The sequence below is a fragment of the Sturnira hondurensis genome, unplaced genomic scaffold (genome assembly GCF_014824575.4).
Source record: "Sturnira hondurensis isolate 20B ecotype Veracruz unplaced genomic scaffold, ASM1482457v3 Scaffold0014854, whole genome shotgun sequence".
NCBI lineage: Eukaryota > Metazoa > Chordata > Mammalia > Chiroptera > Phyllostomidae > Sturnira > Sturnira hondurensis.
The window spans coordinates 11,817,082-11,938,977 of NW_028087485.1; the positions used below are offsets into that span (position 1 = coordinate 11,817,082).

A 121,896-nucleotide genomic window follows, 5' to 3' on the forward strand; every position below is an offset into this window, starting at 1 on the left:
CCCCCAAACCCAGTCCCGCCCCTCCCCCCTAAAAGAAGTGGGTTCTAGAGAGGTGACACCAGGGGTGTGGTGAGGTGGAGGAAGAGTTCCTGCCCCCACCGTCTCGGTCTCACCACTTGCGCTGTAGTTTCCCACATTTTCTGCTCCCTAATCATTATTTCTTCCTGATGCTACTTGCGGGGGTGGGGGTAGTGGAGAGACATCAGAGGCAGTTCACATCCCCCTCCCCGGGACTGAAGAGCTGGGGCTCCCCTAGTTTTACATCCAAGGAGAGTTGAGACTTAATGAAAAGAGTTTATCCCTATCGATACAGAGTATAGGGCATCCCTGGGCCCCAAACTCCTGGGGAGGGGGGAAGATTTAGTTCTGGGTGACCACCACCACCAAAGGAAGAGATACCTGGGCCTATCCCACACACTCCCCAAGATTTAGAAACCTCAGAATTCGTAAGAGTCTTCTTCAGAGTCCCAGATGGTGTGAACTTTGGGGGGAAATCACAGGGTGTTGGGGAGAAAAGTCATTTTCATCCTGGCTTTGCTTCCAGCTGGCTGTGCGACCTCAAGCAAGTCACTTTGTTTCTCCAGGCCTCGGAAGAGTGGGGGTGGAAGAGCTATAGGGCTGCTGAGCCCTCACACACCGTAATCTGTTGGGCTGAGTGCTGAATTCCCTGAGGGCAGGCTGAGTGCCGCTGTGTGCCCAGCCCTTGCCTGCCCTCCTGGAGCTTCTGTCTTTAAGGGGAAGGGGACATGGAACTGATCATCAGAGAAATAATAAGTTACAAATACAATATGAATGCAGGTGCTAGGAGGGTGTTTAAGAAGGGGTTGGGGGAATCTAGCCCTGGAAGCAGATGTTTCAACAAAACAAAACAAAACAGGGAACAAGCCTGTTGCCCACTCATTCATGCAACTCACAATGATCGAAGGCGCTACAGAGCCGTGATGAGCAAAACAACTGTGCCTTCCGCCTGGAGCCCACAGCCCAGGGCCGGAGACAGACATCAATGGCACAACCACACAACTAAAGGTAAAAGCACGCACATGGTGCATGTACTAACAACATGAGAGGGAGCAATGAGTGAGAATAAGAGAACTGGCTTGGGGGAGGAAGGCTAAGGGCGCTTCTCTGAGGAAGCCACCATCACTCCCGCATTCAAGATGAGAAGTTCTTCCATCGAGCTTAGGCTAGGAAAACTAGGAGAGTACCCGGGAGAGGGCACACCTTCCCTCGGAGCATGCCAGGATCGGAGATTCAGCAGGGAACGTCTGGGCTCTGACGCTCCAGACCCCTTTCTGGGGTTCCCCTGAGAGCTGCGGGTGCGCCGGGTGGCGGGAAAAGGTGGCGGAGGGAGGCGTGGCGGCCGCAAGTGGGGCGCCGGGCCTGCACCAGGTTGGCCCGGGCAGAGCGAGCTGCGCTGCCGCGGTATCTGGGCTCATCTCCCTGCCCCGGAGCCGGGCAACTATTAATCTTGGTTGACGGTTTCTAATGTCCTAATTGGGAAGTGGGGAGAGAGGCCCAGTCCGCCCTAAAGGTAGAAGCGGCTAATGGGCCTCTTCATCACCGCCAGGAGTCGGTCCCTGGCGGGGCGCGGGGGGGTGCTGCAGCAGGTGAGACGCGGATCAGGCGGCGGCCCTTAATGAAGCTGAGGGGCTGGGGCGGGCCGAGGGGCGAGCTCGGGGGAGGGAGGCAGTTCCAGGGGCGAGAGGAGGGTTCGCCCATCCCCGCGCGCACAGCCCAGTTCAGGGCTCGCCAGGGCGCCCTTTACCTGAGGAGGCCTCCTGGGGGCGCAGTGCTGGGGGAGGCGGAAGAGAGGGGGTGGATACTGGGTTAGACCTGCTTCAGGGTGGATCTTTTCGGAGGTAACAAGAGTTAGGCGAAAACCGGGGGCGGGGGGTTGTCTGAAACCTGAGCTGCCCTGCAGTAAGCGAGGGCACAAAGCGGGCGCTCCGAAGTTTGCTGAAGGGCCATGTCTGTGCCCTCGCACAGGGGGAAGACATTGCCAGAGGGAAGAGGTGGGGAGCAAATGTGAATTCGCGGGCCCCCGGGACTCCAGTGACTCCAAAGGGTCTTGTCTTTTCCTGGCTGCGCCCCTTCCCTCCCCGTGACTTCTTTTTCCTCCTGGGGTGGGCTTGTGAGCCCCCAGCCCTCCAGCTCTTAAGCCCGTCCTCTTCCCCAGCAAATGCTAGCAGGACCAGTCGCCAACCCAGTTCTCTCAAGGCATCCCTCTCGCCCTCCATCCCGGCGCAAACCGCCGGGCCGTGGGAGGAGGGGCGCTGGGCTCACCCGGGAGGGTCGCGCCGCTCCTCCTCCCTCCCCTGGGATCCACTGAGTCCGGGAGCCCCCGCTTCTCTGCCGGCTGCGCCGTCCTTCGCTCGCCGTCAGCCTCTCTCCCACCCCCTCCCCCTTCCAGCTGCATCAGAAATATATTGTATTCTCACCTAATCCTGTTCAATTACAGCATAATAAAACACATAATAAAAACCTAATTCATTTTTCTCCCGCGCCCCCCATCTCCCGGCATCTTCTTGCTCGGGATTAAAAATTTGTCTTCATGTTTGTGGCACAGTAGTCTCGACGCCTCCGCATCTTTAATGTATGAGCCGGGGAGCTTGGGACTCGCCTGTTCTGCCGTCTTAGCGTTGCGAAGGCGCCCGCCAGTCACCTGAGGATGCGGGGAAGGAGGGAGATGTGCAGACCTGCCGGGGTCTCCAACGGCGGCCACCCTGTCTTCCACGGGACGGGATCTCGAATGCCCCCAGATTTCCAGGGGCGGAGAGAAAGCCCTTCGGTCCATTCCAAGAGACCCAGTGTGGCCTCCAGGGGGCGCAGTGCGGAGCCGCTCCTTGGGGAAGGAGTTTCCTAAGGAGACTGGACTGGTACCTAGTGCAGTCTAGCCCGAGCTGCAGAACAGAGCCAGGCGGGGAGGGGCCTCTCGGCCTCCACTCTCTCCCTCGCTTCTGATCTTTTGAGCTGGACCAACCAACGCAGCTCTAGCTCCCGAGTTACCGCCACCATCCCCAGTACCTAGGGACTGCTTCCACCCTCTGATCACACTGTGAACACTTGAATCACTGAAGCAAGATTAGAACTTGCCAGAAGGAATTATGAAGAATTTAACAAGAGTTGAGCGCGGGCCTGTGAACCAAAGGGTTGAGGTTCTATTTCCAGTCAGGGCACATGCCTGGGTTGCAGGCCAGTTCCCAGCAGGGGACCCACGAAAGGCCACCATACATTGATATTTCTGTCTCTCTCTCCTTCCCTTCCCCTCTAAAGATAAATAAATAAAATCTTTTTAAAAAGTATTTAATAAAAGAAAATTTGCTACAAAGTAATAGTACCTGGTGAGTTTAGAGAGGGCAGGTCTGAGACCCAAAGACAACCTGGTGCTATTTCCTCATTTCTTCTTTCATTCACTTAGGGCAAGATACCCCCAAATTTCCACCTTCATGGGGCCCTTAGATTTCCAGTAATTTTATACACAGTACTCCAAGACACACACACACACACACACATATGTATATATCTATATATATCAGTCTCTTTTAAGTACTTAGGTCCAAAGAACTTAGCAAGTATTAACTCCATTGTAGCTGTTTAAAAAACTAATACATATAAACTGGAAGAAAAAGAGTATTTTGCCCTGGCTAGTGTAACTCAGTGGATTGAGCACGGGCCTGCGAACCACAGGATCGCGGTTCGATTCTCAGTCAGGGCACACACCTGGGTTGCAGGCCAGTTCCCAGCAGGGGACTCATGAGAGGCAACCATACATTGATATTTCTCTCCCTTTCTCCTTCCCTTCCCCTCTAAAGACAAATAAATAAAAAATCTAAAAAAAAAATAAAGTACTAACATAAGTTTCCATTTTTTAAAAAAAGAATATTTTTACAACCTTCTTAACCTGTTACTTACAAATGCCATGTGTGTGCCTGTTGGGCTCTGTATAACTTCTCAAAACTGGGAATCAACCTGGATACTGCCACCCTGATTTCCTGTCCCATAATGACTTCTGTGTAGTTCTTTCTTTTTTGTCACCATCAAAAAAAAAACAGTTTTAAAAGACATTGAAATTAGCCCTGGCTGGTGTAGCTCAGTGGATTGAGTGCTGGCCAGGAAACCAAAGGGTTGCTGATTCGATTCCCAGTCAGGGCATATTCCTGGGTTGTGGGCCAGGTCCCTGGTAGGAGGCACAAGAGAGGCAACTACACATTGATGTATTTTTCCCTCTCTTTCTTCCTCCCTTCCACTCTCTCTAAAAATAAATAAATAAAAATCTTTTTTTAAAGAAAAGAACTTGAATCTTGTCCACAACTCAGGGTTCATATATAAACAAGGGAGTCTGAGAGCTGGGGGGGGGGTCACATGTTGGAAGCCAGCTAGCAGAAACGGGGTCCCGAAAGAAAATCAGTAGCAGTGACAAGCAAGTCCAGCAGGATGGTCCAGACTCAGGAGAAGGTGTGAGTATCATTAAAAGCAAGACTTCCAGATATATGAATCTTACGTCACCACTATCCAGCACCACCCCCTCACCTCACTGTGCATTGCTACTCTGGAAAGGAGGTCATGCCAATGAACTATATCACCAGAGGCCAAAACAACTCTGCTGGGGACTACTTGATAGGAACTGGACTAGAATAAGGTGAAGGTATCTCCTTTCCAGTATTCCTTAAATGATCGAGGCTTGGTGCCAGCCCCAAGAAGCTGCAGAGGTGGAGGGTAGGTCAGCACCACAGGGAACAAACCACCAGAGGGAAAAGGCATAAACATGTGCAGGGAAGCAGACCAACAACAGATGGGGAGACAGTAGCTGTGATTATATGTGAGATGCTTTCCCCCAGGCCCCAGCCTTTGGGACTCCTAGAGAGACACAGAAGAGGAAGGACTGGGCTTCTTCTCTTGCTGGCTATTCTATGTAGGGGTATATCCAGGGCCACGCTTCACTTTGCCTAGAACTTGCCAAGCTACATTACCCCCAAGATCCCAATATGCCTCCCTGGGAGGACATACTCCCTCATCCTCCAGGCCGAAAATCACTAAGGCTGTCAGCCATTGTCTCTGTTGTCACTAGGTCACATTTTTTATGTTTGTTGAGGAGCAAAACAGATTTCTAACCACCGAGTTAGTGATCTTACCTAGGACCAACATATGAGTGGGGTTTAGGGTACTTTTGGATTCCACACCCATTTATATTCTGCAAATATGGATTGAGTATCTACTGAGGATCAGGCACTATTATAGGTGCTATGGGGTCATAAAATTGATACAAGTTGTTTAATGGGTATAAAGTTTCATATGCACAAGATGAAAAAGTTACGGAGATCTGTAACTTTGTTTCGCAGCAATGTGGATACACTTAATACCACCGAACGCTACACTTAAACATGGTTGAGAAGGTAAATTTTATGTGTTTTTTTTAATCACAATTTCAAAAAATACCTGCCTTCAGGAGGGTTTCCATTTAAACTGGAATCATCTATATAGGACCAATCATAACACATGTGGTAATAAATACCAATCGGGATCATTCCCAGCTCACAACAGTAGCCCTACTTTGGAAACTGCCCCAACCACAGAGGTAGGCCTGAAGTAATGATGTTCAATGTCCTTGCAACTTGACCCTGACCTCTGGCCACCTTGGAGGGATAGACAACTGATCTAAGTTGTATCAGTTTTTGTTTTTGAATGGAGACATCAGAGCCTGGAGCTACTTGAAGCTATACCTTAGTGGTAGTTCCCATTGTCTCTAGTTACTGAGGCCCCCAGAGCTTCCTGCCCTCTGCAAGGCCAAGCTGGTTAACTCCATCTTTGGTTCTCGGAGCTACTGACCAATCTTCCCAATACCCTCCCCTGCTTACTGAAGTTAGCCACAATCATTCTCTGCTGTTTTCCACAGAGTAACTTCAGTTAAAACCAAACTAGAAGTGCTCCTTCTGGGGAATAAAAGTTGTCATTTTCTTTTTTAAATCATTTTTTATTGTCATTGTATTACAGTTATCCCAATAGTTCTTTCTTTGCCCTTCTCTGCCCACCCCACCTCAAAAGTTGTCAATTTCCACAAAGTAAGTTTAAGTGTGATGAGAAAGGATAGAATTGTTTTCATCATTATGTTCCCCCCAGAATAAGTATTAATTAAAATAGTCAGTTGAGGACTTGCTGGTGATAGAGGAGGGGAGGTCTTCAGTGGGAAAATAACATAGGTGTTAATCTAATTTATAGATTAACATGGCAAACTCGTGGCCCATAGCAAACACTTCACCCTGAAGGAGCTGCTTGTTGCTTGTTACAGGCACGGGCTACTTTCCTCCTGGATGGATGAAGTGGGGAGGGGAGGAAGGGGTTGTGTGTGTAGGCCAAGCTATGCAGGATTCCTCCCACATTCCCTGGTCGTTATTCCGTTACAAAACCTCCCTTGTCTAAAAAGATTGAAAAAAGAAGATGGAGGAGGCTGTGGCTGGAAGCGGAGGTTGCCATTGTCCCTCTGGCAGCCTGTGCTGGGGCTGAATGTGAGGAAAAAAGACGTTGTGCATATTGGATGAGAGAAGGAAGCAGTCCAGGAAGCTCCCTCTTGGGAAATGATGCAACTAGATCGAGATTCCACCACAATTTGTAGCAAAAGATGGCCCCAGCGTGAGGACCAAGGATCACCGCAACCTGAGGGGCAGTTGACCCAGAGGGGACAGGGAGAGGCGCCTTAACGACTGCGAGGTGCAGGCTGTGTCCCTGCGGATGGGAAGGGAATCTGTTCACCCAGCAGGCCATTTCTACCCAGCGCCGATCACGGAACCACTCCTAACCGAGCTCAGTAAACGCTTCCCGAACATGGGATGCAAGGACGGAGAAAAGGAGAAGGTCAGACGATGCAAAAGGCAGGGCCAAAGGCCCCAGAGGCCGCTGAAAAAATTCAGGCTTGGGACACAGGAGAGGCCTCGAAAACCTCGCAGATTTCCAGGCAGGAAGTCAAAGGGCGGGCGCTGGGTAGCTCGTGGGCTTCGAAACTGGCAAGGACGAAGTGATCCTGACAGATTCAGCGGTCCAGGACCAAAGTTACCCGGGGAGCTGATCTGAGACGTAAGTTCCACGTTCAGGTAGGGAGGATGAATTGTATTTCAGGCTTCCGGCTCCAAAGCCGTTGCTCGGGAGACGGGAAGGAGGTGGAGCCAGGCCTGACTGACTGACAGGGGCCACAGCAGGGGCAGGACTCTGCTCCTGATTGGCTACGTCCTAGAGGAGGGGCTTACCTTTGACTGACAGAGTCCGGGGTCCGGGCTGGTTTAAGATGGACAAGTTTAGGCCCTGGCTGGCGTAGCTCAGTGTATTGAGCGCGGGCTTGAGCGTGGGCCTGCGAACCAGATAATCGCGGTTCGATTCCCAGTCAGGGCACGATTGACAAAGCTTGATTGGATGGGATGAAAGAGGCGCTTGGCTCTGAGCTCTAGATCCCGTGGGGCTAGGGAGGAGCCCACAAGGCCCGGATGAAACTAGCCCACAAGGCCCGGATGAAACTAGCCCACAAGGCCCGGATGAAACTATGGAAACTATCCCTAACCAGTAGGGACTCTCCTTAGAGACTAACCCGTCCCGTAAACGCTGGCCTCATTAGTCCCAGTGATCCTGGAAAAGAGCAGAATACATGGCCCCCTTCCTGCCCCCTTCCTATGGCTAGGCTAAGCCAGGGCTCCAGAACCAAGCCATTTTCTCATTAGACCTCGCGTGGGGAGATAAGGAGGTTTGTGGACTTTCTTAAAAATGGAAAATGGAAAATGGGCAGGGTGGGAGCTCTGAAGCATGAGAGGCCAGGAGAGGGGACGAAGGCGGGGGGAGGGAGGCTGAGGACACAGACGCAGCCTCCAGGGAGGTTCCTGAGCATTAGGAAGATGAGGAGAGGCCCAAGAATGGGGCGGATTACTTTCCACTGCGAAAAGTGCTACCTCTGCTCAAATGCTCACGTCCAAGAAAAAGTCTAAGCATGCGAAGGCAGTTTGGAAATTGTACCTGGCTAGGATTTACCCCTAGAGAGCCTGTGAAGTTAGCCTCAAGCTTATTTTTTGCTTTGAGGGGCTGGTGTGGGATTAGGAAAGATGGCAGGAAAGCATTCCTTCCTAACGGGTCCACTGGTGCCTGGACAGCCTTCCCGCTGACATGGTTTAGTGTTGTCTGCAGAAAACAGACAATTCTGTTATAAAATGTTCTTCACAATTTTGTTTTACAGAGATTCCTGTCCCTCACTCCCCAAGTGGGTTTATCTTGCATAGATTTTCCAATAAAAGTGCGAGGCCTACTTTTCAAGAGGACTACCAAAGGCCAAAATTGTCTCTGCAGAAAGGGGCTTCAAGAATTGACCCAGGGCTCCAGAAGGTTTGGTGGGAGGCTCTGGTCCAGGTCGGCAGAACAGGATGGAACTGAAACTGGTTCTCTAATCAAGAATGGGAACCTTTGCTTATACTCCTTCAGCTATAAAACCCTCCATCTTGGAAACTCCTCAGTGACTTTAGTAAAAAGATCCATGTGCACTGTGGGCCTGTCAGTTCTGCTGTCTTGAAATGTCAACGGGACGAGGAAGATGACTTCAAGTTTGACTAGCAGCTGGAAGGCGAAGAAGCTACCGCAGTGGCTTCGGTTACACAGCTTGGCTTTAAGTCTGCCTCCACCACCTCCTAGCTGTGCAGCTGTGGGCAACTTTCTTAATGTCTTTAAGCCTGTGTCTTTTTTTAAGAATGGACACATGTCTGGCCTCACAGGAGTACTTGTGAGAATCAAAAGGAATAATGGATTTAAAACACTTTGCCTCATTAAGCCTGGCACCACACAGCAGAACTCAGTGACCAGTAGCTGGTGTCACTCCCACTGCCCAAACAAGTAAACTGCTACATCCCAGGAGGACTGAGGGAGTCCAGGCCAAGGCAGCACGTTTGCTTCAGGCTGCTGTGGGACCATTCAGCCCTAACAGTTTCTCCCCACCACCTAGTGTGAGAGTTTTGGGCTGTAAAAAAGAAAATGAGAGGTATTTCCGGCAGGGAGTAGGAAATGGATTTTAATATAGATTCATTCATGTTTACTCTTTTGAATTTTCCACAGCTGAGATGTAGGGTAAGACAGGTAACTATAAACTGTTTAGTAATAGCTCTCACCAGCTGTACATTGGCATGAACTCTTGGTCTCATCTCTCCCAGAAAAAAAGTGGGGGGAGGTTACCTAAGCAGGGAGGGAGTAGAAAGCCCTGGGATAGAGGGAGGGGTTGTTAAGAGGCAAATGGTCCCTGCCACACCTGTGCCCCTGTTGTGTCAATGGGGGCACGGAGGGACGTGCAGGGTGTGTTCATGCACTAACGACTTTTCTCTGATGATAATGGGCAGTCCTTATTTCTCTAACCTTTCCCTACGCAGGGGACCTGATGCTACCACCGCAAGCCAAAGGCTTGAAGGGAACCAAGAAGCCCAGAGGCCGGGTAGGTATGTAAGTGTGTGAATCAGCACCCCTAGTGAAAAAGGAAATGAAGACTCCATCTGCTCAGACAATACAAGGTGAAGGCATCTACCTACCTACCTACATTCCCTCTCCCTTAGTACTCAGGGTGCTGATGGACTGATTTTTCTAATCTCAGAGCGCCCTCTGCTGGAGACTGAGGTTCCTTACAGGAGGGGAAGGAAGAGACTAAGACTTGGATTTATTGGAGAAAGAAAGAAAGGCCACAGGTAGGCTCTTCCTGGGCACTCAAGACCTGGAATCAAGTGAAGATCAGGAAGTAGACAGATTTTCAGTTTATTGAGTAACAATGGCGTCATAGCTTTTATTATTGGTGGAAGATGGTTGGGGGAGCAGGAAAGTGCTCATGGGGGATCCTGCTGGGACCTGCTCCCCACTGCTTCAGCCCGAGGTCGTGGGAGTTGGAGTCAGGGTGCAACTGTGTACTCTTAGTTTACCAGCACATGCTCCATCCCAAAGCCTGCCTCCCCTTTGGACCAGCCATGAACGCCTAGCCTCGCCTCCTCTTGGGGGTGCGGGTGGGGTGGGAGCAGGGCCAAGCCTTAAGAAAGAGGAGCTAGAGTGGGGTTCTGCTGAATGTCTAAGAAGGGTCAAAGGGACACAAAATTCCCTGTCTTAAGACTGTACACTCAGGGCTGTAGTTGCCCTTGAGGGTATACTAGCTCCACCCATTCGGATGCCTGTGGGGTTGAAGCTTTGCTCCCACAGTTGTGTCCCTCCGTAAGAAGGTGCAACGGGAGCTGTGAAAAAGGAATGGAATGCTTCTCTGCCTTTGTGGCTTTTTGGTGGAGGCAGAGGGTTGGAGTTGCAGGTTTAGATTTGAGGTTATCATGTCAGAGTGGACCAAGACTCCCAGGATTGTGCCTGAAGACACCCACACTACAGTGGAGGGGTGGATGGGGAGATTGCAAGAGCCGAACAGAATACTGACATTCCTTTGTTCTAGTAGAGAAGCAGAGACAAAATAATCTATTCTAGGATGTGGGGGATGACATAAGCCCCCTGCCTCCTTTAGCCTGGCATGTCTTTCTCTGCCAGACCTGTTTCTGTGTCAGCTTTGGGAGCCAGGAAGCAGAAATCTGAAGGATTCAGCCCAGTTTGGTTTGTGAGTATCCCTCAGTCTCTCCTGAGATCCTGGGCTCCTATGTCCAGAAGGGGTGAGGTGCTGTCAGAAATGACTTGGCCAGTGGTAAGTCCCATAGCCTGGGCTGGCTGGCAAGTGGCAGGAAGCCAAAAGGAGAAGCCAGATATCGGGACGTTCCAGGACAGCATGTACACACACACATATCACATATGCATATATGAAAACAATAGCACAGGAGAAAGGGATTATGTGACCCTTCTCTTTGGAATCAAACGGGAGAGAAAAAGGCCTATTGGGGTATCTCCCCCTGCCTAGGGCATTGCTGGTCTCAGTGGCTGCTCCCCGCCAAGCCCGAAGCCCAACACCAGGCAGAAAGAAACTGGCAGGATGGCAGGGCTCCACTAACGCAGCAGCCCAAGGGGTGGGGTGGGGAGGGCGGGCGGGGCTGACCCTCCCTCAGAGCCCTTTGTTGTAGTAAACCACTTCAGTGCTGGGGTTTTGCTGATGGATCTGAGCTCTCAGCTCTGGCTCCAGCCTGCTCACATGTATGGAGCTGCAACAAAACACAGGCAGGCTGAGTGTCCCCTGAAGCCAACCCCCCTCATGCTAAGGGATCACCATCCCTCCTCTTCCCAAGCTGAAGACTCTTGATCTAAGAGCAAAGGCCCAGATCACTGTCACCTCCCCACCCCCCCACCCCCAGAATAAGCTGAATGCCTGCCAAGCCGCTTCCTGGAACACACTGGAGGATGCTAAGGTCGGCTGGTCCCAGAGACATGGAAACCTGACCAGAGACCGCAGTCAGGCCCGAGGGGCCACACTTACCTTCTCTGTGGGAACAGAGCACAGCACAGTGGGGTGGCAAATACCAGGCTGGGGAGAAGAGTGTTGGAGAGGTTTGTGGAGCTGTGGCCTCAGGGTGTTCCCTCCCTGCACCCCACCCATTTTTGGACACTGCCCCTAGGGGTGTCCAAAGGGGTGGAGATTGATTAAAGCCAACACTGACATTAGGTTTTGGCTGAGGGAAGAACCTCCAGAGCAGTGACCCAGAGTTCCACAGCAGTGAGAGAGAATCAGGAATTCAGTGTGCACGAAATTCTGGACGGTACCAAAAGGTACACTGCCATAGTTTCCCCTCATAGATGAAGACTGGAACGCCTTCAACTAGACCCTTGACCTTCAAGGAAGGACAAGAGGGGTCAACCCCTCAAACACACAGTATGGCCTGTGGGTGTCCAAGGCCACTACCTTCTCAATGTATGAATGAATTTATATATATATATATAATCTTAAAAGCAATAAATACCCACCATGTCCACCATGGAAAGGGGACCCCCCCACACCCTAACTCCCCACACACTTACCAGAAGCCCACCAGTCCCACTTGCAGGGGTGCCCCCAACCAGGGGCGGCGCTGCAGGGAGACAGAGACAACAGCATGGTGTGCATCCCCTGCCCACCCGCCCCTCCCCCTTGCAGCCACCGTGGCTCTATCCCATCAGTCCTACCTTCCAGCCTCTGGTACATGGTGCTTTTCTTCCTCCCCAACCCATAATGGGTCTGTACCTTTAAATCACCACCTTCCACGCCAGCCAGGCCTGTTTGCCGACACCCTCCCCAGTATTCCCCTTACCCACACTAGCCTCTCAGAACTGGATCCCCTGGCACTCCCTGCCCCTCTTTCTCTTCTCGCACTTTCTCCAGGAACTACCTTCTTCAGGAAGCCTCTGCTGACCCTCCACTTCCTCCCTCCCACCTCAGCAACATGCATTTGTCCCTTTCCAGCACATCTCCCATTCTGCACACCCTTCGCAGTTTGCTCCGGTCACAGGGACCCTGCTCTGTCACTCAGATGTGCACAGTCGGTGTTCAATAAACACTCGTGAATAAATGAGCCAGGGAATGCACCACAGCTCACACTCCTGGGTCTTGCTTTCCTGTCCTGTTCATGTATGCATGCGTATGTGTGTCTCACTGCTGTTAATGGGTGATGGCATGAGTGTGACAGTGAGCACGACTGTGAGAGTCCATTCCTGGCGTGTGTCGGAGGCTCTGAGTGACACCAGTTTCCTCCCTTCCCTTATCTTCTCCTCCTGTTCCCTCAGTGTCCCTTCACTGTCCCTTCACTGCAGCCCAATTCATTCTTCCTGAATGAATGGAGGTGGAGGAGGCAGCACAGGGGTGGGGCTAACAGGTGGCCAGTCTGGTCAGGCCAGAGAGAGGTCAGGGACTGGTCACCTCTGCTCCCAGTCCCTACTACTTCCAGACAGGAGAGGTGAGAGGGACCTACCTTCAGGAAGTCTTTCTTCTCCAAAGTGTCCATAATCACGGGAGGAATGGCTGAGGGGAGAGCAGGGCGGGGGGGAGAGAGTAAGTAGAGTGACAGGTGGGACCCTAAGGAAGGAGGACTCCTTCAGAGTTCGTCCAACTACCTCCAGAGTCCCCAGAACCCCCTTTCTCTCAGAGCCTCCCGCGCCCCGTCCAGCCACCCCTGCCTCACCCATGGCGGGAATTGCCATGCAGATTCTTGATATCACCACCTGGAAGATTCCCTGCTTGGCCGCGGTCACCGAGTGGCCGAGCCTCTGACCTGTCTCGTCAGTCACGGGGATTCCCACCTGCAGCTCCCTGAGAAAGGAAGTGGGTCGGGGTCAGACCACAGGCCCCAAATCCCACCTGCAATGCCCTCAAGGACAGCTACTCCCCAGGGTCCTCTCAGGCATCCTAGGTTGAAAGGCCCATTCTCTCACCCCAGATCCCAGCATCAGACTGGGACTGGGCCCAGCAGCTCATGCTCAGGGAGGGAGAGGACGGTCCCGACTCGGGCTGGTGTGCACGACGGGCCGCACAGGCCGGGAGTCAGGGCTACTCACCTCTGCCTCATCAGAGGGATGTTGATGCAGTTTGCAGCTGCCACAGCTGCAAAGGGCACAAATCTGCCGACCAGAGGGGGCAGGTGCTGGGGGAGGAAAGATGTCATTTAGTGGCCCCAAGGGCCATGGGGTGGTGAGAAACTCTGGGAAGAGACATAGGAAGGCTGTAGGTGGGTGTGGAGGGGTGATGGGGAAGGAGGCAGATAAAGGATGACCGGCGTTGGCGATCCGTGTACTGGGAGAACATTTACCTTGGTGAGGGATTTGAGTCCCAGGGCTGTGGCCACGGCCCCAGTGGTGGCACTCACGTAAGCTGTTCCCAGCTGCCTGTGGGTGGGAAAGCCAGGACACAAGCAGGGAGGTGAACAGCGCAGCACATGGTTTTTCTTTCAGGGACATGCCAAACTCTCAACCCAGGAGGCACGGGAGGGTGGCCTCATTGCGGAGGAACGCCTCACTGCAGAGGAACACCTCCTGTGCCCCAGTGCAGATTCACCAGGAAGCCCAACCCCTCCCCTTGAAAAAGAGTAGCCCCCCCAGAAACCATGCACAAGAGGACCCCACGCCCCCAGGCCAGTAAAGTGGGGAGGAGGGCAGGCTGAGAAGAGAGCCCGGAGCCACTGGCTGCACGGCCCCGGTGAGCAGCGTCAAACAGGAGAGAGCAATGGCAGGTGGAGAGAAGGCGCGTTCTCACCCCACAGTAATGGGAGCGTCACCGCTGCGGTTGGAGTAGTTGACAACAGCGTTGAAGGACTGATTCACCCACTGCCAGAACACCACGGTCGGGGTCTTCCTGAGGGTACAAAGACATTTACTTCTGCCCCCTCTGCAGTGTCCCTCATCCTTGGACCCCAATAATGAAACCCCGAAGGTTATTCCCAGACCTTCAGGAGGGAACCAGCTGATGACCCTAAATCCTGCTCTGGTGACCCCTGAGTGACCGCCCCCCTTACACCAGCACACCTACTGTCTCTGGGCTTGGAGGACCCCCAGGGTGAGTTCTCAGGAATGGAAGGGATTCTAGCACAAGCTCTCACCCACCCACCCATTTCTGCCCAGAGAGGGAGCACCTAGCCACCAAGCTACACTCTAGCTTGGACAGAGTGGTCAGGGAGGGGACACACAGGACAGGACCTGCCTGTAGAAGGTGAGCATGCAGCCAGTGATGGTCATGTTCATGGGCACCTGGGCTGACATGCGGCCAATCAGGACCACCTTCTCCCCCGTGTCCGGATGGAAGGCGGAGTCGTACACATACTTGGCCCTCCACAGCTGGTCTTCGGTTAGCCCTGGAGTCACCACGCCTGCCCTACAGAGGTCAGCAGGAAACAGGCAGGCATGCTAGGGGGCAGATAAGCCCTCCCAACCTGCCCACCTGGCTCAGGAAAAGTCTGGGCAGAGGACCAAGCATTTTGGTCCCCAGTCTCTGAATAAAGGAGTTCTGGTCTCTGGAGACAATCAAATCTTCTGGGGGGTGGGGGTTCCTATTTCTATTTCCCTTCTAGCCACACAAAGAGGGGAACACTTGTGTTTATGCCCCAATACTGGTGGTTTCCAATGGGTCAAAAATGGCTAGGGGTATTGCAAGGGTTTTCCTTCCTGGAGACAAAGCAGATGCCCTCCTACCTCCATTGCACTCAACTCTGGGCCCCTCTGTCCTTGCAGAGGGTGGCCCGGCAGTGGGACAGGTCCCTGTAGGTAGTCTGTGGGGCACAAATATCAAGGCCATGTCTTCAATCCATGTCTTTTAGGTTACAGCTCTGTGCCATAGCTTCTGTGATTCCGACACACAGGACCAGGGGGTGAGGGGTGGGTCAGGGGCACTCTCACACTTGGGGAGACAGGCGCGAAAGATACTGCATTAATGGCGGGGCATGAGATCCTGGGGTACAGGGTGAGGTGGGGAAGCCGGATCACCTGTAGTTCTGCACGATGTTCCGGGAAGCTTCCAGCTGTGCCTCGGATAGCAGCAGATTTCGGGGGTCAGTAACAGTGAAGAAGTGCCGGGCTCTGCCGAGGAAAGTGCTTTGATCCCAGCGAGGTTCCTGGATGTTGATATCTACAGGCAACTCACCCATTTTCTGCAGGGCAGGGGCCAGGGTCAGAGGACTTCAAGGAAGGGGTCCAAAGCCTCCACCTGAGGAGCCTTTGGTGGCCCTCCCTGCCCTGGTCCCTGGGCCTGTCTCCGATCCCTTCTAGCTCAAGGTGACTCCAGATAGGTAAGCAACAGTGGGGGTGCGGGGCAGGAGCTGCTTTCTAGGCAACATCCTGGCCCAGGGACCCACCACCACTGGAGGAGGCTGGGGGGTGCAGGAGGTGGGTGGGGACAGACCCAGGAAAACAGATCTTGTGCTTGGGCCTGGTGCAGATTCTCATGGGTGAGAATTTATACGCGTGTGGTTGATGTGTGAGCAGCAACCAATCCCATGCAGCTACTCTTGTGCTCCGTATGCACAAAAATGCATGTTATATATGCCCTCCACATTTATGTGCATATTGGTGTCAGGCCCCAGCTACCCTGAGACCTGGATACAAACTCCCAAGGCTGTTTTGGAAGGTGACACAAGCCATCCCACACCACCGCCCCTGACCTGAGGAGAGCAGGAGCTCATTGGCCACCCCAGAGCTTGCCTGTCTCAGATCTCAACTGGGGACTCTGATGCCAGCTGAGTGTGCGCGCGCATGTGTTTCCAACCCACACAGAATGGCCCAAGGCTTTCCTAGTTCCCCAGCTGGGCAGGGCTGGTACAGAGAGCCACCTGCCTCTCCCCAGAGTCACCTGTCTCCAGAAAGGGGTGGGATTCTGTAAGTGCCCCTCCACCCAGCACAGAGAAGAAAGCTTGAAACAGCCATCTGGCTGCATTGGGCAAAATCCTGCAGAATGACTAATCCTCTTCCACCACACTTCCTCCCTCACAGACACCCTCCCCCCTCACACACACCCTCCCCCCTCACACACACCCACATACCCACACACAAAACACCATCATACTCGCCTTACACAGACATACAAAGAGGGTGGACACACCCTGCATGCACTGCCGCACAAAGCCCGTTACTTGCACGCACACACACTCCCCGCAGCCCGCATCCATCAGTTGCAGACAGTTGAACGTGTAACCACACAGAGCCCCACCCTGAGATTTCTCCCCCAAAACCTCTCCTCCTACCCCAGGTAAAGACGAGTATACCGAATCCGGAAAGGACGGAGACAGCAGCTGGTCTTCCTCTTCTATTCCCAGTCTTCGACCTCCTACTCGTCTGACCCCAGGACCCCTGCCCGAGCACTCACTTTGCTGCGCTCTCGGCCTCTGCAGCTCTCAGACCCGCCCTAATTCTCGGCGCGTCGCCCCCTCCTTCCCATCCATCACGTGTAACGTCAGTCGTGACGCTAACTACAGGAGGGGGGACTCCCCCGGCGCGTCCGCTCGGCGTGCCTAGGGATTGGCAGAACCCGAGGGCGGTGGGTATCATTTGGGGCGACGCCCCCAGCCCGGCCACCGGGATTCCGCCCAACGCGACCTTCCAGAGCCAATCCGGGCTCGGGGATCGGTTCTGGCCTTGTCCTCGGCAGAGAGAGTTGGGGAGGAGCCACGAGTGCTTGTAATCCCCTGGCTGGCCTCCGGAGGCTCCGGCCTAGGCAGCAAGAGCTCCAGGTGTCCAGGGCGAAGACTTGGAAGGGAGCAGGAGGGCGGCGTGGAGAGGCCGGAGGCCGGTACGCCTGGAGGGCTCGGATTACCTTCCGATCTGTTTACTTGTCGGTTGCCTTGGCAGTGGCTTCTGCCTATGTGCCCGCCCCCGCTCCTACCCCACTTCCCACACGCTCCTTCCTCGAAGCACCTTGACTTTCACACCGCTTCACAGTCCCGTTCCGCTCGCGCCAGTGCCTCTTCTATGTCCCCGGTCTTTTCCTTCTCCCCGGCCCCGTCCTTATTCTGTAATAGCTAGCTTCATTGAGACCCCAGTTTCCACGTGTCCCCAATCCCTACCCCTGCACCACAGACCTTAACTCTGGAATGTGAAGCGGCAGAAGTCCCAAGGTTCTCTCTGCATTAAGCAAGCGGGTCAGAAAGATTCTTCCTCCCCGTAGTGTCCTGGGACAAGCTGCCGGTCCCTGTGACCTTTCTATGAATGGGTGGCCAGAGAGGCACTTGCCGACATAAACGGAGGATGCATGTGAAGAAGGCAGAGCGCGCACGCGCGCACACACACACACACACACACACACACACACACCCTCACCCAGTCACAGTACCAAGCAGGTCGGCTGCACGCCCAGGCTCCAGTCCGCTCCTGCCCAATGCAGGCTCTCACGCCCCGTTCTGCCCAGGTGACATTCCCTCACTAAGGCTTCGTGGAGGACCGCGGAGGGGTGGCAACTCCGCGAGCCTCAGTAGCTGGCTTGGCCTGGAGAAGGCAGAGTTCTGGGCTTCCCCGTGCTGAACTGGCAGTGGGAGGAGGGCAAGCCAAGACCCACGCCCCCAATTCGCGCTCGGGAAAGGCGTTCGAACTGGAACTGGAGTGAGAAGAAGCCAGCGGCCACAGCCCAAGTGACTCACGACTGTCTTGGATGTCTAAGAAAGGTGGTGGAAGGGAGCGACTGGCGGCTCCCTCAGCCAATAGGAGTGCAGGGCCGCTCAGGCCCGCCCCGCTCCTGCAGCCTCCGCGAGGCGTGGGCGGGGCCCCCGGCTGCGGCAGTAGCTCGCGCCTGCGGGCGGGCGAGCCCACGGCAGCCGCACGCACGAGCAGGTGAGGGGAGCTGGGGGTGCCAGGAGGGCTGAGGGAGTGGGGTGCTGCGATCTGCTCTGGGGGGCTTGGCCCCGGGTTTACGCGGGATGTTGTGGGGTTCTCGCCAGCAAGTCCTGCCGCCAGCCTGGGAAAGGTTCACGCAACCCCCGTAGACAGGACGAGAAGGGGGCCAGAGAAAAGATCTAGGGTGGGGAGGGATCTGGGGTCCAGGGAATCTCCAGTCCTTGGCTGCAGCTGTCCCAGGTCCTGAAGCCCTGTCCCCCGAGGCCTGAGCATCAACCACTGGTCCCCTGTCCCCCTGCACTGGAGGGGTGTGCAGTGAACTGTCCTGGTCCCAATTTCTCTCACACAGCTTGAAGCCCAGGGTCTGCAATAATCCTATTTGCTCCACTCTCTCAGCTTCTAACGAGGGCTGGGGACCGAGTAGATGACTCAGCTGAGAGCAGGAATGAGAGGTGAAAGAGAGCTTCCCACCTGCCTTGTGTGAATGGCTCCGAAAGTCCATGATGGTGCCTGGACCGGACGAGTCTCTTGCCAGGGGTGGGAGAGAGAGGGGCCTAAGACATGAGAGAGCAGGATGCTCAAACCAGGGGAAGGGGTGGCAATTCTGGGAGGCAGCATTCACACGCTCCTCACGTACCCCCCTCTTCTTGCACAGGCCTCGAGTGCGCACCGGAGAGGCAGTGGAGGTGGGGGCTCCCGTCCACTGGGTCCCCAGTCGTGCCCAGAAGTCTCATGGTGCCCATAGCACGCAGGGCCCTCCTCTCAAGGGCTAGCAGGTTCCTCCTGGCCCTCTAGTCGAGCCGCAATGGCGCGCGGTTTTTCAGTGGGTTTCGACCCGCTGGGCCTTGGAGACCTAAGCTCCAGCTCTCTGAGCTCCCTCTCCTCCCGAGGCCACCTGGGCAGCGACTCAGGCTCCGCAACGCGATACCTGCTGAGGAAGCAACAGCGGCTGCTGAATGGACCCCCCCGCGGAATCCGAGCCTCGTCGCCCATGGGCCGTGTCATCCTCATCAACTCCCCCATCGAAGGTGGGGGCGGGGCCCAGCCACCGCCGTGAGGGAGGGTGGGGGAGAGGACAGTGTCGCTAAGTAGAAACAGGCAGAGCCCCATGTGGGTGGGGAGACTCAAGAGATGCGAGTCTCAAAGATGCGGGGCTTCTGGCAACCCATACACTTCCTCATCTACTTTCATTCTCCTTCAGGCCAATCCTCCAGGGCTCCAAAATAGTGGCGAGGTCAGAGGTGGGAAACAGGGCCTGGCAACAGGGAAAAGCATTGTGTGTGTGTGTGTGTGTGTGTGGTATCGAGTCCCCCAGTGAGGCAGGGTATTGGCCCCTCCATTTCATGGACTCCACCTTTGTCCGAATCCCTTTGTGTGTGCCTTTGGGGCGTGTGCAAGACGGCGGGCATCTCCCATCAACCAGCCCACCTGATCAGCTAGCTCTGTGTTGAGCTGTGAGGAGCCAGGGCCCACGTGGGCAGGCAGAATGAAAGGCTTCCCATGTGAAAGGAAGGAAATAAAGATAGAGTAGCCCATGTTTAAAAGAGTGGGGAGAAAAGGAATGGGGAGGGTCAGGGAGGGAGCCCCAGGCCGGGGCCCGGAAGGATGGACAAGTGAAGCTTCATGGGCCTGTGTAGATGCTTAATGCCATTTTGTTGCACACAGGCTCTGTACCAGCTCTAGGTAGATGCTGCGGGGATTCTAGAGGGAAATAGGGCTCCATTTTCACTTAGAGAAATTTGCAGGGCAGCAGGGCTTGGAGACATCAGTGAGAGCAGCTGGTGATGGGGTGGCGGGATGACAGACGAAGGATGGAAGTGGAAAGTATAGAGCACAATGGGGCAGGCACTTAAGAGACAGCCTGGCTGCAGCGACAGGTGTGAGGCAACAGAGAGCAGACGCACAAAGCAGGACCTTGAATGGCAGCAGGGAAGTGTGGGGCCCCAGCACCTGCGCTTTCTGTGGACAGGACCAGATAAATATCTCCAGCTCCCCTCCCGTCTCTCAGCCTGCAGAGGGCCCTGGCTGAGTCCCAGACCCGACTCTTCAGAACCTGCCCCTCCCCCTGACCCAGCTGGGCATCCCTGGGGCAGGGGTGGAGCTTGTTGCTCAGAGTTCAGGCTTGAACTGGTAGTCCAGCAACTTGCCCCCACCATCCACACAGGGTGAGCCGCAGGGCACTGTTGAGGGTCACCACTGTCATTCTGGTCATGGAGCAGAAGTCCCCAGAGGAGCTACAAGGCATGGAGGGGGGAGGGAGCACTGTAACACTGCCCTGGTAAGTCCTATTATGTTAAAAGAACCATACTGTACCTCTGTCACACACCACATACACGCCCTTAGACACCGGACACGCCGTGTCCAAGGAACTTTGCTCTGACCCGCTGGCCTTTAGTCTGTCTGGGCTGGGAGCCTCTGAACTCAGAATCTTCCCTTCTGCCTGAGCACAAGTATCTCCCAACTCACTGCAGCCTAGAACTCCTCCCCCATGTTATTAATTAGACCACTTCAGGGCCTAAAGTAACTGGTAAGGGAGACACAGTGGGAAGGGGACACTGCCACTCACCTCATCCCCATGAAGTGCCACCAGCTGCTCAAACACAGCGGGTCCCAGAGGAATTGCATTATCTTTGACCCAGACCAGCCCTTTCTCCTCACTCTGCTAGCTCGTCCATTTATCCATCCATCCATCCGTCCATCCATCCAGTTATTCTTTCATTTATTCAAAAACTGCTTAGCGAACACCAGCTACTGAGCAGCATGCTGGGGGCACATTGGTGGAGAAGGACTATGAAGTCCCTACCGGGCTGGGCTTGCAGTCTGGTGAAAGAGGGCAGAAGACGTATAATAGTCTACAAATGAGAAAGGAGGTAAGAATCTTGAAGGCACTAATCCAGATGATATGATAGTGTAGGGTTTCTCAAACTTTGGAATTGCCCAGGGAGGCGGGGGCTTGTTAAAGGACCAACGGTTGGGTTCTACACCCAGAGCTTCTGATTCTGTGAGTGTGAGGTAGAGGCAGAGAATTCGCACTTTTAGTAAGTTCCCAGGCTGCTGCTGCTGCTGCTGCTGGTCTGGGGTGTGCCTTGGGAACCACTGGGAAGGAGGCTGTCCGGGAGGAGGGGGGGACTTCCTTAGGTAGGGGACTCCAGCTTTTTGGAGAAGGTGGCATCTGAGTCAGCAGGGCCTTAGGCACAGGAGCTGGCTTTGAAGGTCTGGGCAGGAGCATCTGGGGGGGGGGGGGTGTTACTGAAAGGGTTGGCCCGGAGAGAAACAGGAAGGAGGTTGGTGCGGCCAAAGCCCGGGGAGGCTGGGGTAGGAGGCCAGTGGTGAGGGGAGAGTGGTCGGCAGAGGGAAGCCCAGGGAGGGAGGGATGTGGGATTCCTTCTAGAAGTAGGGGCAGGCATTGAAAAATTTAGTCAAGGGAAAGACACAATCTATTCTAAAAGCTGACTCTGGCCACTGTAGAGAACGGATTAGAGGAGACAAGAGCAGAAGTAGGGGGAAAGGGAGGAGGCTGCATAGTGCCTGGAAGGAGAGGTTGGTGACCTGGTCTAGGACAGTGGAGGGAGAGAAGGTTCCCACCTAGATGCCCTAAGCTCTTAGGTTCAAATCCCCAAATCTGGCCAGGGGCCCTAGGGACACCCCTGGGATGGACTGAGGAGTAAGGGGGTTAAGGAATGGCAGAGCAAAAGGCTCCTTGGGACACCCCTGGGTTGTAAAGGTCCCAAAACCTGTGCGGAGAGTCAGCAAGGAAGCCCCAGGATGTCCACGTCTCTGACATGCACCACCCTGCCATGGCTGCCCGGGGGGATTTCTTCCTGAGCTGTCCCAGTCCTGCACTGTAACCTGGCTTCCTACAGAAGTGTGTGTGTGTGTGTGTGAGTGTGTGAGAGTGTGTGTGTGTGTGTGTGTGTGTGTGTGTGTGTGTAGGGAGAGAGAGACACAGAGAGAAGGAAGTCTTACCACTTTTCTCCAACCAAAGGGTCTCCCCACCTCTAGGTCTTCCCTCACTTCATTCCTTCGCCAGTGCCTTCCTTTCCCCCCCACCCATCCAAATTCCACCCATCTTCGTCCTCCGAGAAACCTTCCCCAACAGCTCCAGCACCCAGGGACCCTCCTCCTCTGGCTTTCACCAGCATGGATGGAGAGCCCTGTTCTGGGCTCCGGGCAACTGCTGTGACAGCGTGTTGTTTGAGCTTTCTTTCTTCACACAGGCAGGTAGCTCTTAGAGCCCTTACCTCCGAAATCACCGAGTTTAAGAGGTAGAAATGCCTCTGGGATCCTCCCGCAACCTCCCAGACAGATTTACCAAGGGTCAGCTTGCATGCCTCTGAAAGTGAGGAACCCACTCTTCCTCCTGGGAAACTCATTCCGTTGTCTGAGATGAAAGTTTTAGCACGTGTGCCCTTGTTCCGTGGGCCCCCATCTAACTCCATTGCTTGGGCTTTGTTCTGCCCTCTGGGTTGCATAGCCAAACGCCTCTGACAACTTCCACAGAACAGCTCTTCAGGGTTTGAAGACAGAGCTAACACACTCATTCCCACTGAGAAGCGTGGGTTCCCTCAGCTGTGCCCCATGGAATGGGTTCCTGAACCTCTTTCCTATCCGTCTGGCCCTCAGAGCACCAAGAGTTTCAGGTGTTTGGCTTATCCCAGGCCAATGGGCATGGGAAGCTTACTAAGTGCTAGACACACACACACACACACACACACACACACACACTTATATTATGAGCGAAAGAGAACAGTGTCTTCCCACATGTAGCTCAGTCCAATCCGTTCTGAGACTAGCCCATAGTCTCAGAATCACCCAGAAGAAACTCGGAAATTGGCTGCCCTGACCCCCCGCCATTTAGGTCCCTCAGTGCCTATGCTCAGCAACCCCACTTTTTCAGGCCCAAGTTGGGGCACACAGGGGTCCACTGTGCCAAGAATAGGCATGGGAGTCATGCCTGTGCCCCCACTCCCACAGCCAACAGTGATGAGAGCGACATCATCCACTCTGTCCAGGTGGAGAAGAGCCCGGCGGGGAGGCTGGGCTTCAGTGTGCGGGGTGGCTCTGAGCACGGCCTGGGCATCTTCGTCAGCAAAGTGGAGGAGGGCAGCAGCGCAGGTGAGCGGGGGCCCCAAGCGGTGAGGTACTGGGGGTGTATGTGACCTCACCTCGGTGGGGTGCAGAGGAGCTATTGTCAGGGATGGGAGGCGGGGCCTTTAGCTTTGGAGAGCCTGATCTGATGGGGAGACAGGGCCCTCTCCCAGAGCAGGGCAGGCTACTGGACAGGTCCCTAGTCTAGTATGGGGCACTCAGACCCTACCAGGGGATCCCCAGTCTCAGGGAAGAAGTTTTACCCCAGGGAGCCTGGTCTGTGGGGGCTTGGCCTCGCAGTGGAGGACTTCTCCTGAGTGGCCCATGCCAGCCACCCCTGTCCCCTGCTACAGAGCGTGCTGGCCTGTGTGTGGGGGACAAGATCACAGAGGTGAACGGGCTGAGCCTGGAGAGCACCACCATGGGCAGCGCTGTGAAGGTCCTGACCGGCAGCAGCCGCCTGCACATGATGGTGAGGCGCATGGGCCGTGTGCCGGGCATCAAATTCTCCAAGGAGAAGACCACGTGGTGAGAAGGCCTGCCCTGCCTGCCCCCGCGTCCCCCCACTCAAAGCCACAGCAGGAGAGGCTGAGGGCACTGGGCTCTGCACGGGCCTGGCTAGCACGACGTCTGCTCCTCCTGACTCCTCGGGCTGGAACAGGGATCCTAAGGGCCGACCTTGGAAGGAGAAAAGGCCATGTCTTCCCCCCCAGCCCTCCTCCCCACAGCTCTGCTCTCCCAGACCCCAGAGGCCCTGGTCCCTGTGCTGCGGCTGCCGCAGCTGTGAGTGTAACACAGTAATGGCACCTCTTCCTCGTGGGCCTGTGGGGGTTCGACATGGGTCTGGCCCATTGTAGCTGCTCAATAAAACGAGGAGAATAGGTGATTTCCCAGATTTGATTAATCTGTGTCCCACTGAAGATCTTAGGCCTGGAAAGTCCCCCAAAGGCAACCCCACCTTTCCCATGCAGTTGTGGGGCTGTGGGGAGGAGGGAGGCGAGTGGTGGCAGATGGGGGCCCAGGCTGAGGGCCCCCTGCTGCTGCCCCAGGGTGGACGTGGTGAATCGGCGGCTGGTAGTGGAGAAGTGCAGTTCCACGCCGTCCGAGAGCAGCTCAGAGGATAGTGTGCGGCGCATCGTTCACCTCTACACGACCTCTGACGACTTCTGCCTGGGCTTCAACATCCGTGGGGGCAAGGAGTTTGGCCTGGGCATCTACGTGTCCAAGTGAGGTCTGGGCAGGGAAAGAAGTGGGTAGGGTAGGGAGTGGGGCTTGGATGGGGCCTGGGCTGGGACCTGGGGACAGGTGAGCAAGTGAGGCCCAGCCAACTACACATTCAAATGAGGGTCTGGGTCAAGGGTGGGATCTGCCGGAGGGGGCGGGGGTCACCAAGAGGATGGCCAAGGAGTTTTACTGGGGCCTCCACGGTGTGAGGGAGGGCAGGCCAGGGGCCCCACCAGACTGCTGCCTGTCCGACTGCAGAGTGGACCACGGTGGGCTGGCTGAGGAGAACGGCATCAAGGTGGGAGACCAGGTCCTGGCGGCCAATGGTGTCAGGTTCGACGACATCAGCCACAGCCAGGCCGTGGAGGTGCTGAAGGGCCAAACACACATCATGCTGACCATCAAGGTGGGCAGAACTGTGGAAGGCAGGGAGAGGCCAGACTGTGGGAAGAACTTCCTAGTGTTCCAGCACTTCATACGTACACCCATTGCTCCACAATTTGACTTTTTCACAGACGTGAGAGGTAGGGCAGGCATTGTTCTCATTTTGCAGAAGAAGAAACTGAGGCTCATAGAGGAAAAGCGACTGAGGACCCAGTGGGTAGCAGGGCCTGGTTCCCAGCCTGCTCTCAGATGTCTAGGGCCATGCCCCTTCACGTGAGTGGTGGCGGAATAGGCATGAAAGGAACACGTGTCCCTGTCGGAAGGGCAGGGTGGAAGCTGTGGCCTTGGGCAGGGCCCAGTGGTGGGCATCCTCAGGGTGCAGGGCAAGAAGAGCTGGCCTGGGGCCAGAGATCGGGTTGCAGGGGAGGTGGCCGGATCCATTATTGATGCGGGCCTCACACTTGCCCGGGGATCAGGCCTTTCTCACTCCAGCTGCTGAGGGGTGTGACGCTTGGCTCTCCCTGGTGCCTCATTCCAACCCTCCTCCCTCCTCCCTGCTCCCAGCCTTTCACTCATTTTGCCATTCGGTGCCTCCTCCCCCATTCCCTGCCCCCAACACCTCTGTTTCCCAACTCTCCCACATTCCATTTCTGCCTGTCCTTCTCAAATGATCCCAAAGCCTCCTCCTTACTCCCACTCTGCCCTTCATTCATTTGTTCATTCATTCATCCATTCATTCAACATTTTTAAATACCTGCTATGTTGATGGCCACTATGCCAGGTACTGAGGTTACAAGAGTGAACAAGACAAGGTCTCTGCTATTGGGGGCAGACAGACCAATAAACTAGACACCTGCAGATTGTGACAAATGCTATAAGGAAATTAACAGTGAGATGGGATGAGGTCATTTAGGTAGACCCTTGTAGTCAGAGTGGGGGTGTCAGAGCAGGCCTGTCTAAGGAGGTGATACCTGAAGAGGAAAAAGGAGTTAGCCACAGAGGAGCTGAAAGAAGGGAACCCAATCAGAAGGAACAGCAGCAAGTGCAAAGGCCCTGAGGTATAGAGGAACTTCATACGTTCAGAAATAAAGTGGCCCATGTGGCTAGAGCATAATGAAGGAGAGTGAGAGGGCTGAAAATTTACTCTCATGCCATCACTCCCCATTCTCACTCTCCCTTCTGACCCACTCCCATTTGCTCCTCTGCCCACCATGCTCTCCCCCAGGAGACTGGCCGGTACCCTGCCTACAAGGAGATGGTTTCTGAGTACTGTTGGCTGGACCGACGTAAGTGGCTCAGGCCCCCAAGGTTGGAGAATGAATGGGCAGGGGCACCAAGATCTTACAGGGATTTCACACTGCCCATTCAGTGTTGGGCTCTCCTCTGAGAAGTTGCAGATTCCGTTGCAGGCTCACCTAGAGTCTGGAGTCCCAAGGGGGTAGGTGGAGGAGAAGTGACTTCCCCAAGATCTTATCCTGCTGGCAGGATGCTCAGCAGCCGGGTCCCCAGATCCCATGGTCCCAAACTTGGTTGCTGCTGGATTCTCCCCAAATCCCTAAGCCCAGGGATGGTCTGCAAGCTGGCAGGGCCCTGAAGCAACCTGGCCAGGCCCCCGAGACATTCCTGCCTTCTCCCTGCCCACAGTGAGTAACGGGGTGCTGCAGCAGCTGTCCCAGGCCTCTGAGAGCAGCTCCAGCGTCTCCTCATACGCCTCCAGCGCCCCCTATAGCTCAGCTGAGGGCTCCGGCTCCCTACCCTCTGACCGCATGGATGTCTGCTTGGGGCCCGAGGAGCCAGGCAGCCGTGGGCCTGGCTGGGGGCGGGCAGACACGGCCATGCAGACAGACCCCGACGTAGGGGGCCGCGTGGAGACCTGGTGCAGCGTGCGGCCCACGGTCATCCTCAGGGACACAGCCATTCGCTCCGATGGACCCTCAACCGCCCGCCGCCTTGACTCTGCTCTCTCTGAGTCCCCCAAGACTGCCCTGCTGCTGGCCCTCAGCCGACCCCGGCCCCCCATCACTCGCTCCCAGAGCCACCTGACCTTGTGGGGTACGTGGGAGATGGGTAGCTGTTGTTCTCTCCAAAGCCCTGGGTCCAAAACCCCCCTTAGACCCTTGTCCTGGTCCCAAACTTCCCTTTGCCCCAGGCCTTGACCCAGCCTCAGCCCCAGAACACACTCAGACCCTGCCCTGGTGCTTTTAAAATTAGTCCCAGGCCTCAAACCCACTCTCAGTCCCAGCACCAGGTCCAGTCAGCTCTGGGCCCCAAGAGAGCTGGAGCCAAGCTCTCCCCAGCCCAGAGTTCCCAGACCTTTCTACACGCGCTCCCTCCCCAGCCCCCATTTATTTCTCCATAGCTGAGGCTATGGGGTGAAGAAAGGGTGAAAAATTGGAGGACCTGCACCCCACCCCCATCCCTACCTCCCCACACAGCTGCAGATCCTGTCTGCCCCCTACTCCCCCTTCTTTCTGCCCCTCCCCACACCCCTTCCCCGGTCCTTCCCTTCTGCCCACCCCTCCAGCCCCCCCGGGTGCTTCCTCGTGTCTGCAGAGGAGAAGAAGCAGCGGAAGAAGGAGAAGTCGGGGTCCTCTGGGGAGAAGGGGGCCCTGCAGCGCTCCAAGACCCTGATGAACCTCTTCTTCAAGGGAGGGCGGCAGGGGCGGCTGGCAGGGGATGGGCATAGAGAGGCCTGGACGCTGGAGAGAGGGAGCCCAGCCAAGCCCCGTCCTCGCCTGGACATGGAGAAAGGTAAGGGTTGAGCTAGGCAGATGGGGAGGATGGAGGCCAAGTCCACTTTGGCATCCAGCCCCGCACTGCCTCGTACTAGCTGTGAGTGACCACCCCACCCTGTGAGCCTCAGTTTCCCCATGAGTGAAATTGGAGTAATAATACCTATATCTTTATGAATAGTGGGCAATAAGTGAATTAGTATGTGTTCATCACTTAGGGCATTGACTGCCCCACATCAGGTGCCCAGAAAATGTAGTGGCCATTGTTACAGTGTCTCATCCACCCATTGTACAGGATGGAAAACTGAGAGCGTCCCAGCACGCCAGGAAGTGGAAGACCTTGGGTCTCATCCCTGCGCTCCTGGTGCTGAGGAGAGGAAAGGGCACTCTTTTCCTAGAATATTTGGCTTCGTCTCCCTTGGCCAGAATTCTCAAGCCCTACCCAGTTCTAGAACCATCCTTGAGCAAGGCCATTTCTAGATCCGGGCCCAGGCAGAAGGGCCTAGGCAGGTCTCACCCAGGTCAGGGGCTTCCCAAGCACCCTCACGTGGGGCCTCGCCTCCCCCAGCTGAGGTTCAGAGACTGGACCAAGATTAGATGAGTTGACTCTTGGGGTTGCCTGTGACAGAAACTCAACCCAAACTAGCTTAGAAAGGCACTTCTTGGTTCAGCTACTGATTTAAACTGGATCTAGAGATTTAAACAATCTCATCAGATATCTGCCTCCCCCCCCCCCCCCCCCCCCCCCCCCCCCCCCATCCCCTNCCCCCCCCCCCCCCCCCCCCTCGACCCCATCCTTTGGTTCCCTTTCACTGGGTTGGCTTCAGTATCAAGCAGGCTTTGCCCACTGGAGCTAAGATGGCCACTGTTGCTTAGCAACACAAGGAAAAGAGAGCTTCTCCTTAATTAGTCCCAGCTGAAGTCTCAGGCTCTCATTGGCCCAGCTGGGACCACATGTCCAACAAATCACTGTGATGTAGGAGGGAGAAAGTCTTTCATTAACCAGCCAGGGTACAGGCCCGCCCTGGGGTACATGCACTGACAAGGGGGGGTCCCTGGGTGAACTCAAGGTGCTGTTCCAGAAGGGAGAGTGGATATTGGGTAGGTGAAATCAACCAGAGGATGAGGAACTGAGCCCTACCCCTCCCTGGGGTCTCAAGGTGACAGTTCCCTGTGAGAGACAGTCCCTCAAATAAGGGCTGGCCAGCTTCCCTTCCTCAACCCATCTCTCCTTCCACAGCCCCTGGGGCCCTGCTCTCTCCTGCTTCTCCTCCCGTCTCTCTGGCCGCTCCTCTCTCTCCTTCAAAGGCTCTCTTTTTTCTTTGTCCACTGAAGGTAGGTGCTCCCCCAAACTGTCCCCAGGGTTCTCATCTCCATGCATTTTCTTCCAACCGAATTTCTACAAGGAGAGCCCAGACTGCACCCTCTCTTGATCCAAAACCTTCACTGGCTCACCATTGCCCGTACACAAAGCCCTTGGCCCAAGCATGGCCTGGCCTCTTGCCTCCTAATCTCACCTCCTTTCAACCCGAACTCTGCATCCCAGCCAGTGATCCAGCCAGCCCTAAACGCCCTGACCCCATTTTCAGGTTGGGGCCAGGGCCTACTGCTGAGCCTTCTTCTTCTTAGCAGGGGGAGTGGGACCTGTGCAGAAGTTTGTCACCTGGAGGCTGCGACGCGGTAATTTGTGCATCTCTTTACTGAGGCCTGGTTTACAGCAGGGCTGCTGACGGGGTGCATGTCGGGGGCAGCTCAGGGGCTTTGTGATAAACTCAGCTGAGACCAAGCATGGGGAATCAGCCAGTTATGGTGGTGCATACTGGGGGCAGGTAAAAGAACTGGACTAGTAAAATATGGTTGTAGGCAGATATTGCGGTATATGTTTGAGGACTGAGGAGCTTGTCTCCCAAAGACAGACATGAAAAAGCCAGTGTGAGATCTTCAGTGGGGACCAGACTGGCATGACAGTGTATGTTGAGGGACCCAGGGACACCAAGACTAGGAATAGACTGTATAGGGGTCTGTACTGAGGGGCACAGGGGCCGGGTGGAGCTCCACTGGTGGGCAGATCACCACGGTGAGGAGCATCTGGGCTTGGCCGGAACTCCGTCAGGCGTACCTGGGCCTCTCAGCTAGCCTTTCCTGGAGTCTGAGCCCCCTTTAGGGAAGCCCCTACCTCCTCTCCTGGTGGCTCCAGGCTCCTTCATCGTATTCCTTTGCTCCTGCCCTGCAGACCGGGAGAGGGGCCGGGCCCTGCTCTCTACCAGGTCTGGGAGCCCCTCCAGCCAGCGGCCCAATGTGGATGAGCAGGTGCAGGCCTGGGAGAGCCGACGGCCCCTCATCCAGGACCTGGCCCGGCGGTTGCTGACTGATGACGAGGTGCTGGCCATCACCCGCCACTGCTCCAGGGTGAGCCTCCAGCCCACCCCCATCCCCAGCACATGGTCACTCGCTCACCCAGACCCTCATTCATTCAGACTGTTGTCTGCTGACCAGTTTCTGGATTCAATACTCTGAGTCCAGTGGTCACTAAAAGCAGAAGTTATCCCTGTCATACACACACATTGGCACCTACACCTGAGCTCACAACCAAGAAGGGGAGTCAGATAATAACCAGAACCTAAACAACCACATTGAGAAATCACGTGAAGTCCTGTGAGGGAAAAGAACATGGGAAAATAATCCAAGAGGCACAATTAGATGTGGTCTGGGAGGGCCTCCCTGAGGAGGTGGCATTTAAGCTGAGGAGAGAAGTCAGTCGGGTGATGAGTTGGGAACATGAGTCCCTGCAGTCACCTGCTCCTTTCTTCTTTAAACCCCAGCCCATCCCCACGCCTCCTTGTGCTCCTGCATTAGCCAACAGGCCTGGCACGAGTGAATAATCCCTTGTTCTCTCCCAGAGCACACGCACTCACACACTCAGCCCAAACCTCCCCAACACCTACACTGTTGATCTCTGTTTCCTTCCACTTCAGTCAGACCAGCGGGCCCTGGGAGAAGTAGAGGTTAGATTTAAGGAAGCCCTTGTAGCCTGAATGTTGGGGAGACTACAGAAAGCACAGGTCACCCCCTCCAGGAGGATGGGAAGGCCCTCTCCAGTACCTAGGGCTTCCCACTGTCTCAAGAACCTCCAGGTTTCCGGTGGTGGGGGGGTCTGCTCAGGTTTCTGAGCCTGTGTGCAAAGGCAGTCTGAGAGTCAGGAAGTCATTTGTGGATGCCCCACTCCCTCGCCTTGGTCAGGGTGGGGCTGTGTTGTATGTCTGTGTGATGTGAGCATTTGTCTGTCAGTGGGCTACCTGGCTTTGTATCTACTTAACTGTATGATTGAATCTGTGTGTGAATGTGCTTGTGTCTGGCTAAGGCATGTATGTGTCACCTGGAGACTGAGACGTGGTAATACATGCATCCCTCTATCAAGGCCTGGTTTACAGCAGGGCCCCCTGTGATGGGATGCATGTTGGAGGCAGCTAAGTGCCTTTGGGTTAAACTCGGTGTCATGATCAGCTCACAGTACTCTGTGGGGAGTTGTGTACCAGCCTCCATAAGCCTGCAACTCTGGGCTATCGCCACTAGGTGGGGCTCTGTGTCTGTTTCTTTATTGGCTCTTTTCCTCTTGCCCTCAGCTCCTCCTACCCCACCCAAGCTAGGCCTCTCCGTATGTCCCCACAACACCTGGGGACCTTGGAATACCACCCAAAGCTGACCCAAGTCCTACCCACACCAAGAGATCAGACCATCAGGGGTGGCCCAAAAGATGAGTAAAGCTCCCCTAGTGATTCTGATGTGTGGCCCCAAGCCCCTTTTCTGTCCTCTTCTTAGCCACTGCACCCCAGCCACCAGACCAGACATTAGAAACCACCTCTCTGGTCTCTTTACACTCCCCAACCCCTTTGTAACCTCTTTGACAGAGTGGAGTGTGAGTCCCTTACTCTCACATCCAAGGCCCTCCCTGGTTTGACCCCCAACACCAAACCTCAGCTTTCCCACAGTCACCACATCACCACACACCATTATTTTCCCCGGGCCACTGCATTCGTTTATGCAGGCTGGGAGCTGCACAGCTTTAGGGGTACTACTCACTGTTGTCACAACCTGGGCAGCCTACATGGAGGCCCTTTGTGTAACCCACGGTCAAGTTAAACTTCTGTCTACCGGTTATTCCACAACACCCTCAGAGCCCCTTTCTCCTAGCTTTCATTGATCCCTGGATTTATGCTTAAGAGTCAATGTATAAAAAAAAAAACAGTGTAAATGCCACCACTTCCATGAAGCCTACCCTGATCTTCCCACCCTCCTCCGAGACTCCCTCTGTCAGTGGTTTGTAGTCAATTGGGGCACATGGCTCATTCTGCCCCTCATTCCCACTAGACTGAGTTTCTGAAGATCTGGAACAGAGTCTTCATTATTGTGTCCCCACTGTCACCCTCCAGTACACAGCCTGGCACTTAGTGGGTGCCGAATGCAGGTTTGTGAACTTGAAGTATGTGGGTGAATTGTCTATATGTGTATGTGTGAGTCCCTATAACTTTGTGTGTGGTTTAGGACCACACACATACATTTATCTTTTATTTATTTCCAGATATTTTTTACCGCCTCACTCTGACCACCAGGGCATGCTCTTTCTCTGTGTCTATGCCCCTACAGGATGCTCTGTTTGTGTCCCTGAATCAGGATGTGTCTCCCTTTCACCACCAGGGGGCGGTATGCTGTCCATTATGGTGGCTCCCAGTGTTCAGTTTGCCAATTTGTCTGCGTAGGTGGCGTGTGCCTGGTGGCCAGGCATCCTGGCCAGTGCCAGGCAGAAGGGCCTCCACCACCCTGAGTACTGACTGGAGAGGCTTTCTGTAGGGCCACCTCTTCCCCAAGGTCCCCATTCCAGCCCTGAACGAAGCCTAATTTGTAGGTCTGTGTACAGACAAATGTTGGCCCAGCCAGGCCCACAGACTAGTGTTTGGCTCAAATTCCTTCCTTCTGCTTGGAAGGTGGGGGTGGGGAGGAGAGTCCACTCCCTGCACATCCTTTTCCGGTACAGAGTAGGCAAGAGCCAGACATCTCAGGTTTCAGCCCCTCTTCATACTTCCTTATCTGTGTGGCCTTGGCGAAGTCCTTTTCGCTGAGCCTCAGTTTCTTCATGGGCAAACCAGTAATAAATAATGTCATCTCTCAGGGCAATTGCTAAAGGAGGGACATATGTAAAATGCTTAGAAAAGTGTATGTCCCAAAGCCGCCCTTGCCGTGTTTGCTGTTACAAGTCTGTTATTCTTGTTGCAGGCTACCACCTAGTTACCAAGATAAGACATCCTGTGGATAGCTTGGGGACCCCGAGGCCTTTCCTAAACATGGGGGTGGGGGTGGCATACCCAGGCTGCTTTCTCCCTCACCCAGCTCTGGGAGCCTCTGCCACCGCCTGACCTGGGGTCCCTCTCTCCGCAGTATGTGCGTGAGGGTGGAGTGGAGGACCTGGTGAGGCCCCTGCTGGCCATTCTGGACAAGCCTGCCAAGCTGCTGCTGCTGCGGGACATCAGGTGGGAGGGGGAGGGAGGGAGGGCACCCCCATACCTCCCCCAACCTTCTCAGGGCTGAAGTCCCCCAGCAAGTCCAGAACTGAGCCCTTGCCCCCCCATCTGGTCCTCCCCCAGGAGTGTGGTGGCCCCCACAGACCTGGGCCGCTTCGACAGCATGGTGATGCCTGTGGAGCTGGAGGCTTTTGAGGCCCTCAAGAGCCGGGCAGGTCAGTAGGCGGGGGCGGGGCTTGCAGATCCTGAACCCCAGGTGGGGGTGCGGGTGGCATGTCCCACTGGAAAGGGGGCAGAGCCCTCTCAGCTGTGTCCGTCAGGGAGCCTGGCAGCAGGACCCTGCTGCTGACCTCCTCTCTCCGACCAGTACGGCCTCCAGCTCTGCGGCCAGCTCGGCAAGACACACCACCCAAGCGTCACCTCATCACCCCTGTGCCTGGTCAGTCAGAGTCCCAGAGCCCAGGGAAGGGGCACACCCATGGGGGCGCTGGGGCTGGGAGAGCAGGCCTTCTTTGGTCCCTGCCCCAGGGACTGCAGTGCTGTGGTTCAGAGGGGTGTGTGGTCCCCTGAAGGGAAGCCCTCATCCATCAGAACCATTCCCGTCACATCCACTCATTGCCATTATTTACCTAGTTGGTTTTAAACCCACTCACTTTTGAAATCTAGTCTCATTCTCTGCAATAATCTCCAAGAAATCATCAGTTTGGTGTGTGAGTCATATTTTCTCTTAGACACATTGAAATGAAACTAACTCTTACAACAGAAAGTATTAAACCACTATCACAGTGGAACATGGACGGTGCCCCTACAGGCCTAAGCAACCTGGGCCTGGGTCTCCTAGGCCCTACAGGGACAAAGGCAAGGGCTGGAGTCTGGCAAGGCGGTCTGGGCTAGTGAGTAGAGGGCAGCCTGACCTTGGCCCTCTTCCCCAGACAGTCGTGGAGGCTTCTACCTGCTGCCTGTGAACGGCTTCTCTGAGGAGGAAGATGGTGGGGAGCTGAGGGAGCGGCTGGGGGACCTCCAGGTCTCTCTGGATGCCTCTGCCCCCTGCCACCCTCATAAAGGGATACCCCCCCTCCAGGATGTGCCAGTTGATGCTTTTGCCCCCCGCCGAACCACCTGCACACCCCCTCCCCAGCCGCCCCCTGTTGCTCCCCGGCCCCCGAGGCCTAACTGGCTGCTGACAGAACCCCTGTCCCGAGAAGACCCTCTCCAGAGCCAGGGCCAGGGCCAGGGCCAGGGCCAGGGCCCAGCTCAGAGCCGCAGCAGCCGCAGTCGCAGCCGCAGCCGGGGCCGAGGCAAGTCCCCTGGACGCAGGCGCTCCCCATCCCCGGCGCCTATCCCCAACCCCAGCACAGCCAACGGGCGCTACCACAAGCCTCGGAAAGCCAGGCCCCCTCTGCCACGACCTCTGGATGGGCAGGCAGCCAAGGCAGGGGGCAGTCAAGGCCCCTCTGAGAATGGAACTGGCAGGACAGCCCAGCAAACAGCCACAAAGGCCCCTCGTGGGGAGCTGAGGACAGTCACGCTGTCCAAGATGAAACAGTCCTTGGGTGAGTCCAAGGGGGACTGGGCCTGTCAGGGGCTGTGGGGTTTGGATAAAGCTGGTGGGCTCGATTTGGGGATGTGTCTAGGTGAACTAGGCTTAGGAAAAGAACCTGGGTATTAGAGTATAGTTGGGGGTGGGGTCTAGGTTTTGGGACTTTGGGATCCAGAAGATTTTGGAGCAAGTTGAGGACTGAGTAGTGACAGAATTGCGACTTGGAAAAAGTTGGGGTCCCCACATTTTTTGACTGGGTCCTGGGTCTGTCCTGGGACTTCTCTGATTTAGGGGCGTGGTGCACTCTCACCCTGTTTCTCACCCTCACTAGGCATCAGCATCTCGGGGGGCATTGAGTCCAAGGTGCAGCCCATGGTGAAGATAGAAAAGATATTCCCGGGGGGCGCCGCCTTCCTCAGCGGGGCCCTGCAGGTGGGTGAAGCGCACCCAGGTCCCCTCCCTCAGCCCAGAGTGAATTCTGGCGTGGGCGGGCTGGTGCGTGCTCATCTGTTGGCCAGGCATGTTTAGGCCAGGTCGTGGGAGGAGGGGGTCAGGCCTGCGGAATGAGCAAGCCCAGGCAAGAATCTGTCCCCTCATGCTAGCCTGGGCCTGAGGGCGGCCCATCCTGTTCCACCCCTTGACCCAAGGGACAAAGGGCCATTGTCTGGCCCCACCCAGCCCCCAGTAGCTCCAGGCACAAAAGTCCCATTGTCCATCCTCTCCATCCAGTCGGGGAGGAGTGTCCCAACTGGTGGAGGTGAGAAGCTGGATGCTGGAGTAGGGGGTGACCCCAGGAGGGAGGGCTGTGATTCTCCCACTCCCATCCTAGGCTGGCTTTGAGCTGGTGGCAGTGGATGGAGAGAGCCTGGAGCAGGTGACGCACCAGCGAGCTGTGGACACCATCCGCCGAGCTTATCGAAACAAGGCTCGGGAGCCCATGGAGCTTGTGGTCAGGGTCCCCGGGCCTGGCCCACCACCCCTGCCCTCTGACTCGTCAGCCCTCGCTGACCAACCCCTTCCTACTGACCACGCCCCTGCCCGCTGACCCCTTGATGCTGCTCCCATGTGCTTCCAGAACCTCTCAGTGCCCTTCCCAATGGGACCCAGACCACTCCCAGACATTGGGCTCCTCCAGCTGATGCCCAGCCCAGTCCCCTCTCCAACCCTCCAGTCTCCCGGTACCCCACAACTTGCCCCGCTGACCGCAGACCTCCCCACTGACCCCTGCATCCTTCCGCCCTCTCCCAGACCCCGCCTACTCACCTTCTGACTCAGGAACCTCCCACTCCCGCTCGCCTGGCCTCCTCCCAAAGCTCCACACTGGTGGCTCAGATCTCCCTGCTTTCTTTCCTCCCCAGTGGTCACTAAGGCTCTGCCCTTTCCAGACAAACTTAGTGTCAAGAACAAGGTGCTACCGGGCAGGCAGCCTGTGTCACCCATTCACTGCTTCTCACCTGTCAAGACAGGAAGGGGGTGGAGAAACCCAAGGCCTGGAACTTGGGACTGGTGGGCACTTCCTCCCGATCCCCCTCGATTCTCCCAAGCACTGAGGGACTCAGACTCAGCCAGTCACTGCGTCCACCACCCAGCCCCAGGCAGTGTTCTGTGCAGGGAACACGAGTCTCTGCTAGTTTCTCAAACCCTGAGAGGCCACTTCGCATCGTGGCCCACTAGCCTCAGATGTTCGACCAGGTCTGTCCTTTCCCCAACTCCCTCTCTCCCACTACGACCTCTGTAAGGGGTAGGGGACTAGCCGACTAGCAGGCAGACAAAGAGGGGGCGGGGGAGGGTTCCCATAATCTCTATCTAGCACACTCACCATTTTTTTTAAAAACAAAACAAAAATTTTTAATTTTTTTCTTTGGGTTTGTACAACAAATTTACAGTGTAAAAAATATACAAGTGAAAGCGAGGCCATAAACCAGGGTGTGGGGAGGGGCCATCCAGTCACATTAAACAAGACATTTCTGAGTTCTTCCTTTGGTCTGACTACAGCCCCCTCACCACGGGGGGGGGGAGGCTGCAGAGCTGGAAGCTGGGGGTCAGACCCCAGTCCCAGCCCTGTCCCCCACACGGGCAGGGTGGGGGCAGGCACATCTGGAGCAGCTGGTGCTGCCTGGCTCTCTCCGGCTTTGGAGTGGGGGAGCAGCCCCTCCTCTCCCCAGGCCCTGGCTGGCTGACCTGGTGAGCGGTGAATGGGGTTGGCGGAGTGGCACTGGCAACAGGTGGGGAGTGAAACAGGTGGAATGCGTAGGAGCCTCTGGGTGACAGCAAACACAGGGACCTCCAAGGCATCTGATCTCGCTCATGCAAGTCATAGGACAGCCCTGGGCTCTTGACAGAGGCCCAGAGTCCTGGATCCCAGGGGACAAGAAGTAGAAGCCTCAGTGGACCTGAGGCTACTGTTCCCTTTCAGTAGGGCTCCCCGCAGAGCTGGGACACCAAGGACCCTAGATTTCGGTGGCAGTGATTTCCTCTAGGCAGATGCAGGGGGCCGGCTCGGCCAGGCCCAGGTCAGCGAGCTCCCGGGCCTCTAGCTCCAGGCTGAGCTGCTGCAGCTCCTGCTCCAGCTGCCGGTTCCGCCGGTACATCTGGATGTAGTTGTGCTGCAGCTGCTTCTGGTAGCGGATCACCTGCTCTTTCTCCGCCTGCCAGGCCAGCCGTTCCCCCTCAAAACTGTCCCTCTGCTCCTCACCCCGCCGCCGCTCCTGCTGCAGCTCAGCCCGCAGCCGCTCCACCTGTGCCCGCAGGCTGCCTCCAACCCCGGCTGCCACACGCTGTGCCTTGGCCTCATCACTCTCTGCCAGGAGGAACGGGTCAGCAGTGGCAGGTGGCACAGGAAGTTCCCGGAGGCCAGCTGCCTCGGTGTCCAACTGCCCAGCTTTCTCCCGCAGCCGCTCAGCCTCCTGGCGGTGCCGCTGCAGCTCCTGGGAACAGGCCTCCAGCTCCAGCTCCCGTGCTCGGGCCGCCTCCTGCAGACCCCGGGCCCAACCCTCACTGACCCGAAGGGAGGCCCGTGCCTCTCGCAGGGCCACACGAAGGGCCACCAGTTCACTGCCCTTCTGCACCAGCTCTGCCTGAGACTCCTTCAGTTGTTGCTTCAACAGGGAGATCTCGCCTGACTTCTGGCACACCTGGTGGTGGGAGGGAAAGATGGTGAGAAGGGTTCTCCCAGGGGTCAGGCTGGGCATCATGCTGGACATTCGGTGGAGAGGAAGTTTGATCCTTACACTCATTTTACAGATGGGAGACACTGAGGCGAGCCCAGTGACATGTTCAAGGTCATACAGCTAGTTAGCGGCTAAAGTGGACCTCAGACCCAGGTCTTTTTCCTTCAAAGTTCTGTCTTTAAACCCCAAAGGTCTGGGCACTGGGTGATGGTGGGTTTTGCAGGAGCAGAAGCAACGGAGGGCAGTGCCCACATTTCCAGTTGAGAGGCCCTCCAGTATTTGGGTAAAAGGCGTAAACAAAGGAGTTCGATTGCCTGGGTTCAAATCTCAATTCTGCCACAGACTGTATAATTTTGGGCTCCAGCCTTTCTGGGCCTCTGTTTCTACATCTCTGAAATGGGGGTATTAATAGTACCCACCTCACAGGGCCAATAATGAAAATCAGAGGATTCACAGTCTATGCAACATGCCTAGAATAGTGCCTGGTGCTCAGCAAGCACCTCATTCTAATTACTGGCTGGAAGGCAGTGGATGGGAATGCCACTGACTACGGGCACGAGACCAGACTGATGAGGAGACCAAACATGAAGGCATAAGGATGCTCTGTCCCAGGAAGGGAGTTCAGAGGGGGATCCTCATCTCTCAAAGGTGAAGAAGCGGAGGCCCTCTGGGGGTGGAGGGCTCGGCGGGTATGGCTGGGCCCCTCTTTCTAGGGGGTGTTCCTCCACGACCCTGCCACTTGCCCATCCTGGTCTGACTTACCTCCCACTTGGTCTCCTCGAGCCTGGGCCCAAGCTCCCGCTGCTCCCGCTCAAAGGTGGCACAGCGCCGCTCCAGCTGTTCCCGCTCCTGCAGCAGCTGTGCAAAGTCGTCCTGCAGCTGCCGCTTCTCCTGCTGCAGCTGGAACACCTGCAGCTGTAGCAGCTGCTGGGCCCGCTGTGCTCGCTGCGCCTGGGCTGCACCATCTTCACGCTGGGCCTCACGCTGGGCCTCACGCTGGGCCTCATGCTCCCGCTGCCAGTGCCGCTGCCGGTCCTCATACACCTGTGGGTGAGAAGGCAGACTTGGGTCTTGGCAGCTCTGTAAACCTCGAGCCCTAGCTGCCTGCTGTCACTGATGACTCTGCTGGCCCACTGTGGACTTTGGGCAGCTAGAGTCCACTACACTATGATAACAATACGACAATAGTAACAACTACTTCTACAACACTAGAAACAACAACCAATAATAGCAAGCACTTACGTAGCGGTTTTTAGGTGCTGGGCATTATTCTAAACACTTTACACACTTTGCCTTACTTAATCTGTGTAACTCTAAAGAGACAAACATATCCCCATTTATAGATGAGGCTTAGTACAAATAAGTAAATGGCAGTAGGTTTGAATCCTCATCTCTCTGCAGTTAAGCCAGACAACTGGGCGGGAATGACAAATGCTACTGCCTGCCACTTGCCCCCACCCTGAAACAAAGGGAAATGCTCTCTGGATCCCCAGCATCTCTGGATGTCCTGCCATGCCACCCCCATTATTGCCACTGACCACACCTGGCACATGGTCACCTCGCTCTCGTCCAGACTGTCTCGCAGCTGCTGCAGCTCTGCCTCCCGGTCGCGGAGCTTCCCTTCCAGGACACAGTGCAGCAGGGCCTCATCCGAAGGGGGTGGAGGGGGCGGTGGTGGAGGTGGGGAGCGCTCCCCACAGGAGCTGTCGTCCGGGGAGGCCCGGGGACCGCTGCCCAAGAGGCCCCCGGCCACACGGCCCCCCAGGGAGCCCGTGCTCTTGCTGGAGGAAGACCGGCCACTGTCCGAGTGGGAGGGCCCAGTAGGGGCTCCTCGGGCTGGCCCCGGCAGTGCCCCCCGCCCCGGGCCATGGGAGGGCAGGTGCCCACCTGGGGAGTTGGTGGCTGGCTCGGCACCCCCAGTGCTGTAAGTGGGCAGGCTGGACAGAGAGTTCCGGCCGGAGTCAGACAGCGTCCCTGATGGGCAGCCACTGGCCCAGCCACTCAGTGCCAAAGGTTTGTCGGCAGCTGAGGAAGAGGAGGAAGAGGAGGAAGAGGCAGGGCCCCCAAACAGCTGTGTTAGGCTGCCCTGGCTCCCAGACAGTCCGGCGGCCCGAGGACCCAGGAAGCTGGGGAGAGACGGTGCCCCTCGAGGTTTGGGCAGCACTGGCTTGAAGGCTGTTGGGCGGATCAGGATTTTCTCCATGTTCTGAAATGAGGTGCCATGTGACACAGGGGGGCGGTGAGCTGCCCAATCTTTCAAAGCCCATTATCACACTCCCTGTCTTCCCACCTGGGGTCTCCCATCCCCACGTGTCAGAAACAATTGCCACCACTAACTGGGGGCCTTTGGAGTGTCAGCTTTACGTCAAGCAATTTAACAGGTTCATCACTATTCATGACAGCAGCCCTGTGAGCAAAACTATGATGATCATCCCCGCATTTCAGATGAAGCAGTGGAGGCTCAGCAGAGTTAAAGGCCTTGCTCGGGGTCACACTCATTGCTGTGGGACCACGACAGTGTTTTCAAGCAGCTGAGTGTTTACTGAGCGCACTGTACGTGCCGAGTACCAGGCTAAGCACTTTACGTATATTATTTCATTCTCACAACAAACTTGTAGGGGCTAACCTACCACCTCCATGTCACAGATATGGAAATAGGCTCAGGAGAGTTAAGTGACTTCCTTGAGGTCATAGAGCCAGAATAAGAAAGAGCTGGGATTAGAACTCATGTCTAGCGAAGCTTGAGCCCACACTCCTTTCTCTAAATAGATCTCCAAATTCCTCCTGGCTTCTCCAGGAGCTCCCGATTCCACCCAGGGCCCAAAGGAAGGGCTGGTCCTCACCTTCTCCAGCTTTCCAGAGACAGGGATGAGTTTTGGTGGGGGGCCACGTAGGTGGGCATTTCGTGCTCGTTGCTCCCGTGCATCCTCGATGTCGCTGCTGGGGCTAGAGGGCGACTCTGTCCGGAAGTCCTCGTTGATGTAGGTGAAGGTGGTGCCAGGAACGGTCTTCCTGGGGGGCACAGCTGGGCACAGTGGCTCCTGTGCTTCGTAGCCGCCCCGCAGCAGCCCATCCTGCTGGCGGAAGAAGGTGGGCCCAGGGGGGCCATGGTGGCGGGAAGGAACCGGCCCCCCAGGGCAGGGCCGGCCTGAGATGAGGCTGCTCACACTGCCCATGGCTGGAGCTTGTGCGGTAGTGGCAGTCTCAGGAGCGGGTTCCAGTGGCACTGGCAGAGTCTGCACAATGGCCATGGTGGCAGAAGCTCTGGCCTGGCCGGGGGCCTCCAGGGGAACCTGTGAGCAGGGCAATGGTGTCAGAGTCCCTCCACCTTGAGCTCCCTATACAAGGTCCCTAATCCCTCTCCTGACCCAATTCCCAGGTCAACCCCCCCCAACCCAACATCAGTAACAAGCCCTGATGTCCCCAGAGCTCCCCCTCTGAGCATTGGCATGAACTGGGATTCTCCCTGGGCCCAGACCACTGACCAGCTTGGGTCTGACTAGGGCAGAGGACCAAATCTACTGAGCAGGGAGGATGAGGGGAGGGGAGGCCTGGAGGTTACATAGGACTCAGCCCCAAACAGCATCCCCCCTAGAAGACAGGACTCAAGTTAAGGAGGGAACCTCATCTACCAGCTCCCAACACAAGGCCCTGGTCCCCTGGGACAGGTGGCCTCGTTAGAGGGCAGTTTGGGAAGAAGCAACCTCAGGGACGAAGTCAGCAACTCAGATGGTAATTAGGGAACAAAGAGCCAAGGCCAGGCAGTGCCCAGCCTCCCCCAGCTGGGCCTCAGTTTCTCCCAGACAGAGTGGCGGCAAGGGTAGAACTGGCCAAACAAGAAACTCGGAGCTCTTAGGGAGCCCACAGGTGCCCTCTGGGGTCTCCTGACTCCATGCAGGTGCGTGCTTGTTGCCATGACAACCCCTAGCCTCACCATACCAACTCAGTTGAGCCTAAAGGAACCTACATAGGCCTACAGCCAAGTTCTATTGAAACTTCCAGCTTTAGATATTCCCCGGTGCGATCCCAAGGGGATAAGGGTAGAAGCCCTACCTCTGGCAGCTTACTCAAGATTCCAGTTCCCTGGAGCCCAGGGCTCCACCTCCCCAGGCCCTCCTCCTTCCTGGAAGGGGACAGCAAGTCCACCCGGAACTCCCTCCGTTAGGGAAGACCAGGACTCGGGCATCTGCTGAAGTCATCATGCAGAGTGAGGAGGCCAGGGAGTGGATAGAGAACTGCGTAGGAGCAGGGGTGTATGCATTCACTCATTTGTGTGTGCGGAACTGTATGCACAGTGTGAAAATGGAAAAATTTGCGTGACGACATCATGAATAAGTGTGTATGAGTAGATATGTTTGGATATATTTATACATACATGAGTATACACATGAATTCATATGGGCATATCTTACAAGAGTGTGTGTACAAAAATTTAGGGGGTCACTCTTAGAAAGTATGTGAAAGTTACAAAGGCATAGGCAGTGAATTTGTGGTGTATGAGTTGACTACATGAGGGAATATGTGTGGGTAGATGTCCACTCATATATACCTGAGTTTACATGTAGACTCACACGTATTTTATCCAAGTGTGTAAACAGCAAAGTGAGTGTGTACAAGTGTGTACTGAGGAGTATGTGTGAAAAGGAGCATGTGTGAGACAGGGAGGGAACCTGGGTGGCATACGGGGCCAACTGGATCAGTGGGAGCCTGATTTTCATCACTCACCTGAGTGTGGGAGAGGAGAGACATTATCTGACTCCTTTGCCTGATCTGCTCCCCTTCTTTCTTGCTTGTGTTCCATTAGGCCCACCCCCACCACCCCACTCAAGTCAAAAGACCCCGAGATGCAGGAAGATGTCCAGAAGGAGGGAGGAGGAACTGGGAGTTGGGGTAGGGGTGAGCAGTGTCCACCACACAAGTGCCAGCCCTGAGCAAAGTGGATGGAACACCCTTCCTCTGCCCTAAGACCACTCCAGAGCATGAAAGAAAGTGGGGAAGGGGTTTCTTAGGGGGTAGTGGGGGCTGGCACTTCTGTCTGCATTTCCCCACTTCAGCGAGCACAGAGAAAGTGAAAACTAAGGGGAGGAGACAGACTCAGAGAGACAGGGACCCAAGAGACAAAGACTCGGAGGCCCCAGGGTGTCAGGTAGACAAGGCAGACCCAGTGAGCCCGGGGCCTTGAACCCCATGGAGCCAGGGGCCCCTAAATCCAGGAGACATCAGCTGGACCCTGTGAACCAGACACCCAGGGAACTGGAGCCGGAGCCAGGCGTCTGGAAAGCCAGGCCTGGCCAGCCCGACTCCCGCTCTTGAAGCCTGAGAGAGAAGGAGGGGCAAGTAGAGGCTCCATTTTGAGAAATGCGTCTGTGGCTGTAGGGTCGGGAATCCCCACTCTCCCCGGCTCTCCCTGAGTGACCCCTCTGGCACAGCAACCCACCTTAATGGACTAGAGAGAGCAGCGGGCGGTGCTCAGCCAGGACCCGAGGGAGGTCTGGACAAGGTCCGAGGGCCCACAGGCCTGTTTAGGGGGCTCGAGAGTTGGGGAAAGTCTCCCCTCACCCCGTTCTAAGGACTGGTCAAGTGGGCTAGAGTCTGGGATCACGAGTTCCCATCTGCGACAGGAAGCCGGGAGCCCCCATTCCACCCTCCGTCAGACCCCCCCCCCCCACGCTTCCATAAAGTGGGAGCCGCCGTGGAACGCCCCTTCCCCACTGGCCCTCCACCGCGCAGAAGTTGGGGGTGCCCCTAGGCTGCCTCCCTGCCCCGGCCCCCCTCACCTCCACCGCTCTGATCCATGCTCAGCCCCGGGCCGCCCCCCAGCGCTTCACCGGCAAGCTGCCCGGCTTCAGCCCGCGCACGGCCACTTGGAGCCGCCTGGCCCGACCCGGCCCCGCCTCCACGGCGCCCCCCGCCGGGCAGCCCCCGCCCTACCCGAGTGGGCGGTGCAGCATGGGGGAGGGGTCCCAGGGGCGTCCCGCCCCCGGGGCGCGGCCACGCGCCAGCACCCCGCGTCACGCGTGTCCAGAGGAGCCCGCGGGGGCTGTAAAGTCGGACTCAGTATTCCTCCCTCCCAGGCCGGGTGGTTGTGAGTCTGGGGGCTTGGTCGGCTCAGGACTCGCGGTGGCAGCGACAGAGGGTCACCCTCAACCCCAACTCAGGCCCCGGAGCCAGCGGCAGCTGGTCATTGTTCAAGCACAAAGGGCCAGGCACCGTGGCAGCCGCCCTGCCCCCCCGCTCCTCTAGTGGAAGCCTCTCCGCCCCAGACACACTCTCCGACTTAGGAGTCCAGAGGGGGAGGCCGAGGGTCAGGTGCCACCCACTCTCTCCAGTGGCCCAGACCCTACCCCGTAGCACAAGGCGAGGGCCCGGGCTCTGTCCCTACCTGCCCCACCCCCAGCAGCTAGGCGGCTTCATACTTGGATTTGTGGAGGTGGCGCCATCTGGTGGCGCATTTGGAAAACATATCTAGTAACCCCGCCCCCCGACCTCTGGGGTGGGGTCTCCTACCCTATCCTACCCTACCCTACCCTACCCAACTTCACAGTAGTGTACCCTCTTCCCCCTGAGACCAAGCCTGCCCCAGTGGCGGCTCTGTGCCCCAACCTTCCCTCAGAGTCATTTGCTAGGAAAGTCATTGCTTGGAGAAGCTGCTCTTGGCCCTTCAACAATCACTGGGGGGAGCATGTTCACACTCACACCAGCCTCACAGCAGACAACATTCCACTGTCTTCTTGCGGGGGGGAGGGGGTCATGAATATTCCCACCCTCTCACAAAGAACAAAACGTTAATACCCACATGACCTTTCCCACCTTTAGACTCACAGGGCCACAAGTCAGCCTCATTCATCACGTGGTTCCATGTTCCTTCGTTCAGTAATCTTTCAGGCCATCTTGCACAGAGATACACTCGGAGTCACAGCTACTTGTGCACAGGCTCTCACAGGCTCTCACAACTCGCAGTCCTACCCACCCTATCACAATCTTAAACACAGTCTCCTAAGCATCTTTCACACTGACTCTTATTCACAGTCACAACTTCCTACACGTACACATACTTCTCAAACATTCTACCACACATACTTTCCTGTAGGGGTCTCTGTGACCTGGTCAGGTCAGTTGATGCCAGCACCCCTGGGCAAGGACAGCCTCCTGTCCCCTAATGGACAACCCCCCCCCCCCCCCACCGTGCCCCAACCAGGGCCAGGCCTGCCTGAGCTCCTCTGCCCCAGGAAGGAGCATTCCCCCCACACACCCCCTACCCCCCTTCCAGGCCACAGCCCTGGCTGGCTCTCAGCTCTATTTTTAGCTCTGTGGAAAGGGTTGTTTTTCTTTCTTTTTCCCTGGAAAGGGAAACATTGCCCAGCCACCCTCAGGCTCACCCCAGACCCTCAACCTCCCAGGAACAGACGAAGGCCCTCTCTTCAGTAGAGACCCCCTCCTCTGGCCTTGCCCTGATCCCAGCCTCCTGGGGTATCAGGAGCCTCCTCCCCTTTCTGGCAGCCTGCCCAGAAGCTCCAGCAGCAGCTGGGCTCAGCATGCGTGAGGGGTGGGGGGCGGGGCGGGGAGGGAGGCTGACTGCCTCTGCCCACTCCCTCATGGTGGGTTGGGGGGTGGGGCGCTGGTCCTTCCTGTACCTGAGGGGTATAGGCCGACTCCCGTACTAAGAGGAGGGTTATGCTGCCGCATTCTCTGCGGGAGAGGGTCTCCCACACTAGCATGAGTGGGTTTTCTGCTCCTACCTTGGCGGGGAGGAGTTCCCAATTCTGCAAGGAGGGGGTCTTAGTACCAAGGGAACCCAACGGGGCTTTGGGCAGCAGCTCACCAGGCCGGAGGTATGGGGTGGGCAGGGGTTGGCCTTCTGTCCACTGCCATCAAGTATAGCGCCTGCCTCCGATACCTTCAGGTCTGAAGGCACCATGAAGGTGTTCGCGAGAAGGAAGGCAAGGAGCACAGGTAACCCCACCCCAGTTCAACAGTCTCCCGACCTCCTGCACTACCCGGGCTCCAGGGGGCGTTGTGCTCCCATTTCTGGAGGAGGGCTTATCACCTCTCTAGGTGGAGAATGGAATATAGCCCCACAAACCCCCCAAAACTTGCCCTGGACGGGGAGAGTCGTCCTTGTGCAGTTGCTGGGGTTGGGGGAAGCACAGCCCACCTGTCTGCGAAGCGATCACGTGCTCAGGGCCTGTTTACGTCTTAGTCTTCACCTGCTGGCAGCCGGGAACCACGCAAGGTGGTCCACCCACCCGCCGCCGACTGAGATAACCAGTTGGCCTTTTTCTCCTACTCCCGTCAAATACGCAACAACAGAGCTCCCTGCCCACTGGAGTCCAAGCAGGCCAGTGGCGCTACTCCAAGGACTGCAAGAGTAACCCACTGGGCGCGTCCTTTCCTGAGTGCACGTGTGTCCCAAGTGCGTGCGTGGGGCTGTGTGCACGCATGTGTGGGCCCGGCCGTGTGAGTTTCCGTGTCGGTTCCCAGTTCAGATCATTCGCCTGTGCCCGGAGTGGGGATTCCCCCCTTCTCATCCCAACACCCAGCTTCGCCAGACAGGAAAGTTTACTCCAGAGCCTGGATGTAAGGGAGGCACGAGTTTCTACACCTCCGCCAGTCCCACCACTCACCCAGTCCACCTGCGCCACGCTCCAGCTCCTGCCCGGCTCTTGCTTCAGTGCGGGCACCTCCTTGCCGCGGATCCACGGGCTCTCAAGGCAGCTCTTGGCTCCAGGCGCCCGCCAGGTCCGGCCTGGTGGAGCGGGGCGGGGCCGGTGAGGCCGCGCCCCCGACCCAAGGAAGGGAGTGGTCTGCCCAGCAACCCCTAGTAGCCAACACAGTACCCAGCCCAGCAGCAACGCGACAGTGGCACGAGGCTGCCCTCTGGCCTCTGACTTCACAGCCTACTGGATTTGGCTTTCGACCTGGGGAAGGGGCAAGCTGCACACGATCTGGAGCTAAGCTACCTTCCTGGCTGGCCTAACCAAACTGGCTCTAGGGCTTTCCCGTCACCAATTGCTGCTCTATGGGGAGCTAAAACTAGCCCACTCTAGGCTCGCTCCCAAGACACAGGGAAAATCCCTGGGAAGCCGACAAAGAAAGCTCGGGTTTCACCCAAACAGACCCACCTCTCCTCCCCCAGCACCTTGGGTTGGGGCTGCCCAAGCAGAGCCCAGCACCTAGCACTCCCTTGGAGTTGATGTCTGCCCAGGTGAGCAAGCCTGCCAATTTTGGCCCCCGTACAGAGCAGTCTGGCTTCTCTTAAACTCATAAAGTTCCACCCACAGGCACAAACAGGAAGTTGGCCTGTATTGCAGGGAGGCACCTAGGACTCCCTCCCTCCATGGCACCTAAGGCAGCCTGTGGGAAGGCAGGCTGTGATGTCTACAGGTATCTGGGCCATATTTTCAGACTTAGTACTTGAGTAGCAGGAGTTGGGTGAGCTGAGTCCCTTCCCAGACCCATTCACCGTAAAGAAGCTGCTGGAGGACCAAAGCAGCCCCTTCAAGTATGATCCTGAGTCACAGGGCAGGCTGCAGCTGAGCCCTCAGGGAGATTAACTTTGCCTCATGCTGCTTTCCCTGGGTTCAGGGTCAGTGGCTCTCAGAGTCCCCACTGCTGTCTAGTCTCCAGGAACTTCTGAACACACTTTGGGCTCGCCTTCATGTGAGGAGTTTGACAGGTGTGGGATGGAACGCTTGTGTAAGGTGTGGGGCTGGGGGAGCATTAGCTTCCCCTCCCTCCCCATCATTCTGGTTTGTGCTGTGTGGGGGTGTCTGCTAGGAGGGTGGGGAAAGACAAACAGGCAAGTCCTCTATCCCCAATTCACAGAGACCTCACAAAGTTCCCCTAGTAGAAACCCCTAAAGGATTTCCAAGAACACACCTGGCATTCTAGGGAGACCTAACGTGGAACCCACATCCTTATAGGTAGGACTGACCTGGTGGTGCGCATCTGGAAGGCATGGCTGACGTTCAGTGTTACAGACCTTGGATGAAGCCTAGATCAGCCAGCGGCTGGGAATGATTACCGCGGGATTAGGAGGCCTGGCTCCAGCCAGTCTGGGAGAGACCCCCAAGAAGAGAGGCCCTGGAGGAGCTCTCTTCCCTCCCCCACCAGGTTCCTCCCCAATGAACAGCTTTGCTGCAGGTCTGTTTCAGGAGACAACTGTAGCCATAGTTCTAAGACATTAGAAAACAAAGATCCCAGGCCCTTCTACAGGGCCCCAGAAGCCCCTTCTTAAGTTGACAGGGAAACCTTGACAAGACAGCCCTTCTTCGGAGGAAGGAACCAACCCCTCACCCAACCTTACAAAAGACTTCCCCGCAGGCCCCTCAGAACACTCGCATTCTCACCACGCTTGCAGGCAAATCTAAAGGGAAACTGGGACTTAAGGTTATCAGAGAAAGTGAGATGTGTGTCATCATTTAGGAATTTTTCTGACAGGGTCTCTTTTCTATTTCCTTCAGGGCTTGTTAAAAATCAGAAATCCTGTACCTCTCCTCCAACTTCTAGAATTACCAGTATCCGTGTGTGTGACAGAGAGAGAGAGAGAGAGAGAGAGAGAGAGAGAGAGAGAGATATGACTGGGGCAAGAGAAGGGCCATGGTTTTGCTTTTTCGAGAAAGAGCCCCAGGAGTCCTGACACACACTAAAAAAGAACACCCAGAAGGTACAGGAGGTTGGAGATGGACGGGGGCCAGGTGACAACAGGCCCTGAGTCCACATTGAGAGGTCAGCAAGTGGCTCGTATCACAGAGGGACAGCTGGTCAGGCAGTCTAGGCATGTGGCCTGGTGACCCACACCTCTGCCAGGGACCACATTAAGATCCTTAAGGAAAACAGGGATAAAGAGGCACCGCCCTGTCTTCCCTAGGCTAAGAAGAGGTGTAAAGGGGTCTGTGTGAGGGCCCTTTAATGCTCCTGCTTCCTTGGGAGCTCAAAAAGCGGGGGTGGGGGTGGGGGAGGGGGCCCCCCCNAACCCTTGGGGGGGGGGGGGGGGGGGGAGGGGCCCACCCCAACCCACCCATTCCCAATTCAAAGTGAGAAGAAAATCCAGTTATAGACTTGGGAGACACCTGGTGGACAAATAAGAGGAAGCACAGAAACAAAGGCAATGGAAAAAATGTATTTTTTTTTTTCAGTAGAACTGGAAGACTGCAAAAAGGGCTGACCGCACCCACTGAAGCAGTTGAAGGTGGCGGGCACTGCAGCCTGCCGACTTCATTCCACGGCTGTCTGGGCAAGCTGCCACCTTTCTCACAGGGCGAAGCACCGAGGACCTACGAAGCACCGAGGACCTACTCGTATTGAGTGCCACCACACAGCAGGCTCCGGAGTGAGGAGCAGAGGAGCTTGGTACTCACCACTCACCTTTAGCTCCAAAAGCCTGGGCTGGAATTTTGGCAAGAAAGCTCCTATTCTCCAGGTTGAGGGGACCTGACCCCACTGCTTTGGACTCAATTTGCTCATTCCCGCCTCAGGGCCTCTGTCTCTACCTTTCCTTCTGCCTGGATTCCCCTTCCTCCAGGTATTCCCATAGGTCAGTAGTAGTTCTTTAGGTCCCAGCTCAAATGTCCTCTGCTCAGAACACCTTTTCAGACCTTCATCTATACTAGCCTGGAAGCACTATGGCATCATTTTGTTTTTCAAATAGCACTTTTCACTATCTGAAATTGTTTTGTGTTTATTTGTCCATTAGATGACCTTGTCACCCCCACCCAACTGCATTTTCCACGGAGGCAGGAAACTCGTCTGTCTTGTCCGTGCTACACACCTGGGACAAAGCCTGGCACACAGTGGATTCTCCACTATCTGCTAAACTGAATTTTCTCACTATGGGACCCTGCCCTAGGCTAGACCCCTGGGACTAAGAAGGGGCCTGTAGCTGAGGACCACAGGACAGAGGCAGTACTAGCAGAGGGCCAAGAAAGAATCTATGCCCCAGCCTGTCCTGTCAGATTCGTTCCAGGATCTGCACCTCCTTCATCTTGAAAGCTTGGAGGGGTCTGGCTGGTAAGGGTTGGGGGCCTCATTCGAGCAAGTGTCAGAGCTCTGGGGCACAGATGCCCCCTTTTTGCCAGAAGAGGGCTTTTTGGCCACAAGCCCATTGTCATCCTTGATCTTCTTGAGCCGGGCCTTGCTCTTTGGTGGTATGGAGAAGGTGAGGGAGCTCTTGTTGAACTCGAGTGGGAAGACACCTACGTCTCCATCAAAACGGTTCTTGGACACCTGCAGATAGCGTTTCCCTGGCCCAGTTACCAGCTTCCTGTCCTGCAGGATCAGAACATTGTCCGCTTCCTGGCTTGCCTGAGGGACAGGGCAAAGGATGAAGGAGCAATGAAAAGACACACGAGAGAAGCAGAAAGGAAGGTTGAGGGTGCAGGGAGAAGTGGTAACAATGGGGAAAGGAAGTACTTTCCCTCTTCATCGAAGCTCACTGAACTATTGACCATGATGCTGTAGTCAGCTGCATTTCTCAGTCCCTTCACAACCCTGCTGTCACCCCCAGATTCTGTACCTGCCGTTCCCACTGGCTGGAACATTCCTCCTGCACAGCTGACCACCCACTCAACCCCAGCTTCTTATCACTGAGATCTCAGTCTAAACCTCACACTTTATCAGAGAGACCATACTTGACTCTCATAAATACAGAAGGCCCATCTTTCCTTTTGTGTTAGTCTCTTCCCCAGCTCCACGCCTGTTCCACTGTGGCATACAGTCTGTGCCTGGCCCAGGCCTTGGATAACAGGCATTCAGTGTACCACTGGGAGATCCAGAATCAGGCTGGTCCTGGCCCTCCCATTTAGTTACTAAACACCTACTTTTAGCCAGAAGGCCAAAACTCAACCCAACGGTTGCTGACACCTATAGGAAGTCTCTCCAGATGCCCCAGGCTGACTCGGATGTCTTCTCTTTGTTCCCCAAATACCTGCGCTGCTTATCACAGCTTTGTCACAGGAGCTGCAATCGTTGTCTCATTGTTTTCCCAGCTAGAGAATGTGAGCTCTTGGAGGGCAAGGAGGGCAAAGGACCAAAACTTATCAGCCTTTGTATTCCTCATGCCATGGCCCCAGCTGCCTCTTCCAGACAAAGAGTCAAGATGATTTAAGGCTGACTGAGGGCTGCCCCTGGTGATGCCTCCCCGCTCTACTTTCCAAAGCTTGGGCTCTGCTAAAGGTCACTTACTTTGGCTGAGCCAAAAATGGATGCTGTTTGCAGTTCCTTATCATCATCCTCCTTCCGGGGATGAATGACCAGTGTCACATGGCAGCTACTCTCTGTCGCAAACTTCCGAAAGGCCCCAACGATGTAGTCTTGGGCTGCAATCCTATCCCCACCCAACAAAACAAGAGGTTATCAGACTCAGTCAGAAGGATGATATACACATACTCTTGATTCATTCACGTCTCCACCAAGCACCACAACCCCACTCTACTTCCCTTTACTCAAGGACTCACACTTAGGCCCCTGTCTACACTTCCTGCTGCCACATACCACATTCTATAGAGACAAAAATACACAGGGGGTAGGGTATGTCTGCACACATGTCAGAAAACAAGAGTGCAGTGTGTGTGCCTAGGGCCAGCTGCCCGAGAAGACATCTGTGTTCAAGTGGATTCCAGCTAGACAAGAGGATATCACCTGTCTGTGGACAGCTGCTCGTGACCCATCATGAATTGCAGATTATCGATGACAACATGGCAAATGTCATAGACATACACTGCATGCTGCATTGTGTCTATCACAGTCCTGGGAAGAGGAAGAAGCAATGAATTCAGGAGTCAATTACAAGTAGCCTCCAACCCATCCCAGGCAGAAAGCCAGCATCCTAAAAACTCTCATAGGGGGTCTGTTCTCCTGCCCTCACATTCTTTGAAAACCCTAAGCCTGGAAATCTCACCTGATGCTCTGTTGCCCATGGAAAGTCATAAAGTAGAGGGGCAGGTCCTCAAACCGATCAGCCCACTCATCATATTTTTCCAGTTGGTCTTCCAGCCGCCCCACAGCGAACTGTGTTAGCATGATCCGAGCTAGTCTCACGTTGCTGATCTCAAAGCTGCCCCAGAGCGTGTTCACCCCCTGGGTACATAAATCCAGGGCATACTCACTGATGAATGTTGTTTTTCCACTGCCTGTCGGCCCTGCAGGGGGGTTGAACACAGATCCAGGTGAGGGAGGAAAGTCCTACCCTTGAAACCAAGACCTGGAGCAGGGCCTCAAAGTTGGAAGAGACAGCCTCCTCATTAACATTTATAGTGGCCCAAACCCACATGCTTTTGTCACCTGATCCTCTGCCACTATTCCAAGTAGTGATTTCCCAGAGGGTCACCTGTAAAAACTGTCAGCTCGCCCTTCCGATGTCCCTTCAAGAAACGATTGAGATCTGGGAAGCGGCTCCAGCGCACGCCTGCTACCTGTTCCACATTTGACAATTCTCCTAGCACCTCCTCCCGAAGCTGCCGGAAAGACACGATGGACTTGTGCCAAGCGGGCAGGGTAGAACGCAGAATTCGAGAAAGATTTAAGCCTCGGTTCAGGGCCTCTAAGGGACAGGGATGCTGGTCCCCAGGCCGCACCAAGGAGCATCGCTTGGGATTCAGTTTTCGGGCAAACAACTTGGCAGCTTCCCAGGACCGAAGGTCATCCCCCAGCCAAAGCACAATACGTCGGAACTGTTCGAGGTAAGGGAGCAAGGCAGGTGGTAAGCAAGATGTTCCTCGGGGAAGGGCAAGAGTGGGCAGTCCTGTGGATTGGTTTAAGGCCAGGCTGTCCAGCTCACTACCTGTCAGTACCACCTCAGTATCTCGACGACTTATCAGTGACAATCCAAACAAATTGTGGTAGGCACCAGGCCGGGGTATGGTGGTCTCCACATAGCGCACTCTATCCCCCTGGCTTTCAGCCTGGAGGAGCTTCAGGCCTCGTAATCCTGAACTTCCTGGGGAGAACCAAGGGAAGACGAGGCTTCGAGCAGGCCGCAGATACCGCACACTGAAACGCCTGAGTGTATCATCTGTCACTTTGGTAAGGCCAAACATCACACGAGTCAGCTGGGCCTCTTCCAGCTCAGGCAGCTCCCAGAGAGGTACTGCTCGGTCCCAGATCCTCCGGATCTCCTCAATGTCCTCAGCTTCTGGGGCTTCACCGAGCAGGATCCCCTCTCTATCTCCATCCCCACGTCCTTCCACACTGGCCTGGAAGTCTTCCCAGCTCCCCTCTGCTAGGCTGGTCATGCAGAGAAAGCGGCCTGTGGTCTTGTCAATGAAGAGGCTGAGGGAAGTGGTTTTAGCAGTCTGGTCCTTGACCTGGGAGGCCCCCAGAAAAGGGCTGGGTGCCCGCAGGCAGCTGTGGCCGTCCTGGAAGGGGATCCCACGTGTCCGCAAATATTGACGGATCTCAGTTGCAGTCACAGGTAGCACTGGTACCTCCGTGGCAGGGAGAGCCTCCTTCCTGTACCGTCTGCGAGGGGGGCCTGGGGCCAAGCTTCTAGGCAGGCCCCTCCGACCCATCCACTCCCCACGCAGGGACAACAGGACACGAAGGGGGTGCCCACTTCGGAGAAGGACCCACATTCCTAACCAAATGGAGAAAGTTCCTACTTGCAATACCTTAAGTGCCCTGGTTCAGGTGCCTTCAATAGGCCAGACCCTAGGAATCCTCCACACAGCACTCTTGAGAGCTCACTCTAGGTGGCTTCTCTCTTTTTTCAAACTTCTCCCTCATACACATCTTTCTGAATCTTCTTGGACTCTTCTACAGTACTACTTCCATCCAAGCTCATCTCCACAACCCTTTCACGCCTGTCCTTCTATCTGGCTCCCCTTACAGATCTCTGCTCTTTTACAGATTCTCCCATGGCAGTCCCTCACTGACTATGGTCTCTCCAGATCATCTCGCCAACACTGCTGCCCTCCACGGAGACTCCACATCGTCCTCATCTCCACAGCCGTCGGCGTCCTTACTGTAGCCTCCGCTCTAGATCCCCACTAGTGGTCCTCTTCGCTGTTCCTCTCCTCTAAGGGGTCTAGACACGACTAGGGCGCCACTGTGCAGCTCCCGTCCCTCTCCGTGCCTCCTCTCCACTGCCCGCGCGGCTTCCCTCCGCTACACCCGCAGGATCTCTGCCGCTCCAACCCCGGCCCCGTGCCACCACTCTGGTCTCACTCCTTTCGTTCGCAGCGTGGGTTATTCGAACGCGCCACTCAACAGGACCCCGGAATTAAAACTCCGCGGGATGCGATGTCCCCGGAACCGGAAGCCTGGGTGTAGTCCCGCCCCATCGCTTCCTAGTCAGGTTCGGCTGCCGGAGAATTGGGGCCATGACTGCGCGTGGGACCTCGAGTCGCTTTCTGACCAGCGTGCTCCACAATGGGCTGGGTCGCTACGTGCAGCAGCTGCAGCGTCTTAGTTTCAGCCTCAGCCGCGACGCGCCCTCGTCACGCGGCGCCAGGTGAGCCGGCGGGGGGTGCGACTCCGGGCAGAGGTTGCCGGGGTCATGGGTCATGGTGCTCACCCTTCTCGGGTTCTTCAGGGATTTCGTGGAACAGGAGGTGGCCAACTTCGCCCGACGGAACCCGGGGGTCGTAATATACGTGAACCCACGGCCGTGCTGTGTGCCCAGAGTCGTGGCCGAATACCGTGAGTGGAGCCGGAGGGTGGCTGGAGGGCGGCGTGAGGGGCCGCTCAGCCCGCCTCCACTGACGTCTGACCGGTCCGCTTCCTATTACCCCCCACCTCCCTTCTGCCAGTTAATGGAGCTGTGCGCGAGGAGAGCATCCACTGCAAGTCGGTCGAGGAGATCACGAGGCTGGTGCAGAAGCTGGCGAACCAGTCCGGCTTGGACGTGATCCGCATCCGCAAGCCCTTCCACACGGACAGCCCTAGCATACAGGGCCAGTGGCACCCCTTCACCAACAAAGCGACAACGTGCGGTGGGCTGCGCCCGCGAGAGGTCCAGGATTCTGCCACAGCCCAGGTGCCCGCGCAGTGAAGAGTTGCTTCAACTCCATTCCTCCTGACGGTAGTTCTGCGTTCCGGGGATTCCAAGCCCAGGCAGACAGATGGAGCACGAAAAGGAAAGTTGATGCCAAAGCTTTTGCTTGGGCTGAAGAAGAACTGCCTGCCTCTTTCTCTCTGGTGCCCACTGTGAGGGAGGGGCAGTGGCTTTGAGTCTCTTTAATTCTTGTCCAATTGACACTACTGAAACAGGAGAGTCTTCAAGGATGTTAACTGAGTTCTCATTTCTGAAATTGAAATCGGTAGTAATGCACTCACATCACAGTGAGGGATTTCAAAGCTGGCTTCTGAAGAGTCCCTGATGTCCTATTTCTGCAGTCATTGAGCCAGAGAGCTAGCACCGCCTGCCCTGCCGTGAACCTGGCTTTGGGCTAGGCTCTGTGAATGTTAGTGTACAAATCAGAAAACTGAGGCTAATAAACTTGTTACTTCAAAATATGTTCATATTTTACATATAACCCCAATTTTCATTATCATAAAACCAGAGCAGGGCACATAATGACCCTTCAGGACGCTTAACATCAAAGGCTGTGTAATTAATCCAGGCCTGACCCTTGGAGAAAATGACTCTCAGGCCAGCTGATAAATGGGCAGTATTTTCCAGGGGCTTGGCTGAAAAAGTGGTGGTGGAGGATAGTGAGGAAGAGCCAGGAGGTAAAAACCTAGAAACCTTTGTAGGAATCCTTGAGCCATTGTACTTTTGTCGTGCCCTTGCCATAGTCACTGAATAGTGAAACCTTAACAAAGGCCTGTTGTGTACCTGCTCAGGGCAGCCAAGATGGAAGTTTCCTCTGAAATGGTTTTATAGGGACCAAAGCCAACCCCGCAGCACCTTTTCCATTGGTTCAGAAGCCTGTCTCCTGGCGATCAGGGGGAGTCCAGTTGAGACCAAGCAGATCACTCACAGCCGTGGGGAAAAGGGTATTTATTAACCAACAGGGTGGAGGAGCTGAGCCCAGGCTCCCCGCCATCACATGCCCACTCCGCCCACCTGGGTGGTGAGTGGGGGCATTCCTAAAGTAGTGTAGCCATCTCACAATAAATACATTCATTGTAGGGGAGAGGTGGGAGAGGATAGGTGAAGGGCAGTAAAAATCCGTGGGATTCCACGTTCTCAGCTACAAAAATAACAGTCATCCTCACCCAAGGGAATGAGGGAGCTCAGTCAGGATTTGATTGTCCCATATGGGCCTGGAGACTTCAGAGGCCCCTGGACCCTGAAAGTGCCCCGGTGAGGTAGGACAGGGGTGGGAGCCAAGCATCCAAACTCCCAGCCTCTGCCCTTTGCATAGTTCCAAGAACGGGCTTCATGTGCCAGGTGAGATAGCAGATCTTTCCTCCTGGTGCTCTGGTCTAGGGGTAGCAAATGCTTGGTCCCCAAAAGGGAGGCTGGCTCATTGAGTGCAGTGTGGGTCACCCATCCTAGGGAAGTGTCTGTAAGGACAGCTAAACCGGAGAGGGCTCTGAAATGTCCGTGGACCAAACCTGATAGGTCCAAGGCAGCAAGAGGAGGCTCATAAGGTGCATGTAAGTGGAAATGTAAGCATGTGTATGTAAGGGACATGCCTAGAACTCTGTCACTCTTGAGTGACTAAGGGGATGGGGGTGCTGACTCATAAGGGCTGCACATTAAGGGAGAAGAGGGGAATGATGCAGTCTTACCTCCCCACGCTGGCCTGTTCCCAAGTTCTTGACAAAGGTCACTACAGGGGGCTGGGACTAGGGGAGAGGACTAAATATATAGGATGGGATGTGGCATTTGGGAGTGTACCCAAAGTCCAGAAGAAGGGATGTAACAAGAATGCAGCAGAAGGGGGGTGGGGGTGAGGGGCCTGCAGCCCAGCTGATAGACATTCTTCCTTGTGGGCATGTGAATGTACGCAGGGCTCAGGTGGTTCTTTTGCTGACAGAGGTCTTGTCTGGTATCAGGACCATCCAGCACAGAGGGCCATGCAGAGGATGGTGACATTGAGGCCATCCGGACCTGCAAGCCCTGCCTGGGAGAAAGAGGAAGGCTTTAAGCAGATGAATGAGGCAGGAGGACAGGGTCCTCTCCTCCCAAGTGATTAGGTTAAGGGAATAGGGGCTGGGGCTGAAGAACCTGAGGGAGCACCTACCTCTGAGGAGAACCAGTTGGCCTGGGCTGCTCACAGATGGGTCTGTGGAGGTTAAGGAGGGGACCTTGGCTGGGCCTGACTCTGGCTAGCCTTACAGGGACATCAAAAGTTGGAAGGGCCTGGAGTTTGGGGTGGGGAGGGGACGGTGGCTATGTTGGGAGGCAGCAGCCCAGCCTGGGGCAGACAGACTGGCTTGGAAGAGCCTTTGTCCTGGGAGGCTGGGCTCAGACAGAGCTCTCATCCAGATGCTCTACGAGCTGCGTGTGCTTCCTCTTCTCCAGGATGCGGCTGAGCTCCTCAGCGAAGGAGCAGGGCCCTGTGGGCACTCCATTGTTGCTCTGCCTCAGGAGCATGTAGCTGTTGCCATTCATCCTGCGCAGCCGGCTGGGCAGTGCCACCAGCCCATTGGTCAGCTCAGCGGGTGGCAGTGGGGGTGGTGGAGGAGGTGGGGCTGGGGCTCCTTCCCCAGGGATGATCTGGAGACAGCCGCCCTCCAGGCCCCCAGCCCCCTCCCCATCGTCACCCTCATCTTCCTCTCCAGGACACTGGCCTGAGACTGTCTGCAGCTGCACAGCAGAGCCCCCTGCCCTGCCAGCCCGACCCAGAGAGTATTTCCCTCGGTGTCCTCGTCTGCCTCCCCGAAGACAGGCCACATAGAGGAGGGAGGAAGCCAGGATGAGGCAGAGGCCACCAAGTGCAGCAATGGCTAGCACATAGACCAGCCTCACATCAGGTGCCAGTTGTGCCCCGGGCAAGGCAGGGGCTTGTGGAGCCGGGGCAGGAGTGGCTGGCCGCACTGTGAGGCTGTAGGAGGTCAGCAGGGTGCGAAGGCCATTCTCCTCAGCGTAGCAGTCATAGTGGCCACTGTGCTCAGGCTGCGTGTCTGTAACCAGCAGCCCATCCACACCTACACGGTAGCCGCCCTGCCCATCGCTCAGGCCCATGCTCCCATTGAACAGCCACAAGGCCCGGGCCAGGTTGGATGGCTGGTCACAGGGCAGGAGGACATCGTCACCCCGGAGCACAGAGCGGGTCTTCATTGGTGGTGGTGGCCCTGGAAGAAGTGGGGGACAGGAGGAACAGTCAATGTCTGCCAATCCCAGGGAAGGCATTGGAGATGATAAGCCAGATGGCTCACTGCTGTGTCCCCAGCACCAAGCACAGAATCTGGAATCATGGTGACAACTGGCCAACTCTCTGTGCTTATGCTCCCACAGAAGGTTCACATTGGCCCTTCCCTGTGGTTTCAATTCCTGCCATCTGCCATTGGTGCCTAATCTCTACCTCCAGCACAGACTGCTCTCCTGGGCGTCAGACTTGAATATCTTCCACATTCTGGGCATCAAATGTGAGGTCTCTTAGACACGGGAACTAAGACCAGAGCCTCCCTCCCACAACAGGTCTTTTCCTACAATTGCCAGGTGCTTAAGTCAGAAAGCTGGGAGTCTTCCTTGCCTCTCACTCCCCCTCACCTTTGCATGCAACCCTCACCAAGAATCTGCTTCCGGAATATATCTCAGACCTGTCCCCTTCTCTCCTGCCCCGACTGCTGGCCCACTGTGGTCCCCATTTAACGCTCTCCGCGCAGTGGGTGCCTTTTAAAAACACTCAGCTGATCACGCCACTCCCCTGCTTTAGCATGGTCCCCACCCATCTTCTCTTGTTGCTCAAGTACTCCAAGCTTGCTCTGCCGGCTGCTCCCTCTGCTTGGGTGTCATCTCCCTCCCTGTGGCCCTCACTTACCTGGGTAACTTGTGGGGAGACAGCAGAGCAGTGATCAACAGCATGAACTCCAGTCTGACTGCTGGGGGCAGGTTCAAATTCTGACCCTCCCACTTAACAGCTGATTAACTTTGGGCAGTTTGCTTATTCTCCCTGTGCCTCAGAGAGGCTGTCCGTCACGAAGATGACGATAATGGCATCTCTGTCATAGGAATGCTGTGTTTGATCGGTGCCTGGCACACAGTAAGCACTCAGTACATATTAGCTGTGATTATTAACTTTTGCTCTTTAGATATTAGTGCAGTCACCTGATCTTCCTTGGGGAAGTACCTATTATCCTTCAAACCCTTGTCATTGTTGTAATTATTTCTTTTGTAACAAAACCCAATGGAAATAATTATAATTAATTGTGTGATCATGCCATTGCCAACACCCCTCCTACCACTTGGCTGTAAGCTCTGGAAGTGAGCATGTTTCCACATTCATAATTCTTTTGGGCAACAAATATTTGTAGATCACTCACTCCGTGTGCTCTGGAAGCACACAGACAGCCATTCAGATACACACATGTGGATCCAAAGGACGGTAAAAGGTAAAGAGGACGGGCTATATGGCCAGACCCGCACACAGCCACCAATGGTGCTTACCTGTGTCCCTGTTGCTCTCACAGCCTCGGTTTCCTCTCTCTACATCCTGTATCAGTGCTGTCCTGGAGACAGACGATCAGGACTCATGAGCAAGGGCGACTGGGCTTCCATTTCCCCAGTGGAAGGGTCAGCAGGGCTGTTATCGACAACTGGCTCCCACTCCCCCTTCAGCTGCAGGCCTTCCTCCTCCCCTCAGGCTCTGAGTCCCTGGGCACCATGGGACTCACCCCCCCCCCACCCCCACCACTTCCCACCTGCGACCCTGGGACCTGTTGACTGCAGTGATGGCCTCCAGGCAGGCATGGGTGCTGGGGTCCCAGCCGCAGTAAGGGTCCCGGGCCAGGATGCAGTCATAACAGGAGCGGTAGCGAGAGCAGCTGGACAGCGGTAGCTGGATGACTCCACTGGAGGCCCCCACGTAGAGGCTATGCTGGGAGCCAGAGGGGACAGCCAGTCAGCAACTCTGCTGTACAGACACGTACACAGCCCACGCCCAACCTCCCCAACCCCTTTCCCCGTTTCTGGCAAGGCCATATGGAGGGTCACGACTCAGGTGTTACCTGCATTGGAGAGATGACCAGGTTCTCCACAGACTGGGGCTCCTTGAACACTTGTGTCTCTTCGACAATGTGCATCCCAGAGCCCAGGACCACAGCCTTGTGGATCCAGCCATCAGCTAGTGTGAAAAGAGTGGAGGAGGGTCAGATCTCAGCAATGGAATCGCTCTGGGCCCCCTGCAATAGCCTAATAGGATCGGCTTGGGAGTCATGAGGCCAAGGACAAGATTCATCCAGTAGCAGTGGGCCCTCCGGATGTTGGGACCTCTGGGCTCTTTGTGGCAGGAATTGCTGAGTTCAGAAGCATTAGCGACTGGGGTCAATTGTGATTGGTGGTTGGCGACAGGAGTCAGCAGTCGCCAAGAGCCAGGGTTCACTGGGGACCAATAGTGTTCATTGAAGAATCAACATCAGCAGTCACCAGGGTTTTGTGACCAAGGGTCACAAGGGGGCCGAGGTCAACAGGCACCAAAGGACAGGCCCAGTCGTCACCAGAGGGTTCTGGCCAGGGGTCAGGAATACCTGTGCCCAGAAAGAGCAGGTCATAGGTGGGTCCGGCAGGCGTGGCGACAGGTGTCCCTGTGAGGTGTGTGTAGCGCACGCTGCGCTTGAGCAGCAGGGGCCGCCCACGCGTGGGCACCACGGGCCGGGCCATCAGTGGGTGCAGCTTCACAAAGTCCAGGACCAGAGACGGCAAGTCCTGGGAGGAGTTGTAGCCTTGGCTGCGCAACGAGTTTGTGATGCACTGCGGGGGGCGGGGAGCAGGAGCGGTGAGCCTCAGGACCGCCCTCCCAGGGGTTCTGTCCTGCCTGTCCTCCCCGAAAGGCCAGCCCTCCTGCCCCCCTAAGGGCTCTGTGTACTGAGCACTGACCCCAGGTCTGCACACTCACCGAGCCGGGCCGGGGCTCTGGCACCCCGCCCTCATAGTGGCCCCAGCGCCGGACGCCATCCTGGTATTCCATGTAGGGGCCTGCAAAGACAGCTTGCACCTCGGTCAGGTCATAGCGGCAGATGGCTGAGGCCTCCAGGGTCTTCCTGGGGGTGATACATAGGGGCGAGGGTGAGTCACACTGAGTGGAGCCTGCCTGCCTGCCGTCTGCCCAGCCTGAGGCCCACTGTTATCCTGGAAAGTCCCAGTTCTAGGCCCACAGGGATGCCTGAGGGTCAGTAGGTCACTGTGGCCTCTGGCCCCGGGCTAGCTGGATATGCTTGAAATTCTCTCTGTGCAGCCAGCCCTCCCCACAGAGGATCCTGACTCATCCTCACTGACCTCTGCTCCAGCCCCTATGCTGTCCCGTGTCTTGCCTCCCCACCGTCCCTGTACTGACCACTGTGTGGTCAGCGTGAAGGCCGCATAGAAGTGCGTGCGGGCTGAGGTGTCAACATCCATGCTGCAGACACCACGCAGTGTCTCGTATTGTGGAATGTGGCAGATGAGACGCGCCTTTAAGAAGGAGGTCCACTTCTTCTGCAGGATCTTCTTCCCTCCCAGGTCCCCCTAGGGAGGTAGGGGCATGGGGTCAGGAGCCAGAGTTGTGCTGCAGCCTCTCCACCCTGGCCCCAACCTCAGTTCTAGTTACCTTGCACACACGGGCCACACGGGCCACACGATGGCTGCTGCGGCTCTGGGCAAAGTTGCCAGAGCCCTCCTCAGAGGTGCGCTCCGTGAAGAAGTAGTAAACCTTGTCATCATCGCCCACCGCACTGGCCTTGCTCTCCCGCACCAGGACGGAGAACACAAACTCAGCATCTGTGAGCCGGGCAGTTCAGGTGGCTTCTGAGACAGGCTGGGTGTCTCTCCCCACCCCGACTCCTACCCCTGATTCAACCACACCCAGGAATAGGCACCCTCCCCTGGGGGTGTGGGGATAGGACGGTCAACTGTCCAAGGGAGTCAAGATGAAGATACCGTCCCCTGCCCCCCTCAGCCTGTGCCCCATCCTCCTAACCATTGAGCCAGTGCATGGGTGCCTCCTCGGTCCTCAGGGAATGGGGGTGGCGGCTCCGGCGGATGTCAGGAATGCTCCGGAATTCATACCGTGTGGCTGTGTAGAGGCCTCCATCTGAGACATGTCACACACAGCAAGGCACATAATACATATGGTGACAAGTTCTAGCAATGGCATCTATGTCCCTCAAACAGCATGCTTGTGGTTGAGGGACTGGAGAGGGGCGGAGGGCACGCTCACCGATGATAAGGCCTGTGAAGCCACGGGCTGGGTCATAAGGACACTTCTCTTTTCCTTCCTCAAAGCTGCTTGGCAAGGTGAAGGCCTCAGCATCCTGGGGAAATGAGGGTTCAGAAGAGAGTGGTCCCAAGGACAGGCAGGAGCCCAAGGTCGGATCAGTCTAGGGCCCGGGACCAGTGACCAGGGCTAGGGCAGGCGTACTCACAATGGCTGCACAGAGGGGCTGGAAAGCGTAGGTCCCACACGTGTAGAGGTGGGTGGCATTGAGCCGCTGCAGGAATCGCACATGGTTGAAGCACTCCGTCTGTGGGGTGGGTGGGGGAGGGCTGTGAGCCCGGGGGCCCTGAGGACCTCTTCCATTATTAGTCCAGCTTGGGAGTCTGGCTCTTGTCCCCACTCACGGGACACACAGCTCTTTCCAATATCCCCGTGGGCCTGCCCCCTGCCTAGAACGTAGAGCACCCCCTGGAACTCACTGTTCTTTGGCCTCCGAGGGGCCTGACTCCCCTCCTCCGTGTCCTGGGTTACACGGTGCACTCTGCCAGCTTCCCCCACGTCTCCTGCACCCTCATGCACCCTCAGCGCGGGTACTCTGAGGCTCTCACCGCCCTTCGATGCTTCTCGCACGTCTCCTTCTCAGCAATGTCCCCGAACCCTGGAGCTCTCGCAGCCCCTCTGGGGTGACACTACCAGACCTATCCTCGGGCTCCAGCCCCCTCTCCACCTATATCCCAGACACATCAAACTCTCCGTGTCAGGAAGCAGACTGGTCGCCTCTTCCCTAACCTGCTCTTCCCTCCTAAACCTGTTCATCTAGTCTTTCCCTCCTCTCTTCCTCTCTGCATCCTACTCGGTCCAGAAACCAGGAGTCATCATCAACGCTTCCCACTCCCTCACCCCCACATTCAGTCCTGCTTCCGGATTAAATGTCTCTTTGTCCTAAACGTCTCTGGACTTGGTTCACTTCCCTCCATGGCCCCACCCTAGTCCAAATTAGGGCCACCATCTCCTCTTCCCTGAACCACTGCGGTAACCACCTGCCAGCTCTCCCAAGCCTCCGGCCACTGTTCATAAAAATCAACTTATTTATTCAATGAGTAAGGAATACATGCACTCGGTGTACAATTCAGAAGGACATGTTGTGCCCTGGCTGGTGTAGCTCAGTGGATTGAGTGCAGGCCTGCGAACCACAGGACATGTTGTAAACAGAGTACCCTTTTTATCCCTGTTGCCTCCCAAAGAGACAGCTGTTACCACTGTCTGCAGTTTCCTTCCAGAGAGAGTTTACCAGCCTGCACACTCTCGCAACCCACTTTCCAAGGCATAGTTCATAAAATGTAAACCAGATCATGTTGCTGCTATATTTAAAAATCCTTCAGCGGCTCACCAGAGTCCTGAGCACCTGAACATAGGGTCCAACATACTCCTGGCCCTGCCCCTTACCCTGGGCTCACGCTACTCCATCCACGCTGGCTTTCTCTGCCCATCAAATGCTTCAAGCTGCTACCCTCTTGACTTCTTCGCCTTGTTAAATAATCCTCCTCCTGCCAGTGTCCCAGGGTTTGGATCCATGCAGGCCTCTTTGGCTCCTCCTGCTTCCTCCCTGGGTGCAGGGGTGGCTCCATCCCTCCTCTCCACCAGCCTATTCACCCCTCCATTGACCCATGCGATGCCCCTGACCTGGCCACTGGCTCTCCTGCCTGCAGACTCCCTCCGATCTAGTCCATCCCGTGCCTGGGGCTGGGTAGGTATTCCTACAGTAAGTAATGTTTCCTCAAGGTATTTACATTAATAAGGGGGAGGGGGAGAGGAATTCTGCAGTTAAATAAGTTTTACCAGTTAAAACTTACTTAACTACAGGTAAAATCTACCTTTACTGGGGACTTCTCAGAGCCTTACGGGTGTTGCTGTGCATCGTGGGATCAAGCTCGCAGCACCTCTCAAACTCAACTGGACATTACATCCCTCTTTTGAAAATTGATGTTTCTCAGAACCCACTTTGGGAAATGTCCTGTCTACCCAAAGTGTGGCCCAGGGACTAGCAGTGTCCCCGTCGCCTGGGACTGTGTTAGAATTGCGGAATCTTGAGACTTTCCCAGACGGACTGAGTTAGCATCTGCATTTCTAATACCCCCAGGCGATTCACACATGCACATTAAAGTCTGAGTATCTGAAGTATCAGGCGGTGAGGGTACTCTTTGTCACAGAATAAAATCCAAATCCCCCGTGACGTGGGTGCCACCTGCCTCCCAGCCCTGTTTTCTATCCATGCTGCACCAGGAGGCAGCCTTCGTTGGAAGCCCTGAGAGGCATGTCTTTAAACACGCCTGTTTCAACACCACGCCTGACTCACTGAATCAGAATTCACGGGCCAGCAGACCCTGGGAATGTGTATTTTTTTTAAGTTTTTGAGATTTTATTTATTTATTTTTAGAGAGAGAGGAAGGGAGGGAAAAAGAGAGGGAGAGAAACATTAATATGTGGTTGCCTCTCGTGCATCCCCTACCAGGGACCTGGCCACAACCCAGGCACATGCCCTGCCTGGAAATCAAACTGGCGACCCTTAGATTTGAAGGCCGGAGCTCAGTCCACGGAGCCACACCAGCCAGAGCAGGAATGTGTATTTTTAAAAAGCGTTGCTGATGGATCTGTTACATAGCCAGACATGGGACCCCTGTAGATACCCTGTTTCTTTACCCAGGACAGGTTGACTCCTCACCAACACCCTCCATGGAGCACTGGGTACTTGAGCTATTCCTTGACCAAAGCCTCATTTTTCTCCACATAAAATGGGGATAATACAATTTCACAGGGCTAGTTTAGAATTAGGTGAGATAATAGCTAGGTCAGCACTTACTAGAGATTAATTACTGTTACTGTGATTGTTATTTGGGAGCCCAGAGGAAATTAAGATGCCATCACAGACCAAGCTAATAGGTCGACAGATGTCTGGATTAGAAGTGCGGTGCCTGGGGCTCGCCACGCCGGCAGCCACGTACAGTGTTTGTTGTGGTTGCTGCAACCAACTGGCTGATCATTACCTCCCCATCTGTGCTCCCAACCCTGACAACTACCACGGAGGAGGAGGAGGAAAGGAGCTGGGGACAGGGCAGACAACATACCTGATTGTTTTTTCCTTTTTGATGACATTTGCTTTGCATCTCTGGGGAGGCCTCCCAGTGGATCTGGAGCGGGGGGAAAGGGGAGAAAGGCTGATGATGCACTGGCCCCTTACCCTTGCTTTTCCCACTGCCTGCAGGACCAGATGATAGGACCCCAGGGAACTGGGGAAACTGGGGTGGGGGTCAGTTTCAGGAGGAGCTTTGGGTGTAAGGGAGACCTGGGCTGGGAAGGGCAGCACTGTCTGACCAGGGGCCTATGGAAGGGTGGCAGGGTTCCCAGGAAGCTGAGGTCCTGGGGAGGTGGATGAAGCCGGAGACCCTCTGGGTGGCCTAGGTTGCAGGGGCTGACCTCTTTGTGAGACCCATCTCCTATGTCGTGGGCATTGAGAGAGAACAGGGCTCCCCGGGCTCCCACCAGCAGCCTTGCCGAGGCCTCCTCCAGCAGCAGTGTTGAGTAGTTCTGGGCTGGGCCCTTGAAGTGCCGTGTCCCAGAGAGCTCTGGGGAGAGCAGGAGCTGTGAGCCCAGTTCTGGGGCTGCCTCCCACCCCCACCCCTGGTACCTGCTGTCTTTTGAGGTTGGGATGGGGATCAGTCAGTCTAACCTTCGTAGGGGATAGTCATCCGAGGGGTGGCATCAAGTTCTCTGGATGGTCTCCGTGGTGAGGGTCCAGGGACTGCGGTCGCTGTGAGGAAGCTCAGGAGGAGGGGCCAGAGCCTCCCCCACATCTTCCTGGGGAAGCCCCAACCAACAAGACCCCAAAGGGGAGCCAGGGCCAGAGTCAAGGGGATGATGGGAAGAACAGTCACAGGGGTCAAGGTCCAGGGAGGTCACTTGGAAGGTCAGGGGTCATGGGGCCAGGGAGGGTCCTGGAATTGGGGGGACATGGAATCATAGGGTTGTGTGGCCATGGAACCCCAGGTAAGAGGTCAGAGGATCGCACACTGCCTGTGTGCATCAAATACAGACTCCATGGTGAGAGGGAATTGTGGGGTCATTGGAGGGGTTGTAGGTCACTGATGGGGATACCCTGCCTTGAAAGCAGGGCTAGTGCTGGTTCTCTGAGGTCTGGTTTCTGAAGGAAAAAAAAAAAAACGGAAAAAAAGTCCTTTGATCTCTGTGTGGGTGGAAGGTAGCTGACACTACCCCCAGACTTCAGGGGGGACCAAAGGGAGGAGGCCAAGCATCTGCAGGAGGGCGGGGTCAGGACTGACTCATTCCGATGCAGGAAGTTGGGTGGGACTTGCCCTCTTTACAAAAGCCTGTGACTCCTCCCCACCTAAACCCAAGGTAATAGTCCTTCTCTGACCAAGTGAGAAGTTTAGATGGGCCTCTATCCTGGGGGAGCTTGGGTTCTCAGAGAGAAGGCCTTCTCCTCCCAACAAGGAGGCCCAGCTGGGCTGCAGCTGCCCTTGCTGCCTGCGGGGGTGCCTGAGGCAGGAAGGCCTGGGCAGAGACAATTAATGGGCCTTTGTTGATTTTGCCCTGTTTTCCCTTTGTTTTTTCTTTTCCCTGGCCTGAGAGCTTCTTCTGGAATTTCTCTTTAATTAGATACTTCCCAGCATTCCTCTCTGAGGGGGTGCACATCTCCGCCCTCCCCATTTGAGTCTGTACTGCACCCTCTGGCTAGGCATGTATACATGCCCTTACCTGCAAACAGGCCCTTGCATGCACGGGGGGGGGGGGGGGGGGGGGGGGGGTATCTGGCCCCCCCGGCGGCATCAGTGTCATGTCTGTGCAGGAGGCTATAATGCGCAAGTCTAGTTAACTGAGACATGAGCAACATGGAAAAGGTGAATGATGGGATCCCTGAGCTCTTGGTCACCTCCCCTAGCATATCTTGACTATTCCCACATCTGGGCCTCTTTTAAGCCGACTGGGTGGGAACAGGCTGTGGGGCAGGCGGCAGGCCTCTGAGCACTGGAACAGGCCTGATCTCTGAGGTGGCTCCTGAAGGCCTCCTCGGCTGGGCTGGGCTCTGTGTGGAGGAAGGCTGTCCTGCCCATTCCCATCAGATGCCCTCAGACAGGGCTAGAGGGGTCACTGGCCTCTCCCCACCCTCCAAGTCAAAGATTAACTATGTGGCCTTGAAGAGAGGGGAGGGATGAGGAGCTGGCCAGAGGGAGAACAGGACTTTAGAGCATTTATTGAAAAGGTAAAGTTCACCACTGCAGTGGACAGAGCCCAGAGGGGGAGAATGGAGTATGAATAGAGGGGGGGGTCCCTGACCCACAGAAAGGGCATCAGCTACTGGTTTAGGGGCTGGGGCAGCTGGAGGCCCCAGGCAAACTGCCCATGCTCCACCCCTCACTGTGCAGGCACACCTGTTTACCTTTGGGTCCTCTTATTTGCTCATGCAGGAGCATGGGGGGGGCCTATGGCTAGGAGGAGTGAGTCCCTGGGATTGGGCAGGAGGAACACACCCCAGGTCAGAGGAACCACTCAGAGTACATGGCACACTCACACAGATTTACACAAGTCACATGTGTCCAGAGGAGGGTGGTGTGTATGCAAACAGGTGCACACACACATACATATGCACAGGAGGGCTGTGAACACATGTACTCACAGGAGATCCAAAGACATGCACTCACAGGGAGGTTTGTACATACATATGTTCACATAAAGGGCCTACCACATGTGTTCATATATATTCACATGTAAGGTTATACTCATATGCCCATTCATTCAGCAGGTCACACAGCCTCAGAGGTTGACAAGGAGGGTTATAAACCCACACATGTGCCTATGAAGGATCGTATACCTATTCACAGGAGGGTCCTGCACATATATACATATATGAAGGGACATGCATACAAACTCATTGATACAGTGGGTCAGATGAAGAAGAGTCAAGTACATGTGTGTTCACAGTCCTCAAACACACAATTACATTTATGCACAGACAAGCATATGTACATAGAGGGGTCCAGTTCTCATTGCAGACTTGAAGGCTGCCAGTGTCCACCAAGGGTGAGATAAAGAGCAGAACCCTCCTCCCTCCCCTCTGTCCCGATTCTAAGGCCAGATTCCAAGTATGTGTGTGTGTGTGTGTGTGTGTGTGTGTGTGATATGAGGGAAGCTTCTGACCTCAGATGCTCCAATGGGATGGGTACAGGGGTCAAGGCTGCTCTGCAGGAAAGGAAGGAGGCCCCTAGTTTTAGCAAAGGAAAGATGGAATGGATCACTTGGCACTCTCTACTCTCATGTACACTGCAGTTCTAGTTACGGGAGTTGGGCCTGAGCTCTGAGCCCCCGTTTAAAACCTGTTGGGAGAGAAGGTGAGGCTAAGGGGCAACTAGGCTTCAAGGTCTCCGGTCCACACCCCACATCCCATCCTTGGTTCCATAGTTTGGGTTCCTCCCCAGGGCCAGCTCCCTAGCCTTTGATCACCTTCCCACTCGGCAGACCCTAGGGCAGAGGGAACTGAGGAGGAGAGACCCATCCCCCGCAACAAGATGCGTGTAGGATCAGCAGACTCTCAACCTTCATTCTAGAGGTCCACCTGCTTAGTGTAAGAGGTGTTTCCCTCTGCCCAGTAGGATGGTGGTCTCTCCTGGCCTGTGAGCCCCTCCCCCACTACCTCCCTCCTCCTCCATCTCCTCCCTGGTTCTCTTGTTTCCTCGGGTCTAACCTCAGTTTCTACTGCTGTAGCTCGAGGACAAGGTCTCCTTCTATCCAGTCGGACACCAGGAGATGTGACCCAGATCCCGGGGAACACTGCTCGCCACGCGGCCCCGGTTCTGCGCTCTGATCCCGAACTCCACATTGGTGGGTTTGCACCCAGCGCAGCCAGAGGCCTCGCCCGCGCCCCTTTACAGCGTTTATGAGGGACCCATGGACTTGGCGGTGATAAAGGCCTGGCCCAGCTAGGAGGGTGGAATGAATGTGGGGAAGGCCTGGCCTGGCCTGCCACTGCCCACCCCTCCCTCCCCAAGCCCAAGCACCGCCACTGCACGCACTCCCTGCCTCTCTCACCTTTGCGCTCGGATCCCGGGCCATAGAGACAGCGACGCACAGCTCTGGGCCCCAAAGCACCAGCTGCAGGATGAAGGGGCCGCGGTCAGAGGCGGGGCGGGGTGGAGGTGGAGCCACCGGTGGGGCGGGGCCTGGAAGGTGGGACGAGGAGGCCGGGCGCACTGGGTGGGGTGCCGAGAAAGGTGCTTCTTTCTCCTTTGCTCCTGCCCCCCATACAATAGAGATGGTTTAAGGGCGATGGCGTTCCCCGCCCACAAGGTCGGAGGCCTTGGTATTGCCCCCTGGTGGTGGTCTCACTACACTGAATGTCCTCAACGGCTCATGGCCCACCTTCTCTCCCTCTCGCCCAGGAACCCCTCCTACTTTCCTCCTGCTAGAGACACAAACCTGTCCTCTGGGGACTGCAAATTCTCCCAAAGCCCGTGGGCCTGAAAGCCCGTCCTCACTTCTTGAGTTTCTGCCACCCCTTGTGCTTCTGCATAGGGTGCGGAGAGCTACAGTTCCCCAGAGACCAAGCGTTGGGGCAGCTCTGAACACAGAACAGGATCTTCTCAGCTCAAGATCCCTGTGGTCGCCTGATCCTTCAGCCTGAGGTCTGGGTGGGTGAAGGGGTGGGGGTCAGGCCTGAAGGGATGAAGTGACAGCCCAACCAGAAGTGCACACAGAAAATGCTGTTTTTCTGGATGGATAAGCCACAACCATTCATACCTGTCCACTCAAGCAAACCTTCAACATAACTGGGGTACACCTCCTCAGGGACTAGGTCACTCACACACCTGCCTTTCCTTCCAGCTCACCTTGGACATCTTTCTTACTCCACATCTTTCTGTGAACTCCTCCTAGGCAATAAAACATCCGGACCTCCCTCAGCTCAATCGCCTTACTCAGTAGCACTCTAGAACGCCTCCTCAGAACCAATCCCCAACTCCTGTGACTCAACTAGGATGGACCTCCCATGCCAACTTTGGCTCTTCAGTTTCCCTTCACTTTGTAAGGTGCCTCCTTCGCACTGCCTATTGAAGACCCCTCTAGGGTTTGCCTCAAACCCGGGCTCTAGACATGACCTGGCCCAACCCTCCCTCTCTCACCCATGACAGTATTGATAGGTCCCAACAGCGGGACCAAAATGATGAAGGCCACAGGGGCACACGTAACTAACTCACGTGCCTATGAGCCTGCGCTCCGGGGGGACAGAGGGTAGGGGAGCAGGTGGATGAGCACTGGCCTGAGAGCCGGGGAATGAGACTCAAGAGGCTCTGTCATTTGAAGGGACCCAGGGAAAGACACATCATCCTTCTTTTGCTGAAGTTCCCACAGCTCGGTTTGGCACTTCTTCACACACAGTCTCGTAGTTTGGGCTGCCGTGTGTGCCGAGGCGGCAGGGCCTACATTGCACTCCACCGCCCCCGGCACTCTGCAAATAGAATGTGTGCGGGGGGGGGGGGGGGGGCGGGTAGTGGGGAGAAATGCTTCGAGTGTGCACACACAGCTACGACGAGTGCCAGCTTCATTTTTTTTAAAGTTTTTTATTGTATCTTCATTCCAATCTTGAGGGATTAACAACCTTATTTTATGGATGGGAAAAGAGGCTCCAAGGGGTTAAATAACCTGCGTTGAAATTATTTTTGTGTTTACCGAGAGGACAGTCAGGACCGTGAAAGCCCCAGAAGAGGGCAGCAAGGTGAGTCTGAAGGGGTAGCATCAGAGCAAAGGTGGAAATGTATAGGCTTTTGTTGGGGAGTAGGGAGAAGGGAAAAGGCAGGAGAGAGGAAGGTGTGTTTGATTTGATGAGATGGGAAGATTCCCGGTGGGTAATAGAAGGGAAAGTCAGCTAGTAGTTTGGAAAAGACCACAGAAGAAAATTCTGAAAGAGCTGACCAAGAAAGGAAGTCCAAGCTGGAAGACTGGGAAAGACGTTGCTAAGAAAAAAAAATCTGCTGTCCTCGTGGTCAAGTATGTTGGGGAGACAGGGGAGGAGGGACCGGAAAACTCCTAGCCCCATAGTACCAAATAGGAGAGGAATTAAACTGCAGGGGGCCCCAGCGGGCTAAGGGACTCAGCTCCCCATGAACTCACATTGGCAACTTCATATACACCTCAGGAGGTGGCAAGTTGGCCCAAGTGATTTGGTGGTAGGTCCAGCATCGCACTCACCTAGTCTCTGTGAGGCATGCCTTTGCTCCTTCCTCTACGGTGCTCTGATGGCAGACTCAGAACCTCACACATTTTCAAATGAGCAAAACGTCTAAATCCCAATGCGGACTCCAGCACGGCACTTGCTACACTGTAGTTGAGCAGTTACTTTTGTACCTCTGATAATATAGATTCAGACCACAATACATTTCTCTCTGCTGTCTTTCACTTCAATCTCTGAACCTAATGAAATGATCAGATGTGACGGCAGTTAATGGAACTTTCTATAGGAAGCCCCTTTGATTGATAATACTCCTCTGCAAATGAAGCCGATATGAATAAAGAGAAGATGGACAGTGGAGGAGACTCAAAAGCAAACCAAGAAATTAACCCTAACCTAGACATGAATGTGTGTCCTGGGACACAGGCAGGCCATTCTTTGAGAAGGTTGTTACTCAACCTTAGTCACTACCTTGGCTATCTCACAGAGTGGCTGTGAAAGGACCCCGTTTGAAAACCTGGTGTATTCACTGACAGAACCCTTGCGTAGGTTTTGCTTTTGCTAGGCTATCCTCCCCAGCTCTTTTGTAGGAAAGTGGCTGCTGGCAGTGCTGGTTGAGCTCAGCCATCCACACACCAGGTTTGGCTCCAGGCTTTGCAGAGTGGTTACTCACGGTGGCAGTGATCCTAGGTGTAGGGGTAGGTATGAACTCCTGAAACTTGAGCAGAGGCTCCCTGAAGCAATGGAACTCTGGCCTAGTCAAGTCATCCTGCTCGCTGTGCACTGTGGCAGCGTTTGCTCCTGCTTTGCCATCTCCACCTCTGGTTTGCCCAGCACTCTCCCTTTGGGTGGTGTGATCTTTATTTTGGCTGCATTACAGCTGAGGTGCTTCTTCAGTTGGGACTGTCACCAGTGCAATAGTGCTGCAGTCTCACTCACTGTTCCACTGTGCCTCAGAAGCCTGTTTTGCCTGTTAAGTTTTCCTCCCAGCCAGTCCTCTTGGAGTCAGACCCAAAGCTGGGCCTTCCGGTCTGACCTCTCTTGACTCCAGCCTGGGGAATTGTTAGGAAGAAGGGAGTGTCAGGACATGTCCACAAACGTTGGAAAGTCACCACCCACCACCCCTTTCTCAGCTTCAGCATGCTAGGTTTTATAAAGTCACAAACTTAATTTTTTACCAGCAGAGACAGCTGAACAGAGGTCTCTGGGGCTCTCTGTGGCAGAAGGAATAAAACAAATAATTTTAAGAAATATTGTTTGCCCACGTGTCAGTGAAGCCCAAGTACCTTAAGATTTTGTGATCTGAGAAGAACCTGAACTTAGGAGCTAAATAATAATAGCCAGCATTTATTGACTTCTTTTTTTAAAATATTTTACTTTTAGAGGGGATGAGGAGAAAGAGTGCGAGAGAAACATCAATGTGTGGTTGCCTCTCATGTGTCCCCTACTGGGGACCTGGCCTGCAACCCAGGCATGTGCCCTGACTGGGAATTGAACCAGCAACCCTTTGCTTCACAGGCCCGTGCTCAATCCACTGAGCTACACCAGCCAGGGCCATTTATTGAGTTCTTGCTACATGCAAGGACCTTTGCTAAAAACTTATCATGCATTAGTTCATTTAGCCCTCACAAACACCTCAGGTAGACACCCTTATTATTCCTTTTGGCAGATGAAGAAACTAAGACTCAGAGAAGTTAATAACTTGCCAAGGAACAACAGTTATGGTGATCTGAGGTCAGGACGAATAGCAAGGTCAGGGCCCATAACTTATACAAAGCCATGATGCCTGCCTCCCAGTGAGTTCTTAGGCAGTGCCTCTGCATTTGCCTGAGCTTTCACACCCGGACCTCTCCACCCTGATGCTGGAGAAAAATGCTCAGTCTTTTAAGTAGCACGTCAGAAGGGAGAAATACTGACATGGTTCTGGAACCTGAGGCCTGTAGCAACCATGCCTAGCCCTTCTTCACTGGTAAGAACAGCCCCAGTGAGGACTCGTCAAACTACATCTCCCACCTTTCCTCCCCGGCATATCCAGAGCTGTATCTGCCTGGAGGGTTGGGGGTGATCCTGAGCCCTGCCTCTGCACTGTATGGTTTCTCCTAGACCCTAGAACAAGGGGGCCAGGTCAAGGGTACTGTTTTCCAGTCTTCTTTTCCCAATAACAGAAAGTCTTTTCACCTGGATAACAGCAGGTAAGATTCACGAGAACTCTGTTGTATACCACTGAATCCTAAAGAGTGCCTAGCAGGTAGTAGGGACTCAACAGTCATTGAACATAGTGGATGAAATGAGGTAAGAATGAGGTTACTGAATTCCTGACTGCAAAGTATACAGCAAATTATTTTAACTGGGTTATATAAAAGTGAACTGTGCACAACTATGGCTTTCAGTATGCCAGAAAGAGAAGACATCAAACTAAACAACCGACGGGAAGATCCAGAGCAAGAGGAAGAAGGGAAGAAATTGGTTTAAACAGCAGGGGATGGGGCAGGGGAAGACACAGGACATTCCAGATACTTCACCATCCCCACCCCCAAACAAATACTACCAAACACATGTTCAAACTGAGAAAAAGCCATTTTAATAACACACACACACATACATTCATAGGACTTTAAACAAGATGTAGTATAAAATCCTAAAAAATAAAAAAATAAAGAAAGGAAAACAAAAAAGAAACCTGCCTCTATTTGTAAACTGCCTAAGAGCTGGTGGGTTGACCGGCTGACAGGACTGCCCAGGGAAAAGAAACACAGATAGTGAGGTGCGCCCACACCATCAGTGAGCAAGAAATAAGCACGGGCATGGTCTACACGCCCGACCACCTGAACTCTAATCGTTCCTTCTTAGAGGCACGCCAGGACAGTCCTTCCCTAATCCTCAACTCGGTCACTTATGGATCACCTCTTAGATTTTTACTTTTTAAAGTTTAAAAATTATTCTTGGTTTAAAGACTCCACACATTATTACTGGCCAGTCCCCACCAACTACACTTGTTTTGACAGAGAGAGAAAAGTAAATGTTCCAACTGAGCCTGGATGATGACACACCATTTTCCATCTTTTATATCTGGGGAGATTTCTGTGAAGTCAAAAGCAAGCTATTACTTGTATCTCAAAAACAAAAACAAAATGCCAACCTTCCAAAAGGCGTCAAAGGCACCACTGCCATCAGGAGATAGACAGAAAATGTACAAATGCTGTTACTTTAGTGCTACACAGATGCATTTTGTGCACGGAGCGCATCTTCACTTAACATGGTATAACTAATAGAACTGTATTTTCGGATAACAAGAAAAGCAGTTTAGAAAAGGCAAACAGTTACACACAAAAGCATAAACACTTACTAGTATCTTAAATTTCAGCTTGCAATAAGGGTAATAAGTTTGACATACATATTCAGAAAATTAGACAAGGTGATTTTTGGCACAGTAATACTGCCAAACACACCACCACTCAGTGCAAGCTTTGTTTGCCAAGTCTCAAAAGTGGCCTGACATTTTCTGTGCAATGAACATTTTCTCCCCCACAACCATCCCTTTTCACTGGGTGGGTGGCAACAGCAGGAGGGAGACGAAGCAAGGGGACTCAAGAGGGAGAAGGGTAACACTTGATTTGGGAGAAAAACATGGGCTACTTGTGCTAAAAGAGAATCACACAACTTGTATGAGAACCCGAATGCAAATACTAACTGGAATGTGACCTGGAGACTGAGGACATCTACCAGAGTCATAAATGCAAAGGTCCAAACAGATGTTTGGCCATTTATTTTAAAGGGACACATGAAGTATTTTTCTCTAATGGAGAAAGATAATTAAAAATAGAGACTTTTCTTATTGGAACTGCTAAATAAAAATGTATCAAAGTGGTTTTAAATTTGATGAGCAGTTACTTGTTACAACTGCAATACAAAAGGGTCACTTAAAAAAAAACCTGAATAACCCACTTGTCCCCCATCAATGTACACGATTAGAAAATATTTACACACTATAATTACAAGCAATATAAGCAGTATTTTATACTTTTGAAACTTTTTACACTTTACACAATGCAAAATGAGAAAAATATGAACACTTATAAAATTACACACAAACAATGTATCTACAAATTATTAAATTACAGAGTGAAAGCCCCCATTGTTGGGCAGATAGATGCCAGAGTTTCAAGCTTCTGTCAAATATAACTCTTTGTATCTTTGTATTTATCTCATTAACCGTAAGTGGCATTTTCTAACAATACCCTTGAGAGGTAGTATCAAGATAATAATATTCTTACCAGTAAACTCAACACAGAATAAAACTTTTGTTGGCCTGACAGGGTTCTCAGGAACTGGATTTACTTAGTCTTCCCTAGAAAATCTCTAACTGCTCAATGCTTGAAATGGGCTCGAAAATTACTTATGCTAGTTTAAATGATACATTTAAGATAAAATGTGTTTTACTCTTAAGCCTCAATTTAGAGGTAGAAAGCTATTTTCAAAACTTATTTTTTCCATTCTCAAACTACAAACATCAAATCCAATTCCCTTCCTCGCCACCACCTTTCCCTGCACAACTGGAGACCTCAGATGCCCAGGATAGCTACTAGCAATGTCATCCAAGTCAACACTGGAAAAAAAAGTTGGCATTTTCTTTTTAGAAATTCTCCTAAATAGGACACTCGGTCAACAAAAGAATTTTTCAGTTAGCTAGTAAGAGTTTATCACTACCAAAGGCTTCAAAGGGCCCTTGGGCTAAGACCAGCACGTGCACTTTTACTAACCCTCCACCATTTAAACCAAAGGCTGGCTTTCCAGTGTTTAAGAATTTAGAGCAGCTGTGGTTTTCAAGTGCAACTTTAAAATACAAGCACAAACACATGTGTGCATGCACATATGTGTGCAGTGTCGTAAAGAATAATACCATCCAGGTCTCTGCCAAGGTTATACACTCATGAAAATAAAGTTTCTGGAAACTTGTCCAGATTTTTAAGCTTTTACAATACAGACTTCTGTAATATAGCTAGTAAGGGGCCAGAATTCTATGATTTAACCAGGATTTTTTAAAATGCACTGGAAATTAAAAACAAACTGCATATTTTGGCATGAAAACAGAGCCACTATTTTGTAGCTTAACCTCTTCCCCTTAAGGGGATCTGACAATACACCTTCTGTTTCTCAACTGTTTGTTTAAATGTATTTAAAAAACCTAACAGATTTATAATCTCGAATAGTGAAGGAAATACATGGATTGAACCCTCCCTATGGTTTACAGGAGTTACAGAAGAGATTTATCCTTTTTGTTACTAAACTCAATTGTGAGTTTTTCCATTGAGTCTTAAAATAACTAAAAGGGAAAATTAAAACCAACTGGAACTTGGTCTTGGTTTCCATGTTTAACTCCTCACAGTGGTCCAAATCTTTCCTCACATATTTTCTGTGATTATCCAAGTGCTACAAATACAAAGGAAAAAAGGTAACAGGCTTACAATTCGACAGCGGAGTTAATATGGGGCAGGTTAGACATGCAACTATTAGCTGCTTCTAAGCCTCCTGTCTGTTGTAGGACTCTGCTCTTTTAAAAGGCCAATTACCTTAATTAAGCAGATTGTGTTTCACATCTGCTTCAGAAATGGCAATTTTTTTCTTTTTAAAAAAGATTTTATTTATTTACCTTTAGAGAGTGGGAAGGGAGGGAGAAAAAGAGGGAGAAAATATCAACGTGCGAGAACTGGGGCCCTGGCCCCCGACCCAGGCACAGGGCTCTGACTGGGAATGGAATTAGCGACCTTTCGGTTTGCAGGCAGGCGCTCAATCCACTGAGCCACACGAGCCAGGGTGGCAATTTCTTTATTACCAGCTTCATACTAGATACTCAAGTGGCACAGTTGCTGTACATTTTCTTAGCATTCCACTGGTTTTTGTAGTAATCCCTTCTACTCCTCTAGAAAAGCCTCTTATTGAACTTTTCTTGGTTCTGATTTTTGCTGTTGCAACTCCTGTTAAGAATCTGGCACCCAGAAGTCATGAAGCTGCCCCTAGAAAACAGAAGAGGGCAAAAAAAAACAGGATAAAGAAAATCCAAAATAGGAATCATCTTTATACGATGTCTCTTCATCAGACAATGAACTTTGATAACGAAAAGTAAAAAAAATCTATTATTTGATATTTCTCTGAAAATTTATGGTAATCAGATTCAAGTTTCACATTTTGTTGTCTAATAATTAAAAAGTATAAAATACGAGATGTTTTCTCTTCATCAACAAACACATAGAGAGTCATATTTAAGAAGATTTAAGTAAAAAACTGTTAGGCTAATAGAAAGTTTTAGTTTTAAATTCTTTTCTGTTTTAATGCCACATCAGCCAAGATGGCCCGCCTGGAAAAAGGTCTACTGAGGTTAGAAACAACAACAAAACATTACCTTAAGATGTCCTAAAGACGTCTCTAAAATGGCGCACACAGCTTAGGAAGGACACCAAGAGCAAAAGTCAAAATGTCATAGAACAGTGTAACTGTTGTTGTAATTAATATTCAGTGTTCCTGTTACTTTGATTAAAAAAAAAAAGCAACTCCTAGGTCCTATCAACTGCAAGTACGGTCCCTGGGTAGCACTAATCTGAGAACTTGGTAAACTGCAGAGTATCTCAGGTCCTATTCCACACCTACTGAATAAAAAATCTGCATTTAAACAAGTTCCTTGTTGGTGCTTATGCACATTAAAATTTGAGAAGCATCATTTTAGACAATCCCAGATCAGTTCGCTTATAAATAAGCAGGATGGCAACTTAACTGCATGTATTTAAACAATGCCCCTCTTAAGCAAAAAGTTTCCTTAGACATGATACCAAAAGTATGGCAAAAGAAAAAAAATAAACTGACTTCATCATAGTTAAAAACTTTTGTTCTACAAATACCATCAAGACAATAAAAAAACAACATACAGAATGGGAGAAAATATTTTCGAATTAAACCTAATAAGAGACTTGTATTTAGAGCATTTGGGAATTCTTACAAATCAATAATAAAGATAAAAACCTAAGTTTAAAAAATGGACAAAGAATTTGAATAGACATTTCTCCAACGAAGCTATATGAATGGCTAATAAGCACACAAAAAGTGCTTATTAGTCATTAAGGAAATGCAAATTAAAATCACAGTGAGATTCTGCTTCCAATCCCCTATCATGGCTTTAATCAAAAACAAAAACAAAAACAAAAACAAAAACCCAGATAAGAAGTTGACAAGAATGTAGAAAAATTAGAAACCTAAACATTCTGTTGGGAATGTAAAATGGTGCAGCCACTGTGGAAAACAGTCTGGTGGTTCTTCAAAACATTTAACATAGAATTACCATATGACCCAGCAATTCTACTTCCAGGTATAAGCCCAAGATATTTTCACTTGAAAACATATATGTTCACATAAAAATATGTATACAAATGTTCATGAAAGCATTATTCATAATAGCCAGGATGTGGTAACAACTCGAATGTCCATCTAATAAGTGGATAAATCAAATGTGATATATCCATAGAATGGAATATTATTTGGCAATAAAATGGACATACATGCCACAACATGGATTCAGTTAGCACTGTTATGTGAAAGAAACCAGCCATAAAATACTACATGCTATACAATTTCATCTATATGAAATATAAAGAACAGGCAAATCTATACAGACAGAAAGTCTGTAGTTGCCTGGGACTCGGTAGAAGGGGGATAGGAGTGAAGGGAGTTAGAGAATAGGGAGTGACTGCTAATGAGTGTGGGATTTTTTTCTTTTTTTGTAGTGCCAAAAATGTTCTAAAATTAGATTGTGGTGATGGCTGCACAAACCTGTACATACAAAAAATCACTGTATACTTTAAATGGGTGAAATGTATAATATGTGAATTTTATCTCAATTAAGCTGTTAAGAAAAATGATTCTTGTGAAATAACCTCTACTTGATGCAATTTAGCATTTTAAGATGAGCTTTAAAATGAGCTTTTAACATTTTAAAACTTATGTTAACAGGTTTAACCACCTGTTAACATAAATTAATGAATATGAAGCCAACAAAAACTAAAAAAGAAAAATTATACTGGACAATCTATAGTAGTGCAAACAATTATACTGGACTTTTCAGTTTATCTTAAGATCTAGAAACAAGTACTCTGTCACACTTTTTTCAAACAATATGAAGAAACACCATTCAGCAAAACTTTTAAGAATAAATGAAACTGTTCAATAAAATGACACCTGAATAGGCCGACAGTTCTGGATTATTTCCTGCCATTTTCCATGTATCCTGGCAACCAAGTCTTTTACCTTAAAAATATCAAACAGGGAAAAAATGATCAGATTAAAACATCCTCACTTAAAGTCAATTTTAGGCTTTCTATAAAAGATCTGGTAACTATGACAGGCCCACACCCACAACTCAATTTCATTTTTGTCAAGAAACAGAAAATAAACTACTCATTTTCTGGAGAGGCTTTAAAATCATAGTGATTAATACAACTTTTTTTTAAAAGATTTTATTTATTTATCTTTAGAGGGGAAGGGAAGGACAGAACTATGAATGTATGGTTGCCTCTTGTGAGTCCCCTGCCGGGAACTGGCCTGCAACCCAGACATGTGCCCTGACTGGGAATCGAACGTCGATTGTGTGGTTCACAGGCCCGCACTCAATCCACTGAGCTACGCTAGCCAGGGCTAATACAACTTTTCTTTATCACCATATTCTAAAATACTGAATGCTTAGGACTCCATTTTTCCCATTAGTTACTAACGATCATTGAGAAAAACATACTCCCACCCTGGCTGGTGTGGCTTAGTGGATGGAGCACCGGTCTACCAACCAAAAGGTTGCTGGTTTGAGTCCCAGTCAGGGCACATGCCTGGTTGCAGACCAAGTTCCTAAGAGAGGCAACCAATCAATGCTTCTCTTCGTCTCTTCCTCCTTTCCCTTCTCTCTAAAAATAAATAAGTAAAATAGGCACATATATTTTCACCTTGCTGGCTTTTGAACACTCAGTTACAGAAGGTAAAGGGTAGCCTTTATTATAGGGCTCAAAGCATAGGCTGTTACCTGCCTTCCCAGCTTCTGTTTGAAAGACTCAAGGCCACAAAGAATGGTTTTCATTAGTTCCCTTCCACATTATCAAAAGATCCAAAATTCACTGTTATATTCTCTAGGTTTTTGTAGAGTACAATGAATCTTCTTTAAACACCTGGTATATTCTGCATTTGGAGGTTTAACCAATCTTTGTGTAAAATTAAAACTTTCCTACCACTCTAGAGATTCTCAATTAGCTCTTGAATATAACTGCCTGAGAAAATGTTTTAAACAAGTCAGGAATTTTATAACTACTTTAAGTTAATAAAGTAAATTGCAAGGTCTTTTTTTCTCCATTTTGAGTTCAGTAGATTCAGTTTCTTCAAACAATTACCACCTTTCTATTAAAGGCCTGTGGAGAGAGGCAGGCAACTCAACTATTTCAGCAGGGCCATCCCCTAAGCAATTTCCATAGACCTTTATGTTGTTCTCCACTCCAAGTAAGGGGAACCCTGACACCAATCTATGCCCTGCTCCTGGCTTTAAGAAACAAAACCTTGAGTGGTCTCCTTTTAGCACGTCTGTCAACAGTAGCCACTACCACCAAGTTCTATGGGCCAGTAACTCTAGTTAGCGTTCAAAAGAACGTGCTTCTGAAACTATGGTTTCCACTCTAAGGCAAAAAGCTATCCTCTACACGTACTTGAAAATCTGCAACCAGCTACTTCATTAGTTGCTCATTTTTGTATTTAACTTATATCTACTAAAATAAATACAGATACTAAATCCAAAATGGGCTAATCTTTACAGCCAATTAATGTAAAGATATAAAGTTACAAAGTTGATTCTTTACATTCAGTGACTATCCAAACACAGGGGGCAAAAGAAATCAGCTTTATATTACAAAAGCTAAAAGATAATTTGGAATAATTAAATCCTTAGAAGAAAATCTTTTTTAAAAAGTGTTAAGTTAGCGTTTTCAGGAAAAACTGCCATATCATTTTATTAATTCTAAAATCGTTTTCCTAACTCTATACTCAGACATTGTTCTTACCTTTTCTACTGTTTGAATACACTAAACCCTTAGGAAAAACGCTGAGCAAGCTTACTGCTGAATCATTTCCATCCTTGAGCTCAGACTAGAGGACTCAGGGATTTGAAGAGTGCTTTCTCTAACACATTCTCTAGTGGAATATTTAAAGAGTAACACCTTGCCTACTTCTCTATGAACAAAACAAATTTTTAACTATCACAAAATTTTATAACCATTGTTTTAAAATTTATATATATTTATTTAAACAATGCTTTAATTATTGAAGCTAATTTATGCTTGAAGGTCTTAACTTGTACGTAAGTTTCATTAGCAGTGGGATAATTTTTCTCCTTAGATGTCAGGAGTTTCAGAATAGAAAGCATAATAAAATTTAAAAATGTATCTGCTTTAAGATGTTTTTTCTTTCACTTTCAACCTAGCTAGAAGTACTTAGTAGAAACTGATTTCTGTTATTGAAGGAGAAAATCATATTTCTAACCTTATATGTTCTTTTTCCTAAAGAGAGCCTTATATACTTCTCTTTCTCAAATATTAATGTAACCAATGTTAAAAACAAAACAAAACAAAAGGTAAAACTTACCTTAGTTCTATAAAACAGTCTTGCATCTTCCCTAATATCACACTTAACATGTTTTTCCAAAGCACCACAGAGGTGCACGAAGTGTTTCTATGCAAAACAAATGCAAGGAATGAAAACCACTCTGAAGCCCTACAAATTACTAGACCTACAAAGCATTTAAAAATCTACCATTCTCCAGTCAGCAATTTCTAACTTAACTAACCAACATAACAGTAGTAACTGCCAGGACAATAAGACTGCTATGGCTTATTGTTAGTTAATGCAAAAAATATATACAAAAAATAAAAGCTATTATTTTGCTATGTATTGAAGCACATTAATGGAAATTAACCTAGAGCTTAGACTATGATGTAATGCCCCCAAATTTAAAGAGGCCTTTAACACATTTTCTCATGAAATATTCAAATAACAGCTAGTCTATTCTTCTCTATAAACTACTTTAATACTAGTTCCTTAAAAAATTAAGTTTTAAGTTTTAGAAGTGTCTAGTCCAAAAGAGTCACTCTCATACATATACCAAGATTGCATATATTAAGGTAAAAATGTAAATGGGTACTTTTTGGGAAAAAAATGTGGTAAGAGCTATTTTTAAATAATTTTAAAAAACTTTTAATCCTCACCAGGGGATACATTCATTGATTTTAGAGAGAGGATGGGGCGGGGGGGGGGGGAAGGGAAAAAGAGAGAAAGACGAACATTGATGTGAGAGAGTAATAATTAAAATTTATAAATTTATAACCTTTGATCTAACAATTCTACTTCTAGGAATTTACCCTATAGAAATGTTTACATAGGATGACAGAGATATATGAATAAGGATATTCATGTTAGTACTATCAGTAATCACAAAAATGTAATGTTCATCAACAAAGGTTTTAAAATAATAGTTTTTAGACAAAAGGGCTAATATCTTTTTAAAAAATATTTTTTTTACTTATTTTTAGAGAGAGGGGAAGGGAAGGGAAAAGAATGAGAGAGAAACATCAATGTGTGGTTGCCTCTCATGTGTCCCCTACTGGGGACCTGGCCTGCAACCCAGGCATGTGCCCTGACTGGGAATTGAACCAGCGACCCTTTTCTTCACAGGCCTGTGCTCAATCCACTGAGCTACATCAGCCAGGGCAAGGGCTATTATCTTAAAGCAGTGATTTCAACAGGTGTGCTGCAAATTTTTAAAACATGTGATACCTGACTGTTGAGTCAGGGGCACTGACCTCTATTTCTTTAGATTGTCAAATAAAATAATGACAACAGCCAACATCACAATAGCTGTCCTGTGTGAATGAATCAAAATTGTACATTTCTTGCCCTGGCTGGTATAGCTCAGTGGATTGAGCGCGGGCCTGCAAACCACACGATCAAGGTTCGATTCCCAGTCAGGGCACATACCTGGGTTGCAGGCCAGTTCCCAGGGAAGGGACACACCAGAGGCAACCATACATTGACATTTCTCTCCCTCTCTCCTTCCCTTCCCCTTTAAAGATAAATAAATAAAATCTTTAAAAAAAATTGTACATTTCTTTTTTTGCCAGATTGGCAAAAACACATTTTTTTGATATGCCACAGAATTTTAGTTGATTAGTTTATGAGTGCTACAAGATGAAAAAGGTTGAAAATTGCTGCTGTACAGCAAATTCAAAGTTAACTTTCATTAAAATTTCCCCTATATAAAGAATGTTCATAAATTAGTTCAGACACTGCAAAACAGTATGGAGGTTCCTCAAAAAGTCAAAATAGAGCTACCATATGACCAAGCAATCCCTCTTTTGGGCATCTACCCAAAATATCTGAGAACATATATTTGTAAAGATACATGCGGCCCTACATTCACTGAAGCATTTATTCACGGAGACCAAGACATGGGGACAACCTAAGTGTCCTTGATGTGGTACACATACACAATGGAATACTACTTGGCCATAAGAAAAGATGAAATACTGCTATTTGTGACAACACAGATAGATATTGGGAGTATATGCCAAGTGAAGTAAGTTAGAAAAAGACAAGAACCATATGATTTCATTCATGTGAGATATAAAACAAAAAGCAACAAATAAATAAACAAAACAAAAAACTCATATAGACACAGACAACAGTATGGTGGCTACCGGAGGGGAAGGAAGGTGGAAGGAGGTAGAAGAAGGTAAAGAGGGTCAAATACATGGTGAGAGGAGACTTGACTTTGGGTGGTGAACACACAATGCAATATGCAGATGATGTGTTATAGAACTGTACACTTAAAACTTCTATGACATACACTTATTAACCAATGTCACTCAATAAATTTAACAAAATTAAAGAGAAATGTTCACTCATTCCATCAATAGTGATACTAAAAACAAAAACTACTAAAAACTACTTACCCGTTGTCCAGAAGAAAAAGAATGAGAACAACTAACTTCACCAACTAAATGAAGAAGAATGTAGGTCAGATAATATGCCTATTGAGAAACAAATGAAATGAACACCCATGAAATTAACTAGCACAGACATTATCCTAGTACATACCAGGAAAGCTGCCCAGGAAGGATTAAGGATTTGCTAAAGTTAACCAAGTTAGTAAGTAGGAAAAGGCATGCATTTAACCTAGGCTTTCGGATTTCTAACTCAAGGATCACTCCTTTCACCTCATGACTACTCAAAGAAAGGGCTACAAAAATATACTCCCAGTATTAAATTACCAATAACCATCTTTTTTACCTCAATTTTCAACTCTTAAGCGTACTAAAGAATTTTATGATAGCAATAAAAAAAACATTAACTTTATAATTGCCTCTAAATGCCTATGCTATATAACAGCAGCCGATGGGTAGAAAGGTGGCATCAGTTATGCTCTTACAGACTCTTTCGAGATGACCCTAGCTTTGGGTACCTGCTTTTCAAGTTCCAAATGAAGACTGTCATCAATGGTGCCATTTGGTTGTTCAGCTCTTTTCTTCAAGACCATTTTCTTCAACAAATCAGAAGGCTTCATTTGTACAAGATAACGATATAAGACTGATATCTATCAAAAGAAAGACATTGAATAATACTAAGCAATACAGTTGTTGTTCTTTTTTTTTTTTTTAGATTTTATTTATTTATCCTTAGAGGGGAAGGGAAGGAGAGAAGGAGAGAAATATCAATGTATGGTTGCTTCTCATGAGTCCCCTGCTGGGAACTGGCCTGCAACCCAGGTATGTGCCCTGACTGGGAATCGAACCTCAATCATGTGGTTCGCAGGCCCACACTCAATCCACTGAGCTACACCAGCTAGGGCCCAGTTGTTCTTTTTAGGCTACTTTTCTTCAGTATGTTCTCTGTTCATTTTGCCTTCTCTAATTTTGCCCCTTTGTAGCTTTCCTTATAGGCCAGTGATACCCATTTCTCCTTTACTTCAAAGTCTTCAATTGCTTTAAAAGGGATTTTAAACATTTAGTACTTGTAATTGAGGATAAAAGCTTAGGGACGAGACCAAATGGCATTATAATAGAGGTCAAAGAGAGTGCTTTTTCTGTGAAATTATTTAGAAGTCAGCAATATTGAATCTCCCTGTGAATAGAAGTCATTGAATTCTGAAAAGAATACTCTTTCGATGGCAGTAAACATCACTGAAAGGATCAAGAGCTATTTGATAATGAGCCTGGTGACTCAGGAGTGGGTCCCCATTTATCTGGCATCAAATCTATCACAACTCCACTAATGCAAAAACCAGCTGTCTCTTTCAATCTCTGTCCCACAGCACCTTGTGCATAATTTTATCACTGTTCTTACTACACGGTACGGTGATTTACTTTGTTTCAACCACTAGGTTATGTTTTTAAGGGCAGAGTCTCCAATTCATTTTTTTTTAAAAATCCCTAGCTAAGTATCTTGTACTAAACCCCAATTCAAACAAGACTACTACACATAGGTCACGTTCTATGTCGAGTTTCCAAATGCAACTATAAATAGACCCGTTAGTGCTATGAATGTTTGAAAAAAGCCTTCAGGACTTCTTGGAGTGGCACTCTCATAGCACATGTTTATATTCACTCATATATATACCTGATATATTTACTACTGGACAAGTACTGAAGGGCAACCACATTCCAGGCTATACAATATAAAGACTATTTAACATTAAAACAGGCAGAAGATGCAATTAATGTACAATAGTTTTGTAATTTCTAATCTTTAAAAATTTTTTTCTTTTATTGATTCTGGAGAGAGAAGGAAGAGTTTCTCCTCTCCTCTGATCATACTGATTTATTGATAGAGAGGGAGAGAAACATCAGTGAGAGAGAAACTTTGATTGGTTGCCTCCTGCCCTGAATAGGGAACAAACCTCCAACCTGGGCATGTACCCCGACCGGAATCAAACTGATGATCTTCAGCTTTGCAGGATGATGCCCAACCACGTGATGGGGTGCTCTTATCTTGTGATAAAATCACAAATCTTGATAATGTAAACTAATTTCATAAATGAGATCATAAATTTCATATTATGACCTCCCCTTTCTATACATTAATTCATCTATATGTCCATACCAATCCCAGGGAGGTGGTAGAGGATGTGTGATTACCATCTCTATTTCACAGATGAAGTAACTGAGTATCATTAGTTCAGTATCTTTCTAAAGATTACATGAATGGTATTATGTCTGAGAGTCGTGATTTAACCTCAGGACTTCTAACTCAGAATCCATCAATTTTCCCTAACCTGACTACCTCTTCCATTTATTAAAAGAAACTAAAAACATTATGTATACCTGCAGATTACTGGCGTTAGGGATATCTTCATGTTTTTCATCCAAAAGCTTTGAAATAATCACTAGGCTGAGGCACTGTCTCAGTTGCCTGGAATTAGAATTTTAGAATATATTTTAATCAACATTGCTTGAGAAGCAGATGAATGAGCTGAAAATAGTTCTTCTAAGAAGTCCTGCTAGTTGAAAGTATAGCTAATGTTATAAGAGATGGCTGTACAAAAATACATAGGGTTTAATAGAATAGTAAGATTTCCTTTTCACTTTTTAAAATATATATATTTTGTTGATTACGCTATTATAATTGTCCCATTTTTTCCCTCCCCTTTATTCCTGTCTGCCTTGCAGCGCCCCTCCCACCAGCATTACCCCCATTTAGTTCATGTCCATGGGTCATACATAGAAATTTTTTGGCTTCTCCATTTCCTATACTAGAATAGTAAAATTTTCACGTAAAGAGTTGCCGTGAGGTTCAAGCAAATCGCTGAAAGCATTTATCTTTGATCATACTGATTTATTGCTAGAAAATGTATTTTATTGCCATAATTTCTTTTTACAAAACAAAACAAACCAATTTAGTTATTTTTATGTCATGTGCCAGCTAGATTAAGTTATTAGATAAAATTAAAAATCAAGAATAATACATAACGGAAAAATAAATAAATTTTAAAAAAGAATAATATATGATGATATGAATTAAGTGTCAGAATCAGGCTGTCAGTGTCTTTTCCCCAGCTGAATATGAAATAAAAGACTGATCTAACATTCAAGGAATGATGAAAGGAAATAAAGGACCCAAAAGCACTTAATTAATGTAAACACTGTACATTTTTCTTAATGTTTAATTCTCCACTTTTCAATACCTTCCACGTGATGTCCAGTTAGGGACTAGCTGTACCAACCACAGAAGGTTGTGGGGATGACTGGAGAGTTCATTTATGGCCAGACAGAGTTCAGGCACCTGAAAAAAAACGAGTAAGATTTTTCAGATAGGTGAGTAAAATCAAACTTTCAACAGATGAGCCACAATGATCTTGCCATAATATGAGAGCATTCTTATGAAAGGAACACTTATTTTCAGAAACAGCATGGATTCTAGTACCTATTAAAACATACACAGTATACAGACTCAATTTTATCTTTAACTCTAGAACAGACTGAACAGGTATATTTATTAGAATTTCACTTGGCTTTCATGTTTTGTGCTATGTCTTATCTATATATACGTAAATATTAATATTCCTTCTAGGAAGAATAAAGTGGCTTAAATACAAACACCAGTTTCCAAAGGTATATAATGAGAGTTGCATAAGACCATGTATCTTCCTGGACCTGAGATTTTTTGCATTTTAAGGATTTTTAGCTACTCCAGTATTTAAAGTCTAACAGAACTGCTTCCAAATAACCTCTGAGTAGAGGAAAGAAGTATGGGACGAGGGTAACAGATTATGTCTTGATAATTATGAAGCTGAGTGATAGGTAGGTAGGGGTTCATTACAGTCTTTCCTCTATTTTTGCTCTTATTTGAATTTTTTTACTAAAAAAGGTTGAAAAATATAACTTAAAAATCTAAAAAAAGGAGGGAGGAGAGGAAAAACAAATCTAAAAAAATTATACGTTTAGCCTCAATATGGTTGCAGTTCAGCTTAAATTCTTGCATGTGTGATGTGCTCCATCATTTTTTTTAGGTCCCTGTTCAAAGGTCACTTTAGAAAGGCTTTCCTTGACTGCCTCACCCGATGAGATTGGGAGTGTTCAGGGTGGTATGGCCGTAGATCCTCACCTAACTAGAGCATCCTTTGCCTTGCTACTCTCCTTACCCATGTCCTGTTTTACTTTTTATTTCCAGCCCTATTATACTTGACATAATATTGTAATCTACATTTACTTAATTATATAACCCCCTGACTAGAGTAAAAATGCCATGAGGTTAAGGGCTTTGTCTTTTTCCCAGATGTATTTCTAGCCCCTAGATTAATGCTTGGCCCACAGTAACTCTCCAATAGATAAATTTTTTTTGGTGGAATAAATGTTTGTAGTTTTAGAGAAGATTCTATCTTAATGAAGCTAAGTTCATTCTCCATTCCAGTTCCAGCAAAGACACTCCTTCTCTCAGTTTACTTTTCATCTGCCGAAGATCTTAATTGAGCTTAGAAACTGTCCTGCATGCACTATGAAAGTCAAACTGTAATGTTATGTAAGAAAACCAATACTAAAGTTTTAAGTAATATTTACCTTCGTGTTCCAATCTCTGATATTTTTCATCAGGTTTATCAGGAGACTTTGAAAGTCCACTAGAGGAATCTGCTTCAGCTGTTTTTCCAAACTCATTTTAAACAACATTAAGATCAGCAACATTATCTCACGGTCCTGGTACCCTTCTGGATGTATAGATGTACACAAGCCTAGAAACTTTGACACAAATGCAGAGACAAAGCAACCTGAAATATATTTTATTTGAAGAGTTTAAAATAAAAACTGTTAAATGAAAAATGCAAAGGAAAATTATGTAAAAAACATCAATCTAGAAAAAAGCAAACAATACTCATCAAATAAGCATGTTATTCTAGTTTTCATCCAAGACTTTCTTCTTTTAATATTTTGATTATGCTATTACAGTTGTCCCATTTCCCTTTCTCCCCCCCCCCCCAACAAGTCCTCTCACCCACATTTCCTCTCCTTTAGTTCCTGTCTGTGGCAATTCTTTAGCTTCTACATTTCCTATACTACTCTTAACCTACCCCTATTTTCTACCTACCATTTCTGCTACTTATTCTCTGTACCTTCCTCCTCTACCCCTCCGATAACTCTCCATGTGATCTCCATTTCTGTGATTCTGTTCCTGTTCTAATTGTTTGCTTTTTTTTAAAGATTTTATTTATTTATCTTTAGAGGGGAAGGGAAGGAGAGAGGGAGAGAAATATCAATGTATGGTTGCCTCTCACGTGTCCCCCACCGGGAACTGGCCTGCAACCCATGCATGCACCCAGACCAGGAATCGAACCTCAATAGTCTGGTTCGGTGGCTTGTGCTCAATCCACTGAGCCACACCAGCCAGGGCTGTTTGCTTTGTTTTTGTTTTAGGTGTGGTTGTAAGTAAATGTGAGTTTGTTGTCATTTTCCTGTTCATATTTTTTATATTCTTTTTCTCACATAAGTCCCTTCAACATTTCACATAATAAGGGCTTGGTGATGAACCCCTTTAACTTTACCTTATCTGAGAAGCACTTTATCTGCCTTTCCATTAGAAAGGCAGATAGAAGGGCTTTAGAAAGCCCTTCCAAAGCTCTCTAAATGAAAGCTTTGCTGGATAGAGCAATCTTGGATGTAGGTCCTTGCCTTTCATGACTTGGAATACTTCTTTCCAGCCCCTTCTTGCCTGTGAGGTCTCTCTGGAGAAATCAGCTGACAGTCTGATGGGAACTCCTTTGTAGGTGACTGTCTCCTTTTCTCTTACTGCTTCTAAAATTCTCTCCTTCTCTTTAATCTTGGCTACTGTAATTATGATGTGCCTTGGTGTGTTCATCCTTGGGTCCACCTTCTTTGGGATCTCTAAGCTTCCTGGACTTCCTGGAAGTCTATTTCCTTTTCCAGATTGGGGAACTTCTCCATTATTTGTTCAAGTAAGTTTTCAATTTCTTGCTCTTCCTCTTCTCCTTCTGGCACCCCTATAATTTGGGTGTTGGAACATTTAAAGATGTTCTGGAGGTTCCTAAGCCTCTCCTCATATTTTTCAGTTCTTGTTTCTTCATTCTGTTCTGGTTGAATGTTTCTTTTGTCCTTCTGGTCCACTCTGTTGATTCAAGCCCGTTTCCTTCTTGTCACTGTTGGTTCCCTGTATGTTTTCCTTTATTCCACTTAGCATAGCTTTCATTTTTTCATCTAATTTGTGACCATATTCAACCAATTCTGTGAGTGTCTTGATCACCAGTATTTTGAACTGTGTATCTTACAGGTTGGCTATCTCTTCATTGCTTAATTTTATTTTTTCTGCAGCTTTCATCTGTTCTTTCATTTGGGCCATTATTTTTTTCTCAGCATGCCTGTTATGTAGTAAGGGGCAGAGCCTTAAGTGTTTCCCAGGGCGGGGCAACCCACGTGGCTGCATTGTGATGCTGTACGTGGGGGAGGGGTCTGAGGGGGAACAATGCCATTTGCTTCGCTTCTGCCAGTTTTTAGTAACTTCTCCTGCTACCCGCAATCAAATCAGGTCCTTCTGGTGCTGATTCCCAGGTGGGTAGGTTTGTGTACATTCTAGGACCTGTGAGGCTGGGAGTTTCTCCCGCTACCACCTCAACCCTCACAGGTGTTTTCAATCAGAGGTTTGAGGCTTATTTCCCTGCACTGAAACTCTGGGCTGAGAGGTCTGTCTTGCTCTCCAGTTGTTCCTCCGTTTATCTGCATGCCAATGTGGGACTGCCTGCCCTGCCAGTTGCTGCCTTGCCACAATTCCTCTCTGCCTAGCTACCCGTCTCCACCCCTCCTGCTGGTTTGGATGAATGTTTCTTCGTTAACTCCTTGGTTGTCAAACTTCCATACAGTTCAATTTTCTGTCAGTTCTTGTTGTTTTTTGTTTTTAAATTTGTTGTTGTCCTTCTTTTGGTTGTGCATGGAGGCACAGTGTGTCTACTTACACCTCTACCTTGGCTGGAAGACTCTCCAGATTTTCTTCCTAACAGCTCAGTATCATTAATTTGATCTAGCCCCTAAAAATGTTTTAACAGTTATTCTTAATCACTGAGTGGTACTGTAATTATTTTTTCATACATATTAAAGCTAAAATATTATTGGTTTGAAAAATATTAGTTTCAAAAAGCTTCTTTGTAAAATATTCCTACAACTATTTTAAATATATACTCTGATCTAAAGATCTTTTACTCCTAATATTAAAACAAAAATAAAAATAGCAAACATAACCTTTATTTTAATTTTTCTGAAGATTTTATTTATTTATTTTTAGGAAGAGGGGATGGGAGGGAGAAAAAGAGGGAGAGAAACATCAATGTGCGGGTGCCTCTCATGTGCCCCACAATGGCGACCTGGCCCGAAACCTAGGCACATGCCCTGACTGGAATAGAACCAACAACCCTTTGGTTTGCAGGCCGGCACATATTCAATCCACTGAGCCACACCAGCCAGGGCTAAACATAATCTTTAAAACAAGATTATTGCTCAGAAATTTCAGAGACTGGTAATCACATAGTAAAACACTAGTGGTTTTGTTTTAAAACCATTAACCACAAAACTAAATGGTTCCAGCTCTGAGCTAAAGACATAAAAAAGAGTTTCTTCCTACCTTAACCACATTTAAAATGTTGGTTTCAGGAAGAGTTGAAAAAATTGGCTTACAAGATGAATCCTCACTTCCATTCCCCCCCAATGTCATCTGTGTTTCAGAACTATTGAAAAGTAAATAAAAAAATGAAATTAGGTACAATATTATTATAAAAAATAACAAACAAAAATGTATATTTCACTCAGGTGTAATTTACATACAATAAAAGAAATATACCCATTTTAAGTTTTGATAAATATATATAGTATAACTACCATACAAATAGAAAAATAAGAGTATTTTCATTACCCACAAAAGTTCCTTCACACCAAATGGAAGCCTTCCCACTATCTCTTACTCCAGGTAAATACTATTTTGATCTCTATTTCTATGCATTAGTTTTTCCTTGAACAAATACTTCTTATAAGGAACTATCCTCATTGCTCTTGGTGTCAGAGAGCTATGGTAGAAGGGGGATCTGACTACAAAGAATACATATTTAAAGGCCTCTTGAGTGGCCTAAAGAAACCACTATAGGAATATGAAGAAACAATTCTAAGCACATCAATTTTGGTTGAGGTATGTGAAGGTCCATGCAAAAGAAGACACATGAACTTGGCCTTCATAAGCTAGATTAACATTTTCATGTTTAATTTCTTCTTTTTTTAAAAAAGATTTTATTTATTTATTTCTTTAGAGAAGGGAAGGGAGAGAGAAGGAGAGGGAGAAATGTCAATGTGTGGTCGCCTCTTGCGCACTCCCTACTAGGGACCCAGCCTGCACGTGCCCTGACTAGGCATTGAATCGGTGATTCTTCGGGTTGGCAGGCTGGCACTCAATCCACTGAGCCACACCAGCCAGGGAACTTTAATTCTAAAACAAAATCTTTAAAAAAATTTATTGATTTGAGGGGGAGAGAGGTGGAGAGAGAGATTAACTTCTTCTACTTATTTATGCATTCATCAGTTGATTCTTGTATATGCCCTGACCTGGGATTGAACCTGCAAACTTGGCATATTGGGATGATTCTCTAACTAAATGAGCTACCTGGTTAGGGCCTTTTTTGGGTAACTTCTTTCCAATTTTAGTATATGTGCTGCCGAAGTGAGCTCTGGGTAACTTAAATAAATAATACTTTCATATGGTTAAAAAGTCAAGAAGTATCAAGGTACAGTATGCTGTGAAGAACTGTCCTCCCAATCTAGACCTTCAGCCATTCATTTCCCCTCCCCACAATCACTACTAGATTTAGTCCTTCATTCCATGTTTTATGTATATACAAATAAATATGAATACTCCCCTCCTCCACACACCTTTATTTAAATACAAATGGTAGCATACTATATACTCTGTTGTGGACATCTTTCTTTTCACTTAATGTAGATCATGGAGATACTTCTATATGTGAAAAACTTGCAATTTACTTAATAGCTTTTTCTTCCTGACTCACCTTCCTGTACCTGACTCACCAGTAAAATGAGAATGAAAATAGTATCTAAGAGCTGCAGTGACTATTAAATGAAGTACAATATATTATGCCCATAGATCTATGCCTGGCACATAGTAAGCAATACGTTTAAGTAGTTTGATGTACCATGACCTATTCCCAATTGATGGACTAGCTTTTGTTCTTACAATGTTTAAATAAGTGAAATAGGTAACATTCTGGCAGGTAAACACTAAGAATGGGGATGAGGAATCAGCACGAGGAACAGCCAATGCAACAATGTCTAATGGGGAGAAATAGCAAGGAGATCAATTTGTTTAAGACAAAGGGAGAGAGAGCCAAACAGAAAGTAGTTAAAATATTATTACTGCATTTTTTAATTAAAAAGTTTCTATTTTTTCCCTATTACACGTGGTCATGGTTTTAGATTAAGACAGATGTTAAGAATGTTTCTAATTCAAGATCCATTTCTACTTGGAGAAATTAAAACAAATCAAGAATGAACATTAAACTTATCAAAGAAATGAATATTAACTGTTTTTATATAAAATTTATTTAAAAGAATATCTTTGGCATTAACTATGAAAAGAAAACTTACACTAGACTGTCTTCATTAAAGTCAGGCTGAAGATTCTCCAGAGGAAACAAAAATCTAAAGTCAATCCCCATATTGAAAAACACAGCTGCTATGTCAGACAATGATGGGATCCAGGGCCAAACTGGTGAATCACTGAAGGTATCTGGTTAATAGAAGAAACATTAAAAAATTGTATTTATTTATTTTTGGGAGGGGAAGGGAAAGAGAGGGAGAGAAACATCAATGTGTGGTTGCCTCTCTCGTGCCCCCTACTGGGGACCTGGCTGGCAACCCGGGCATGTGGCCTGACTGGGAAACTAACTGGCCACCTTTTGGTTTGTAGGCCAGCACTCAACCCACTGAGCCACACAAGCCAGGGCAGAATAAAATATTTTATCTCAAATTCCGAGTTCACAAACCCACAGTTGCAAGATGACAGCCTGCATCTGAAACATGATTATAATCATTTTATAGAAATGACAGCTGGTATTGGAATGTTAACAATATAGTTGTTTAGAATGATTATATATGAATTACAGATTTTCAAATACATGTGAAAGAAATGACATTTATGAACAAAATATCTGAGAGTGATGGATAAAAGGGTGTAACTCACGAGGAAGAAACACATTTTGAAAAAATTGGAAATAACAATCATAAAGTATCAACTCCTGTTAGTACAGGAAGATTTTACCATCTCCAGTGTCTATTTGTTCCAATCCTCAAAACAACTAAGACAGCTAGATCACAATGCTTTTCTCACTATAAGGGATTTCAAAGGAGAGAAAGCAACTGTTATAATTTTGCAGTGGACACTTTCAATCTCCTCAGTGCAAAATCAGTATAATACTGTTGCTCATCAAGAGCCAATTAAAACTAATTGACTAAATAAATAAACTTGCAACTATTTCTACTTGCCCAGAACAGGGCCATGACTTGGTAAATATCAGGTAAAGGCTGCCACTTGCAACATTTTATACCCTTTTTCTCAATGCAACTAGAAAAATGCAGATACTCATTTTTTATTAGAGTTTCATTTCATTATTAAAGAATTTAGATTACAAAATAATTTATCCTATATTCCCAAATATATTAATATTTAGCAATATGAAAGAGACCATGTACATAGCAACCAATAATTCACACTGCTAATCACCATTATATACTCACCATTTCTAATTGTTATTTCCATCAATGTACTTAAAATCTGCACGGACACAATACAGTCTGTATGAACTGACATCATCTAAATAGATAAATGATAGAGTATTGAGAGAGAGAAAAAAGGAAACATGAGCATTTACTATTTGCCAGGCGCATATACAGGTATTTTATGGGCATTTCATTTAATACGTATAATAACCTTATGAAGTGGTCATATATCACACACAGGAGCAAACAGGCTCAGAGAGACTATTACTCTACCCAATGTAATAAATGAGTAGTTGGAATTTAAATCAAGGTCTGATTCTGAAGTCAGGGCCTTTTCCAGTCTAACACGTTTGTTTTTAGAATTCCATTTATAGTAACACTTAAAACAATAAAAAAATTTTGCTAATTCATACCATGTCATGAAATCCCAAAATCAAAAAGGAAAAGGCTACTAGCTTGATTACTTCATAGGCCCAAAGTACAGTTGTCTCCATTTCCCCCCTACTATCCCCCCTTCCAATATACTTGTAAAAAGATGCTCAATATCACCAGTAATCAAAAAAATACAAAGTGATTAAGACATCATTAGTTGACTTCAATATTGGTGAAGATCGAGACTATTGATAATACAGTGTTCACAAGTATACTAGGAAAGAGGTAGTATGCCCGGTGTGGGTATAATTTAGTAAAATTTCAAAAATAATTTGGTGCCCTGGCCAGTGTGGATCAGTGGACTGAGCACCGACCTATAAACCAAAAAGGTCACTGGTTCAATTCCCAGTCAGGGAACACGCCTGGGTTGCGGGCCAGGTCCCCAATAGGGGGAGTGAAAGAGGCAACTGGTTGATGTACCTTTCACACATCAGTGTTTCTCTCTCTTTCTCCCCCTCTCTATAAATAAATAAATAAAACCTTAAAAATAATTTGGTAGTATTTATGTAAAGTTATTATCCTTGTAATTTGACCTAATCAGCCTTTTTACACAGGAATTTATATGCAGAGGCATAATTAATATAATTTTATATGATAATTCTTTGGGAATAAAAGCTTGAGTTAAAAATGTTTTTTAAAGTCATACTGAAAGCAATTTTTAAGTGGTTTTAGGGAGAAAAACAGTTTGTTTCTATCTCTTTCTCTTTTGCTCTGGAGCCATGGATTATAATACACTTAAATCTAAAATATAAGAAAGAATAACCCAAACTCTGGCTTCAATCAGGCAAACAGCTTGTATCATTTCAAAATAATCCTACGTGAATAAATCTAAATGTTTGTGTGGTAATGCTCTGCCACTAGGGGGCAGCACCATGCAAAGGCATGTTGGGACACTGGACAAGTTCTGGATAACAATTTTGTTGTGGAGGTGATGAATTCTGAGGCGGGCAACTGGAAATAATTAAGTAAGTGTATAAAGAAGTGTATACAACAATCAAATATCTACCAATTAAGATTGGGTTAAATAAATCATGGTACAGCTCTACAAAGGAATACTATAAAAGCCATTAAAAAGGATAATGTATCTATATGGAGATAAAAATACTCAATAATTTATTGCCATCTGAAATAAAGTTATAAAAGAGCATATATTTTATTTATATTGTTATACTGCAATCTATATATACAGAGAACAAACTAGAAAACACTAACAGCCCCTGGAAACTGAAGAGTTCAGCCTTTTTAATTTTAATATAATACCCTTTCCATTTTACTTGAACGCCTCACAATCAAACGTGAATTCCCTCTGAAAATGATACGAAAAAAACGAACAACAACAACAAAAACCCAAAAATACCTGTCTTTCTGGTCTTATTACATTCAGACCACAAAGATGCAAAAACATTTTAACAATTAAATTTGTGAAATATTAATTAGAACTGTCGCATTAAAGTAAATTTTTTTAAAAATTATTTATTTATTTTTAGAGGGGAAGGAGAGAGGGAGAGAAACATCAATGTGTGGTTGCCTTTTGTGCATCCCCTGCTGGTAGTTAGCCTGCAAGGAACTGGCCTGCAACCCAGGCATGTGCCCTGACTGGGAATCGAACCGCAATCGTCTGGTTCGCAGGCCCGCGCTCAATTCACTGAGCTATGCCAGCCAGGGCCGTAAATTTTGACATTTATACAAAAAAATAATTATAAGTTGGTTTCCCCATCATGAAAAAAACTTGGAATTGAAAAGGAGAAATGAGACAAAATATCAAAGTTTAACATATGATTATTCGTTTTTTTAAACATTTATTTATTTATTTATCTTTAGAGGGGAAGGGAAGGAGAGAAATATCAATGTATGGTTGCCTCTTGTGAGTCCCCTGCTGGGAACTAGCCTGCAACCCAGGTGTGTGCTCTGACTGGGAATCGAACTGTGATCCTGTGGTTTGCAAGCCCGCGCTCAATCCACTGAGCTACACCAGCCAGGACTGCTTTTCTTTTAAAAATATATATATATATTTTATTGCCCTGGCTGGTTATAATGAGGGCTTCATATAATGAGGGCTTGGTGATGATGAACTCCTTGAATTTGTTCTTATCTGAGATGCACTTTATCTGCCCTTCCATTCTAAATGAAAGTTTTGCTGGCTAGACCAATCTTGGATGTAGGTCTTTGGATTTCATGACTTGGAATACTTCTTTGCAGCCCCTTCTTGCTGGAAGATCTCTTTTGAGAAATCAGCTGACAGTCTGATGGGAAGTCCTTTGTAGGCTACTGTCCCCTTATCTCTTGCTGCTTCTAGGATTCTCTCCTTCATTTTCATCTTGGCTAATGTAATTATGATGTGCCTTTGTGTGTTCCTGGTCCAACTTCTTTGGGACTCTGAGCTTTTTGGATTTCCTGGAAGTCTATTTCTTTTGCCAGACTGGGGAAGTTCTCCTTTTATTATTTGTTCAAATAAGTTTCCCACTTGCTCTTTCTCTTCCCCTTCTGGCACCCCTGTAATTCGGATGTTGGAACATTTAAAAATGTCCTGAAGGTTCCTAAGCCTCTCATTTTTTTGAATTCTTGTTTCTTCATTCTTTTGTTTGGTCATTTGTTTCTTCCTTCTGGTCCACTCTCTTGATTTTGAGTCCCAGTTTCCTTTCCATCTCTATTGGTTTCCTGTGCATTTCCCTTCATTTCAATTAGTTTAGCCTTCATTTGTTCCTCTAATTTGTGACTAAAATCAACCAGTTCTGTGAGCATCCTGATCACCAGTGTTTTGAACTATGCATTTGATAGGTTGGCCATTTCTTGGTCACTTAGAGTTACTGACTCTGGGGCATTGAGTTCTTCTTGAGCCATAATTTTTTGGTCTGATTGCACCTGTTACGTACGAGGGGCGGAGCCCTAGGTGTTCACCAGGGTGGAGCAACTCAGTCACTGGGTTGTGACGCTGTATGTGGGGGTGGGTCACGGAGGAGCAATGGTGGTCCCCTCTGCTGCTTCCCGCCGCTGAGGCCTGCATGGTCTGTCTCACTGCTTGCTCCTTCACCTGGTTTATCTGTGCACAAATGTGTGACCGCGGTCAGCCTGCCACCTTGCGCCCTCACTGGGTCTGCCCATCACAACCCCATGCCTGGGATCTGCCAAGGGCCACCCTTGGGCCTGGTTCTGTCTGACAGAGTTTTCCTGCGCAACCCCACTCTGACCCCACTCCGGAGGAGCCAGTCGCTGGCTCCGCCCCTCTTACTGGTCTGGCTGAATGGTTCGTTGTTATCAGACTTCCGTATAGTTCAATTTTCTGTGGTTTGGTTGCGTTTTTGTTACTAAAACTTTGTTGTCTTTAAACTTGGTTGTGCGAGGAGGCACCGTGTTTCTACCTACGCCTCCATCTTGGCTGGAAGTTAGTTTGGTTTTCAAAGAATAAATACGAAGAGTATGCAAAACTTCTCAACAAAAGGGTTATATATTAGGGGGATAAATGGTAGTGGAAAAAATAAAATAAAAAAATAAACTGTTTACACAAAGACATGCTTGAATGTCATCATTAGGGCTTTTAGAAAAAAGATTTTATTTATTTTTATAGAGGAGAAGGAAGGGATAAAGAGGGGGAGAAACATCGATGTGTGAGAGAAACATAGATTGGTTGCCTCTCACATGCCCTCAATTGGGGACCTGGTCCACAATTCAGGCATGTCCCCTGACTAGGAATGAAACTGGTAATCTTTTGGTTCACAAGCTGGCACTTAAACCACTAAGCTACACCAGCCAGGCCATTTAGGGGTTTAAAAAGGCCATAATCATGGGCTCACATCAAGATAAAACTTAATACAGCTGACTGCAAAGTCTTACTTATAAATTTAAGAAAAGATAGAGAACAATGAGCCCTGTCATGAGAGCAAATGAAATTCTGAATCATAATAAACAGAAATATGTGGGTGGAGTAGATAGATTAAGAATCTTGCTAGAAATTGCTGGTAAGAAAGACCTCACATGAAGCATTTGTGGAGAAGGGAAAAACACTTTAGGAGTGACACAAGCTAAATATCTATCAGAAGGATGGTCAATAAAAAGACTGGAAATTTAATGACTACAGAATGTTTAGTGTGGGAAGAGATGAGGGTCATGGTAGTTGTTTAAAAATAACCTTTTTTTTAAAAGAAGGAAAAATGTCACTGTCCACTTTATCATAGATGCTTTTATTTTTTTATTTTTTAAAGATTTTGTTTATTTATCTTTAGAGGGGAAGGGAAAGAAAGAGGGAGAGAATCATCAATGTATGGTTGCCTCTTGTGGGTCCCCCACCAGGAACTGGCCTGCAATCCAGGCATGTGCCCTGACTGGGGATCGAACCGTGGTTGTTTGGTTCGCAGGCCTGCCCCCAGTCCACTGAGCCACACCAGCCAGGGAGCAAAAAATAACTATTTTTAAGGGCCCTGGTCAGATAGCTCAGTTGGTTAGAGTGTTGTCCCCAGTACACCAATGTTGCAGGTTCAATCCCTAGTCAGGGCACATACAAGAATCAACCAATGAATGCATCAACAAGTGGAACAACAAAGTGGTGTTTCTCTCTCTTCTTTCTTCTCTCTAAAAATCAATAAATAAATAACCTGTCTTTACAGTCAGATGAGGCATATACTGGGAAGCTATAGAAAAGATAATTAGGTCCTGGCTGGTGTAGCTCAGTGGATTGAGCGCGGGCCTGCGAACCACACAATCGAGGTTTGATTCCTAGTCAGGGCACATGCCTGGGTTTCAAGCCAGTCCCAGCAGGGGACACATGAGAGGCAACCATACATTGATATTTCTCTCCCTGTCTCCTTCCCTTCCTCTCTGCAGATAAATAAATAAAATCTTTTAAAAAAGATAATTAGTATTACTAGATTAAAAACTGTAGGGAGGCCACTTTTTATTCAATTAGGACTGTTAAAAAATTACAAGTAGTCAGTTACTGGAAGCAAATGCTCCTGCCCTGCTCCCTACACCACCTGTTATTCTCTTTGCCTAAAATGCTCTTCTCCCACATAGTGGCAAAGCTCGTTCCATCACTTTCTTCAGGTCTTTTCTCAAATCTCACCTTATCAGTTAGGCCTTACTGATGCCATATATGTAAAGTAAGTTTTCTTTCCCACCCTGATATTCTCTATAGCTACCTTAGCTTACTTTTTCTTCATAGCACTTAACATCGGATCTAATATATGTATAAATGTGCACACATTTATTGTCTGTCTCTTCTGTACTAGAATGTGGGATTCATGAGATCAGAGACACTGATTTTTTTTCATTGCTCTTCTCTCCAGTGTCTGGCATAGCTGGCACTCAGAATTGCCAGGTTTATAAAAAAATGAATAAAAGGGTACACCGTAATAGCTAGTTCTTGCCAAATAGAAGATTCTTTGAAATGCTATCTTAAAACCCAGAATAGAAACTCCATGTTTGTCCCACTTCTCGCTTCACATATAATAGTTACAATCTCTGATACCACTGATATTTAAAAAGATACCATATAAATAATACAAATATTAAGATAATTATTTTAAGTAGATTTAACAGTTAAACATGAATGAGGAGGAGAAACATTCTGTTAGAGTTGCATAAATATATATGAATAGCCCTGGCTGGTGTTGCTCAGTGGACTGAGCGTGAGCCTATAAAATCAAAGGGTGGTTGGTTTGATTCCCAGTCAGGGCACATGCCTGGGTTGCAAGCCAGGTCCCCAGTAGGAGGTGCTTGAGGGGAAACCCCATATTGATGTTTCTTTCCCTCTCTTTCTCCTTCCCTTCCCCTCTCTCTTAAAATAAGTAAATAAAATCTTTAAAAATATGTATGAATAGTTAAATATCAGTGTGCAAGTGAAATCCTAAAAATATATGCAGGCATCTCCATAAAAATGGGGGAAAAGAGTAACCCCTGCAATGTTTGTAAGCACTAGAAGACATCTTCTGAAACTAAGTGTAACAGTGACTTACCAACATGATGAAATGTTTCAGGTACAACTAACATTATTGACTATCCTGCACACTACCTGCATTAATATTTTCTTTGTAACTTCTTTACACCTGTTCTTTTTTCCTTAAAAAAGAAAAAAAAAAGATTCTACTTATTCACCATTAGAAGGGAAGGGAGGGAGAAAGAGAGGGAGAGAAACAAACAATGATGTGAGAAACATCAATCCAAAGGTTTGTATCTCAACCAAGGACCAAACCTGCAATCCAGGTATGTGCCCTGACTGGGAATCAAACCGATGACCTTTTGCTTTGTGGAACGATGCCCAACTGAGCCACACTGGTCAGAGCTACATTGATTCTTTTGCCTCATTTGTATCCATTTGAAATCATGGATTTGATGTGCTATATTAGTATTTTTCTCTAGAAATGTACACGTAAGATTGTATTTTAAGTTTGCTTTTGACTGGGAAATACAGGAGGAGGAAACATAATCCCACACATTTCTCTTACCCGAAATAGCCACTTTAACACAGGTACAGGACACTGCACATAGTGATAAGCAGAGGTAAGGAAGCCTTGTGTCGTCAAAAAAATCTGATCTGTCTTTCCTGATCTGAAAAAATAAAGTAAAATCAGTGTGACTGTTGACAAAAAATTTCCACCACATTCTGACATAATCTGGGAAATGAACAAGCAAATCATCCTAAATCCATTCTTAGGTGGATTCTACCCCAATAAGGATGGGTTACTTATAAAAAGAAATCCAATGAAGGGCCTAAAGCTAGCTGTCGACTGGCAGTGATAATAAGGAGAGCCTGTCAAGTCTCAGGGCACTGTCTATTTTTGCCAGCTGGGGTCTGTACTTCCATAAAACTCAGAATTAATGTGATTTCTCTGGACCTGACATATCATACACTGACAGAAATTAGCTCTGAGGTAATGTGAGAGACTGCTAGTTACCTATCCCAGTATCTATGTCTGCATTTCCTCTTGGTAACTGAACTCTGATTTTTTGCTGGGCACACTTGCTGCCTGAAATTAAAATCACTCTGCCCTGGCTGGTGTGGCTCAGTGGATTGAGCGCCGGCCTGCAAACCAAAGGGTCGGTGGTTCTATTCCCAGTCAGGGAACATGCCTGGGTTGTGGGCCAGGTCCCTAGTAGGGGGTGCAAGAGAGACAACCATACATTGATGTTTCTCTCCCTGTCTTCCCCTGTGTCTAAAAAGAAAATTTAAAAACCAAAACCAAAACCTCAGAATTCTTAAAGAAAAAAATCACTCTACAGCCTTCCTTGTAGTAGGTATGACCATGGTGACTAAGTTCTATGCAACCAACCCTAAGTAGAAATGTTGTGTGGGATTTCTGGAAACTTGATTATATAGGCTGGAACTTTGGTACCAACTAAAGCAACCAAGTGCTAAGGATGGTGGAAAAAAAAGATTACATGGTGAAACAGCAGACCTGGACTTTCTGAATTCTTCCACATATAAAAGAAATATATTTCTTATTTAAGCCCCTGATATTTTGACATTGTTTAGTCATTGTTATTACATACTGATCTTATTCTAACTAACACAGGTATGATGCACCAAACAACTATCTCACACTGCTTTCTATAATTAAATAATATAGCACAAAGGGCAGTAGTAGTAAGAAAGAGGATTAAGAAACTGGACTGGTCATAGCAGAAACTAACCTGTTAGAAGATTACATCCATCAGAATCTTAAAGTAATTTTTATATGTGAAAAAGTAAATTGTTTTTTTACTTACTTAAGAATAAGCTTCTCTACGGCACTTTGTCCAATAAAACCAGAGTCTCTTAAATCCAAGGTATACTGATTGAAAATTTTTCCAGAATTGAAGAAATTAAATATTTCTTCACCTGGATGATGATCAGGAATAGCATCAATTGTAATTGAAAATTTCTTTAGAAATTCCCTGAAATTAGAAAAGGCCATTAAATAACAAACAGTTATATTGTATCTAATATTATGCTTAAAAGTTGAGTGTAAAGCAAACTTCTTAGGACCTGTCAATCCCAGATTAGAACTCTAACATGACAACATGTGTTTTGCCTCTCACACTTTTTGCTAGTCAGTTCAAAGCCACTAAATGTGTGTGAAAAGAAACAACCAGGAGAAAAGACAAATGATATTAACTTGGCCTTAACATGTGTCTTCCAAATCCATCACAGATGGGTTAGAAACCCATTGTGGATTATCCGCTAAGTAAATAACCATCAACTGCCCATTTTATGAAAACAAAATTTAAAAATATATAAACTTAATAGGGGATACACCATGAAAAAAGAGTGTACCTGTGCTCTTCTAAGAGGCCATCCTCATCATCTGTACTGTCTTGATCTCCAATTCTGATTGGAGATTTAATGCCTCGGCCCTGTCTTATGTCTTCCTGTAGTTGCTTCTGCAGTTCATCTAGCCTGAGAATCGAGACAATATTACAATAAATGGTTGGCTCTAAAAATGAAAACAATCTTTAGTTTATGCTTAAAGATAACACCAAGAAAAACTCTTATTAAGTATACTGTTATAAGACAAACTTTGTATATACTTTAGGACAAATCATATCTCTCAAATTCATCATAATGTATGTTATAGGATATACTATTTTCATTAATCACAAAAAATCTATCTTAGGTCTTAAGTCTTTTACCCAGCTCAGTATGGTATTAGAATAGTATTCCACCACAGCCCTGGCTGGCTTGCTCAGTTGGTTGGAGAATCATCCTGCGCACCAAAAGGTAGTGGGTTCAATCCCTGGTCAGGGCACCTATCTAGGTTGTGAGTTCAACCCCCAGCTGGGTTGCATACAAGAGGCAACCAATCAATGTCTCTCTCTCTCTTTCTCAAATAAACAAACATATCCTTGTGTGAGGATTAAAGAAAGAAAAAGAACAGTATTCCATAACATAAAAAACTTGAATGTTACTTTATAGCTAGGACTTCAAGAATGATGTCCAAATCTTTAGAAAAGGGGAAGGGAAATGGCAAAAATAAACATTACTAATTTAATGTTTAATCTCTCATGCTCATTTTTTTAAAATTCTCATCCGAGGATATGTTTATAGATTTTAGAAAAAGGGAAAGAGGGAGAAAGGAACAGAAACATTGATGTGAGAGAGAAACACTGATCGTTTGCCTCCTGCACATGCCCTGACTGGGGATGGAATCCGCAACCTAGGTATGTGGCCTGACCGGGAATTGAACCCACAATCATTTGGTATATTGGGCAATGTTCCAAACCAAGTGAGCCACTTGGATAGGCATCTAAAGTTCATTTGACTTCCAGCAGACCAACAACCTGATATTGTTAACTAGGCTTTCTAGCAGCAGTAGTCATCATTGTTATCATCATTACTGTCACAACACCTAACCCTTACTAAGCACTTGCTGTGTGTCATACACTGTTCTAAGAACTTCATGAATTAACTTTTTTAACTCTCACAACAACCCCATGTGGTAGTTTATGATTACCCATTTTATACATGAGGAAAAAGACATTAGAAAAACTAACTTACTCAAGCTCACAATGTGAGGAGCTGGGGTTCAAAGTCAGAGTCTAGCTCTGAAGTCCTTCCTTGCTTACATAACTCGCCAAGATTAAGTTGTTTTAACTGAGGTCCTTATCCCCAACTCCAGACCCACAGTAGATGAGTATAATACAACAGTAAATGACAGATAAACGTACTGCTCTATTACAAGAAACAGTCAATTATCAGATCAAACTAGCATCTCTGCCTTTGGTCTGTGCTTTCAATTTTAAATAAGCAACACCATATTTGACATATCATAAATCACATGAATTCACACATTTAAAGAATTTTATAATAGAAATAATATCTCTAATTGTATTCAGAAAGGGAAACACTTCTGACCTAGTAAGATCTGCAAATCCTGTATCTAGCTACTTAGTAATCAAGTTTAAGATACATAACAACTTCAAGCCAGCTAAGCTTTTAGTGAAGGTCTCCGGGCTCATTTCAAGGATATTTCTTCAATTATAAGGAATATATGTTTCCCATCTCATTAGCAAAAGCATTTTGCAACTAGTTACATAAATTTCATCAGGGTCATTATGACCCTCAAACTCTTTGATTTCTCTGTGTGCGAATGTCAGAGGTGTCATTCATAACTAAACTTCCTCAAAAGAGTACTGTATTTTTCGGACTATAAGACACACTTCCCCCAAATTTGAGGAAGAAGGGGGGATGCGTCTTATAGTCCTAATGTAGCTTACCTGGCTCACTGTGGGGAGGGGGTGGTGGTGGAGCGGGGTCACAGGTTATTAAATATTTTACACATTTTTTTGCTTCAAAAATTTTTTTTCCTATTTTCCTCCTCTAAAACCTAGGTGCTTCTTATGGTCCGGTGCGTCTGATAGTCCTAAAAATATGGTAGCTTGATGTAGAAATAACATGTCTGGTTATGCTGGTGTCAAAACTTGGGACTAAGCAGGCATACAAACATGTAAAAAAAAATTGTACCCATGCAAACATAAAACCCCAAACAACCTAATTAAAAAAAATCAGCAAAGGACCTTGAATAGACATTTCTCCAGACAAGCTATACAAATACCAATAAGAACATGAGAAGGTGCTCAACATCATTGGCAAAATGCAAATCAAAACCATAATGAGATACCACTTCATATTCCTTAGGATAGTTAATATAAGAAATAATAGAAAATACCGAGTCTTGCTAAGGACATGGAGAAACTGGTACCCTTGTGAACTGCTAGTGGAAATGCACAATAGTGTAGCAATTATGTTAAACTATATGGCAGTCCCTCAAAAAATGTTGCACAGAATTACCATATGATCCAGCAACTGCACTTCTGGGTATACATCCCAAATTGAAAGTGGGTACTTGAAGGTATATTTGTATAGCCATGACCATAACAGCAATATTTACAATAGCCAAAAAATAGAAGCAACTCAAGTATCCATTGATGAATAAACAAAATATGGTGTCTGTATATGATAGATTATTATTCAGCCTTAAAAAGGAAGGGAATTCTGACACATGCTATAACATGGATGAACCCCGAAGACATGCTAAGTGAAATAAGTCAACCACAAAAGGACAAATGCTTATAATCCCATTTACATAAGGTATCTAGAAGTTAATTTTATGTAGAAAGCACTGATAGAATGATTGTTGTACCAGGGAATGGGAGAAGAGGGGAGAATGGGGAATTATAGGTTAATGGATATAAAATTTCAGTAAGAGAGGATGAAAAAAAAAGTTCTGGAGCTAGATGGAGGGGATGGTTGCAAAACAATGTAAATGTACTTAGTGCCAGTGAATCATACATTTAAAAGTGATTAAAATGCTAAATTTTATATCTATTTTATCATAATAAAACCCCAAAAATTCTACTAAGGCTTTTGATCAGGAATTTCAACTATCAGTTAGATCACAGGTGACACACACAAGGCCCTCGGGCCAAATCAGGCTGAGGAGCTTGCTCCTACCCGGAGGCAGTGCTCCTTGCCCCTAGTTAAGGAGTAGTTACATTTATACAGTCCTAAAATTACATTTGGTCCTTTAAAGGCTGATGTGGTCCCCCGGTGAAAATGCGTTTGACACCCCTGACTTAGATACTAGTTGTTATAAGCAGAAAAAAATGTTTGTTATTAATGCAGTATACCATAAAAACCTGGAACCTCTGATCCAGCCTATGAACAAGAATATCTTATTTCTAAAGCAGTATTTAAATTTAGCCAGGTAGTCATAATACTAACTAACCTTTGTGTGTCTTCCATTTCCTTCACTAGACGTTCTAGAGTATTTGTGTAAGTTCCACTATGAACATGTTCCTAAAACAAGAAGAAAATTTAGAAAGACTTTATAACATATCTTAGTAAAAGAATTGGGATGTTTTAAGTTACTCAGAATACTAAAGAATGTTTTCTCTTTCAATAACCTGGGCCAGAAGGATACCATTCTTAAAAAAGAATTTTCACCATCATGCTTTAAGTCTAGTATTTTATACTACAGGCAATTTGATTACACTATCTATAAGAAAAGGCACTACTTATAAAAACCCTGCCAGTCTTAGAAACTGACTATAAACACCCAAGGGTTCCATGGCTACCCTGTGTTTATTTTTAAATTCTATTTTAGTGGAATTAAACTATTAATTTTTAGGTGTTACCATGAACATTAACACCTTCCCCACCAAATTTTACAGACATTAGAATTTAATTCAGCTTATTCCCAAGATAGAATGAAGCACTTTATAAATAAAATTGCACACCACAATTAACAACATTCTACACTCTACCTTCATTTACAGCAGTGGTCTCCAAAGCAGAGGGTGTGCAAGGTGATCCATTGGGGTGCAGGAAGAAAATAATAGAACTTCTATTTATATGGAACTTCTATAGAAACTCTGTAGAACTTAGTCTATAGTAACTTCTACATAAATTCTATAGGAAAATACTTTTCTTCTTCTTCCTTTAAATTGTTTTTGCATATTCTTTAGAAAGTACATAGTGATACATGTATTAATCTATAAGTATACAAATATATTGGGGTGCATGCTCAAAAAATTTTTTTACTAATAGAAGTGTGTGTGATCAAAAAAGTTTGGAGACCACTGATTTACAGTAATAATACTAAAGAGAGGGGCAACCCATTAATCAAACAAAAACTGTACCAGTTGCAGACCAATTATGAGTCATAACAAATACTGGATTTTAAAATAAGTTCTAACATTCTATTCCTTTCACTAATCAATCCATCTTTCCCTCTTCAAGTAAAGATAAATGTTATAGAACTACTTACTGTATAGTCTGATGACTGAGATCCAAGCCCCTTAGAAGGAACAGGAGGCTTTCCTGTAGATGCAGGAGTCTGATTGAAGTTCCAAGGCATTATTTCTTCCAGTGGTTTTAATGTTTCCTCTTCCTCATCACTGTCTAGGTTGTAACCTAAACTTTCTTCATCACTATCAAAATCACCCCTTAGTTTTCTTTTCAGTGCATTGCTACCTGCATTGGAATTTCCTGAACTCTCTTTTTCTGAAGGGGTTTTATCTGAAGGTGCTGTAGGACTTGGGATACATGGCACAACTTCCAAAGCAGATGGGGGAGACTTTGTAGGAGTGCCATTTTCTGAATGCAAAGATCCCCCAGAAATTTTCCCTGAAGGTACATTAGAATCAGCCTTATTAGTCTTTGCTTTGTGTTCCTTGTGTTTGGAGAACTCTGCAGAGTGCCCAGAACATTCTTTAGATGAGGACCGCTCTTTATCTTTTTTAGGAACAGAAAGAGTGCAATTTTTAGAATTTAATGGTACCCGAGAGGAACCAGCACTTGGAACATGGGAAAGTAAAGGTAGAAGTTTTGTCTCCTTTGATGCCACAGAGCTAGCAGTTTTATTTTTCTGAAGGTTGCTAGATTTTTTAACTGTAGACTTTTCCTGAGGTAAAGATAAGTGAGGTTTCTGCATCTTAGTCTCTTTGGTACTTGTCACACGGACTTGGTCACTATTCCTGGAAGAATGGTGGCCAGAATTTGAAGGTGCCAAGCCTGCAGAGGAACAATCTGCTTCTTCATTCGGTTCCTTGGATATATCTTCCAAGCGCAATACATCACCAGGTGTCTTCAGTGCAATGTGTTTTATAAATTTCTCTCTCTGATGTGGTCCATCAGGACGCTTCTCAAGGAAAGACTCTTTAGCTTTGGGCATTATAGAGTCTCTTGTGCTTTTCAGATCTGAGTCCGCAGAATTCCTTTTTCTTTTGTCAGGAAATTTATTCTGCTTAGAGCCTGCTAAAATTTAATTTTTGCCAGATTAGTGAAAATATATTTTCCTATCTTAGTTAAGTTTATTCAATTATTCTAGAGTGTCTAGAACACTCTGACAAAATGTTTAAATTCTAAAAGTTTAGGCTGAAATTATTAATCCCATATGGAATTTGGAAAAAGAGTTAATATTATCATTTATTTTTTAACTGATAAATATTGGTTAGTCCAAGAAATTTAAAGCCAATGACAAATGCTGATTTTCATTCCAGAACTATTAAGTTTACTACATAAATAAAATTAAAGGTGTAACCCCCCCAAACATAAAAAACTACGTATCTATCTATATCAAGAAAGGATTCCAAAGGCACTTTGCCTCCAAGTGCATACACGTTCTTTCTTAGACCAAGGACTACATGGTTCCAGAAATGTAACACTTCTATACCTAAATTTATATTACCTTAAAACACATATATGGTAACTAGTTGAAGGCAGACACATTTTAATTTCTCAATTAAAAAAATTTATCCAAGTTTTCCCCCCCTAGTACGTAACTGTTTATCCTTTCCCAGGCATCCCTCTAGTCTTCAGTTACATTATGGGTTAAACTGTGGTTCTCAAAGTGGTATGTGAAGTCCTAACTCCCAGAACCTCAGAATGTGATGTTCATTAGAAATAGTGTTTCTTACAGTGGGGAATCAAATTAAAATGAGCCATTAAGGCGGATCTTAATTCAGTATGACTAGTGTCCTTATAAAAAGAGAAATTTGGACATGAAGACATACATGGAGAGGGAAGATGATGTGAAGATAGACACACATGGGGAATGTGCTGTGATTGGACTGATGCATCTACAGGAATGCCAAGGATTGTCGGCAAACACCAGAAGCTGTAGGAGGCATGGAAGGATCCTCCCTTAGAGTTGTTAGAGAAACCAAGGCCCTGCTGATAACCTTAATTTTGGATTTCCAGCTTCCAGAACCATAAGATAATAAGTTTGTTGTTTTAAGCCACCTAGGTTTTGGCAGTTGTTATGACAGCCCTAGACAACTAATACAAGCTGTGTTAGCAGCTCTATCCAGAAGCATTTTAATAACCACAAAAATTTGAGTTAACCAGTTTAAAAAATTTTCTTATTGTTTAAAAATGTGGTTTCATTAATTCACTCTTAAAATTCATTCATTAAAAATTTACTATATAATCAGTATTCTCAAAAATCAATTTCCCCAAATCAAGTTTCTTTCTGTACGTGGCAGATCCTCCATGTTTCCCCACACCCCAAATCCTCAACAGATTAAAAAGCAAAAGACAGCCCTGGCTGGTGTGGCTCAGTGATTGAGCACGGGCCTGCGAACCACAGGATTGTGATTCGATTCCCAGTCAGGGCGCATGCCTGGGTTGCGGGCCAGTTCCCAGCAGGGGACTCACGAGAGGCAACCATACATTGATGCTTCTCTCCTTCCCTTCCTCTCTAAAGATAAATAAATAAAATCTTAAAAAAAAAAAAAGCAAAAGACACAAACAAAAAATCCTCAAGAGTCAAGCAATTTGGATACCTTGATGAATACATATTCTGGAAAATTCATCTTATCAAAAACCAATTATAAACAAATGCCCCATCTCCATTCTTCTATGGGTATCTCCTATTACCTGAAGAAACCATTCATGACCACTCAGTTTTTGGGCTAAATGTCTTGTTAAAAAAAATTGGGGTCCCTTATAGCGCAGGATGAGAAATCAAGTTAACTAACAAAAAGGGAAGACTTAGGGCACACTTACACTGATTGTCTTAAATTTGAAGGTTGTAAGAAAGATAGCTACAGAGCTGCTAATTTGAGTTTAGTTTCATTTCTCTAGAGAAGTCAGACATGTATATAAAGCTAGTAATAAGAAATTCCTGCTTTGTTTGGGAACTGAATACATGTCCAGGAGGAGAGAAAAACTATTTGTGGGCAAAGTTTAGGAAAAAATCAGCTTATTAAGAACTTTTAACATCTAGAATTAGAGGAAGGTGGATTGGTCCTATAGGTAGGCTTCCTTTTTGCAAGCTCTCTAGGGCAATGGATTACCTGTAAAAATTTCACGATTCTTTTTGCACCCCTTGTACAACTTTTAGAGTGAATGTTTTATAACATTTCAAAAATGTATTAGTCGGGGGAGGGAGGTATAAGGGGACTAAATGGTAATGGAAAAAATATAACATTAAATAAAAATATGTATTAGTATATAAAATACTTGGATAAGCCAGTGATTGAGCCTGTAAAGAAAGAGAAAGGAAAAATCTAAATGCTCCTTAATAGGGAATTGGCTATTAATAAATTATGGAATAAACTAGGTATGGATTAAGTTGGACTTCAGAATTCAGCCAAAGGACAGGGCTCTGGAAGACCACAGAGCCAAATGTCTACACTACCAATATTTGTGAAATCCTCAAATTTGTATGTAAATAATCAATATGTGATGATGCACTGCCTCATCACAATGGATAACTGTAATAGTATAAACAAGATATAACATTTAGATTATTAATATCTACTCAAATAAAGTAAGCATTCTTCATGTTATCTAGAATGAAGAAAAATTCCCTTATATCTCATATATCCTGTTGACAGTCAACTGAAGTATAAATGTATAAAGAGTACAGTACCACAATTATGAGGATTACGAAAAACATGCAAAAATATTAGAAATAAAAATATAAGTCCCTGGCCAGATTGCTCAGTTGGTTAGAGTGTCATCCTGATATGCCAAGGTTACAGGTTCAATCCCTGGTCAGGGCACACACAAGAACCAATGAATGCATAAATAAGTGGAACAACAAATCGATGTTTCTCTCTCCCTCTCTCTCTCTAAAACCAATAAACATTTAAAAAATTAATACATAAGTGAAGGCAACCACCTTAAGCCTGCCTCTGAAAACATGTAGGAAGCATCTTTTTCAAGCAGTGTTCAAAGACTTCAGTATATAGAATGATATAAATTAAACTACTTCGGTCACCACAGATGAAATCTGTAAACCCATGAACTAAAAATAATTTTTATCTTATCTTAGTCATTATCAAAGGGGGGAAAAAGGCTGAATAGCTTGGTGGCAACATGGCCAGTAGCCCCTTATACTTGTAAAATTAGCCTAAAAATACTTTGTACTTTCATTTACCTCAGTGCAAAGTAATCATTTATTTAATACTATTAACATGTAATACAGTGAGTTCAGGAGCAATTTAATGACTGAGCAATTACTGTTCTTATTCTCTTAATGTCAAAATTCACTAACATTCGATTATCAAAATCAACATTATAAAAATTAAATACATTTTTTAAAACACATAAAACTTCAGACATATTCTTGTATCCTGGAAGCTCCTTCTATGATACTAAGTATGATTTCAGCCTTGGCTGAAGATTGACTTGAGGTCACTTGGTCAAAATGCAATATACTTCTAGAATATATAAAAAATAGAATTTTACACAAAACCTAGAGTAATAAGTCAGAACTGTCTCTATACCCCCATTTTTTAAGTTTCTAAAAGCAACCTTCTTATATGGATGAGAGGCTCCAATGAATTAAAAGGACATAGAACAGGGCATGTCACACAGTAAGGGCTTAATAAATGTTTGCTATTATCATTGAGAATGTGGAAATCTGTAAAGTCCGTTTTTCAAAGTTTGCAGTCATAACTGAAAAAGATTCTGATATACCAAATTACTAAGTTGTTATTTCTGCGGGCCTTCCATTTTTTGTGTTATAAATTTCTACAGTGTTTAAATATTATACTGTTCTATTTTCTAGTTAAAAAAATAAAGACACTGAATTAATAGCATCTGAGTTAACGGTAGCTGTTTGCTATTATGTATTTTCTCAACCAATAGATAATAAAAGTACAAACTAGTACCATGTAAATGTCCTTGAAATTTGATTCTAAAAAGAGATCTTTGTATTTAAAATACAGGAAAGACTGCAGTGAATCAAGGTAATAGTTTCAACCTTAAACAAAGCATCTTTAATACCAAGTCAGATAGTCCACAATTCCAGGAATATAGATTAAATTGTAATCAAGGATTCAGAAGTGGGGCACTGAATGCCATCAGTATGAGAAACACATTGTAAGGAACTATTGAGAAATGTAGAGAAGAGTCAAGACAAACCACAAATTACAAGTGCTAAATTCAAGGACTATTTGTTTTGAATATAAGATTACCAAACTCTAAAGTGAGATATTCAATTCACCTCTAGGCAGGAAAATGCATTTTTAAACAAATTGGCTTTTAAAAAGTGCCATTAAAATGTAAATGTATTTTAAAATTCATAAATTTAATTATTTTGATTCTACCTGAAGCAGTTTCCCATGAATCAGAAGATGATCTTTTTCTTGAGAGATGTCCATTTTCCTATTAGCAAAATGGAAAAAAAATTCATTAGGAGTTGGATTAAGTAAGGAATATGAATTTTTCAACACAGATTTCCAGACTGAATAAAGCATGAACATATATTTGGAGGTAAATTCCCTATAATAAAGTACTTTAAATTCTTAGGTTTTACCATAAAAACAAAGGGCATGTATAGTATAAAAATATAAAAACACTATAAATTCAGTTTTCATACACAAATTCAGAGATTTAATATTAACTCAGGATTAAGATTCTATTAGAGCAGTGCAGTTATTTTGATAAATAGTAAGCCAATCAAACGGACTCTTCAATACTTCTGTTTAAATATCAATGTAACACCAAACACTGAAATCTTACAGAAATGGACCAAATGTTACTAACCTCTATTTTTTTAAAGATTTTATTTATTTGTTTTTAGGGAAAGACGAAGGGAAGGAGGAAGAGAGGGAGAGAAACATTAACATGTGAGAGAGCCCTCTTGCGCAATCTGGCCTGTGACCCACACGTGCCCTGACTGGGAATCCAGCAACCCTTCAGTTTGTAGGCCTGCAATGCACTCAGTCCACTGAGCTGCACCAGCCACGGTCAAAACTCTATTGATCACTAGCAATTTAATCACTGGTAACATATAGTGCAACGATCTCTATTTCCTCCCAGAATGTCATAGTTTGGTTTATTTTTTTGGTTTACCAGGTTTACAAATTTTATAGCAACTTTTCCATATAGCACTTCCTTGTTACCTAATCTTCCTGTATTTCTTCTGTATGTAGAAAAGCTCTTTGCAACAGATACACTTAACAACTTGACTCTCCAGGGAAGAGGGACAGCTTTTATGCTAACTTTGGTTTAGTTTCAAAACATTAATATGATGAAATTAAGATGTATGTGGATAGTTTTCTAAGACCCATACTCAATTATTTAAGATTTATATTTAATCGAAACCAGTGATTCTCAAACTTTAAAGTGTATCAGAATCATCTGGAAGGCTTGTTAATAATCACAGATTGTTGGACTCTATCTGCAGTTTGTTTTAATGGGTCTGGGGTGGGGCTGGAGATTTGTATTTTTAACAAGTTTCAAGGTGGTGATGCTGTTTGCTAGTCCTGGAACCACATTTTGAGAACCTGTTCTAAACCACTTCCTGCTGTTTTTGATTTTCCATTCCACACATCTCCCTTCAGCACAGCCTAATTTAAAAATGACTTTACTTGCTTAAAAAAATAATGTTTACTTTTCTGATTAAGACCTTTGTTCCTACTCTGAAAAAATTAAGGGCAAGAAACACTACTTTACTGAGTGTGATCAACAACTGGAGGAAACCTAATGAAAATAACTTCTACACAATGTATGTATCATTATTTTCTTTGCTTCACAGGCCCATGGCTCAATCCACTGAGCTATACTAGCCAGGGCTTGAATCATCATTTCTTAACAAAAGGTACCAGTATGATGTTAACAATTAAGTATTTTTAGATTTAACATCTAAATATAATAAAGCAGTAGCCAAGCTAATTCAGGAATTATTGTACATACCAGGTTTGAAAGATTACTTTTTCCAGGTCTGACATCATTCTGTTTACTTTGTTCTTGCCTTGGTTGATCGTTTCTTCCTATGCTAGAGGATTTTAAGGAAAGATTGCTTGCTTCTGAGAAAGAATTTTCTGAGTGGGTTCTCTGCTCCATTTGCTCCTTTCTCAACTTCTTTAGTTGTCTTTCTCTGCAGTAAGAAGCTAGTGATGACCGGAACTTGGCACCCAATGGGCTTTCTCCTGGGTGATGCCTGGACAGGCTGCTCCTGCTGCTAAGACTTCTGGAGGTGTTCTTGAATATGTCAGCTTCTGTCATTGTGGCCTGCTTGTTGGTATCTGCACTGGTCTTGCCTTGATCTCTATCATTCTTCTCTCTACTATTTTCATGAGGAAGTAGTGACTTCCTTCTCTCTGGAGATCGATGTTTTTTCTTTAGTGTCTTCATCTCTTTAGACAGGTGACATGGAGGAACATAGACCATCTTTGTAACTGTCTTTGGACATTTGGTGGTTAGTGACACACAAGGCCGATATGATTCATGTACACCACGATCTTTAGGGTGCTCCTTAACACTTCTCATTAAAGCCTCTATAGTAATAGGGCTCTTTTCTGTTGGCAGCCTTTTGGGTTTAGATTTTTTTGGTGAGGATGGTTTCCCTTCAAACTGCTCTGTGCCATTGATGGACAAACCACTTTCTCCATATTTGATGTTTGATTTTTGTGGAGAATCCAACATATGTCTGTCTATGTAGCCAATTAAAACAATACAAACCGCATGTTACTAAAAACATATAAACTATTACATCTTGTATATTTATTTAAAGCACTGATATTAAAAATACTAATCTATCACAAATAATTTCAAATTGTTTAGTTAGAATGATACACACTTTATGGGGATTAAAAAATGGTTTATTTGTTAATAGCCTTACTTCCATAAGCCTCCCTTTTGCTCTATCATGTAAGCTCTTAATGACTCTATGAAATAAGTTACTGTGTTAGAGAAATGAAAATAGTATGCATTATAAAAATTATTGACTGGACCAATTTTAAAAGAAAGTATAGCAGCAAAAAGTTTCTTTATAAAGTTTAGAAACTGCATTTTCATTATACTTTCAATTTTGAACATTATTTAATCAAACTGAATTTAGATTTAAAAATTGATCTATTTCCCTCTCTAAAAATCCCATAAAAAATTCATTAATATACATACCTTGTTTTGAAGCTGCTTTGAAGAAATCTATAATTGACTGCTTCCTGAAAATAAAAGCATAACTAATATGGAGTCACATAAGCAAATATTAAAACATCAATAATTCAGTGTGAACACTAGTACATTTATAGAATATAGGCTGATTTCACTATCCAGTTTAATCAAACTCTGACAATGGCAATAACGCTTTGCTCAGCTGATTATAAAAATTAAAAACATAACTCAAAAATTCCTGAAGTAAATTTATAAAAGTACAACTGAGGTTTCTATAATTTATAGTACTAAAATGGTAAGACTGAAGTGTGAATTCAGATAATTGGTAGACTGCTTCCTAGGACTGAAATGCTCACTGCTACATAAAAAGATTTTGAGGGGATCTGATCCTATTCTTTGATAACGTCACTGATTGATACAAAATAATGCTTAGTAGATGTCTGCTGAATGAATAATGAAGGATGTAAGAACTGAGTAAAATCTGAACAGATCTGTAACAAGAATAGATGGTAGAATGGTAATATGGGTGATCTGGCTGGTCTGAGAAGGCAATTGAACAGTGTGCCGGGAAAAGACAGAAAGGATTAAGTTATCAACCTTATACTACCCTCTTATATACTACAGAAAGATGGTAATATAAGTAACAGTAGAAATTGGAATGAGTTCACAACTACATAGTTTCAAAAATCTTATCTAAGAATTCTTAAGATATTTACAAAAACAACAAACTACCTGGGAAAAACACAAACAAAACAAAAAGGAAGTTAACAAGAACAAAAACCATATTGTTTTTGTTTTTTAGGATTTCTGTACCCTACAGTGGACACAAAGTGAAACAGGACCATATTACCAGAATTTGTATTCTGCTTTGTTCATGTCTTTTGAGGTTTTTATCAGCTGCATAAAGTAGGATATGTAGAGCAAAAAATCAACTTTTTGGCAAATTTTGCTAAGATGTATTTATTTTATTGAAAGAAAATAAGCAGTGGTGTGTGAGTATTCCTGAACATTTATCCACTAAGTGGTTGGAATGCTCAAGAGAAAACGAACAATTCAGGTCCCTTGAAGGTTAAGTCTCTTCATCTTGTACACTTTACTGGTCACACTGAAAAAACAATGTCCTTCTTTAACAGTTTACTGACAGTCTACAATGTTTGAGATAGTGATAGAAAAGCCAAGAGGTTATAAAATGAATGAGTGATGGAAGGAAGAATCTATGCATTTATTTTCATAAAATAAATTATATCAGGCAAATTCACCATACAACAGTTAAGAAAGAAATGCTGGAGGTTCTGTAAAGGGGAGAAAAATGATGTAAAGGATGATGATACCTTCAGTTATTGGCTGAGGAAAGAGAAATGAGGCAGTATTAAGAAGCAGTTAATTCATAACGATGTTTTTATAGGAATTGCTAAAAGTAACACTATAGCTCTTCCCTCAAATATTTGATCCCTGCCTTTATTAATACACCAGGGAGAAAAATGATTTTGTAAGACACTTGTAAAAACACTATGTAACTTTCAAGAATAGCAGTTCCCTAAGTTCATATGCGCAGAAATGTCTATTATTTGTCTATTATTTTTAACTACATAAAAAATTGTAACGGCTCACAAACCCTTATTTGAAACATTTGGGGCCAAATATATTTTAGAATTCTGAATGTACTGGATTTTAGAAAGGTGGTGACTTAGGTGCAGTATTTAAAGCCCCCGAGTGGGGTTTGATATTGCACCCTGTAAGCAAATCAGTATTTTTCCAGCAAAACTTATGAATACTTACACTTAATGGGATAAAGGCTATATACAGCCTTCCATTAGTCCTAGTCAGGTTTGGCTGCCAAGTAAGATGTGGTGCCAAAACCTGTCGAAAACTTTTTATTTTCATAGCTTTCTGGTTTTCAGAATTAAGATAAAGGATTGTGGACCTGTACTGCAATAGCAGAAGATAAATTAACTGTAAAACTTATGTTACAAGCTTTTAAACTTAAAATAAAAAAGACAGTACCAAGTGTGTAGAGAATTTAAACATGTTTTATTGTCAGAGGATGTCACTTGAGGAAACTCCCCGTCTCATTACATAGCTCCCACAAAATCTTTACATGAAAACTGACCTCTTGGCAAGAAGTTTCTGGAGAAAACACATCACATTCCAAATCTGCATTTTCTTGTATGAATTATCGTTATACTGAACTGTAAAGTAATTCGTGGGTTTCCCGCATCACATCTTACATAATTTCACCCACAATATAGAAAAAGGGCTTATACTATTAGTAGGACTGACAAAGTAGAGAAAACCGCCTAAATATGCACTATCCGGTTAGGGCCCCGGGTCCAGCTATCTATCATAGAGGACGAAAATCACGTCTACCTAAGGCGGGATCTTCGTAGCCTCCCAAGCTGTGGTCATTAGACCGAAGACAGCGTCCCAACTACAGAAAAGGAAACTCGAACTCCCAGATGTCCCCGCGCGGAGGCGGGGCGGAGGTTTGCCAGGCCCCAAAACGCCGAGGCCTGAGCTCGCGAAGGGTGGCGGGAACTGGAAGAGCAGCCGGCCGCAGCCCTCCCTCATACCCTTGCCCCCGCGACCCGGCCCCTTCTCAAGCCCTCTGCACGGTACCTGTCCCCAGGACTCTCTGTTCTCTTTCCCGCTGCAGCAGGGACGGTACTACCGGGTCTCAGATGGCAGCGCGGGGGCGACAACCCCGGGGCTGGGGATGAGGGGAAACCTGGCCTAGCGAGCATGTAGCGCCTTGTCATGTCGGCGCCGCTGGCGACGGCGGCATGAGCTGTGGCTGGAGAAGCTGGGTGCGTGGTTGCCGTCTTGCTGCTGGGACTCGGGGAAGCTGTGGGAGCAGAGGTGGGCGGCACCCCCTTCTCTCTTCATGGCGGTTCTCTCTCTTCGGAAGTGACTCCTAAGTGAGCGGGAAGGAACGTGAGGACCATCAGGGGGCGGGTCTTACTTGAAGAATAGGGTTCTGATTGGCTGCTACGGCGGTCGTTCCAGTAGTGGCGCAATAGAAAGCCGCAGCCTCCCAGGAGAAGGAGGGGTTTCGGGAAGGGGGAGGGGAGAAGGAAAACTGGCCCACCGTCACGTGCACGCGCAGGGGGCGGGGCGCGCCGCGCTGCGGAGTCCTATTCGCGTCAGCCTTGGCGAACTCGCGGGGGCGGGAAGGAGCGGGCAGTGGTGGGCGCTGCGGCAGCCCGCCAGACCCGTCTGGTCGGAAGCGAGAGGCGACGTTTGCAAGCGGCAGCTGCGCTTGTTGAGGATGGCTAGCCGTTTGGCTTTCTGTGTCAAAATGTTGTGTGTCAGAAATCACCAGCTATTCATTACATGTTTGTAGCATCTTAGGCCAAAGTGCACTAATGCTGTCACCATTTCCTCTGTATTCTACACAGCCAGATCCGAAGACTTGTCCATTCTGTGAGGGTTCTTTTTTTTCGTTGAAGAAGGAAAAAAATTTCCGTGAAATAAAGACTTTTTATTGCACAAAAACCTTTTGTTTCTAAGCTGCTGAAAGAAGTGCGTGAAGTCTCAGCAGCCAGATTCCTTGCAGATTTCTTATTTTAAATCTTCACCAGAGGATATTTTTTACTGATGAGAGACAGAGGGAAAGAAATACTGATGTGAGAGAGAAACATGGATAGGTTGCCTCCCTATGCAGCTGCCCCGCCCCACGGGGGAGAGAACACCTGCCCGCAGTCCTTGCAGATTTTTTAAAGAAACGTGGGGTCAGGTTTCAATTACCACATGTTAAGTGTGGACAGCATAGATTAGTGAAAGCCTCCAGCAGTCTCCAGTCCCCCTTTGTAAATGGCCTGTACTCTGGAGACTTGTGAGCTGGAGCTTTTCTTACAAACTGAGAGATCGATTAGAGTATCTGAACCTCAGTTTCCACATCTATGAAATAGATGTTTTTTTCTGGGTAATCGTAAACCATAAACTAGATAAGCAATGTAAACTGTGCAGTTCAGAGTCATACTGAGCAAATTAGAGTTCCTTTGTTCTTTTTTAAAAAAGATTTATTTGTTTTTTAGAGAGAGGGGAAGAGAGGGCGAAAGAGAGGGAGAGAAAACATCAGTGTGTGGTTCCCTCTTGTGTACCCCAAGTGGGGACCTGGCCTGCAACCCAAGCATGTGCCCTGACTGGGAATCAAATTGGTGACCCTTTGATTCTCAGGCTGGCACTCAATCCACTGAGCCACACCAGCCAGGGCATTCTTTAGACAGACTTTAATTTACAAAATATTCCAAAGACAGGTCACATACTATTATAACTATTAACCAAAATATCAATCTGAAGGATGTGTAACCTTTAATTGGCAGACTTATTCAATTAGTTGGACGGAATAAATTCTTAAATGACACAAAAAAATTTAGACAGGTCTTAGGTTTATTGCACTGAGATTTAACTGCTTTGGTAGCTGAATGTGGCTGACTGACCTGAAGTTCACTGCCTTCCTTTCCAGTTAGCTCTCAAGAGGAAGAATTAATTAGGAATAAGGTGGGAAAGTAGAAGGTAGATAAACAGTGAGTGTACAGGTTTTGCATTTATCCAAAAAGCACATATACACAGCTATGTATGTAGTAGGTAGTAGTGATGCAAGAAAGGAAACACTAAAGGGAGGGGCATTTCTCTTAATAACTGAGAAGTTACTATACCTAGCATTTTCCTTACATAATAAAGAGCATATTAGATGCTCAAAACGTGTAGATGAATAATGACATATGTTGTTTACTAAGGGCTTTTTACATGTGTTATATCCCAAATCTTGTATTAGTGCTTTCCAGAAAGTTGGATGTTTCTATACTGGTAAATTCCTGCTTCTATAACAGCATATCTACAAAACATTTAATCTGATTTGTTGCATTGCGCGCTCAGGTCATAAAAAAGGGTAATGCATAAAAACACGTTCTACATGATCAGTTGCTTTTCTTTGGATTATAGAATTTGAATCATCCAGTCTCCAAGGTATTACTTTAAAGTCTATACTCATACTACCAAACAATAGTTTTCACATTTTCTTAATCTGAGCAGCAGATTATGGAGTTAAGTGAGGCAAGAAATCCCTTGATCAATAAATGGAGAAGGAATCATAATGAAAACACAATTAAAGAAATCTCTTCTTAACAGGGAAGTCGTTATCTAAATCTGCAATAAGCATCAAGGCTCCTCTTTGTTTAAGCTGTGTTTGAAAGTGCTACAAATTTGAGTTGCAGGGTGATACATGCTCAACATACTAACCAGAACTGCTGGGAATCTCTAAGGCTTCCCTCTCCCCCCACCCCCAAATAGTGTTAGACAATCTATTTTGTATTTATATACCTTCTCTACTTTGTGTATATGTATATACATTGTGTGTGCATGTGTACTCACACATAGTTACTGTAAGGGCTTTTTGCACATTAATTTGTAGTGGGCCAGAAATAGATGGCCAGGAAGCTGTACCCTATGTGAAAGAAGTTAAAGAGCTCAAGTATTTGCAC

The 121,896-nt window shown here is 48.1% G+C and overlaps 7 protein-coding genes across 25 annotated transcripts; 2 read left to right on the plus strand and 5 right to left on the minus strand.

Moving 5' to 3' along the window:
* Positions 1-9,743: 9,743 nt before the first annotated feature.
* SFXN3 (sideroflexin 3) lies at positions 9,744-18,013 on the minus strand. Of its 5 annotated transcripts, XM_037064125.1 has the most exons (12): positions 17,696-18,013; positions 17,445-17,565; positions 15,358-15,521; positions 14,579-14,749; positions 14,135-14,233; positions 13,692-13,767; positions 13,441-13,526; positions 13,068-13,195; positions 12,858-12,907; positions 11,932-11,981; positions 11,393-11,440; positions 11,024-11,120 (listed from the first exon to the last, which is right to left on the minus strand). In XM_037064125.1, the coding sequence occupies exons 3-12, from the start codon at positions 15,516-15,518 to the stop codon at positions 11,024-11,026; spliced, it is 966 nt and encodes a 321-aa protein (XP_036920020.1). In that variant the 5' UTR covers positions 15,519-15,521; positions 17,445-17,565; positions 17,696-18,013. The 5 variants fall into 5 exon arrangements, with proteins under 5 accessions (XP_036920018.1, XP_036920020.1, XP_036920023.1 ...); XM_037064123.1 differs by lacking the exons at positions 17,445-17,565; positions 17,696-18,013 and adding an exon at positions 16,632-17,181 and having other exon boundaries at positions 9,744-11,120; XM_037064128.1 differs by lacking the exons at positions 17,445-17,565; positions 17,696-18,013 and adding an exon at positions 16,632-17,189 and having other exon boundaries at positions 14,699-14,749.
* Positions 18,014-18,826: 813 nt separating this feature from the next.
* PDZD7 (PDZ domain containing 7) lies at positions 18,827-36,523 on the plus strand. The gene is given in 16 exon segments (XM_037064129.1): positions 18,827-19,220; positions 23,167-23,307; positions 23,634-23,808; positions 24,330-24,506; positions 24,763-24,910; positions 26,114-26,174; positions 26,533-26,940; positions 27,442-27,639; positions 29,250-29,300; positions 29,854-30,029; positions 33,054-33,145; positions 33,260-33,351; positions 33,504-33,575; positions 34,069-34,689; positions 35,008-35,108; positions 35,506-36,523. Coding segments are annotated over 16 exon segments (3,177 nt in total). The 5' UTR covers positions 18,827-18,997; the 3' UTR covers positions 35,947-36,523.
* A 26-nt stretch (positions 36,524-36,549) lies between these two features.
* LZTS2 (leucine zipper tumor suppressor 2) lies at positions 36,550-46,584 on the minus strand. Of its 7 annotated transcripts, XM_037064117.1 has the most exons (6): positions 43,624-43,754; positions 42,572-43,162; positions 40,690-41,139; positions 39,390-40,052; positions 38,609-38,890; positions 36,550-37,810 (listed from the first exon to the last, which is right to left on the minus strand). In XM_037064117.1, the coding sequence occupies exons 2-6, from the start codon at positions 42,593-42,595 to the stop codon at positions 37,127-37,129; spliced, it is 2,103 nt and encodes a 700-aa protein (XP_036920012.1). In that variant the 5' UTR covers positions 42,596-43,162; positions 43,624-43,754; the 3' UTR covers positions 36,550-37,126. The 7 variants fall into 7 exon arrangements, with proteins under 7 accessions (XP_036920012.1, XP_036920014.1, XP_036920016.1 ...); XM_037064119.1 differs by lacking the exons at positions 42,572-43,162; positions 43,624-43,754 and adding an exon at positions 46,471-46,584; XM_037064121.1 differs by lacking the exons at positions 42,572-43,162; positions 43,624-43,754 and adding an exon at positions 46,002-46,022.
* Positions 46,585-48,970: 2,386 nt separating this feature from the next.
* Positions 48,971-54,121, minus strand: TWNK (twinkle mtDNA helicase). The gene is made up of 5 exons (XM_037064135.1): positions 52,173-54,121; positions 51,744-51,984; positions 51,485-51,592; positions 51,029-51,170; positions 48,971-50,149 (listed from the first exon to the last, which is right to left on the minus strand). The coding sequence occupies exons 1-5, from the start codon at positions 53,413-53,415 to the stop codon at positions 49,826-49,828; spliced, it is 2,058 nt and encodes a 685-aa protein (XP_036920030.1). The 5' UTR covers positions 53,416-54,121; the 3' UTR covers positions 48,971-49,825.
* Positions 54,113-55,303, plus strand: MRPL43 (mitochondrial ribosomal protein L43). The gene is made up of 3 exons (XM_037064136.1): positions 54,113-54,293; positions 54,375-54,481; positions 54,592-55,303. Exons 1-3 carry the CDS (start codon positions 54,163-54,165, stop codon positions 54,831-54,833), a joined length of 480 nt encoding a protein of 159 aa, XP_036920031.1. The 5' UTR covers positions 54,113-54,162; the 3' UTR covers positions 54,834-55,303.
* A 464-nt stretch (positions 55,304-55,767) lies between these two features.
* SEMA4G (semaphorin 4G) lies at positions 55,768-69,387 on the minus strand. Of its 5 annotated transcripts, none has more exons than XM_037064133.1 (17): positions 69,190-69,387; positions 68,302-68,477; positions 65,816-66,286; positions 65,563-65,711; positions 65,214-65,276; positions 62,297-62,395; positions 62,092-62,185; positions 61,852-61,965; positions 61,483-61,652; positions 61,231-61,400; positions 60,793-60,937; positions 60,425-60,647; positions 59,906-60,021; positions 59,600-59,775; positions 59,346-59,407; positions 56,977-58,030; positions 55,768-56,856 (listed from the first exon to the last, which is right to left on the minus strand). In XM_037064133.1, the coding sequence occupies exons 3-16, from the start codon at positions 65,937-65,939 to the stop codon at positions 57,201-57,203; spliced, it is 2,535 nt and encodes an 844-aa protein (XP_036920028.1). In that variant the 5' UTR covers positions 65,940-66,286; positions 68,302-68,477; positions 69,190-69,387; the 3' UTR covers positions 55,768-56,856; positions 56,977-57,200. The 5 variants fall into 5 exon arrangements, with proteins under 5 accessions (XP_036920028.1, XP_036920027.1, XP_036920025.1 ...); XM_037064132.1 differs by lacking the exon at positions 69,190-69,387 and adding an exon at positions 68,846-69,130; XM_037064130.1 differs by lacking the exon at positions 68,302-68,477.
* A 4,492-nt stretch (positions 69,388-73,879) lies between these two features.
* Positions 73,880-119,379, minus strand: SLF2 (SMC5/6 complex localization factor 2). 5 transcript variants are annotated; one of them, XM_037064138.1, is made up of 20 exons: positions 119,030-119,378; positions 116,420-116,463; positions 115,211-115,950; positions 113,620-113,677; positions 108,327-109,315; positions 107,286-107,356; positions 103,835-103,957; positions 103,288-103,455; positions 102,027-102,129; positions 95,176-95,251; positions 94,027-94,168; positions 92,003-92,105; positions 88,942-89,118; positions 87,570-87,667; positions 86,710-86,797; positions 84,852-84,983; positions 84,343-84,420; positions 81,980-82,066; positions 79,547-79,615; positions 73,880-77,337 (listed from the first exon to the last, which is right to left on the minus strand). In XM_037064138.1, exons 1-20 carry the CDS (start codon positions 119,167-119,169, stop codon positions 77,302-77,304), a joined length of 3,522 nt encoding a protein of 1,173 aa, XP_036920033.1. In that variant the 5' UTR covers positions 119,170-119,378; the 3' UTR covers positions 73,880-77,301. The 5 variants fall into 5 exon arrangements, 4 of the variants coding, with proteins under 4 accessions (XP_036920033.1, XP_036920034.1, XP_036920035.1 ...); XM_037064139.1 differs by having other exon boundaries at positions 108,327-109,312; positions 119,030-119,367; XR_005069114.1 differs by having other exon boundaries at positions 77,131-77,337; positions 79,471-79,615; positions 119,030-119,379.
* Between the last annotated feature and the right edge of the window lie 2,517 nt (positions 119,380-121,896).

Excerpts from the sequence above, each read along its gene's own strand:
- SFXN3 (XM_037064123.1), bottom strand. The coding sequence starts at position 15,518 with ATGGGTGAGTTGCCTGTAGATATCAACATCCAGGAACCTCGCTGGGAT. Across the intron at positions 13,196-13,440 it reads ATCCCTCTGATGAGGCAGAG|GGAGCTGCAGGTGGGAATCC; the intron begins GTGAGTAGCCCT and ends TTCCTTTCTCAG. Across the intron at positions 12,908-13,067 it reads CATGGCAATTCCCGCCATGG|CCATTCCTCCCGTGATTATG; the intron begins GTGAGGCAGGGG and ends CTCTCCCCTCAG.
- LZTS2 (XM_037064117.1), bottom strand. The coding sequence starts at position 42,595 with ATGTCTCTCCTCTCCCACACTCAG. Across the intron at positions 38,891-39,389 it reads GCGAGGTGACCATGTGCCAG|GTGTATGAGGACCGGCAGCG; the intron begins GTGTGGTCAGTG and ends TCTCACCCACAG. Across the intron at positions 37,811-38,608 it reads TCGAGGAGACCAAGTGGGAG|GTGTGCCAGAAGTCAGGCGA; the intron begins GTAAGTCAGACC and ends TCCCACCACCAG.
- TWNK (XM_037064135.1), bottom strand. The coding sequence starts at position 53,415 with ATGTGGGTCCTTCTCCGAAGTGGGCACCCCCTTCGTGTCCTGTTGTCC. Across the intron at positions 51,985-52,172 it reads CGAGCTGACAGTTTTTACAG|GGCCGACAGGCAGTGGAAAA; the intron begins GTGACCCTCTGG and ends ACCCCCCTGCAG. Across the intron at positions 51,593-51,743 it reads CATGGGCAACAGAGCATCAG|GACTGTGATAGACACAATGC; the intron begins GTGAGATTTCCA and ends TCCTCTTCCCAG.
- MRPL43 (XM_037064136.1), top strand. The coding sequence starts at position 54,163 with ATGACTGCGCGTGGGACCTCGAGTCGCTTTCTGACCAGCGTGCTCCAC. Across the intron at positions 54,294-54,374 it reads CCCTCGTCACGCGGCGCCAG|GGATTTCGTGGAACAGGAGG; the intron begins GTGAGCCGGCGG and ends CGGGTTCTTCAG. Across the intron at positions 54,482-54,591 it reads CAGAGTCGTGGCCGAATACC|TTAATGGAGCTGTGCGCGAG; the intron begins GTGAGTGGAGCC and ends CCCTTCTGCCAG.
- SEMA4G (XM_037064130.1), bottom strand. The coding sequence starts at position 65,939 with ATGTGGGGGAGGCTCTGGCCCCTCCTCCTGAGCTTCCTCACAGCGACC. Across the intron at positions 62,396-65,213 it reads AAAAAGGAAAAAACAATCAG|ACGGAGTGCTTCAACCATGT; the intron begins GTATGTTGTCTG and ends CCCACCCCACAG. Across the intron at positions 59,776-59,905 it reads TGGTCATCTCTCCAATGCAG|CATAGCCTCTACGTGGGGGC; the intron begins GTAACACCTGAG and ends TCTGGCTCCCAG.
- SLF2 (XM_037064138.1), bottom strand. The coding sequence starts at position 119,169 with ATGACAAGGCGCTACATGCTCGCTAGGCCAGGTTTCCCCTCATCCCCA. Across the intron at positions 87,668-88,941 it reads TCAGAGATTGGAACACGAAG|GTGCCTGAACTCTGTCTGGC; the intron begins GTAAATATTACT and ends GTTTTTTTTCAG. Across the intron at positions 84,421-84,851 it reads ATTTGGAACTTGAAAAGCAG|GCATATTATCTGACCTACAT; the intron begins GTACCCAAAGCT and ends GTTTCTCAATAG.